General features: G+C 43.7%; 5 protein-coding genes across 13 annotated transcripts in view; 3 read left to right on the forward strand and 2 right to left on the reverse strand.

Annotated features, from left to right (window-relative positions):
* The window catches only part of ABI1 (abl interactor 1), a 242,457-nt gene extending 232,517 nt beyond the window's left edge, over positions 1 to 9,940 (reverse strand). For 5 of the 9 annotated variants that reach the window (XM_048510989.1, XM_048510985.1, XM_048510992.1 and 2 more), the window contains exon 1: positions 9,685 to 9,940. In XM_048510989.1, coding sequence (XP_048366946.1) covers positions 9,685 to 9,801 — 117 coding nt within the window. In that variant the 5' untranslated portion in view covers positions 9,802 to 9,940. The remainder of the gene's footprint in view (positions 1 to 9,684) is intronic. The other 4 variants (XM_048510991.1, XM_048510988.1, XM_048510990.1 and 1 more) reach the window with 2 other exon arrangements.
* Positions 9,941 to 19,990: 10,050 nt separating this feature from the next.
* Positions 19,991 to 45,495, forward strand: ACBD5 (acyl-CoA binding domain containing 5). Its single transcript, XM_048511008.1, has 13 exons — positions 19,991 to 20,093; positions 22,808 to 22,954; positions 24,360 to 24,480; positions 25,323 to 25,395; positions 25,930 to 26,041; positions 36,724 to 36,849; positions 37,105 to 37,317; positions 38,581 to 38,687; positions 39,137 to 39,395; positions 39,558 to 39,757; positions 40,556 to 40,606; positions 41,535 to 41,644; positions 43,008 to 45,495. Exons 2-13 carry the CDS (start codon positions 22,870 to 22,872, stop codon positions 43,018 to 43,020), a joined length of 1,470 nt encoding a protein of 489 aa, XP_048366965.1. The 5' UTR covers positions 19,991 to 20,093; positions 22,808 to 22,869; the 3' UTR covers positions 43,021 to 45,495.
* A 1,174-nt stretch (positions 45,496 to 46,669) lies between these two features.
* MASTL (microtubule associated serine/threonine kinase like) lies at positions 46,670 to 62,328 on the reverse strand. The gene is made up of 12 exons (XM_048511919.1): positions 62,078 to 62,328; positions 58,722 to 58,859; positions 58,191 to 58,330; positions 57,317 to 57,405; positions 56,160 to 56,266; positions 55,433 to 55,577; positions 53,983 to 54,146; positions 51,150 to 52,400; positions 50,273 to 50,411; positions 49,069 to 49,182; positions 48,882 to 48,983; positions 46,670 to 47,763 (listed from the first exon to the last, which is right to left on the reverse strand). Exons 1-12 carry the CDS (start codon positions 62,270 to 62,272, stop codon positions 47,606 to 47,608), a joined length of 2,742 nt encoding a protein of 913 aa, XP_048367876.1. The 5' UTR covers positions 62,273 to 62,328; the 3' UTR covers positions 46,670 to 47,605.
* Positions 62,329 to 64,687: 2,359 nt separating this feature from the next.
* On the forward strand, positions 64,688 to 98,845 carry YME1L1 (YME1 like 1 ATPase). Its single transcript, XM_048511125.1, has 19 exons — positions 64,688 to 64,872; positions 69,928 to 70,059; positions 71,475 to 71,637; positions 73,281 to 73,379; positions 81,705 to 81,814; positions 82,628 to 82,778; positions 82,883 to 82,966; positions 83,709 to 83,791; positions 84,615 to 84,705; positions 85,172 to 85,324; positions 89,238 to 89,370; positions 89,833 to 89,895; positions 90,332 to 90,444; positions 91,309 to 91,464; positions 92,686 to 92,837; positions 93,819 to 93,945; positions 94,057 to 94,130; positions 95,352 to 95,438; positions 96,905 to 98,845. Exons 1-19 carry the CDS (start codon positions 64,840 to 64,842, stop codon positions 97,046 to 97,048), a joined length of 2,148 nt encoding a protein of 715 aa, XP_048367082.1. The 5' UTR covers positions 64,688 to 64,839; the 3' UTR covers positions 97,049 to 98,845.
* A 21,498-nt stretch (positions 98,846 to 120,343) lies between these two features.
* On the forward strand, positions 120,344 to 137,002 carry LOC125440523 (hybrid PKS-NRPS synthetase fsa1-like). Its single transcript, XM_048510392.1, has 7 exons — positions 120,344 to 120,413; positions 122,006 to 122,073; positions 123,215 to 123,368; positions 126,350 to 126,510; positions 127,090 to 127,293; positions 128,146 to 128,327; positions 129,677 to 137,002. The coding sequence occupies exons 2-7, from the start codon at positions 122,016 to 122,018 to the stop codon at positions 135,173 to 135,175; spliced, it is 6,258 nt and encodes a 2,085-aa protein (XP_048366349.1). The 5' UTR covers positions 120,344 to 120,413; positions 122,006 to 122,015; the 3' UTR covers positions 135,176 to 137,002.
* Positions 137,003 to 139,732: the final 2,730 nt, after the last annotated feature.

Below are 139,732 nucleotides of genomic sequence, written 5' to 3' on the forward strand. Positions count from 1 at the left end.
TCATTAGTTATGCCAACAGTTCCAGAGGAGTAATTAAAAGGTGTTCTAACTTCACCAGTCATACCGGTTCATGCATTGCCAACCAAATGAGAGAACACAAGTCTTTGACACATGGGAAAAAAATTCCCTCCTTTAAGCAGCCAGAACTGACAATCAGGGAAGAAACCTGGAATAAAACACTCTCCCCTCCCCATGCTTCTTTGAATGACAAGAAGCAACATTGTGCCACAGGGTAGTAACAGCTTTCTCTGTTTCAGACAGCAGTACGTAGCTTACTCTAGCAAGGAAACCATTGGAAAAGCAGCCCCTGCCAGATTGCATGAACTACTGACTACTGCAGTCATTACAAAGTCATTGTTATTGACTGATCAATATGAAGTAGCCACAGTAATTATTTTGGCTCACTCCTGCTTAGGAAAAGACACAAATAAGCCAGTTGGTGCAATTCTGCCTCTACAGCTCTCTTGGCCTTGTTATCTGAAAAGCAAAACAGGAGAAAGGAAACACAAGCACAGAAGTTACCTCATTAGGAGGGTTACATGTGAATCGGGCTAGTCTTCAATGTATATCAACGATACGCCACTAGTATTAATGAGACACAATGGTCACTGTCACTCTCACAAGGGTCACCGGAGGGTGATAAGCACATTAGATTGGGTCTAGGGCACTGCTCTTTTACTGCTGACTATAAAGCTTTCTGGACACTCACTACAGGATCCACTCACTACAGGAGTTACACTTACTGCCAATAACTGTTGCAATACTTGGTTGAATATAATGTTCACAACAGGAGTTAATAACATTCTTAATATGAAATTACAAGTGTTGTTAAAAAAATGATGGGGCACAAACCAGGTAATGCCAAGTAACCATACTGAGAAAATGACAGAATCAGCAACACACATCTCGCCTGATTCGGTACATGGGATATGTGCTTAATCTTGACCTCTCATTTACACCAAGTTCTCTTTTCCATAGTAAAATGAAGAGTCCTTCCCCACCAGCTGAGAGATGATTTACTTGACAGGGGGGTCACTGTCAAATCCAAGCAATGACCAAGCCCTTTTATTCCCCTCTGCAGTTATAGTATCATAGTATAGTACTGTATCTGCAGTTAAAGTATCACAGAATTGGAAGGGGCCATACGGGCCATCTAGTCCAACCCCTGCTTGATTCAAGATCAGCATAAGACTGAGTATCCCCAACAACTGTTTACTCAGCTGCTGCTTGAAGACTGCCAGAGAGGGGAAGCTTATCACCACCCTGGGCAGCCAATTCCACTGCTAAACTACTCTCACAGTAAAAAAATAAAATCCTAATGTCCAGATGGTACTTTTCTGCTCATAATTTATACCCACTGTTGAGAGTGCTATCCGTGGCTGCCACCAAGAACAGCTCCCTACCCTCCTCAAAGTGACAGCACTTCAGATACTTAAAGAAAACAATCATGTCCCCCCCCTCAACCTCCTCTTTTCAAACTAAGTGTCCCCCAAGTCCTTCAGCCTTTCCTTGTAGGGCTTGACCTCCGGGCTCCTGATCAGCCTCGACCCGCCTGGTCCATTCTGTCCATATGCTTTCTGAAGTGAGGCCTTCCAAACCGCACACAGTACACCAACGTGGTATACAACAGGACGATGACATCTCGCAATTTGGATGTTATGCCCCTGTTTTACACCCCCACTCCACATTAGCTGCCTACTAGGCAAAGGACAGAATCATGCCTCTGTGTGTGCCCTGATCAAAATGGATCGATATACAGCAAAACACGTACAGCACAAGGAAACAGTGAGGTAGAAGTCCTCAGATGGCCAGATCTTTGGATCGCTGCCTATTCAAGAACACACACACACTAGTATCAGGAGTTCTCTGTTTATACCTGCCCAGTTGTAAATTAACTACCTCACTTCCTTTCATGTAGATATGTCTCTATTTTCCTAACAGTGAAACCAGTAAAACAAGATTTGGACATTTAAGCTAGATTTGCAATAGTTTAGTTCTGCAATCTTTTCTCTCTTAGGCAAATTCCAAAATCCCCACAGCTTTCACATTATCTTCCTTTATTTATATTCAGTTCCCCAATGCCTTCCATAGTCAGCAGCTGACACACATTTTTAATTTTCTCAGCACAGTACGTTTTTTCTAACCTCATCCGGCTCCTTTCAGTCCTGTCTGCCAGCAGTCCCCTTCTTATTCCTCTCAGATAAGCACTGATTACCTAGAAGGCTTATCTGACCCAGAGGGCTAGGTATACTACTATCTAGAATACTGTTTGGATGCTGTTTGCGTCACTGCACAAGGGTAGCCAGAAGCTACTTTCCAGTACAATACAATATTGGCAGCTTTAACAACTGGGGCAGAGGGACAGAAACATGATTCAAATCCATTTGCCCCCTAAGATTTGTGCAAACCTTTGAATTCTACAGCAATTTCTGAATGAGAATTGGCAACCTGATTTTAGAAGCAAAAGAAAAAAAGCCGCAGATGTCTGAGCAAAGAATGCAAGATATCAAACAGACCTTTTGGAATTAGGTGGCTCCAAGAGATCATCACGTGCTTTGATTAAAGAGGCAGACAAGAGACCAAACCTGTGCCAAGCAATATGCAGGGATAACAGACAGCTTTCTCTGTTAGGATTATTTTGCCTTCTCCGCCAGTTGTGCATGCAATAATTTGAGTTCTCTAAGTGTTAAATTGCTGAAGTGCTTGTGCATATTCTCGGGGGGGGGGGGGGGGGGGAAGGGAATGTTTCATGCATTACGCAGAAGTACAACCAAGTACACACTCCAAATATGCACTCAATCAAGAACTGCAGTCACTCACAGTTTCCTAATGACAGTTTTCTAATGGGTACACTTAGTCTTTACATTTTTACCCTAGCCTTCAGCAACATATTGGTAACATACCTTTATTTCAGGGGTCCCCAGCTCAGTGCCTGGGGTGCGGTAGTGCCTGCCAGCACCTTTTCTTCTGCCCACCAGGTGTTTTTAAGAAGTGGGTTGGTCCAGGCAGGGCTTTTACGCAGCAAGGCTTTCGATTAGCTGTACACATTTTTTAACAATATGTAGCTTTTTAAAAATATGCAACAGCTGATACCACAGCACATGGATCTACGTTGTGTTACTGAAGGGAAGCTGTGGCAATCATTTCATGAGGCTCCACCTCTCGAAGCAGCCATCTTGTGGCAACCATTTTGTAGCTGCGCCCTCCATGCCATATCAGAATTCCAAATGTGCCCGCAGGCTCAGAAAAGTTGGGTATTTATCAATTGATACCCTGTTTTTTCTCCCCAATGGGGGCTCAACGGAACTTACAATCTCTCTCCTCAATTTTATCCTCACAACCACCATCCTATGAGGTAATTATAATGAGAGTGTGACCCCCACCCAGCAGGTTTCCATGGCAGAGAGGGAAATTCAGACCTGGGTCTTGCAGATTTGACACTAATCAAGACATCGTATATCACTCTCTTCCCCTCCCACCTTCAACTTTACACTCACAATAACTTTGGCAATGTGGGTCTGATCCAAAGGACAGCCTGTGAGCTTCATGACCAAGCATCAGAACCTGGGTCTGCCCAGTCTAAGTACTGTTGCACAACACTGTCTCTCATAGGTTTGTGGTACTATTTTTTTTCAAAAGTGCTATGTGAAGCACTTTCACACATGCAAGAATCATGTGCTTTCAATCCACTTTCACAATTGTTTGCAAGCAGATTTTGCCATTTCACTCAGTAAAATCCAGCTGCAAAATGCATTGAACATGGATTGAAAGTACATTATTCTGCAAGTGCGAAAGTGCCCAGGTGCAGGCCACTTTACAGCAGCAAAGCATTTTCAGCAATGTATTCATTTCACAGCAATGCTGCACCTTCTTTTCTAGTAAGGGATCTTGAACCACCTTCCAGAAGGAGGTTCGAGAAAGTCGGAGCCAAAGAGCCCTCTTAGGTCTACAAGAAGCCATGTTGAGTTGAAACTCATGAAAGGGCTCATGACCACATTCCTGGGCTCATGACCACATATAGAGCAAGTCCTATATTGCCTTGTGTGTCATTCACTAATCCTGGGGCGGCGGCAGCACAGACACTGCCTTTCGGAGCAAACCAATCCCCTAGGAAAGTAATCTCCACACGAGTCCAACTGCAGAACAGATGGGCTTTGTGCAACTGTTGGACGACACTAAAAATCAAATCAGTATTATCAACTTGTTTATCGCTTTATAGTGAATTGGGCTAAACCCACATCAAGCAGCAGAATTAGGTATTAGCCTAAAAAATGGCACTCAGCTCATCCTCAGGCACCTGCCCTTAAGTTGAACTGATTGACAGCCACTTGTGTGAAACACAGAAGGGGGCGGAAATGCAAGGTGAAGTCGTGACAGCAATCGAGGCAAAGACACAGACATCAGGGTAAAAGAACATGCACGTAAACCTGTTTGAAAACAATGCACAATGCCGGTCTACAACGGTTATACTCGAGTGCAGTGGGGAAAGGAAGAGAGGAGGGGGAGCACACCAACAGGTCAAAACATGTGCTGCAGTTACCACACCACTGTATTTGTCATATTTCCCATGAGTAACACCAAACGCAACCTCGCCTTTTTCAAGCATTTCTATCAGCAGCTTTGGGTGGAGTAAGCACAGCTCCAAAGGACGTGGAAAGAAGGCTTAACCCTTTATCACGACAGGCAGACAGAAGGGACTTCAAATGTTGGCTGCTGGGAGTATCAAGGCTTAAAACTTTATTCACGTCTCCAAATTCCAGTGTAAGCTAAAAGGGGGGAGGGGGGGAGAGACCTCCTTTGCTAAGGAATATTTTAAACTACATTTTAAATTTGATAAACCTTTCTACGTTTGCAAAATTTTAAGGAACTGTTTGCAGGTTGCTTACTTCCAGGAATGGGGCTTACTCACTCTTGACATTAACCTACATGGCTGAGGGGTGGGGGTGACTATTTGGAACAAGAGGTTAGCAATAGGTCTTGCCCTGTCACAATAGGAATTACTCCCAAATTAGAACCCTGTTAAACTGAAAGGGGGAGGGGGGAGACATGCAGTAAATTCCAGACCATCTTGAGATGAATTCATGTATGTTCAGATAAATACATCTAACTGTAACATGCCTCTGAAACCAGCCATTGATCTGGGCAAAATAGTAAAAATTGTAAGAGCTAAAACTACCAGACAATATCCACACAGCCAGTGGCATCCCATGAGAAAACGGAACCCGGGGCAAGCCCTGAAATTGCACTTCCCCCCAAAACTGCACCCCCAGATGAGGCGGTGGGCCACGACGAGCGAGGCAGTGGACGAGGAGGCTGGTGCGTGGGAGTGCAAGGGGAAGGGGTGGCCAAAAGCTCCTCCCATATGACTTGAGACATGGCATCTGAATTGCAAGACCCCCCTGCCCCACAAGATACGACCCAGCGCACAGTCCAAAAACCCCACAACAGCCAGCTAGTTCCCACTGTGAAAACCTTCAACAATATACTGAGAAAGTACTTTCTGTTCCCTTCGATGGATACTATGCTTCTCATCCATTCTGTGTCTGGTGAGTTAGAAGTAGCGAAGTGTAGTTTCCCCCTGGGTATAGAAGTTTTCCTACAACTGCTCTAACATTAGAAACTACGCGGACTCTCTCTCATCTCTTTTTTACTTCCTAGCTGAGTTCAGAAGTACAATACTAATATTCTGCTTCTCTGGGTGACCAGGAAAGCAATGTCATGAAGGAGGGAGGGAATCAAGCAAGCACAAAATGGTGCAAACTGATATTTGGGAAAACATCAAGAGTTCCAACATACTTGAGAGCTCAAAGTTTTTCTCCAGGGAAAAGAGTAATGTTTAATTATAGATGCCTTCCAAAAATGGCTAACCAAACATTTAAGAAGATTATGCAACAGAACCAAGACAGTGTAATAGAATGTTGGACTACTAGGATCTGCGAGATAACCCCTGTGCAAGTATTAGGTCATTATTGACTCATGGAATGACATCACAACGTTTACTAGGCAGACTATGTGTCCGGGATGGTTTGCAGTCACCCCCATTTACCCTCAGCAAGCTGGGTACTCATTTTACCAATCTCAGAAGGATAGAAGGCTGGGTCAACTCTGAGCCACCTACTAGAAATTGATTTCTGTTGGGATCGATCTCAGATTGTGAACTGAGCTTTGAGTGCAGTACTGTAACTTACCTGGAGATCTAGGTTCAAATCCCCAGTGTGTCATGGAGGTTTGCTGGGTGACCTTGGACCAGTCACTCATGAGCTGCCTGACCTACCTCACAGTGTTGTTTCAATGATAAAACAGAGCAGAGCAGAATGATGTAGGCTGTTTTGGGTCCCCAGCAGTGAGAAGGCAGAATAAAAATGAAGCATATTAGACATTAGCAGCCTGCCACCTTGTATTTATGGGTCGAAGTGGCATTTAAACTGCATGTTTAAACTGCATTTTATTCACACAGAAGAGTTTTTAAGAGTCGCAGGGAAGACGCCTGTGGTAAGGACAACTGATAACCGGTCTTATCCCAAGAGCTTAAGATGAATAACAGCAATTATATCCCCCCAAAAAGTTCCCGTTTCTAACCCTACCACTTAGCATTGTGCAGAACTTTCCTTCGGTGCTTCTCAGTTACCCAACCACCACCACCAGGGAGACTCGCATTGCAGATGAAACCCCCCCGAAATAGGGGCTGCCTTGGAACTTTGGTATGAATTTGAAATTTGGACCAGGGACTGTGTTCCTCATGCTCAGAAGCAAACACAATTCCGCTAGCAGTTCCTCTTTTGGATATTACCAGCAGGACAGTCACCAGTTGATAAGTTCTTTCCACTGTCCTGAAAGCTAGACAGTCTGCAACACTGTAAGTCACCCACAGTAATGGAATATATTGTACAGTTCTTAGTTTTCCAGTGTCTAATAGAGAACCCAAGAAGCCCTGTGGCATAGAGTGGTAAGCTGCAGTACTGCAGTGCACGCTCTGCTCGTGACCTGAGTTCGATTCTGACAGAAGTCAAGTTGAGGTAGGCAGTTTAAGGATGACTCAGCCTTCCATCCCTCCAAGTTTAGTAAAATGAGTGCCCAGCTTGCTGAGGGTAAAGTGCACATGATTGGGGAAGGAAATGGCAAACCACCCCATAAACACAGTCTGCTTAGTAAACGTTGAAATGTGACATCAGTCATGGGTCAGTAATGACTTGGAGACTGCCCTGGGGACTACATTTATCTTTCGTGGAAAATCCACATAGAGCATGTTATGAAGTGTTATTGTGTTAATTACATTTTGGTTATTGATATTTTTTATATTTGAAATATTGTTTATTGTTGTTGTAGCCCGATATATGATTATTGTTGCTATGTTTATTAATGTTGTATTGTTATATCATGATTACTGATGTTTTGATATCCTTTAACACTGCTTATTGTTGCTTGTATCGGGTTTGTTATACACTGCCCTGAGCCCTTTGAGGGAGGACAGCCTATAAATTAAATTACCAAACCATACAATTTTAGTGAAAAAACATGTCCACTCAAGGAATGAATACGATCTGTCTGCTCTTCCCCACTATAGGATAATAGGACAACATATGCATTCTTGTCCACTTTAGAAGGGGGGAAATACTCTGAAGCCAAGCACTATCTGAAACTTTTGGCTACTTTAGAGGAAAACTTGCTGTGCATGAAGATAGTTTTGACAAACTGCACAGGCATCAGGTGCGAGGGGGTTATTTTAGATAGGAGAAAGAACATTCAGGGATGGCCCATCTCCTGCTTAAAGAGAGAAGAGACACAAGGAAATATCAGAGCTCAGTTGAAAGGAACGATACCTGGGGAAGACAGAATGTGAAGAACTAAGCTGCAGGGAAGGGACGGATCCACTGTTACTGCTAAAAATGAATTCCTATCCCATCACATTTAGTTCACCCCTGATCCTTAACAAGGAACCAGGTTACAAAGCTAAAGATAATTGAGAAATATGTCAAGTGTCAACAGTACAGGCAGCAATCAAATGGCCATGTTTTTTCTCCAGAATGCAGGAGAGCACAGCAGAAGAAATATAGGAGACAATTAATAAAGAACTCTGCATGCAGACACTTAAAGAGATAATTAAAGCAGAAGGCAAGGTCGGTGTGCAAAAATTATTTGGGAACAAGGTGTGCTAAAGCACAGATCTGAAGTTAGGCAAGCACATCGAGTATTCAACAGGTTTCACGCTGCTTTTATCTAGGTAAAAATGATGTGACTTTTAATACCCACACACCCCACAGAAGAGAAGGTGTATGTCAAAAGGGCAATGGAGAACTGTGCATAAACTGCAGCTGTAAAAATCATTTTGAAAGCAAGTATAAAAAGTGGGATCACATCACGAAGTGGGATTGTGGTGAGGCTGGGGTGGGGTGGGGGGGGGAAGGAAGTACCAGGACTAATTTTTAAAAGAGTCCTTTCCTAACTAATTATAATATCCACATGCTAGATTCTCTATCACTACAAGCCGGAGCCATTGCGATAAAATGCTTTAATCATGAAAAAGTAGGCTCATCCACTGGGGAGGGGCAGCCATGCACACTAAAACATTACGGTTTCCTTTTATTGACTATATACCTGTGGTTCAGTTCTCCTAAACGCGGATCATTTTAGGAATCTAATATCACTACAGCGTCAAGCCGGGAACCCAATTCATTTAGTCTCGGCAAAAATTACATGCCAAACATTAAATAAACAACGTCCACGGGGAATTCACTGACATTATTAAATTACATGAAGTCATCTGGAGGGTGCGTGCGCATGCAGGAGGGTTTTTTTCCTGCCCTCCCTTTCCCTCCTCAAACATACATTTTTAAGATTGCTTCACGCTGCTACCTTACCGAGCTGAGCAATTCCCCACAATTCACTTCAGAACCTTTCACAACAGCTGGGTTGATCTATAAGCCTCCTGCCAGCCTTGGGGGGGGGGGGACCCCCAAAGCACCCCAGACCAACGTAAAGGTGTCTGTTTCCAACTGGAACACGGATCTTTCGAACATCAGGGTTTTTTAAGAACATACACGTATAAACAACTTCTGGCCATATTTTAGGTTTGCCAGATTCCAAAATGGGAAGCTACACACAGAGAGAAAAGCAGAGAACCAAATTCGCCCTAAAGCAGAGAAATGCCCAACGCCTTTCTTAAAGCCATGCACCATTTCTCACCACCACTACTACATGCCCACCCCCCACCGCACCCCCACGCCTCTGTACATACAACAAAACACAGGGAGGTCTGTACAGTGCATGACCATGAATTACTACAAAGACACACCCTCCGCTCTCCACTGACCAAATAGTTACCCCTCCCGTCCCCAGCCACCCTTCACAAAACAGAAGCTGAGCTGGAACTGGCCGAAGGAAGGGTGGAGGGGAAGAGGGGGGGGGGGAGGAAGAGGAAAACTCCTTTGGTTCAAAAGTTTAAAAGGGAAAAGGAGAGATGGTGGAAGGGAGGCGAGGGAAAGCAGGGCGAGATGCCACCCAGCCGAGGCTGCAGGCGATGCAACCGAGCAGTCGGTGCTTCTTGCAACAGTCGTTGCCCACTTCCTGCACGAGCCAGAGAGGCTGGCTTTTCCTTTCTCCATTAAAGCAAGGGAGGAAGGAAAGGGAGCTCCCGGTTCCCTCCAGAAGGCGCATCAGCAGCCGGCCAGGCTGGGCTCTTCGTACCTGGATGTAGTTGTTCTCGCAGTAGTCGGCGACCCTGGTGAGGTTCTGGTAGCTCTCGAGCAAAGCCCGCTTGCCAGAAGGGATTTCCTCTTCTAGTAACATCTGCAGCTCTGCCATTTTCCACCCCTCCTCATCGCTTCCTCTTGCATTAAAGAGACAGCGGGAGCGCCACAAGCTCCCCAACCCGCCTGGTATTGTGGGATTCCTCCTCGCCTCGCTTGCGCGAGACAGACTTTGGCTTTTCTCCTCCCCACCGCCGCCCGTTCGGTGGGAAAGCGCCGCCGCGAAGCTTGCTGGGAGTTGTAGTCCTAACCCCTTCCTGCCTCGGAAACTCAGCGGTCCCTGCGCTTTGAGCACGCGCGGATGTGGCTGTGCGGGCAGACGCGGAAAAGTTGCCCCAGGGTTTCCCGGCTGAAGGGAGAAAGGCGGGTTCTGTACAGTATTCGGTTTTGACTCAGGGATTTCAGGCTGAAGGGAGAAAGGCGGATTCTGTACAGTATACATTTTTGACCCCGGGATTTCATGCTGAAGGGAGAAAGGTGGGTTCTGTACAGTATTCGTTTTTGACCCAGGTAAATCCAGTTACATTGTGAGTCCCCCCCACCCCGCACCCATCAAATCTGACAAAATCGAAGCACTCCCAGACAACACACACAAACACCACATAGGACACTTCAAATTATGTTACTATTGCCGCTTAATGTATTTTTTTGTCCTGACAAGAGTTTTGCACCACTGGGATTCATTGTGGAATACACAACTTTTCAGCCAACAGCCAGCTATTGTTTTAATCTAAAAGGACGCAGGAGCAGCAAGCTTGAATATAAGACAAGCTGGAAATAGATGCATGCCTTGTAAATTGCTTGCACAGTTTTCAGCTGCTTCATCTAACTAGTTTAAATATATAAATAGTTCCTGGTTAACCATGGAAACAAACTATTTGTGCTGTGGTGTTCTCACAACATATAGTTACAACCATTGAAGCGTGTTTACTTTTTACAAAAGTGACAGCTTGTCTAATATTTTGTGCTATATACACATTGCTATCGTTATTTATTGTTCTAGAATAATTAAGTTCAGGTATATGCAAGTGGGGAGGGAAACGTTTTTAGGAATTTTTAGGAGTTTGATGGAGGGCAGATTTGGGGGTTATTTCCCTCATTTTTTATATACAAATGTGTGCATTCCCCAGATTTTGTCACACTAAAGTTGTACACTCTAAAACTCATGGTCCCATGCCTAAGAACAGAGCAGCAAGCCAAGGCCACCCATGAACAATGCAGGAGTGGCTGTGAATTTGCTGGAATAAAGAGGCTATCCGCCTTGTTCTTCTTCTCTGTGGTTGTACTTGTTACCCTGCTCCCCTTGGTCTTCTCTGTGTGTTTTATGCTCCCTTTCATCAACTGGTCGTTGTCATCTGCTCTGTATATTTGTCTTCTCTGTGCGTATGCGAGTTTGTGGTTCAATTTTCCTTCTTTGTGTGTGTTTGTGTGAGTGAATGTGTATGTGTCTTTGGTAGGGTTGCCAACCATTAGGTGGGGGCTGGAGATCTGGTCTTTAGATTACAGATATCAGTTCCCCTGGAGAAAATGGCTTCTTTTGAGGTGGTTTGCATTATACACTGCTGAGGTGGTTTGCCTCCCCAAATCCCACCCTCTTCAGGCTTCAACCTTAAATCTCCAGGAATTCCCCAACCCAGAGTTGGCAACCTTAGTCATTTCAAAGTTGGCATCTGAACTCTACCCACCTCTAATAGTGCAATCCTGAACAGAACAGAATCTCAGTCCATTGAAGTCAATAGGCTTAGAAGGGTGTGACTCTACTGAGAGTTGCATGGTAATTGCCCCTCGATTTTCTTCAGTGAGTGGCTGAATGTTGCTCGCAACCTACTGATATCCGAAATGGTGCTTCTGGTTCTGGGATTGTAACCTTTACAACGGTACATTATGATCTATGCTAGATATAATCACCAGGTTTTTTGCCATTAGCACTAATTGGCATTCTCGCTGGTGACTTCTGCAAAAGCCAAGGATTCTGGGAGTGCCTTGACTGAATGTCCTGTCACATCCCTTTGATGTTTCTTCCACATGAAAATCAATCAGCATGGAGCCATAAGCAAAGCAGATGGTGAGGTTTCGTAATCAAGGCTGCCATTCGGAAATGCATCGTGCCAGGCTCCAGCTATGGAGTCACAGTCCTAATAATATGAAAAAGGAGTATTTGGAAGGAAAAGAATATGGCTTTGTCACAAATTTCTGTGATTTTGTTCTCAAGATTCTAGAGGGTTTTCAATATTTTCTCTAATCCCTTCAGTATTCTGCCCCTTCACAACTGTGAAGAAATGTCTAGACCAGTAGCTACTGTGTATTCAGAGTGCCTCTAAATTATTTTGCTCCAGACTAATGGGATATATTTAGTCTCATGCTTCAACTGCAAGTGACTTTGTAGCATGCAGCAGGACTGGCCTCATAGTAAATATGCATAGAATTGGATTTTTGGTGTGGTCTGAACACCTTGTTTCTTTAAATTATTTATTAGGCACCTTTCTATAGTTCAGAACTCAAGGTTGCTTACAATGTAAACAGAACATAAAACACAAAAGTATGTAAAACACCTAAAAGGCCGCAAATTAAAATCACAATTTAAAACTGCTGAAACGCAAAATGCTGTCCTGAACAAAACCATCTTCAGCCGCTGCTTAAAGAGCAAGAGTGGAGGGCCAGGTCCACTTCCCTGGGGAGATTGTTCCATAATTGTGGGGCTGCCACTGATAAGGCCTTATCTCATGTACCCACCAGACAAGTTTCTTTGGTTGACGCCACTTTGTATAGCTTAAGTCATTTTTGTATGGCATAATTGATAGAGCAATACCATTTTGTTTATAAAGAATAAGAACCAAAGGTTGTGTTTCACTACAACTATATTCATGCTGGCAAACTGCCACCTGGGTTCACGTTCCTTATGCTTGGAACTTGTAGCACAACAAATAAAATCAAGTGGTACTGGTTGATAGGGAAAGACTGGCTATTCAACTTATCAGTGGACTATTCCCCTATATGACCAATATACTCTGTTCCACAGAAAGATGAGAGTTCCTGCAGTTGAGAAAGTTGAGAAAGTTGTATACTTCCGCATTAGAATATAGTTCTGAACAAATATGAGAATTATTCATTTTTACGCACTGCCTTTTTTGTTTGGCAGTTGTAAGTAGTTTTTGTTTTTTGTTTGGCTGTTGTGGGTAGTTTTTGCTCCTAACATTTTGCCTGCATCTATGGCTGGCATCTTCAAAAGCATATCAAGGCAAGATGCCATAGAGAGAAGCACATCTTACCATGACATGCCTCTGAGGATGCCAGCAATAAATGTGGACAAACCATGAGGAGTAAAAACTATGGAGGAAATTGAGACTGGGATTATTATAGGCGGAATGGGATGTTATATTCACCGCCATCTGTGAATGTATTTTAGATTTGGATACTCTAATTTATTATAAGGTTCTATTCTACTTAGTGTTTTCATTGTTTGTAAGCCACCCCCAGCCTGGCTGTGGTCAGGGATGGACGGGATATAAATATAATATAATAAATAAAATAAATACCAGAGTACAGTCACACAGCCCAAAAAACTCACAACAGCCCGTTGATTCTGGCCATGAAAGCCTATGACAATGCATATTTTCTGTTCGTTTTAATTCACAAAGTAGGTTATATCTTGAACCACTTAACCCCAACCCTTTAAATCAGCCCCAGGACCCTATGAAAGGTCCCCTGACCCTGCCTGTTTTTCATTCCTCCGCTTTTCTTACAGTTTATAACAATATACATTTTGATGCTAAACGCAGCAGAGGTATGTGACGGCAAGACAACTGAGCATCTCTGTCTCTCTGGCCTTGGGATGGAGAGATCTGCAGCAGCATCCCCTGCTCAGGGTGCCTGGGGAAGAAGAACCCTTCCCCTGACTTCTTCCACTGCCTTGCGAGGCAACACAGCCCACTCTGATTCCCGTTGCTAGGCAGCCCAAAGCATTCTGCAGTCGCAAGAGCAAGCACGCTCAAGCCAGTCACTGCTCGGCAGCTGAAGCGGGTGGGAAGCCCAAAAATAAACACAAGATTGCTGGTCTGAGGAAGAACAAAATAGGAGGAAGGAACAAAAATAAGCTGTGTGGCAGCGCCTCATTATGTAACTGGCCCGTTCTTCCCTTATCAATGAATACTTCAATTGTTTGTCTGCTCTGTACCAATCCCCCAGCGTAGCCTCTTCCCTTTCCCAGCATCTCTCTTCTAGACTTGCTGTTGGGTTGGACTACTTTAGACACCTAACCCTGACACCGCTACAATGTTAGTGCCACTATCTGGTATCCTACTTCTGCTCTGCAGAAGGAAAATGAATTTTAGCTGAGATCTAAGAGCAGAGACTCCCGCCCCCACCCACCCCAACACCAAACTTGTGATGGAAATCATAGTAGCTTTGTCTGCCAGGGAAAGATTTTAATTGAATAAGCAAAATAAAGGGAACATTTGTGCCTAACTTCTCATGCATATGATATTTTCCAGTCACAGCCACCTTGATCTCTGGTGGATGTGACATTACTCAAAATGGCTGTACTTGGGTCACCAGTTGCCAGCCACTAATAAAAAGAATGAAGGATTTTTTGTTGCATAACTTCTTAAGAAAACCTCTGCATTAATTTGTATATTTGAGGCTAGATTTTGGTATTCTGCCATGGCAATTTTCTAACAGTCTTAAAATGTCAGTAATTTTGACCTGACCTGCTACTTCTGCTTTCCAACATACAACACAGCTGATATGGGTTTTTGTCACATGGCAGGAAAATGATGACAGAGTCCTTTACAAGCCCCCAAAACAGCATAAGGTTTTGTCGCTTGTTTAATTCAAAGAACTATCCACTCAGATAGTGCATTTTTAAATAATTTGTGGCAGAATGCTGGGAGATCGAAATTAATCACAAAGTTAATGCTGATCTGATATATCCTCTCAAATTACACTGATGAAACACTTGTAGTGCGTTCCTAAACAAAGTTACATATTTCATTATTTGCTGAAGTCTATGGACTTCAAAGTGTATAACCAGAGGTGGGATCCAGCAGGTTCTCACAGGTTCCCAGGAGTAGGTTACTAATTATTTGTGTGTGCTGAGAGGGGGTTACTAATTGGTGATTTTGCCACGTAATTTTTGCCTTAGTTACTCCCCTCCTCTCAGCAGTAGCGCGCAGAACTTGAAGCAGTCTAGCAGGAGGTGCACCGGCGTGCGTGGCAGCCTGCGTGCATTCGTTTCCCGCCCAAGGACCGGCGCAGTGGGTACGTCCTTGCCACAGCCCCGCCCAGGAATGCCCTGCCCCGGAATGCCCGGCCACGCCCCCATCATGCCCCGCCCAGCCCCATTGGCGCTATGCCACAATTTGAATCCCACCACCATGGGAACCTGTTACTAAAATTTTTGGATCCCACCACTGTGTATAACTCTGCTTAGGATCACACTGTAAGAACTCTGTTGTTGTGTTGTTGTTTTCTGGTTTGTGGGGGCGGGGCAGTATACTGTGTCTGATGAGTTTCTCTGTATCATGATAAGTCTTTGGCTGGGACTGAAAAACACTTTGAATGGGGTACAGCAATGCAGCCTTCTCCTGCACAATGGTTTTCATAAAAATGTAATCGTATCCACACCATTAGATTCACCGAAGATCGTGCAGTTCTTTTTAAACAGCAATGTAGGCCTTATTTGAGATATCCTTAAATAAGATGTCTGAAGAGCAGTCTCCAAATACCTTTGGGAGAAAAGGAACTTCTTTGCCATCAAACCAGAGCAAGGTCATCTGAGAAAAAAGAGGAAGCAGCCGGACACTTTTCCATCATGGCAGAATCCTGGCCCAGCTGAGAGCCCTTTCCCCTGGGTCCTTTTCATTATAGCTCAATTGACATCTGAATTGAGTTTTTAATTGCTTCAAGCCATTTTTCAGAATTCATTTTTGGCTGGCTTTCAGGGAACAATACAATAAATATGCTGGGAATATGTTCCAAGGCTTAAAAGAAAGAAAAAGGGGGGGGGGAGCACAACTAGCTGATTCCGAAAGAATGAATGGTGCGTGTTTGTGTGTGTGCTCGCTGTATAACGAGGACATGCCTTCATGCATGTCAGGACACTTCCCTTTGTTTCAGAAATAGACCTAGCTCCATTTCAATAGTAATCAATCTCAGATCAGCCATTTATTGCTTTTCATAGCACAGTATAAGAGTGAAGAGTGAGCCATAATTAAAGTTAAAAGGGGTTACCACCAGTACTTAAAAGAATGTATGTATGACTCTCTGGGGACCCTCTAATTGTTGCGGTAAAACGAGAGACTTTGCTTCAATCCTCAAACCACATGCTTCATATCAGGGTTTTTTTTTTAAATGCTGAAATACCAGGACCAAATAAACATTCAACATTCCACTAATTCACATTCGAATTCTCTAGAGATTTATTACTCCTTCAAGAAAGCAATATATCCTCATTAGTTTGCTTTTTTGATTATTGAAAGGTTGTTGAATAGCAGCATGACAATCCCTCTCTCATGGAGGAGACTGACCAAAGTTAGGTGGGGCAGGCCTGGAGGTCACTCAGAATGATAACTAATCTCAAGTCTACACGTATTGGTTCCCCTGAAAGAAATGTCAGCTTTTGAGGGCAGACTGTATGTTATGACATCCCATGCCACTGTCTCCAGGCATGAGTGCCCCCAGCACTGCTTCTGTCAACCCTGGGAGCTTTTGGGGGTGTGGCCTGGTGAGGGGAGAGTGTCATAAATGTTGTTAGATCATTTTCACTCAAAATTGAAATAATTCCGCTGCAACACTCTACACATTTCCCCATGTCCATGGTAAAGATTATATAGTGTTGTGGATGCTGTGATGTCACTCCTGAGGGAAGTTCTGCAATGTTCTTTCCCTTGCTTTCTTCTGCTTGTTTGCCCATGTCTAAACCTTTAACAATGTTAGAGAGTCTTTACTGTATATGTAAACTGTGACTTAGATCTGATTTCAATGTGATGCTGGTGAACCGAAAACACTTAGCTGTGGGGCTTGATACTCACACAGTGTCTTGTCTTCAACCTGAGCTGCTGTTGTCGTGCAATGCGACGATTTGTGTCTAATTAACTTGCCAGAGGTCTGTAGCCCAGGTGGTTACTGTGCTAGTCTATTAATGTATAGCTGCTTTGCATATCAAACGAGATGTGCAGGTGAGGTGTTTTTTTTGCCTCACCTGGCATCACGTTTAAATCAGACTTTTGCATGAGCTCGATGTCATGCTTTAAATGTGTGATAGCCCATGCTAAGTAGATATATGTGAGTGTAGTTAGCACACCCGTGCAGTATCTGCAAAGGCTGCAGACCTCTGGCATGTAGAACTGTGCACATGCAAACACTTTCTATAGGCCACAACACAGTTTAAATGAGATAGCGAACCTGCCCAAAGCACTTTCCCTTGTAACCAAATCGGACATCTGTTTCAGTGTGGGGAAAAAGGGGACCAGATCCAAACTAGATGTTACAGTTTTTAACAAGTCAGGTTTCAGTTCCCTTTTGCTTCCCCATGTCTGTTTTGGGTCAGGGAGATGGTGTAGGGGGAAGGATGAAGCCCCTCTTCCAAACACCACAGTCCCAAGTCAGGAATTAGTTGCCTGCAACTGCAGACTGACTGAGGGAAAAGCTCATCAGGTTGAGGGACTCCAGACATGTTTAAAAAATGAAACTTCTAGTTTGGATCTAACAAATGCTTTGTAAAAAAAAGGGGGGGGTTGCAGAAAAATATGACATTGACTCATTTTTTCTTATCTCAGAAGAAGCATTCTTCCCATTCTGTTTACTATATTCAAGCCCCTTTTATATTTTTTGCATTATAATTGACCTGCTTTTCAAAGTTGTACTCCAAACTGGTTCCATTAAATCAGTTATCATTGCTGTCATGACTGAATGATGCTTTTAGATGCTCCATGTTCTCAAGTTGCCAGTCAATGAGTTCAGTCACTAAAACACACACTTATGTATTTTCTCACCATATATTGTATTTTTAAATGTATCAGACAGGATTATTGCTTGCTAGGTCTCATTGTGTACCTCAATTTAAGAGCAGCCTAATCAGATTATCAAAAATCAATCTGAAAATTGTATTAACATTTCATTGTAGAGATTTAGTTCACTTAGTGCTGTCATCATTAAACCACTTTCACCACAAAGAGCCATATTCAATCCCCAGTAAGCTCTTTTAAGATTTGCATAGTGTGTAAGGCAATTTTAAAAGATACAGCAAATTAATACACCATATCAATTCTTTACCCGCAATTACAGTTCAGTGACACTTGATGGCGCTTCATGTTGTAACATACCGTACTTGTTTGAATGATTGTGACCTGGGTAATTTCAATTGCTAGTTAGTATGATTTTTAATTTTGTTGTACAGTCATGCTATATCTTCTTTTGAGTGCAAGCTTGTCATTTTTAAAACACTGTATTTTACATGTTATAGACAGAAAGGTACACTGGGGTGTCATCGGTGGAGGGGGATACGTGGCATATTCTTAGTGTACTCAGTAATGTGTGAGGAATAGCAAATCTTTTGCAAGAAACATGTGTATACATACATTTCATCCTGCCTGAAATGCTGTGTGAAGCTGGTAAAGCAAAATCTGAAGGGGGGCAGTTTTTGTCTGGTTTTTTCCTGACAATCCACTTGTCTGATTTTCTACTATTTGGGGGCCTGAGAAACAAACTGGTGAAGGGCAGATGTTTTACAAATTTTTGATGCCGTTCCCATAGAACCCTTTACCCTGGCCAAATCTCAGATTATAAAACACTGCTCTCATAATGAAACTGCAGAATGTATATCACTTCAGAGTGCAGAAGGGATAGGAAGTGATATCAATTAATACTCCGCTAATTAATCAAACAACAACATGGCCTTCCAGTTTCCTGCAAAAATTCTAACTGAAACAAAATATGGTAGATGGGACTGACAGGTATGCCACCATGCCTTCCAATAGTTGGAGAGTACAAATAATGCCCAGTTGATGGACTTTAGAACAAGCCAGCTGGATCAGACCAGAGTCCATCTAGTCCAGCTCTCTGCTACTCGCAGTGGCCCACCAGGTGCCTTTGGGAGCTCACATGCAGGATGTGAAAGCAATGGCCTTCTGCACCTGTTGCTCCAGAGCACCTGGTCTGCTAAGGCATTTGCAATCTCATACCAAGGAGGATCAAGCCATAGATCAACTTCTCCTCCATAAATCTATCCAAGCCCCTTTTAAAGTGGCCATCACCACCTCCTGTGGCAGCATATTCCAAACACCAATCACACATTGTGTGAAGAAGTGTTTCCTTTTATTTGTTTGTTTGTTTGTTTGTTTATTGGATTTATATGCTGCCCTATCCCCACAGGGCTTTATGGCAGTTCTTCAGATACTATTAAATAATTTCCCCAAAGACTTTAAAAGAAAATTCACGTCCCTTCCACACTCTTGGATGGCATGTAAGACTAAAGTAATTAGAAAGGCTTTTGTATTAGTCAAATGAATGTTTCTAACTTTCTGGTTTTAAAGGGCAACTGTATGGCTCTATTTTAAGTTTGTTATTACTGCCTGTTTTAATGTCTGTTCTTTGATGTATTGTTTTTATTGTTGTTACCCAAATTTTTTGGACAGGCAGTTATGAATGTTTTGAATACATAAGTATGTCCGGGGAAACCTGCAGAGAAGACAAAAAAGATAGACGACACTTCAAACAACCATCTCTGCTTGTGCTGAGAATCTCAAGCACTTTGTTAGTAATAGTAGAGGAAACTGCCTTGTGATAATATTGCTGGGTTTCCCGAAATTTTAATATGAACAACATGGAGTTGAAAGGCATGTTTTCTACCTATCGTTACACAGGTTCAATTATTATTATCTCCCAAAGACTGAAATCTCTGCATGGAATCGGAATTCTATCAAAATATACCGAAAAAGTAAAAGAGAGAGATGCCCTTCTGGCTCCTTCTGCACCTGCAGAATATTGCACTTTCAATCCACTCTCAATGCACTCTGCTATTGGATTTTACTGTGCAGAATAGCAAAATCCACTTTCAAACAATTGTGAAAGTGGATTGAACGTGCGTTATTCTGCATGTGCGGAAGGGGCCAGAGAGAGAGAGAGAGAGAGATAGGACAGGTGCTTTCTGCCTCAGTGGAGAAAAGAAACAGTTGCCATGGTGAGGAGGGTCAGAGGATTCTCAGAAACAGGAAGCAGTAGATTGTGAACTACGTTTCCCAGAATGCCCTTTGAGAGGCGGGGCTCAAGTGATCGGTGAGCTGCTGTTGGAAGACATTAGCAAGACAGCCTGAGCCCTGGGCAAAGGTTAGAGGAGGCTGTTACCCCAAGGTAGGAGTGAGGGATCATTTTATATGGGTTGTGATCACGCGTTATTGGGAAGGGAGGTTTAACTGCAGGTATCTTTTGGTGGCGGCAGTGCCTTGGCCTGCTTAGGTCTTACGTCTGACTCTAGAAAGTTGAGGGTGGAACATTTACTGTTATTTGTCCTTGCAACTGTCAGATTATGCCTTTATTTTAGAGGCCGGGGTCAGAGATGTATAGGGAATCCCACCCGCTCTTCCAAGAGGAGTGTGATGACTGTACCCTGAATAATACCGTAGGTAGAGGGGGTGTGGGGGTGTCAGTCAAAGGGCTCTAGATGCCACGGTCAGAAAATGGCTTTGCAAAGCTGATCCTTCAGATCCACTGAATAGCTTTGAGTGTGAGATCGGTGGAGAGCAAGTTGTTGGGAAGACGTTTGGGGGGAAGCGATGGGGAGGACAGGTATTTGTTGTGAAAGAATGATGGAACGGGCTGAGTGTGAGGTTTGGGGGTGTCGCACTTGTAGATGTGTGTCAAGGGCTTGAGGAGCAGGGGAGTGTCTAGGTAGGCATTGTTTCATGGACTGCGAAAGAGCCTGTGCACGTGCTGCATATCGGCAGGTGCATTAAATGTACTAATTTCAGATTGGGGGATCATGTGTTAGTCTGTCGTAACAAAATCAAAAGGAACCTAACAGCCTCTGAAAGACTAACTAAATGTATTTTATTCTAAACTTCTGTGGGTCAGAGAGCAGTATGATTCGTGAAAGTTTGTTCTGGAATAAATTGTGTTAGTCTGTAGGGTGCAGCTGGGCTCCTATTTAAATTGAATGCAGATTGTAGCTTCCGGAAAGCAAGGAGTTGTGTGTTCTTTTTGTTGTGGTGGTCACATGTCAATAATGATATTCTGTAAAGCACTTTAACTACCCTTTGTGTTGGAGAACAAGTCTAAGGATATTAAAGTTGATGATTTCCATTCCCTTCCCCCTTCTCTTACATGTTTTTTGTTTGTGTATTTATTCGTTTATTTATTTATTCATTTATTCATTCATTCAATTTATATACCGCCCTCCCCATAGGGGCTCAGGGCGGTTTACATCAATAAATACATTAAAACATTAACCAACTACCAACTACTAAAACATTTTACCCTCACAAAGTTAAAAACCTATTTTTGTTGATGGCGTCAGAATTTTTCATTTTTTCCCCTTCTTTCTCTTCCCTGCGCCCACGGGAGGCCAGATATTATTTGTGACACTTATGACACTTGTCATCCACTTAGAACAGGGGTAGGGAACCTTTAACACTGAAAGAGCCATTTGGACCCGTTTTCCATGGGAAAAGAAAACACTTGGAGCCGCAAATAATTTTTGACATTTAAAATAAAGATAACACTATATATATAGGGGGGGTTTACCTTTTACTCCGCTCATTCTGAGAAGCGCATGGATGCGCCTGCCCTGCTGCCTGCAGGGCGGGCAAGGATGAAGCCGGTGGCTTGGCCTTGCCGGCCGCCAGGAAAGCACCTGCCCTACTCCAACGGGGCGGGAGAGAGGGGAAGCCTGCAGCGCGGCCCAGCCAACCATGCGCAGTTGGTGCGCCCACCCAAGGATGGGGCCGGCGGCTCGGCTCGTGGAGCCACAGTGCAAGGGCAGAAGAGCCGCATCTGGCTCTCGAGCCGCAGGTTCTCTACCCCTGACTTAGAATATCTGTGAATACTGCATGACGAGAGGGATAAGGTGTGTGAACCATTAAGGGTGCATTTCAGCAAACAGAGATGTTTGGGAGCCAGCTCTGGTGAATTCTGCAAGACTTAACTTCTGAGTAACTGTACCTGTTAGGGCGCCACATAATTTAAGTTTGTGGGATGTGCAATAAAGCAGTGAAACTGATAACGGAAAAATAAAAAGAAGGGAGAAACTGATAGCCTGTAGGAAGCGAATCCGCTTGTGTGACTAGTGTATATTTTAAACTAGTGTATATTTTGGGTATCCCTGCACAGTCTTATCCCAACCACCCTTAAATATTCTCCAGTGTATCACTATTAAGAACAAAGATACTCTTCAATGTTTCTGACATTTTTGTTCTAGCACCAAAGATCACTGCTTGAGCTCCCTTCCCATCCACTATTACAGGTTGCTACATGCTGCTCTCTGCTAATTTTACACACCAGTAACCTGTCCTGTATTGGTTACTGAAGCAGGTATGTTAGTAAAGTGGCCACATCAGTATTCTTTAAACACAAGAAGAATGTTTAATTTCTCAGTGGCTGTGGTTGTACAGAAAGCTAATCCCTCTGAAAAGTCACATTTTATATAGGGCTAGGCTGTCCTTGAAAATGAAGACCTTCAAACAGTTTCTTAAAAGGCACATACACCTCCAAAGAAAAAAGAGGGGACAGAATGGAGAACTGCGTATTAGGAACAGGTCCAAGCACTAGGGAAAACGGTGACAGTTGGCCTGTAGAGGCAAATAGTGCATGATGTAGGGAGCAGAAGAGGGTTGGTTTATGGAAGCCAAGGGAAAATGTTTGTGTGAGGTAGAAGCAGTACTGTCCACTTGTCTAGGAAGGTGCTGTGTGCTTATCAGTCAGACAAAGAGAGGCAGGAAGCAAAAAAAACTTTAGAGGAAGAATCCACATGCCAGTGTTTCTCTTTCCCTTGCTGAAGGAGGAGGCAGAGCCACACCGCCATGTGCCTTCACTGGGCTCGCCAAATATCTTGGGTTTTTATTTGTCTGCAGGGGGAAGCTGCTGCGATTCTGGTGGATACAATTCAAGGCTCAGGTGAGCAAGAAGAGAAGACATGGCGGAGACGGAGAGTGGCGGCTCAGTGCACGAGACTCGCTTTGTGGCAGCGGTGAAAGTAATTCAAAGCCTGCCCAAAAATGGTAAGTGAGGGAGGGCAAGTGATGGTGGTGGAGACATACCTAGAGGGAGGTGTTTGGAACTGGGCATAAAACACCTCCCCACACGCATACTCCTGGAAGGGGAATTTTTGCTGCCTGTTAGAAAAGGGAGCAGACAGAGAGTATTTTAATTCGATTAGTCTGTGCCTGGACTTTGACTCTGTGTTAGTCCCTTCACCCGATGCCTACTGGGAAAGAATTACATGACATCTTCTCTTTGCCACCCTATGAGTTTGTTTGTGTTTCCAGAAAACTCACAGGGTTGCTTTCCTGAGAGTTCTGATCTGTCAACCAACTGATCTTCCTAGAAGGGTAGCAGTGAATATAATCCTCAAGTATCTCTTCTAGTAAAGGTTTATGAAAAGGGGATATCAAATCAATGATGTAAAACGAAAGGATGCTACTGGCATGATGCGTTAAAGGCAGTGTTCTTCAAGAACAGTTTCTTAATGGGGGAAAAAACCCTCTGATTGGTCCTTCTCGTTTGTGTCTGGTGGTGTCCTTTCCACCTGGGTTCTGTACTCCTTTAAAATGAAAGTTCTTGAACCTGACTTCAGAACTGGAAAATCCCAGAAACTAATTTTTTAAAAAAAAAAAGAAAAGAAAAGTTATCCCGACACCTAAGAAGCCTTCTGGCACAACTAAAAATCAAACAGGTTTGGCAAGCCTTAGATATGTGTGTATGTGTTGCGTTTGGTTAAAGTTGTATGAAATAGAAGTTGCACAGAAGAAAGGATTTTTTTTGCCTTCAGCATGTTTGATTCACACTTCATTTTGTATCAGTGACAGTTTGTGGGTGTAAATAATCTTGGTTTCAAGTCCTTTTTCTTTTCCCACCCCACCCCATTGTGAAATGGTTGGAGTAGCATAGGAATTCAAGCAACTGATAGTAGAAACTTTTAATTTGTGGGTTACTGAATAATAGTCAAGGAGTATAAGGCATTCCTCTCTTCCCTTAAGACTAATTATTTGCATTCCTAAAAGAAAGCCCTATCTGTTTTATAATGACTCAGATCTGATTGTATCCCTGATTTAATTAGAGGAGTCTCAAGGTTTTTTTTAGAAAGGCTGTCAACTCGTTACTTGTGGCTATACTGTTTTATCAGTAAAGGTCTTTATTATCTTTGAATGGTCATGTAATTTTCTTCTTCCATGATGATTTAAAATTGTCTCCACAAGTTGCATCTGGGGTCAGGACTGGCTGTACTGCTTGGCTAACTGAGACACTTGTCTCTCAGATGACAGACTTGTGGGGGAGGGGACTTCAATCCCCACCATCAGTGGTTCAAAACCTCTCATTCAACCCCCTCTAAAAACAACACAGAAAGTAATGTTTCAGTGTTACTGTCTGTTATGGCTTTTCTCACTTCAAAATTATTTTTCCTAGGTTCATTCCAACCGACCAATGAAATGATGCTCAAGTTCTATAGCTTTTATAAGCAAGCAACCCAAGGACCTTGTAATATTCCAAGACCTGGATTTTGGGACCCTATTGGTAGATATAAATGGTAAATATCATGTGTGATAGAGGACATTTTAAGTTGTGATATTCATAGTACTGCTTGCATTAATGAGACCAAAAGACATGGGGTTTGAACATCACTTTTCTCAGCTGACTGCAAAGCCTTCCTCCAGCGAAAGAGGCCCTCTTGGAGGAAGACAACACACTTAGCTTACTAGAGTAGTAGAATGCAAGTCCTTGTCGGTAAGCTTATATATGTATATATGTATACATATCACCAACAGCAAGGTATAATTTCTCTCTTTTTTCCTCTTTCTCTTTGTAATTACAAATTATGTCAAATATAGTGCATCTCTAATCTAACAGAAGCAAAACATGCCTCAGCTTGGACTTTCTCTCTGGAACTTGGCATTCTTAGCACAATATTCTGTATTTCCTTATGTTCTGATATGGGTGGCTCAGGCTAACTTGCTCTCTCCAGATTTGGGAAGCTAAGCAGGGTCAGCCTTGGTTAGTATTTGGATGGGAGACTACCAAGGAGTACCAGGGTCGTTATGCAGAGGAATGCAACGGCAAACCACTTCTGTTCATCTCACCATAAATTGGCTACACTTTGATGGTACTGTCCACAATCACATATGTTACCACTTCTGCCATATTAAATTGCATCTAACATGTAACATCAAAGTTGAAAGACAATAGACTTGTGCCAGTGTTTCATCATCCAGCATCCATGTTTTCATATTGAAACATCTAATTATCTTCAAAGAACTCAGGAAGCCATGGAAAGTCACAGGATTGAGATTATAGCAAGAATAAATCTGTTAAGCCTTGTCGCAAACTGGCCTAGTTTTAAGTGTTCTAACGGTGTTTGCTGTGTCCTTCTAGGGATGCATGGAATGCTTTAGGAGATATGCCCAAAGAAGAAGCTATGATTGCTTATGTTGAAGAGATGAAAAAGGTAAGACTTACTGGGGATACGGAAGACAACAAATCTGCCCTAAGTTTGTTTTTTCAAACTCTGCAAGGCAAAGAGAGATCTTGCTAAACTTCAGAAGAGATTACCAGACTACTTGTCACACTTTGAGGCACTTTAGGAAATCACTACACTCAAATACCAACAATCAGTGCTAGTCCCAGTAAACAGCCTGCCATAAATTACTGGATTAACTCACAGAAAAACAGAGCTGTCGAGATTTTTCAAAATGGAATCTAGTTGAGAAGAGACTGTCTGTATTTGTTAGCTTTGCCAAGGTGCTATAGGACATGACCAGAGAATTTGAAAAATTAAATTGATTTTGATTTTGTTTGGTTTTTTAAAATTCTGTGCAGTCCTGGTAGAAGAGGTGGCAATGTTGGCTTGGTGTTGTAATTAAGATTTTGGGGAAATTTTGTAACTAGGGAAGAGGCTACATTATGCCGATGCAATGATTTTCAGACCTGCCATTAACGTAATCACTGATATGCAATTCATGTGCTTTTGATATTCCAACAGATTCTTGAAAGCATGCCGGTGACAGACAAGGTTGAAGAACTGCTGCATGTACTGGGCCCATTCTATGAAATCGTCGAGGAGAAAAAGAACAGAGGGACTGAAATAATATCAGGTTGGGATGCAAAACTACTTATATGTATAGAAAACTATTTATACTTATCATGTCTTATTTGCCACAAATTATGGTAAACAATCATTGGTGTACTATATTTTGTTTCTGGTAACCTCTGATCCTGTCTCCAGAGCAGTCCAACAAAGCGAATTTAAACAGGCACAGGGATGCAAATGCATCTGCTTTTGTTGTTCTGCCCTAACTTCTTGGCAGGAGCGTTGCAACCCCCCTTTTTTAAATATTAAACAGCCCTATCTCTAACATGAAAAACCCTCCTTTTATGTCTCAATCACTAGGTGAGCAGCAAGGTAAAAAAACAGGGTTTATTTGCCTGGACGGCTTCCACAGTAATACATCACCCTTTCAAGCCCCAGACACCAGTGTTCCAGTGAGCAAATATCCCCATGCATATCCCCATATTGTCCAAGGATGGGAACTTACTAGTGGTCCCTGGCCCTGAGAACATTATGTTGGCCCCAACAGAGCTAAGGGCTTTCTTGACCCTGTCTCCAGCCTGGTGGAATTCTGTGTGTGCTGTCACTGGGGCCCTGCGAGATCATACTCAGCTCCACAGGGCCTGTAAGACAGAGATGTTCCACCAGACTTTTGGATGAGGCCATCCGTTGGCAACCTCCTGGCCATCTACCAACAACGATGAGCATTGGATTAAATACTGGCAAGCACATACTATTATATATGTTTATTGTGTACCTCCCCATCTTGATGAGATCTTGCTCCCCTCCCCTCCCTTGCATGCCACCCCACCCCTCCCCTCCCCATCCCCCTGCTAGGATGGGTGGGCAAAGTCCAGATGCCGGCCCCCTCCTTCCCCTCCCTTGCATGCCACCCCTCTCCCTCCCCTCCCTCTACTAGGGTGGGTGGGCCATGTCCAGATGCCGGACCCCCTCCCCTTCCCTCTCTTGCATGTCACCCCTTGCATGCCACCCTTGCATGTCGCCTTTGGTTTCTCTGAATTGAGGATTTTACAGACTGAAGGGTTATTTATCGCCATCGTTGACATAAATTGGATTTGGTTTTAATTCTGTTTTAATGTTATTTCCTTTACATCACTTTTATTGAATGTGAGCCACCCTGAGCCTGGCCGGGGATGGGCAGCATACAGGTATAAGAAAATAATAAATAAAGGCGGGGTGGAAGCTGACTGTCAGCTCCACCCCTGGTCACGCCTCTGGAATACTCCTGCTATGCCAACAGAGGCGGTAGGGGTACAGGAATACTTATGCTGCACTTTGTGCCATATGTGGCCACTGAGGAGGGCTGCAGCTGCCACCCATCAGCAGATTTGCCCCTTGGCCAGGTTAAGTGCCCTAGGGAGGGCAGGTCCACCGGCGTGGTCCCCACTGCTTCCGTAGGTGGATTCTTTTCCCCCCTTTTGGATTGGGATATTAGACTTTTCTTATAACGTCTGTAGTGGATGCATATATTGGTGTACAGTCATTAACCCTTATCAGACATTGGATTTTGGCACTCCTGCCTTATGTAATGTGAGTACTACTGTTATTAAATTAAGTTCTAGCTCAAATTTATCACAGACTCAAGACAAATGACAAAAGATAGAAAAGGATTCAATCAAGTGGCAAAAAGCTCACAACAACAATGCAGTAGGGTTAGGATGATAGAACTGGAAAAGCAGTGTAATAAATACCATCTCAGGCATAATGCATCATTATGAAGTAAAGACGTTTTAGAGGATGAGGAGGTGTTACCTACAATAAACATTGCAATATGCTGCTATGCGATCCCTTAAAGAAGTGACCTCCTATAGCTGTTCTAATAAAAATGACCATTTCCTGACCCATTTCTGCTTTGCACGTAAACTTGTGAACCTCCTCGTAAACACGGTGGCCATTTTGTCTGACTAGGGCAATGTGCTTATTTTTCCATTTACATGCAGCATGAATGCATACACTCAGTGCTCACTATTCAGTTTGCATGTTCCAGACTTGGAAAATAGACACGCTGCTCTGTTCAGACAAAATGGTGACCACACATATCAGAGGAATCCTAAATCAAATGTCTGAAAAGGGCTAATATTTGTCCGGCTGTGGCTACAACATAAATTCACCCTGTGCGTTTAAATGACGCAAAGATGTTGGCAGTGTGTTCAGTGTGTATACACTATACAGCATTCAGTGGATGCAGTCCACACCCAGAGGTTTTACACTAAAGAATTACATGGTTAGGCAATTGGGACATTAAACATAATTTGACTTCATCCGGATTATAATATTGCTTACATTGAGTTAAACTGTGGAAGCTATTCAGATTATCCTGTGTTTCTTCACCCATATTTGTTTTGAAAGGGAGAGAGGGAGGGATTGAAGTGGTGGGGAGGGGTACTTCGTTTTTGAAAAGATAGGCACTGCTTTTTTTAAAAGTGTATTAAAATATGTTACTTTACTGTCAGTTGGGCAGACAGGCAAAAGCATAATGTCAGCAGCAGATCCAGGTCACTGAATGGCATAAACTCTCCTGACTTGCTGACCCATTTCCAGTCATTCCAATCAACAAAGCCAAAACAGTCTTAAGTCATAAAAATAACTCTATTTATAAAGCAGGTAAATATTATCAAACATTGCAGTGAATTTGGTGTACATTGTTGAGAACATATCACCTTTGCAGAACCAAAGAATGTATTTGTTGTGAGCCGCCCTAAACCTGGAAGGGAGGGGGCGGCATATAAAATAGAATGAATGAATAAATAAATTGCCGTACTTAACAGCAAATGTAGCATAATTCCATGCCCTGAAATCATTGCTGTATCACAGTAACTGAAGGCGAGGTGGGAAAATTCATTGACCAAATTTAGTATTTGTTCTTCATTTAAGACTTAACTTCGCATTGTTTCTGTGAACCTTTCAATTTAGAGATCCTTCTTTCTACATAAAGGCTGCCCACCTGTACAGATTTCTTAGTGGTCACTCTGCCTGTGTAGAAAGGTGGTTCTTCTTAAGGGCCTTATCAGGAGGGAATGTGGCAGACCTGCTTCTTGAAATGGGATGTTGTCATGTCCTAGATAAAGCATAAAGTATGCATGTCTGATTGACTGACAGACCAATGGGATGAGCAGATAAGGGATGCTGAATCCTCCCAGCGCGATCACCTTATTTCTTACATGTGTCTCCCAGCAGCCCTTCATTTGGGCACCAATGTTAGAAGCAGACCCAGTTGGAAAAAAGAGTTTGAGGGTGGTCAGCAGCAGGCATTAGAAATGTTTAGCGCAGGGGCAACCAAACCTAGCCCTCCAAGTGTTTGTGGGATGATGCAGATTGTAGTCCGCAAACAGCTGGAGGACCAGGTTGGACACCCCTGGTTTAGCACCATTGATAGGTGGCTTCCACATAGGAATAGGGCTGTGTAGTTTCTGTGCCACTGGTGCAGCTGTTGATACAGCACAGTGGCAACAGAGCTTCTGCACAGCAGGTTTCTTTGCCCTAGTCCCCTGGCAGTGGCCATCCCGTTTTCTCAGTCGCTGGGGCGTTTACTTTCTTTTTTTTTTTACTGGCAATTTTATATTGTTAAATTGCTACACTGTTACCGCAAGTGTAACAGCTACTGTGAATCACCAGCTTTCGTTTTTTTAAAAATTGACTCTGCAATGGAAGGGACAAGAAGCTTTTACAAAAGAATTAAAGGCCAGAATTCACTGGAAGTGTTGTATTAATGTTATATATCACTTTTTAAAGGCCCTGGGCAAAAATGTTTCTGTTCATCCAGGCTCTTTATTAAAAAATACCAAATATGTCACAACTTATTAGCATTTGTTCTTCATTTAAGACTTAACTTCGCATTGTTTCTGTGAACCTTCCAATTAAGAGATCCTTCTAAGGCTGCCCACTTGTACAGATTTCTTAGTGGCCACTTTGCCTGTGTAGAAAAGTATTAGTATAAGTTGTCAGTGGTCTGTTTTTATCATCTGTATCAAGAGTGTCCAACTCTGGACCTCCAGATGTTCATGGACTACCATTCCCATCAGCCCCTGCCACCAACTGGAAGGGGCTGGTGGGAATTGTAGTCCATGAACATCTGGAAGTCCAGAGTTGGACACCCCTGATGTTTATGCTGGGCTGGGTTTTTAAATACTGGTTTTGAATTAATACACTTTATATGGTTGCCATGTGGGCAGAAATATCTGAACTTTCCCACCCACATGGTAACCATCCTGGCTTTATTATGATCTGTCCCAAAATAGGGAAAACCCTCAGGAGGTGCACAAATATGTCATGATGCTCTGGGCAAGCAGGGGAAAAACACACACACTTTACAGCAGCAGCGAACTGGGGCCAGTAAGCCATGAGGAAATGGCCCAGTCCCCTTTTGCTCTTTGGAATGGATATGCCTCTTGCTTTTTAAGATGCCCAGTGCAGTCTGTTTTCCAAGCAGAATTACTCTGCTTAGGTTTGCGGTCTTTCTTTTAAGTCCCTTTTGACTGCTCAGGCTATAGAGCAGATTCTGAAAAGAAAACTATCGTGACTCAGAAGCAGAGCACTCACGGGGACATGTGGGGTCACAAGTCCCTGGGCACATGCCATCTGGTCACATGGGGGGCGGAGAATCTCCCCCATAGCCCTCCCCTCAGCCCCACCCCCCCAGGCTGCTCCTGAAGGACCGAGGGGTGCCTGGCAGCCCTGCCAGGCTGCTCCTTTGGCTGAAGAAGCAGCCTGGTGGTGTGGGGCTGAGGGGCGTTTCCAATGGTGAGGCCAGCCCAGGTAAGTGGGTGCGGTGGTGGGGGGGTAGCCCTGGGCAAAACATTCCCTACTCTACCCTGTGTGACCCCATAGGGTTTTTAAGGCAAAAAACCTGTGAGGCCTGGTTGGCCATTGCTTTCCTCTATGTAGTGATCCTGTAGTGATTGGTGGACTCTCTTCCAAACTCAGACTAGGGCTGACTCAGCTTGACTTCTGAGATATGGTGGGAATGAGCCAGCTACGTGTGGTTACATTTCAAGTAATTACACTTAGAAAGTAACCTGTAGTTTTGAGACCATGGAAATGTGAAATGTTGTTTACCATTTGCAGTCTTCAATCATTAACCTCCAAAAAAAATATGAGTCATCCATACAAATGTTTGATGTTGGGAGGAATTTGGGGGATACCCTGTGGTTGCACTTACTGTCTTGCAAGGCATCTTTTGAAGACCTGGTCTTATGCTGAGATCTTCTTTCAAAAGAAAGGAGGCGCAGGCTTTTCTGCAAGTGTGAACTCGCTCTGTCAACAGCTGACTGAAACATTATTTTCAGGTACTTAAAAAACACTAGACTTAAAAGAAGAACGTGATTTCCACTTCCAGCATGAGAGGCCAGGCCTGCCTGCCTGCATGAAGCCAGGGTAGGCCTAGAAGAAGCATGTGGACTATTGCTTGCACTTGCTAAACTCTGCAAAAGGGAATGGGGCAACATCTTGCTTGCAGCTCATGGGGCTTTGGAAGGGAAGAATACAGGTTTTGTGGCTTTATGTGGCAAATGCAGCACCTTTCCTGGAAAGCTAAACCAAATGACTTGCTAACAGAATTACATTCCAGAGTGAAATACACCAAGGCTCTTCAAAATTCCTTCTGAACGGTGGTGGAGTTTTTCGTGCATCCAGTTTCAATGGCACCAAGGCGACTGAAGCGGAAGATTAACATGGACCATGGACTTGCAATGCTGGACACCAATTTTTTGTTACACGAAGAAAAGGAAGGCTGGTTATACAGATGCTCAGGGCATAACCATATATGCAAGTGTGGCTTCTTTCTTTTCTTGTACTTTATAAACATCAATGATGTTTATAAACATCAAAGCATTGTTACAACTGAATAAGAATATACATCAGAACAATGGAAGAGTGACCATGATCTCGAGAAACATAAGTCTGTCAGCCCAAAGGGACTTAACAAATTTTTTTTTGCAGATCAGCACGAGCTCCTTATTCTATCCTGTTGTCGTGGCAGACTGTTTTTGGAGACCGATAAGAGTTTCAAAAGTAACTCCTAAGATTAGCATGAAAGTTGACCGTTCAAAGAAAAAAAGGGCCAGAAGTTCTTTGCATGAGCCTAAGCAGCTATTTAGGTCCTCCCACCTGCATAAATTAATATATGGCAGGGCCTCTGAATACTGGGTAGCCTCTGACTTGTCTAGCTTTTTGCACAAGCTGTTTTCTGTAAGCTGATTGCGGGGGAGGAGTTTCCAAATAAAAACGTCTTGCACTATAGCAACTTGATGTAATGTGGGTGCTTGCTATATTTGGAGTTATGCATCTCAGATTCCTTCCTTCAGTAGTACTGTGTTTCAGTATGCTGTGCTTCTTGTGGATTCCATCGTGGTTGTCTTTCATTTGCCAGGAGTTTGTTTAGGATTCCAGCAGCAGCAACGCTTCAGTAACATTTGAACCTCTAAGTCCATGCCAAATAATCCAGTACATATGCATAGTCTAATGAGGTGTGTATGAGGAGGCAACACCAGTTATTGTTTTATGTGCCAATACGCTTACTTGGGTGTTGTCATGAAACAAACACGTAAGGCAGATCTCCTGTACAGATAAAACCGTGGCTTGCCAAGCCTCCTCAGGGATTTACCGATTGTCTTGATGAATACTTCTTATCTAAGTGAAGAAACAGGTTTCCCACATTGTTGTTTCCATTCTGGTGTTACTTGGCCACCTGATCTTTGAGCAGTTGAAAAATTAGCCCCTTGTGCTAAATCCAGAGGCGTATCTAGGGAAAATGTAGCTTGGTGCAAAATCTGCCTCCCCCCACCACCACACATCAACTTTTTTTGCACCAGGTCATCTCAAAGTCAACATCACATTATAGAACATGCCCCAACTCACAAATCTGAACACCGCAATGAAGTCAGTGTATGGATCCAGGGGGGGAGGGGGGCGATTTTCTGCTCCCCCCCCCCGGTGTGACTAAATGGCCACAGCCCCGGAATATTTGAGCCCATATGTCCCCTGGGCGGTACGCCCCTGACTAAATTCTCTTTCTTGAAGCGAACTGTGCTATATCTCTGTTCTACAGTGTTGTTCAACAGTGTTAATCTCTTCCCAGCAAGCTTCACTTTAGAAGATGCAGAATGTTTATATCATATAATGTAAACTCTTAAATATAGCGCTGTCAGCGTTCAAAGCATTTCACACATGAACTTTGTTGACAGCCTGACAAACAGCCATGTAAGGTACACCACTGTTGTCCCCAATGTGTTTGGAAAATGTTAAAAAAGGTCTTTAATAGTAATAGTTGCTTGCTAATCCTTCGCTCAGTTTCGGTTCATGCTTGTGATACTAGCTTTGAAAATTTGGTTTATTTAATTGATGTATGGTTGAGAACCCTTCCCTCTGGTCCTGACAGAAAAGAATTGCCAGAGCAGGCAGAATATATATTGTTTCCATTTCTTTGATGAAATATACCCTCCAGGAAATAGAATTCAGTCTCCAATGACTGCCTAAGTCTTATGAGCTCTCCTCCTAATCTAATCTTGCTTTCGTGCGTGTTATAATCTGAAATATCCCAGCTTTTCTTTGAGTTCTTTTAGTTTTAACACAATTATTTATATGAGTCGTTTTTCCCAAGACAAAACTATGTATAAAGGGCGGGGGGCGGGGGGGGAGAGAATGGCAAAGAAGGATATGAATAGCGATATAAGAACTGGTGCGTGCCAAGTGTCCTTTGTACTCTAAACGTCAGTGAGTGGGAAAATGATTACAAGCAGGGCTCTGAAAATTTCTCCTGCTCCTCCTTCACTAAAGCATGCGCATGCACACAAATGCCCCATGCTCTTACTGTTACGTAATCAGAAGATTTTATAAAGCTTAGCTGCCTAGTAAAACTTCACATGGGAGTAAAGAGCAGCATACAAGGAAAAATATTGATACTCCTCTGAAAGGGCGTAAAGATTGCTACAGCCAATTTTGAAAGACTTTTCTATTGGCATAACATCCCAGGATTATCAGATCGTAGCAAAGGTTTATGTATGCTTGCTTCAACAAATCGTAAAGCGTAATTCTGCCAGAATACAATTGCTGAGGTGTTTACGTGTTCCTTTGATTCACATTTGTAATAAGGAATTTATATGGTGATTTTCCAGAGACCTGCTTGGGCAGGCCAACTAGAAACAACACTGTAAAACCATCAAAAGAACAACATAAGTTATCAGTATTAAAAATGAGCCAGTAAAAAATATTGGGTTGGATGCCGTTGGGGTGTTCTGTTAACTCCTGCTGCTGGAGAAAATCACTCATATATCCTGAAGTCATCAGAAGGCCTCCCTATAATACCAACACATTGTCACTCTGTGCTTTCTCCTGACTTTACTCATGTTGGACAATTTTTTATGAGTGTGTATATCGCACGGGGCTGGGTGGTCCTCATAAATTTTAAATTGTTTGCCAGCTTGACTTTTAACAATAGGTACGTCTAGTGATTTTATGTATTATGTATGTATTGGAAACGTTGTTCTTAAATACGCCCGTTCGCTGCCCTAAGCCCAACTTTGATCACGGAAGGTGGGATATACATTTAATAAAATAAATAGTATTCAATATCATGTGTTATATGTACTTTTTCAGTGCTTTTGCACCGAGTACTGCTGAAGGGCAGGGCAAATTAAAAAATCTTTTAGAAAGAGATGCTTAATTTAGATCTATAATCAGGTAATAGGACAGTTTTTCCTCAGTTTCATTGTCAGAATTGCCATTTCTGGATCCTTGTTCTATTTTTGCATTGGTGAAGAGAGAGGCTATTTCACACAACTGTTTTCTTATGTAGATATTACATAAACATATATTGGGAAAGTGTGCGTGGTGTCACATGCTTTGAACATGCGTCTATTTTGCCATAAAGGAAAAACGCTTGTGAATTTGTTGTATGTTCTATTTCTGATTGGTGATGGGTAGATATCTAAACAATTGTCCTCTCATGAGGAAAAGGAATGTCTATTTTCATGTTGGATGTTATGGGTATCTACTCAAAGAATAAAAGAAAAGCATTTTGAAAGTGTCTTTGATTATTGTATTCTCCTTGGCTGTTTTGAAAATCTGAATCTGTACTCACACTTTGAAAGCCGTGGCCAGAAACCCAATCCTGGATGAAGTGCTTTTAACCTAACCCCAAATGTGACAAACAGTACGAAAATAAATCCATTGGTCAGTGTTAATGTATTAGAAGATCATGAATGGCTTCTAACTGGGAAACGTGGAAGAAACAATTTGAAGGGACATCAGAATTGGTACATGTACGTGGGTCAACTTTGGCAAACAGCTTTAATACCTTGTGCTCTCTAACTTCCCTTGAAGTTGAATGGATCTTCCCCCAACCTATTAAGTATGAGAATGTTTCTCTGTTTTTCTGTCTGGAAAGAGATGGATGTACTGCTGCCTCCAGTTCTCTGCAAATAAACTAAATAATGTACACTCCCTGTGCTGAGCACTCATGTTGGATAAGAATCTTGAAAAACTGCTGCATCTATTTTACCTTTGATTAAAGCAATAATAGCTGTTTTCCGAGCGGACGTGCTTAGGGTTGTTCATGGGGAACATATTGTTCCCAGTAAACTACTGTGTATCATTGAGACTGTTTAGTCAGCTTATGAAACAAATGGCCCAGTTTGGAGCATCAGACTTTTGTATAATAAGAAAGAGCCACATAGGCCCTTGTTTCTATAACTACTTGACCTAACTCCACTGCTAAATGATGGTTAAAAGATTGGTCTGACAAGTCGAGTACCTTGCAGCAAAACAGGTAGCAAAACATGTTTAGTGAGTCCCAGGTACTGGTTTACGGAACATGTAAGTTCAGTTCAAGGATGATCATGTACAGACTCTTCACTTCAAATAATACATGTCCCGATGCTCCAGGCTCCATTAATATCACTGTGGCTTGCTTAGCAGTTGCATAGATATCACTGCAATTAATAGACTGCAGATTGCACTTGCACTATTTAAGGCAAGAGTTCTAAAAAAGCATCCTCGAAGTCAAGAAATGGCAGAAGTTAGTAATCTCGTAAGAACGATCTTGTATGATTCTTATTGTAATACTGTGTAACAATGAAACAGCAGCTGAAGAAGGAATATTGCTTTTTCCTCCTGTTTTTTTTAAAATAATAGTTATCACATAGAGAGAAATGTTGATTTGAAAGATGATTTGTACAAACTTCTTCATCTCTCTGCAACCCTGTACTTATGCAAGTGATTTGCTTCAGTCCCTCACTGTTGTAAATAGGCTTTATAACAGTTGAATAACTGTCCGCTGGTCTTGTATGACAATCAAATAGCTGAGTATTTGTTATAAACCTTGCCTTTTCATATTAAACATGTAATTACCTCATAGAACTTTCTAGAAGGCCCAGATATGTGGTGTCAGAACCAAAGTATAAGTCAGATCTTGCCTTTAGAGTTTCTAGCAATAACATGACTAGTAGTAGCCTCTATCTAGAACTCTGTACACTTAGCAAAGAAATGACACCAAAAATGTTGCTAACAAAGGGACACTAAGGAAATTGTTCACTTTCAAGCGCTGTGTGCTGAAAGACAGCTGGGAAGGTAAGATCTGGGGGAAATTTAAGAGAACTAATTTTTGAGTATGGGAGGGAAATATTTTTATCTGGCATTAATTCAAACTACTAGATTACTTTAAAGCCTTTGATTTCTATAGCAAATATGCATCGTCTCAAAACTTGTTTTTAGGCCCTGGAACTGCCATAACACCTGTGCCTGCTATGAATGGCAAATCTGAGAGCAGTGATAGTGGAGCCGAGTCAGAGGAGGAAGAAGTCCAGGGAGAAACAGAAGAATTAAAGGAGACTGTAGAAGGTAAACTTTTATCGCTTAATCGTACCCACCTTTTCTACCATTTCAGGTTTGGTCAAGTGGCTCTTGGCTGTAGTGCAACATGAGGCAGCATGCACATCTGTATGAGAAACGAGTAAAAATACACCATGAAGTCTACTGAATGTATATTTATGAACTTGGTTTTAAATGCCAACCGATCAAAACCAGGTTTTGTGAACTAGTACATCTTGTAGTGGGGGCTATGTTTGAAAACATGTTTTTGTTATTATTTTGTAGAAACAAAAACTATAGAAGAGGAATCAGCTGTGGCTAAGGAATCGGACAGTATTGTTACCAATGGTGGCTATGAAGATGACATCACTAATTCTGACTTGGCCAATGGCATACAGACTAAATCTGACCTGAACGGTATAAATGAAGTTGAAGAAATTAAGAAGAAAGACAAACGCCTGGAACTACCTATCAGACCGCATTTTGGTTATCATCAAGGTACAATTATCATGTCTAGATGTCGACTGAACTTGCCATGTTTATGAGAAAGGGAGGAAAATGCAGGAATGACTTACTCTTCTTCATTTCTCCCTTCTTGTGTGTTCCTGCATTGCGGGAGGTTGGACTTGATGGCCCTTTTGTGTGGGTCTCTCTTTTCAGCTCTGATATTGGGATTCTGTGCCTTCAAATCCAGAGGCTCCCCTTGTGTCTCTTCCCATTACTATTTTAGTTTAGCCCTTTTCTTTTTGAGATCTTTTTTTTTCAGGTTGTGGCCTGTTCTCAGTAAAAACGGCCTGATGGGAACTATACTTCCCAGGAGACCTTGTGAGTCCCAAGGTCTCCTGGGAACTGTAGTTCCTCAGGCCGTTTTTACTGCGAACAGGCCTTTTGCAGCCTGAAAAAGTTCTCAAAAAGGAAAGGAACTAAAGTAAGTGTGGGAAGGGGAAGGGGGGACGGTGCGGGGAGGTCGCGGAGAGGGAGGGGCCTGGGGGCGATTTTCTGCGCCCCCAGGCATGCGCCCGGTGCACAGCGCACCCCCCGTTCCCTTGTAGCTTCGCCACTGCTCAAATCAGGCTGATCACATTTTGTGTTGAACTTTTGCATCCGGACTCCCTTATTTGCACCATCCCCTCTCATCTTCCAGCTAAGATGTAAAGGGGTTAGGGGATTCAATTGCTATTTGTATTTGATGAAGGAAGATTTAACTGTATTGTCGAAGGCTTTCACGGCCGGATTCAACTGTTTCTGGTGGGTTTTCTGGGCTGTGTGGCTGTGGTTTGGTGGATCTTGTTCCTAACATTTCACCTGCATCTGTGGCTGGCATCTTCAGAGATGTATCACAGAGAAAAGTGTGCCTAGAAACAGAGGTGTATCACAGAGGTGTTTCATTGTGTGAAACAGACTTCTCTCTGTGATACACCTCTGAAGATGCCAGCCACAGATGCAGGCGAAACGTTAGGAACAAGATCCACCAGACCACGGCCACACAGCCTGGAAAACACACCACAACCAGGAGCTTTAACTCTTGAAAGCTTATACCATGGAAATTCTGTCGGTCTTTAAGATGCTACACTCAAATGTTGCACTTAAGCTTTATCTTTAAAAAAGCAAAATTATTTTATATTTCAAACCTGTTAACATTCCCAGAAAATATCAGTGATGAAATATTGCTATGATTATGAAGTCTGGTGGGGGTTTTTCTGTACCAGAATTGGTCTACTTGGATTTAGTTAAGTATTTGTGCATGTACATTCCATATAGGTCTCACTGAAGATACCACTGAAGAGGTCTCTGGGATTCAGCATTTGACAAGTGATTCAGACAGTGAAGTTTACTGTGATTCTATGGAGCAGTTTGGACAAGAAGAGGTAAAAATCTTTTGCAGATTTCTGCATTACATCTGGGACAAAGGCATATACTTTCTTATTTAAAAAGGTAAAGGTAGTGCCTTGTTCAAAGCACCGGGCCATTATTGACCCGTGGGGTGACATCACATCACATTTACTGAGCAGACTAAGTTTATGGGCTGGTTTAACATTGGCTTCCCCAGTCATCCACGCTTTACCCCCAGCAAACTGGGTATTCGTTTTACCAATCTTGGAAGGATGGAAGGCTGAGTCAACCTTCTGTTGGGATTGAACTCAAGTTACGAGCAGAGCTTTGACTGAAGTACTGAGGTTTACCATTCTGTGCCACGGGGATCCTTATTTCTTATCCCAGGCCATGTTTTGGGTATCCCAGTTTGAGAGGCAGTTCTGGATTTCCCCCCAATGGTAATCTATTTGGATGTAATAGACATTTTTTTGTTGAATTGTAGCTCTTGGACATCAGTTCAAACAATGAATCTTCAAAGCGTCATTTCCGTTTCTCAGAAGTTGATCGTGGTAGCCTGCTAGAAACTTCTGGCTTTCTTGAACTCGGAAACTACAAGTCAGAAGGTCTAAAGGAGGCAGCAGTTGAAGGAAAAGGTGAAGTCAAGTGTGGAGGTGAAGATGGCAAAGGAAGTGAAGGAGGCCCTCACAAAGAGAAGAAAGGTGGCGAAAAGGTTGACTTCTATGGAGCGAGAAGAGGGAGAGGTACTGTAAGGATATCTTCCTAGTGTCGATAAAGCAAATCTAATGTCATTCTTATGTTTTGTGGCATGAGTAGAATCTATAAGTTCATGTATCTTTGTTGTGCGATTTTAAAAACATACAGTTTATTTTTTAAAGCTATTACCTTTTCTGTCCTTAAACCAGGGCACAGAATGCACCCTGTGGGTGACGGCACCCAGCGTGGACAGATGGGCAGCGGAGGAGATGGAGAACGGTGGGGTTCAGACAGAGGGCCAAGGAGCAGCCTCAATGAACAAATTGCAATAGTGCTAATACGGTTGCAAGAAGACATGCAGAATGTCTTCCAGAGACTCAATACACTGGAGACCCTGACAGCTTCTCAGGTAAAGCATACTTTAATACCAAAGCACATCTTTTCTTTTTACTAGCTAGAATGGAAAAGGTTCCCTGCAGGTTTTAGGAGGGTCTTTCATACTGATACAGGCAGTTTTTGAAATGTAATTACATTGCTCTAATTCCCAGCAGACTTAATACCCAAAGCAGAGAAGAAGAGTTGGTTGTTATACCACACTTTACTTTAAGAAGTCTCGAAGCAGCTTACAAATTCCTTCCCTTCCTCTCCCTTTAACGGACACCTTGTGAGGTAGGTGAGGTTGAGACTTCTGAGAGAACTGTGACTAGCCCAGAGTCACCCAGCAGGCTTTATGTGGAAGAGAGGGGTAAGGAACCCAGTTCTCTAGATGAGAGTCTGCCACTCTTAATCACACCACATTGGCCACACCAAGGAGGCACTTCATAGAATTACATGTTTTTAGTCAGAGAAAGAACATCATAGCCTTTCTGTGCACACGCACAATCAAGTGCACATGCAATAAGATTGTAGGCTGAGGGTAGGAACAGATGTTGTGTGAAAATTCCACAAGCATCTTTGTCCCAATGAAGGGACTGGGAAAGTTTGAAATTCATAGGAACCAGAATATAGGGGATAATTTCTGGGAAATACCGTTTAACTTTTGTTTGGTGTGAAGCAAGGAGAAGAAGCAAGAGAATGAAGACAAAGTAGATGAGCAAGAGGTCATAACCCGAACTTAAATAAATGTTTATGCGTCGTGTCTTAAATTCCAGATTATAACATACACAAAAATCATACATTATGTATTAAATCTCATTTGTCATTGCAGGCAAGAACAGCAGCTCTGCATTCAAGCAATCAGGCTGCTTCACCTGTTAAGGTGAGGTTTTTTTCCCTACTTTTGTGTCGATTATAGAATAGTTCAAATTTTTATGGTAGACTTTTAAGAGAAAAAGATAATGTGAGTGGTTCCTGCTAATCACAAAAGCAGGCCAGCCACAGACAAGGTAGACACATGGAGGAGATTCTACATACGTAGGGGAGAGATGATTTTCAGTGCAATCCTAAAGCATTATTCCAGTTGAAACCCGTTCATTTTACTGGACTTAATCTGAAGTAACTCTTTTTAGGATTGCATTGTTTAGAGATGAATGCAGCATTTCACCAGTGAAGCGTGATTTTTCACCAAGTTTGCACACAGCCCCTGTGAGTTCCCTGAAATGGGACACACAGGGGACAGAAGATTGTCAGGCCCAGTTTGGGACAAAAATCCCCTCTCCCCTGTTCTCAACTCTTTGTGAATTCACCAAAATAAGAAAATGTGGCCCAACAACCAAGCAGGAACAAAAAATAAAATGCTGAGAGCCAAGTTAAGAAGAAACGATAGGTTCATGAGCAAGGCAACATCCTTCACCAGTTCTGGGTATTTGTGATGAAGTTCTCCTTCTATCAGTGATGTTGAATGCATTTCATTAGGGCAGGGAAACAGGTCTACCCACATAACAGGTAATGATTTTAGCATCTCGAGGGATTCCAGATTTTTTTAAAAATTACAAATTAAAAAACACAACCCTCAAAACTTATCCTGATGAGAACTTGGCCCCTCTCTGCCTTTCTGTAACAATATAATATTGTTAAGAAGTCAGAGATCCCTGTGGCACAGTTTCGTTAGGCCCACCCAGGCTTGCAGTAGTACCTAACATCTGGACTATCTAGTTACACATCTATAATTGTAGATATCTGTGCAGTCATTGACGTATTTAATTTAACCAGAAAAATTCATACTAGCCTTGTTTTGTGTTGCTTAGAGACCATCATGGTGGCCTTTTGAGATTTCTCCTGGTACTTTAGCCTTTGCTGTTTTATGGCCCTTTATTGCCCAGTGGCTGGTACACATGTATCTTCAAAGAAGGAGAAGGTAAGACAGATGCACCCATTCAGTTATGCTTGTTTATGCTCGAACCAGTTGTGCATTCTAGGACATGGCATCATTAGTCATAGGTGTGTAATCAAGGACTTACAAGTGCTTCCCCACGATCTGATCTGGAGCCCAATCCAGAGGCCCTGGTGCCAGGACATTGCAGTGCTAAGATGCCGCCCTGCCACCTCCAGGAGGGCTTCTCTGCAGCACAGGGAGGCAAGAAACAAAAAAAGCCTCCTTGCTGCCAAGGGCTTCCAGCAGGCAAAGGACAGATGGAAGCTGACTAATGTCAGCTCCACTCCCGGCCATGCCTCCAGAACACTCGCAGTGGTGCCTGGGGCACAGGAGTGCCAATGCAGCACTTTGTACCATGTCTGTCTGCCATAGAGGGCTGCAGCAGCTGCCCTTCACTACATTAGCCCCTCTACTGGCAGGGCAAATCCACTAATTCACGCACCCCTCCACCACTGGTTTGGGCTGTTTAAAGGTTCTGCAGAATTATGGGTGATATCAACACATTAAGAGTGGGTTTTTATAACCCGTTTTTCTCTGCCATAAGGAGTCCCAAAGTGGCGTTCAATCACCTCCCCTTCCCCTCTCGCAAGTATCTTGTGAGGTAAACGGGACTAAGAGAGTCTGAGAGAACTGTGACTGGCCCAAGGTCCCCCAGCAAGCTTCACGTGTAGGAGTGGAGAATCATATCGGGCGCTCCAGATTAGAGTGCGCCCCTCATGTTGGAGTGGGGAATCAAACCCAGTTCTCCAGATTAGAGTCTGCCGCTCTTATCCACTATACCAGCAGGAGAAAACTTGTAGCAGAAAGACACCAGAACACTTTTTGTGTTCAAAAATAAAGGGCGTTTTACCTGCTCTCAGCATCCTACAACTGTATAAAACATACTATCTCCACTTATAGTTTCATCTGAACGGAAAACATCAAAGACCTGAGGTCTTAGTTTGAAGGGAGCCAAGAACAAAAAAAGTTTAATAGCTTTCTGAAAAATTCTTTTTGTAATAAGACAGACTGTGCCCTATGTATACCTGCTCGAGTTGGGCATTTCTGTAACAATCTACAGAAAAAGGCTGTTTGCTTAGAAAAAGACCCCACCATTAATGGAAGTTTTCAGTTCACCTCCACATTGAGTCCTGTAATTAGCCTCTTTACCAAAAGAAATGCAGTACATTACACTGATCAAGCATGGTGTCTACCAAACTTTGAACTATTCTGTGTTCACGTTCCTTTATAAATCCTAATAATTGCGAGAAAAATATATTGTGAAATGACCACTGTTCTGTGATGGTCTAAGTACGAATTACAGAGATGGGTGTCTGATGTGTGATTGTTTCCCCTCCCACCCCAGAAAAGAGATCTGACGTTTCAGTTCCTGACTGTGATTAAGGACTGCTAACATGGGAGGACTCTGGATGGAGAAATAATTCATCGAAGTACCAACAAGAACTACGGGCTGTAGGATGGCTCAGTCTTCCTTGTGTTTTCTTTTTTCGCCTTTTGCACTTCCTGAGATAATAAACCTGAGTGGTCCACCGATCTTAGATAACAAGTAAAATACTGATACCCCATCCTGCAGTTACATGACCCTTAAATTAATTGTTTTAGAATGTATACTTTCTGAACAATCTGATTTATTGCAGCCCTTAAAGAGAATTTTTGACTTTAGAAAGAACCAATTGAATCAGGGCCGTACCGTCGTAAAGCGGTGCCCAAAGCAAGCCCTGGGGGCTGCACCCACTTCCCCTACCCCCCAACTGTGCTTGAGGGCCACCCCAACTCACTTACCACTGCCACAGGAGCCTGTAGTAGTGCTGGGCACCCCTGATGTCACAGCCAGGCTGTGCACCGCCAGTGTGTTCTGGTTGGTGACGGAGGAGCCTTGAAGTTTGGCATGTGAGCAGCAGAGGGGGGGGGGGTCCAAAAAAGCAGCTGGCAAGCAGGTGGGCAGGTGAGCTGCTTTTGTTTGCTCCAAGGTGGAGGGCGGGGGGGCAGCCCAGAGTGCCCCGATGTGACACGTTAGAATGGCCCCTCTGTTGTCTGTCCCCTCTGCCCCCCACATCCACTACTGAATTAGATGCAAAACATAATCTGTAAAATTGTTCGTATAACATGACTTATTTTTGATTCACCCATGACTTTGTACATAGCCTACAAATGAACAAGAGAAGGAAACTTTCTAAACTGGACAGAATAGTTGAATTGTGTGGCTTTACTTAAAGTTCCAAGAGGTTTAGTTTATCTTTGCTGCTATATAAATGAGAGAGGTTTTGTTTTTAAGTAAATGAACTGGAATCAAACATTTAAGACCATGATTTGTACCTGCACAGATACCATCAGCGTTGTATGTAGTAGCCAAGCACCGTGCATGTTAAAGCAGACTGGGGTAGAATACAGCATGATAGCTACGTAATAGCCATGTCGGGGAGGGAGGGCTATAAATAAAAAAAATGAATATATAGAAGGCACAATTAAGAAAAAGAGCCTACTACTCCAAAGCAATGCTGAAATCAGTCAGAATTCAATGCACAGGTCCACTCAATTCAGTAAGAGTTGGGCACATCTGGATTACAAGAGACAGCTATGTATTTTAGCAGCATTATTTTATTAAAAAATAAAATTTGACTTACCCATGCAGGAGGTGTTCAAATGCTAAAAATTAGCTGCACATAAACTGCCAGAGTAGTCGGGTGGATTGGTTCCAGTGCGAATCCAAAATGTCTCTGGGATACCTGGTATTCAGTGTCTAAAGCTGTGCCAGCACCTCTTGTATTACCCACCCCAAAACCAATGCCTGAAAACAGGATGAGTCCTAGTGCTCACTGCCATGATAAACCTGTGTCTGGGTTGGATTACTTCAGACCGTAGATGGTGGCTTGTATAGCTGAATGCTCAGATAACAAAAGCATCTTTTTAAAAAAAACAAGTAAAAACCCCTTTCACTTTGGGGAAGATTCTGCATTAGAACGCTACACTCTGACATGTATGTGGAATATTTGAAAAAAGAGAATACTCAATCTTGTGAACTCTCAGCTGCTCTCTGAAGAGTACAGCCCAGACACTGTTTAATACCTTGGTGTAAATTCTAGAGAAAGGGACAACCGGTGTAAAACAAGTAGCTCCTCCCTGTTTTTTTTAACAGACTTACCAACACTATCAAACTTGCCCCACTGAGTATACTAAATGGGGACATTCTTTAATTCTGTACTATAATCTGTGGCCTTTTCAATGCCATGGCCCCCTAATTCTGTTTCCTATAAATGCTTTTAAAGGTAATTTTAGCACTGTCACTTTATTGCATTTCCACCTATTGCTGTTATTGACCAGATACATATTTGAATGCAACGGCCTGTTTAGTAACAGCATTTCTAGAAACAGCTTTTTTCCTAAGGAAAGGGGGGAAACGTAACACTTTCTTATATGGGGGAAAAAATCAACCTAGAGATTGCTTTTCAGTCGTTATAGGGAGCAGAACACTTATGCGACATTCATTGAAATACAGCTATTTTGCTAAAGCTACTAATGCCCAAATAAGCCTACCACAATCAACTGAACTACTAATGGAGTAATTACTGGATCATGACATGTTTTGCACTGTGTAATTCTTTTGAGTCCAGCATTACAAGAAGATCAAGGGAATGGTTTTCTCCTGATGTATGGTCTAAAAAGGTGGGATAATAATCTTCCTTTCTGTTATATGCTGTACAAATAATGTAATTACCAAAAAAAAGTTTCTGCCTTGTTTGATAGAACCCGATTTAATCTTTCCTTTAAAATATTCATTCATCGATTGTAAATAGCATTTTAACAAATAAAGAATGACACGTGTATACACCTGAGGGTATTGTGTGGTTGTTAAATGGGGGGGGGGTTGATATCAGGAAGATATGGGGGATCTCACAAAAGTAGCTAGTCGTGCCTATAACAGTAAAAATAATTAGGAATATTCCCAGGGACATCTCTTCTCAAGAAAAAAAGGCATTTGGTTCTGAAAAGGTAGGACCTTCTGCAGGAGGACTCTTGCTGCATCTCCTTCAAGGAGGAGCTGTGGGAGAAACATGGTCTGAAGCCTTCACCAAAGGCCAGAGCACGTGACCAGCAGATGTTCCAAGCAAGTGGGCAGGTGTGAAGTTTCATTCATGGAATTCTGTCACATCAACAGGGCGAAGCATTTGGAGCAAGAATGCCAAGCAAGAAGTGCAAAGCTGATGTATCCTTCAGAGCTACCTGTTTCATGCATCCCCATTTTTAATAGATTATGGACAAGATTCAGCAGTGTTTTGAAACAGCCAGCCTTGCCCATGTCCCACTGTAAGCTACTATCACACAAAATTTTGTATGTGATTATTTTTAAATGAATAATTGGTTCCACCTTAGTTCATAGTAGTATTGAATTTGCCTGTGCTGCTTGTAGAATCTAGATCAGGGGTAGGGAACCTGCGGCTCTCCAGATGTTCAGGAACTACAGTTCCCATCAGCCTCTGTCAGCATGGCCAATTGGCCATGCTGGGTAGGGGCTGATGGGAATTGTAGTTCCTGAACATCTGGAGAGCCGCAGGTTCCCTACCCCTGATCTAGATGAATCACAAATAACTCTGGAATAGGAGTTTTATTTTGATCATAATGCTCTGATGCATTTTCACTATATGGAGATGACAGAGGACAGTATGCTTCCTGACATGACATCACTCGACCAGGATCAAAAGCCTCAAAGGTACAAGATTGGAAGGTTCCATGCTTACATGCTATTTGAATCATCCAAAAACAGTACACGAAGAAAAGTCTGCAGTTGCAACACAAACCTGTCCTACTATGTAGAAGGGCAGATGTGAAGCAGTTTGCAACTGTACACAGCTTTTCATACGTTATCTTTGAGACAATCACTGAACATGTAACCAGAAGCCCAAAAAAGTATTAAAGGGTTAAAATATAATCATATCAACAACAGCAAAGATGGATAAAACAAGTGCTGCATGTAGTGTGTACAGACTAATTAAATGCCTACAAGTTGTGTTTATCTACTATACAGAGAAATTTTTATTTTAAATACACAATATGCCAGTTTTAATTCAATGTGTACTGAAACAAAATCAGATGTTTTGTTTCACTGAATCGTATAAATATGTTAGGTGGGTTTTAATATACTGTTTTCGATTCTCACGTTTTAATTAGGCTGTTTTAAACATGTGGCTTTTTTAAAATGACCAAATGGAGCCTCCAACTTTTTTTGTGTTTAAAATTATAAAAGTGCATCATTTACGAGCAACAACAGCCTCCAAGTCTTTTCAGTAGGAACATTAAAATCTACATGGCTTTTTTTTCTCTTTTGCCACAGTTTCAAAGGTCAGCGGAGTGCGGGGGGAATGAACACAGGCAATAAACTGAAAGAGAATTTAGGACACTGATCGTTTAGCAGCAGAATAGGTAGTTTATAAATGACTTAAAGTGCCTGAAACGTTTCATAATCTAAAAGAAAGCACACTGGAGACAGTCAAGGTCCTCTGGGCTGCACTGAAAAAAACAACAATTGGCATTGGAAAAGGCACCTGAAAAACAATTTCAAGCAGATTCAAGCAAATCCCCACCCTACTTTTGAACCACAGGCACATGAAAGATGGTAGACCCCATGCATTTAGCCCCCTCCCCAAAAGTAATGCTGGAATGACAGCTCCTCTTTCCCAGCATTAGAAATACTCCCTAGCAGCGGAAATCCACATTTTGTTGTATGTGAAAGTGAGTCCTTCTACTACGTTGTCCATCATACTTGGCTTTACATAAGGTGCAGAAACTGTCTGGAGCAAAAAAGCTTCAATCCAGCTTGTAGGAAAAACACAGTTAAAAAGTAGGTGATAGTTTAAAAGCTAAACGTTTACAAAACCAAAAGTAAACTAGTGTTTCGAGGAGGCTTTACAAACGCACAGCCCTAAAGAGCACTCCATTTTCTTGATATTACAAGCTGAATCCGGATACTGTTAGATGCTGAGCGTTATTCCTTGCATCAAAATAAGAAGTGTCTGTTTCATCAATTGGCTGTGGAATGAAGGGCATGGCTTGATTCTGCAGGTTATCCCAGTCTATGCCATAAAAGAAGGGGTGAATTTTCAGCTCTAGAAGAAAAGTTATTAACAATGATTAGGTTTCTGCCTGCGAAGGCTTCATCCAATACTGAGATCAACGATTTCACTATACTTTTCTTTAATGGAGTAAGAACCTGAATGCAAACCTTTTCAAACACCTTTCCAAACAGCAAGTTGCTAACCTTGTTCCTTGGTAAGGTGGATTTGATTTAAATCAATCTGTCAAAGGCTTTCACGGCCGGATTCAACTGGTTGTGGTGGGTTTTCCGGGCTGTGTGGCCGTGGTATGGTGGATCTTGTTCTTAACGTTTCACCCGCATCTGTGGCTGTGATACACCTCTGAAGATGCCAGCCACAGCCACGTCAGGAACAAGACCCACCAGACCACGGCCACATAGCCTGGAAGACCCACCACAACCAGTTAAATCAAATTGATTTAAAGAATGATTTGAATCCCTATTCAGCAAAACTAGATTTAAATCATGTTGTTGTTTTTTTACATAAAAAGTATTTCTCATTATGTTGTTTCATTCAGGTCACTAGGCCTTGTGTTTCTTTGCCGCAGGGTTTGCATTTTGCCCACAGGCCTGCCTTACTCATAGACGTCATTAACATATTCCCAAACTGGGTCTCTTTCATGACCTGCTGCCAGCCCACCTCCAGGTCCCAGACCTGGGGGGAAGAATTAGGACATTCATTGAAAATGCTGAGGGGAAGAATTAGGACTAATAAAAGGAAACACTTCTTCACGCAACGTGTGATTGGGGTTTGGAATATGCTGCCACAGGAGGTGGTGATGGCCACTAACCTGGATAGCTTTAAAAGGGCTTGGACAGATTTATGGAGGAGAAGTCGATTTATGGCTACCAATCTTGATCCTCTTTGATCTGAGATTGCAAATGCCTTAACAGACCAGGTGATCGGGAGCAACAGCCGCAGAAGGCCATTGCTTTCACATCCTGCATGTGAGCTCCCAAAGGCACCTGGTGGGCCACTGCGAGTAGCAGAGAGCTGGACTAGATGGACTCTGGTATGATCCAGCTGGCTTGTTCTTATGTTCTTAGACCGACCAAATCACATTTTTGTCATATCCAGCCCTCGTAACAAATGAGTGTCAAACCCCTGGGATAAATGCAATGCGTACTAACCCTTCAGCCCAGCTCGCTTTGTGCTGTCAATAGTTAAAAGAATATCAATTGCATTCTGGGAATCGTCAGACAGCTTCTCTTCACCCCCAGGCCACGGAATATCTAGAAATAGAAGAGATAAATACCTTGATATCATGAGGATGGACAAATAGTCTCAAAACTTGGTTTCGAAGAAAAAGGTAATTACCCCTTTTAAGAATATTCTGGAATACTTGTGATGGTGTCTCATCATTAAACGGAGGGATTCCGGTTAAAAACTCAAAGAGGCAAACTCCAAGCGCCCACCAGTCTACGGCTGGACCTAAGGTGGAAGACAACAGACATAAAGCATCCGTGCCCTAAGAAATATTACTGAAGTTTTGAGTGAAGAAATTAAAAAGGAAAACAAAAATCTGTGATCTTGTAAGCCTAATAATCTCTTTGGCTTATGAACTTTGAGGGAGAGCCAGTGTGGTATAGTGGTTAAGAGCAGGCGGACTCTAATTTGGAGAACCAGGTTTGATTTTCCGCTTCTCCACCCGAGTCTTATCTGCTGAGGAGAGTTTGTTTCCCATGCTCCTGCACATTCCTGCTGGGTGACCTTTGGCTCGTCACAGTTCATTCAAAACTCTCTCAGCCCCATCTACCTCACAAGGTGTCTGTCGTGGGGAAAGGAAGGGGAAGGAGTTTATCAACCCCTTTGATTCTCCTTAACAGGAGAGATGGGGGGAGGGTACAAATCCAAACTCTTCTTCAAAATAAAAGATGACCTTTAACCCCCCCCCCTTTTCCCTATTATCCTTGTGTTAATATTTACAGAGAATCTTTTGCCATCTCAAACACACATGGCCTTGCAATGACCAAATGGTGATAAATTTTTCCTTTCCCTAAACAAAATATGCAGGACAATCAAGCTTTGAGAAAGGAACCGGATAGTTGTATTAGGACCATATATTCATATGGCCGGATTCCCCTTTGTCTCCATCATACTGCCCCTGGGGCTCCCCTATCTGCTGAGGAAGGGTTTGGTGGGAAAAGATCAGAGAGCCAGCATGCTAAGAGCAGTGGACTCTAAACTGGAGAAGCAGGTTTGATTTCCCACTCCTACACATGAAGCCTGCTGGGTGACCTTGGGCCAGTTACAGTTCTCCCTTAACTCTCTCAGCCTGACCTACCTGTCAAGGTGTCCGCTGTGGGGAGAGGAAGGGAATGTGAGCGTAAGCCACTTTGAGACTTCTTAAGGGAGAGAAAAACGGGGCTATAAAATGCAACTCTTCTTCTTCTTCTGTGCTGCCAGAACATCCAACCCACTCTGCTTTGCCAGTTTGGGAAAAGAGTTAACACATAATTAAGCTATACATTGAGGATTACATTCTGGTTGTCTGGTTGTCATTCTGGTAAGAGCTACTTACCATGAGCCTTTGCCAAGAGCAGCTCAGGTGCCAAGTAGTCTGGGGTCCCTAAAATGCGTTCTCCCTCGACTGGGGCAGCCCCTCTTCGAACGCTCTTTGGAGTCCTGTACGGTGTGCCAGCATTCCCCTGATTAGGGGTCTGATGTCAAAGAACACAGGTTATGTCAGAATCAGGTATCCAACAAGGTGGGCAACTGTTTCCGGTGCTGGCTCAAGCACTGAATAGCACAGGTGGAAAAATAATCTAGTGAGTCTCCTTCTCTAGCATCCTCACTCCGGGAAAGTACGAATCCCTCCCACCGCATTAATATTGCCCTCCCTATTTTCTTCACTATGTCTAGTAGGTGTTAAACTATTGCTGTCTAAGCAGCTACGCTTAACACTGCCCGATCCATCATTGCTACAGTAATGTGTTAGAGCCGTTTCAGTCCACAACCAAAAAAATCCTAGTTTCCTCATACTGAAGGAATATATCATGTATAAAAAGTGAACCTTTCCCACATTTGTACATGCTGTCGGCTGGGGCTTCTTACTATAAACACACAAAGCTATGCAAGCAGCAAAATCCTTGCCTGGGGATTACTGCTAGATAGGCATTTTGGTGAGCAGGATGGTTCTTTAGTTTTTGGGGATGGATCTCACACAAAATCTCTGCCGACCAAAATCATGCTATCAGTGAAATGGGACTTCCCTGCCTCTCCCTTCCTCCACCAGCCCAAAACGCCGCTCCAGATGCCACTCTTGTAAGGTCAGGAGGAGGAGTTGTAGGCGTATCATGGGAAGAGGGAATCAATGACCACCAGTCCCCATCAGTAAAAAAATTGTGCTGGACTCAACCCACTCCACTGCAACATCTAGTGTGCCAATGTTAGCATACCTGATAAACTCTGTAGGGGTTTCCCTTTGGTGCCGGTGTAATAGCCATAGGATAAGAGCCACTGCAAGCCGAGACATCCATTCCGTCTACAGAAATTGTGCTAATTCTTGATGGCTCAGATATATTAGACATATTGATTGAGCTGCTGTAACTACGGAAGGCGACCATGTTTTTTTTGAAGAGAGTCAGTGTTCTCATCATCTCCACCGACGGAGAAAAATGGGTGTTGGTCTGCGTCTCAGGCGCACCTTGCAAACTCCTGTCCTGCTCATGCTGCAATTGCTTGCCTTCCCGGACGGTAAGTGCTTTGTCCCCGCTTGGCGATGCACCTGCACAGCTAAGCGACGTCTCAGACACATCCTCGGTTTTCAGTTCTTCAAAGGTGTGGTCTTTAATGCTCCCAGCTGAATTAGACGAGTGCTTTTCTAAATGCATCATGGCGGCAGACACTTCTGGAAGAGAGAGATCAGAATCCACACTCACGCTTGCTAAGGGCTTTTCATCATCAATGCATAAGAAGCTGGAACTCGAGTGCTCCTTTTTCCTGTCCTTTCCACCATCTGGATCCAGATCGTGCATAAGATTCTTAGCTATTAAAGGGGGTTTTGGTTTTCCACCCTCGTTTTGGTCAGGGCAACCGAAGTCTTTTGCTTGACTGTTATCTGCATACATCTCCCGTAGACCGTCGTCACCAGCAAGTTTTAAGCGATTGATTTCAGCAGTTAAAGTTGTGCATTGCTTCTTGGGGATATCGACAATTTTACAACCACGTCTGTATTCTCCATTAGTTTTTTTAAAAAGAGCGCGTTTCTGAGAGGGACTAGTGTCAACCAATTCAAAGCTTCTTTTGACACGAGGCTTCTCATCCAACCTTGCCGCCTCTTTCTTTTCATTGACAAGGTTGGCCAAACACGAAGGTGACATCTGCCCATCAGAAGATGCTGCTCCCCCCTTAGCCAGGGCAGGTTTATCGGCGCCAAGTTTTCCTTCCCACTCTTTGTATTCCGAAAGGCATTTTCGGACCAGGTCTTTCACATCACAAGTCCTTACAGAGGCATCGCGTACATCCGATCGTTCCGCTTTTCTTTCATGCCTGCTCCCCGAGTCATTGCTGCTAATAGGGGATATGACAGACTCCAGTGTTTTCCTCTTCAAGGCTTTAGTGTCACTGGTAAACAGTAAGTCTGTATTATGAAGCATCTCTGGTAAAGTCACTTGGCCGTCGGCAGAGTAGAATATGTCGTCTGCTTCCTAAAAAAATACCAAGTTTCTGGTGGGTTTTCCGGGCTGTGTGGTCATGGTCTGGTGGATCTTGTTCCTAACGTTTCGCCTGCATCTGTGGCTGGCATTTTCAGAGGTGTATCACAGAGGGAAGTCTGTGTGTAACAGACTGTGTGTAACAGATGCAGGTGAAACGTTAGGAACAAGATCCCCCAGACCACAGCCACACAGCCCAGAAAACCCACCAGAACCAGTTGAATCCGGCCGTGAAAGCCTTCGACAATACAATACCAAGTTTACTACAGTTTTATATACAGTGATGCATTTGCAAATAGTGATATCATTTCCAGAGAACATGTTCTCAGTCACCTGTAAAACGATGACCACTGTATTGAGAACGTAACAGCTGAAATAAAAAGTACATTACAGCATAATGAACAATGCAGTTGGAAAAAGTGGACTGTACTCAACAGAGCCAAGAACCCTTGCTGCTTATTTCAACAGCATTCCTTTTTGGGCCACCCAAGAGCCCCTCCACAAAGCATGATCAGAAGGCGCTCCAATCACCTAATCATCTTGGTTGCCCTCTTCTGTTGACCCGTTCCAGCTCTGTGATGCCCTTTTTTGAGAAATGGTGATCAGAACTCCACCAAAGGAGTCCAAATGAGGCTGCACCACAGATCTATACAGTCATTATAATATTGGCCATTTTATTTTCAATCCTTTCCTAAAAATCTCTAACATAGTTTGCCTTTTTCACTGCTGCAGGACACTGGACTGAGAACTTTCATTGAGCTATCAACTATGACTCCAAAATCTCCCTCTCAGTAGGTTCAGACTCCATTAGCCTATACTTGAAGCTGGGATTTTTTCCTACAATGTGCATCACACTTACCAGCACAGAATTTCATCTTCCACATTCTTGCTCAAGTTATGGAGATGCTCCTGGAGCTTTTCACAGTCATCCTGGGTTTTCACCATCTGCTAACTTGGCCACTACACTACTCAACCCTAGTTCCAGATCATTTATGAACAAATGTAATAGTGTTGGCCCCAATTCCAATCCTTGTGGGACTTTACTGCTTCCTTCCTTTGTGATAACTCTGTTTATTCCTACTCTTTCCTTCCTCATGAAAGTCCAGGTATATAATGTCTCCCAGGTCACCTTTATCTACATGCTTGTCCTCTCCAATAATCCTGCAAGCAATGTCCTGCATGAAAGCACACTGAAGCAGAATTCAATCTATAGAGTAAGGGTGTTCTTATGTTCTAACAAACACAGTCTTCCAATTCAGGAGCTATGTTCTATGCATCCAGAAAGAAGGAAGGTCCAAGAGGAAGATGTGGCCTTAAGCTCCTAAGTCACTTTGTGTCCACCTTGAAAATTCCCCGTGATTCTATGCCAACACCCACTTTCCACTATGTTCTTGGCTCTCAAAATATAGCAAGTTAAGATAAGCTTATCCCATCAGCAAACTGCATCCAAGTCAAGTCACTTTTCTGGGGTAAGTTAGAGAACTCTGAGAAATGCCACCCACCCCATTGGATATATCTGCATTTCTTTAAAGTTGCCAAGAGGAAGCAAAATCAGCACGAATGAAGCAGTCCTGACCTGTGAGTCTTTCTCCCACCTGGGACTGCTACAGCACTCAGACTCCATGCTGGACAGCTGGGTGCGGGAAAGGCTACTAGCGCTTGAGGTCCCATACCTTTTCCGGGCCTGAAGCAGACTTGGCGTCAGACTCTTAACAGGCATAACAATTGAAGAATCAAGGCCTGTAAAAAAGGGGGAGAGGAACCATACGATCAAGATACACCAGCCAATTCCAAAACAAGTCCAATCAATTGCAATAAAGAAGGAGGAGTAATAGTAGTAGTTTGGATTTATACCCTGCTTTTCTCATCTGTAAGGAGTCTCAAAGAAGCTTATGAATTTCTTTCCTTCCCCTCCTACAACAGACACCTTGAGAGGTAGGTGGGGTTGAGAGAGTTCTAAGAGAACTAGTCCAAGATCACCCAGCAGACTTCATGTGTAGGAGCAGGGAAACAAATCCAGTTCACCAGATTAGAGTGACATTCATGTGGAAAAGCGGAGAATCAAACCCAGCTCTCCAGGTTAGAGCCCACTGCTCTTAACCACTACACAACGCTGGCTCTTAGGAAAGATTCAGTGCAATGTACAACTGTTGATTTGTCTGTTTTTAAGCGTCTATTGATAATCTATTATTTTTATGCTTCAGCATGAAGAATAGATTATGCTATTATCCTACATTAACCAAGCCAAATTTAAATAAGAATGTCTGTCATCTATTATAACACAACCATATTATTTACCGGGGGGAAATGTATTGGAGAAAGACTAAAGATAAGAAACAAATAAAACATTTCAGCATGAGACATATACCTGTTCAGGTACTTATGCAGAGAAATGAAACCACACTAACATGGCTATTAATGTATTGCTTTTCTGCTGGTGGGTCAGAACTCACAAATGGGTAATGCCTGGAGCTAAGGACCACAGCAAAGACACCACCAGCACAATTTTTACACTGTCTGGTTGTTAAGAGGAACAGAAAAATGAATACATGAAGTGAAAGTGGGTTTTAAGTTGCAAACGGTCATGTCTGAAAAGCTCAGCGACTGCTTCTGTGAAAAGAAAGCTACTCGTAATATGTACTTTTATTTTGGACTATAGCTCTCATTATTGTTTGATTCCTGGATCTTGTAACAGTACTGAAATTGAAAGGCCCTTGAATGTAGTTTCAGATGGGTAGCAGTATTAGTCTGCAGCAGGAGGGCAACATTCAAGTCCAACAGCATCTTAGAGACCTAGAAAGCTCTCCAGGGTATAAGCTTTTGTGAGTCAGTGATCACTCCATCTGATTACCAAACGCATATGACAAAGTGAACTTCAACTTACAGAAGTTTATACCCTGGAAAATGTACTGGTCTCTAAAGGGCTACTAGAACAAACTTGTATGTAGCAAAGCTGGAGAAAACACTTTAAATAAAGCAGATCTTTAAAATCCAGAAGTTTTACTTCCGTTCAGCTTGATACTTACATGCGGTCAGCATCTTACTTGATGCAGAAGTACAGTCTTTGTGGTTCACAGAGAGCGGGGAAACACGTCCTTGAGACAGCCTAGGCGTATCCATAGAAATAGGGCTTGGACTAGGTGCATGGATTTTAGCTCCAACTGGGGTGTACTGGCAAAATGAGAGAAGCTTGCTTAACAGATTGCTATAACCCAGCCAAGTACAGGGCATAACACAGTATCTTGTGATGGCTGATCTTGATGCAACTTATTCAACCATATCAGCAATAAAAGGGCTGGCAACACATTTTGTAAGTGTACAAGAACAACATGGCAGCAGACAGCCAGCACTGACCATACAAGTTATAATCATATAATACCAAATTCAAGAAAACGATCATGGTCCACTGAAACATGGGTATGACTCCAAATAGAGTAGGAAACTCTCCAGAAGTTCAATACAATAATTTGAAGTAGGGGCGTACCACCCAGGGGGACATATGGGATCAAATGTCCCCGGGCTGCAGCCATTTAGCCACGTGAAGGGGGGACAGAAAATCACCCCCCACACCTCTCCTCCTGCCCCCAGGTCCATATACTGATTTCAAGACCTGGTGCACAAAAATTGTTATGGTGGGGGAGGGCAGCCATCCATTCGAGCAGGGAAGGGGGGGGGGCAGAAAACTCAGATTTTGCACCAGGCTACATTTTCCCTAGATACGCCTCTGAATTGAAGATTATTTTGATTACTTACAAAACTCAAATTGCTGATAAGAGACAACACTTGCCCTGGAGTCCGTGAATAATCTTGCTTCGGTTTAGGCATTGATGGGGTCGTGAGGATATCCACCATGTTTATCTCTGAGAAGAGATTTATAAGATTTATAAGATTTATAAGATTATAGCTTCCATATTAACATTTAATTTTGTTTTTCCAGAGTGCTGTAGAAATTTTTTTTCTTCTAATGACATGCTATGTACACATACACATACCAGTAGGACTCACTACAAGTCAAACTATTATTTTACTCAAATTAAATGGGTAAGGGGAGAAGCTGAGGAACAATCAGTGGGAAACAGGCCAACTCTCCTTCACTCCAATGTGAAAGCAAAGGGCAGTTTAGATCCAAGAAAAAAAATTGGTGGGGGGAGGGAAGGAGATAATGTACTATGCGAACAGGCTATTTGGAGGCAGTTAGAGAGCAACAATGTTGAGAGCCAGCGGGGTGCAGTGGTTAAGAGCAGGTACACTCTAATCTGGAAAACAGGGTTTGATTCCCCACTCTTCCACATGAGCAGCAGACTCTTATCTGGTGAAATGGATTTGTTTCCCTGCTCCGACACATGAAGCCTCTAAGTGACCTTGGGCTAGTCACAGTTCATCAGAGCTCTCTCAGCCTCATCCACCTCGCAGCGTGTTTGTTGTGTGTGGGGGTGGGGGAGGGAAAGGAGATTGTAAGCCCCTTTGAGTCTCCTTACAGGAGATAAAAGGGGGATATAAATCCAAACTCTTCTTCGCTCCTTTGGAACATCACAATGCTCTTTGCACCAGCCACTTGGCAAAGAACCAGTGAAACAGTCAATAGATTCCCACCCTCAAGCCATACCACCAATGACTCAGCTTCAAACAGAGTTTTCTTTACAGCAAAGGCTTTCTGTGCGTATGCGATGTTCAAGAAAAAGATGAAGTCCTACTCAGGTGGGTTCAGCTAACTGTGCCTGTCTTTGAAGCTCAACCTGCGCATTCCACAAGAGCACAAACCTAGAGGATCAGAAGTTTTCTAGAATGACCTCCGAAAAATTCATTTCAACACACTGCAAAAGAACCATGGTTAAAACGTGAGCCAAAAGACAAAGCATTTACATATCTAAAATGCCACGTAATCACAATCAACCCTCCTAGAGCCTCACCTCTGTTCAGAGCAACTCTGGACAAGCCAAAGTCTGTCAACTTAATGTGACCCTCATTTGATATCAGCATGTTGTCTGGCTTCAGGTCTCTGCAGTTATAAGGAAAACAAAATACATCTGCTGTACAAATACTTTACCGTAATCAATTCAACTTCCCCCCATCTTGTGCTCATTGTAACATGGCTCTCTTTGCTAGTTCAGTAGTTTATATATACTGAATGTTGATGATAATTAAACAGATCCATGTATTAATTGCAAGTGTCAAAGAAATAAATCTTCTGCTTTAAAATAGGTGAGTCCAGTTGTCTTGTCATAATACACGTTGCTGTAGCTCTTGAGGTACAAGAAGACAAATAAGAACAAATGCTTCTTTAACATATTGTTTCTTGAGCACATTCAAAAGTGGGCCTTTGTCTCTTGCTGACTCTCCTCTGCCCCAACACCAAAGCCTGAAATAGCATTTCTGACTTTATTCATCAAGGATTTGAGCCAGGGTCTCCAACAGCCTAGTACTGACATACTAACACAACACTTCTGACTGTAATTGGAGAAAAGGGAAAAGAAGGTATTCAACAAACTGCTCCAAACTAAATCACAAAACATTAGTTTCCGTTTGGTAGATTTTGCATTTGTATTTCAATCGCTGTACAGAAAATAGAACACTGGGCTACCAGCTCAGTTGTCAGACCAAAGAATACAGGTGTTCGAGTTCTTGATGTGAAGTGTTAAAATAATAAATAGCAGCAGCTGGAACATGGCATTAATTTCCTCCCAACAAGATGTTTGCATTTTCCCCATGCTCAAAGGAAATGGTCTCCTGCTGAGTAGTATAAATGAAATTTGCTGCAATAAAAACAGCATAAACAGATTTTACCTGTGAATTATTCCATGCCTGTGGAGGTAATCAAGAGCCTGTGCAGCTTCAGAAATATATTTCACAGCCATTTCTTCATCAAAATAACCATATATCTGGAGGAGCGATTTAACATCTCCACCAATGAGATACTCCATTACCTGCCAGTGAAAAACAGCAATGATTATTTCACATCAGCACCTTGATTTATGATAACATCCACATCACCCACAAAGCTTCAGCACATGTTTGATGACCCAATGCAGGCAGAAACTGGACAAACACAGTTCTTAAATTTAAGTCGGAATCAAAGCTACCCAACACAGAAAAATGCCTGAAAACCATGTGTGGTTGATTTCTTTTTTCGAGCTGGGAAGAGCTTTCAAAAAGTTTAAATCGGGTAACATGGATCAAGGATGAGAGTCAAGTAAGATATTCATACTTAAAAAGCTTAGGTTGACCAGGAAGGAAAAGTAACAAGGGTAAAAAGATTTTCTAATGAATTTCTTGGATATCTACATTAAAAGTCACCTTAAGGCACTGTATACTTACCAAATAGACATTGTTGGCAGACTGAAGTGAGTAGTATAAGTGTACAATGAAAGGACTTTTGCTAAGAGCCAAGGCATTTCTCTCTGCCTGTAATTGATGGACCATATTCTTATTGATCAGATCAGCTTTTTTGACTACCTGTAAAGCAATGCATGCAGAAGTTGATTCACAGACACAAACATACATTTCTCTACCAGCACTTATTTTAATATAGTTATGAAATTATACCAGCAACATATTAACTGGATTATGCCAGGTGTTCAAAAATTTCACATGGAGACCCCAGACCGATATTGTGTTTTATGCCACTCACCAGGGGTGAAAAGCCTATTTTAAAAACCATCATCAGCATCACAGCCAATGAGGTTCCCATACCTGACAATCAACTGGATAGTCCTGAGACGTCCTCTTTAACCAGTTAACTAAGACACAGCTCAATGATTCAGCCAGAAAAACCTCTACTTCAATTAATCCAGATATAAGTGTTTCTTACTATAGCTCATAACTTATTATGTTACAATTTTCTATAGATCTCTTACAGAAAATGAATATGGAATCTCTATTGAGTTATCAGTGCCACCATCAACATACAGCACAATCATTATGAATTGCACCAACAATATAGTGGACCCAGCTTTGCCGTACTTAATCTAAAATATGATACAAGGAATCAATGGGAAGGGAGATGAAAGAAGGGATAAGCAGGATAACAATACATGATCACTTCAGCTACCCGTATGGTACTTTTGTTTCCGTAAAGGGTGACAATTAAGGGGTTGTACCAAAAGCTTCATAGGAAAGATGGGTATAAAGAGGGATTTTTAGGTGATGAAAGAGGTAGAACCATTAAATTATTCTGGGAGGCAGTTCCAGTCACAGGAAGGACAGAGATATTTGGGAAGCAGGAAACTTTTGCCAGCGTCAGGCAAACGCAAAAAAATCATGTGCAAAGCTAAGAGGTGTGGGGAAAAACAAGGCCATGGAGAGCTCTGCGATAGATCTAAGAACAGACAGACATTGTACAAAATCAGGGGGAAACATCTTATTCAAGGCATAATATGTCCAGTCATGGGGTTCCTTAAATCTGAATTCTGAGGGCTGAAGAGCAGCAATGGGATGCAAGAGGTGAGAATAGCAGGAAGGAATTGTTAACATTTTTCTTCACCAGTCACTTTCCCCCATAACCTATCTCAACTGTGATTAGGACCACTGGCAGGGGAAAGACTGCAGGAGACAGGCTGGATGGCACAGGAGTCAGATGTACTCCACTGCCTGCTATATTCATGCTCTAAATGGTGCCACTTCCTCAAAATACCTTGCAGCTGTGCACAGTGACCTTGATCATTTGCCAAGCCACTAATTTGGCTCTGATGTCTATGAACAATCCACAAAACTAAACTCCATCATCAGTATCATTGGCTTTCCAAGAACACCATATTGATTTGGATCTGTTCAGTAGAAGTCCAGGCTTAAATGTCACCTCGAATATAAATTTACAAGACGGCCTTAAGCAAACAACTATTATCTCAGCCATCTCCATCTCTCAGCCTAACTTCATGTGGATTAGTTAGTTAGTTTAATACGGCCAAAGGCCAGCAAAGACAAAACAAAACAACAGCACACATTCACAACAGCAAATTACAACAATTATTACAGCTAACCATTTACATGAATGTTTGGCTTTCAGCTCATCCCTGATTAAGTAGGCCCTTGCGTTTTTTATACGCCAATGCACAGAACTTTGCTACCTGCTGGGAGATGGTTGCATCCTTGTCTTCCAACAGCATTTTCCTAATCTCTTGGTCAGGATCCTTTGCAATGATCAAGTTGTGTTGCACAAGCAGAGGTAAAATAAAGAGCTCTCTTTCTGCCTTATGCAGCATGCAGTGTAACAAGATATGTATCATAGAATCAACGAATTCCAGAATTACATGTAAAGCACATTTCCTCCAAATGCCAAGGGGTTTTCCCAAATCTGCCTATAAGCATAGATGATGGAAATGCGTACAAACCGTAGCTCTAAGAAAAGGCTCCATCGGTATTTGGCTATGGTAATATGTTGAATGTAGGGGGGCCATTACTGTACCACTCACCAGATTTCAATGGTTCATATATAGAGCAGGAAATGAGGCATTATCATTTTGGTAGTCAATGTCGTCCAATCGTTGGATATACCCATCTTAAGAGCTAAGGGCAAGTCCCATTCAAAAGACATCAGCATGGGAGTCTAGCCCAATCTGTTTAAGCTTGAGGATAATCTTCTCCGACCAGATTGGGTATGGTGATGTTGGACAGAAATGCTGGTAATAGGCCCTGGGGGTGTAGGTGGACTTTAATCCAATATTTGATGGCTCTCTTCCAGACTATAGTTTCCACTTTAGCTATTCCTGCTTCATGTCTCAATACAGTGTTGGGCTTACATTTTGGGTGTATTGGAATAGAGATCTAAGGAAATGGGTTAGTTTGTAACTTTTCCAGAGGTGTACAAGTTGGATATGTTGGCCTCCAGTTGGGCCTCCATATGTTAACTGTGGAATGGATTTTGCATGTAAAACAATTTAACAGCAGCTGGAATGTATCCTCCCCCCTGGGTACAGTAGAATCTCAGTATTGCTTGGGCACTCTTTTGAGCAGATTGGACAAGGGATTGGATATGAGCTGTAGGTTTGCCATTATACTGGAAAATTACCCCCAAGTATCTGAAGCATTTGACCTGATCGATTGGATGCCCTTCGATTGTCCATCTTTCCTTCTTGAACCTGGCATTAAAATGTACTATTTTGGTTTTAGAATAATTCATTATTAGATGTTCCTCAGCACATTTTTGGGTTATTGCATTTAGGGCTCTCTTAATCCCTACTTTGGTTAGTGAGAGGGCGACAATATCGTCCGCATACATTAGAATGGGTAGTTTTTTCCCCTGAGAAAGTGTAACTTCATGTGGATATAAACTAGTTCCTCATTGTTTGCTCTGAGAAAGAGAAGTATTGTTCCAACAGGAGAGATAATTTGCACGTTTCTCAATCAAGTCGCATCATGCCCATTCTCATCCTCCGCAAGACCAAGCAAATAGCCAAGCGGTTGTGACTGTGTTTATCAAATGTCTGATTAAATTTAAACATAGCCCCCAGATCAAATCTGTAACGAGAACCTTTAAAATCAGAATATGTTAAAAAACCCATAAACTAAATTGGAAATAAAACGTGTATTGATATCTGAGTAGCCATAGGTTTTGAGGCTTAGAGGAGGCTTAATGTCTTCCTTAAACATGCTCCAAACTTCAATGTATAGCTGTATTCCGTGCAATGTATAGCTGTATTCCATACATTATCTCGGTCTCGAGGCGGTGCGCTCACCTTGACGGCGTACAGCCTCCCTGCTTTGCGGCCCAGGTAGACTTTCCCAAAGGCGCCCCGGCTGATGGGCTTGACAATGGTGAAGTCCTCGATGGAGGGCGGCCGGGGCACCGCGACACGCCTCTCCGGGCCCTCGCTGGCCTTGCAGGCGGCAGCCGCCTCGACGCCTGGTCCGCCCTGCGGCGGCGCCTCCATCGCCCTGCTTGCGGCCGCGGAGAACTCACCTGGAGCCCCAGCCTTCGCTTCGCCCCGCGACAATTCAAAAGCTAAGCCCCGCCCCAAGTGACGTCAGACGCTAAGGAAGGAACGCGTGACGTACCCCGCGGAGGCGGGGAGAAATGCCCAACGACGACCGTCGCAGTCCTTTTAGGTACTTCCGGTCTGGTTTCCCCATTCTTAAATGGAATGTAGGAGAGCTCATCACAGAGAATCCGAAGGCTAGAGCGACGGTATTATGTGCCAGTAATGAATCTGGCCGAAAATTCGGGTTTCCCCATTTGAGGCGGAAGTTCAAGTTGTGTGTATTTCTAGCCTCTCTCGGTCTCTATTGGCGTGTTGTCTGGCCGGACTCAAGTCAGATGTCTTGCTGAGAGTGGGATTTCTTTGTCCCGTTCATGCCCCACGGCAAAGGTGTCAAACTTGCGGCCCTCCAGATGTTATGGACTACAGTTCCCATCATCCCTTGCCAGCACGCATGCTGGCAGGGGATGATGGGAACTGTAGTCCATAACATCTGGAGGGCCGCGAGTTTGACACCTGTGCCCCACGGGATCAGAAAGAAAGAATAAACTGTGCCAAAACTTACCCAAAGTCTTTTGGCCCTTGTAAGACTAACGAATTTGTAATGGCACAAGCGTTCGTGAACTGCACAGGGTTGCCACGTCCCATTGGGGAAATTGCTAGCGATTTGGGGATGAAGCTTGAGAAGCGCAGAGTTTGAGTAGGGTATAATGTCATAGAGTTTACCCTCCAAAGCAGCCATTTTTTCCCCCAAGAGAAATCTCTCATCTGGAAATGGATTGTAATTCCAAGTTCCACTGGGGGATGGCAACAGCATGAACCAGACTCATGTTGATGGTGAGTTGAGCTGGCTGTGGTCTCACAGTCAACTATTTCAGACTTGGCATCCTATGTACCTTCCAAGTCTATAAATTCATGCGTGCAGCTACTTTATACTGAGTCAAACTATTTCTCTATTACAATCAATACTGTTTTCTCTGACTGCCAGTAGCTCCCCAGTGTCTCTAGTAGAGACCTTCACATTACCTGTGATCTGATCCTTTTATCTGTAGATACCATGGGTGGTGTAGTGTTTAAGAGCAGCAGACTCTAATCTGGAGAACCAGGTTTGATTCTCCATTCTTTCACATGAAGCCTGCTGGGTGAAGTTGGGCCAGTCAAAGTTCCCTCAGAAATCTGTCAGCCCACATGGCAAAATACCTCCTAGCATCTCTTGCTTTGAAAACTCCATGGGTCGCCATATCAGCTGTGACTTGATGGCACTTTCTACCACCACAGTTTGGGCTGAACCTTTTGCATGCAAAACAGGTACTGTTCTACCATGGCCCACACATGTCAACATATTTAGGACAAGGGACAATATTTACTGTGCTTCCTTTCCACCTGGGATTCAATAATTATGTGGATTCAGAGGATGGGAACCCTTGAGAAACCTGCCTCAGCTGGTGAGCCCACAGTGGGCTTGCCAGCCCAGATCAGCACTGGAGGGTGATTACTTCAGCTGGAGAGCCCACAGCAACCTTGCCAGCCCTGCCTAGCACTGGGAGAGGTGGCTGCCTGGACTGGTGAGAGGAAATAAGTTGCCTAAGGGAGCTTGTATCAAACAGGTATCTCATTTGGAAATGCAAGTATTTTGACCTCCCATCTCCCCCAGGTAATCTTGCAGCAGCCTGAAGGAAAAGGAGGAATATACTGTAGCTCAGTGATTTCTTTTCACACACACAGGTATGACTTGGCCACAGGGCAAATTTTATAACAGACTTAGTAAAGCTTTCCACAGATTCTATCCATTCAGGTTCACAGTGTGTCTTAGTATATTGTGAGGGATGTTTGGATTATTATTAGCGCTGCTAGCTAACAGGTGGTGTCTGGAGAACTCTCAGGATTGCAACTGATCTCCAGGTGACAGAAATCTGAAGGCAACAGCCGCTTTGGAAGGTGGGCTCCAGCATTGCACCACACTGAAGTCCCTCCCCTCCCCAAGCTCACCCTGCTTATGTTCCATACCCAGGTATTCCCCAACCCAGATCTGGCAATCCTAGTTATTATCTTAGTATTGGGGGGGATCCCTGTAGAAAGTGAACTAGAATGCCAAGGGAAAGAGTTTATCTTTCCTACTATGCTAATTTTCTATTTCCCTTCCCTCCAGGGGAAGTGGGTTAAAAATGTGTCTTGACCTGTTCTGGCCAAAGTGAGATTTTGATGTTGTTTTCTGGCCAAAGTGGGATTTCCAGTCCCAGGAACCGCCGCGCATGCGTGCAGAACTCCCTCGGGTCCTACAACGCCAAGTTGCTGTGGGAGGCGGAAGAGAGGGCGGCGAGAGAGTGACCCGGAAATAATGTTGCTAGGCAGCCCGCTTCCGGATCATCGTCAGCGGCTGGGCGCAGCCTGTGCCGGGCCTTAGGAGGCGGCCATTTCGGAGTCGAGTCGTCTCGGGAAGCCGAGCCCGGAAGGGCCCAGGAGCCGGAACCTCCGGCGTTGGACGAGGAACTGGACTGCCTGCCCGGGCGGCGCCGTCGAGGATGTTTTCCTTTTCCACCACGGTGCAGCCGCAGGTGAATCCCGGTTGCTGGAAGCCCCGATTGTGTTACGTAGCCGGCGCTGGGGGAGATCCTTCCCCGAGAGGTCGGAGGGACACTAATCGAGGGATCGTGGCGGAGGAAAGAAGCGATCGTGGAGGAAGCTTTAGCGGAGGCGGCCGGAGAAACTCTCGTGGGCGGGTTTCAGATGTCTGTAGGAGTGGGCGGTTAGGAATCCAGGATTCTCCTCCCCGTCTTATATTCCTAGCCAAAGTGGATTCCGCACAGCCTATCGTTGTAAATGAACTCGTTATAAATATGCTGTGCGGAATCATTCAAAGATACCCCAAATAGGCTTTTTTGGGGAATCAAAACTCCCTTCGTACCTAGCGCCGATTCTCAAAAGCAGACACCCTGGGGATCTTGTTGGTCTTTAAGGTGCTACTAAATTCTGTCATCTTCCAGCTATTATCTGCCTCTGCTGCTGAATTCAAATCTTGCCCTTCAGACATTGATAGAAATTCAGAAACGGGGCGTGAAGGAGGCAACAAGCCTTCCGCTGTTGATTGTCCCTCAGAAACTTGTGTTCAGGTGTATAGTAGCCGTTGTTGAACTCATTAGTGGTGGATTTATTTATTTAGCATATTTTAATCTCATACATTAAGAAACTTAGGTTGGTGGCTCCCCCCTCTTCCATTTGATTGTCACAACATTCCTGTAAGGTAGTTCTGGCAGAGAGAGAGAGGGAGTTAGTTACCTTCATGACAAAATAGAAGTTTGAACTTGGTCTTCCACACCGTATTCTAGTCTTACAGCATGTTGGCTTGGTCTGAAGAAAAGTTATCTGGGCTGGTCCTAGTGGCAGTGAGTGAATGCATGATGTGAAATAACTCTTCTTTTTCCTGTTCTGAATGTTTGCTGACTGATTTTGAGGGGAGGGAATATCGCAAGGTTCTAGACATGTGAGATCTCCCCATCGATTCTTTCATAATTTAGCAGATAATTTCTCATAGGTTTCCTTTGATTTTTTAAAACTAAAAATCCTAAATGCCTTATGCTTTCTATGTAAAGTTGTGGATTCACAAGATTGTGGAATTGAAGACCTATGAGTGATGGACTCAAAAGACAGTTGGAAGAGAGACTCTAGGGTTGTGTTGTTGTGATATAGAAAACAAACAGGCAGTGGACAAGTACATCTACTAAGGATATGTGATGTTACACGTGAAGGTGCCTTTCTCTAAATTACGCTGTCTTGCCTAGTATCATTCCATCAGTGAGTTTCCAAGACAGAGAACTTTCCCAGCTGGGCTTCCACTGAGGTCCATTTAAGTGTATGTTGAACCTGTAACTGTGCTAAACCCATGCTTGATGGTGGACAGTCCCTTTTTGAGGAGTCTACTCCTGGATGTGCAAAATGGGATCCTGTTTTGTGAGATCCCAGATTTAAAATGTGACATCCACATGACATCAGAGCTTTTTTGGGGGTTTGCAGTGGATAGTATATTTGCAGTGGATAGTATTGCGGGCATTGCTGTATCATGTATTAATTTGCTGCATTTTAAATATGTTATTTAGTGATTAATTTATATATTGTTTATATGCTTATTGTATTTGAATTTTGTGTTGTCCGCCACCCAGAGCCCTTCGGGGGTTGGGCGGGATATAAATTTGAAAAATAAAATAAAAATAAATAAATAAAATATTTAGAGAACTAGAAACCACATGCAAACTCATGAGCAGTTAAGAAGCTGCTTTCTTCATCCGATTTGCGGTCTGAAGTGAAGGATAAAGTCAGCTCTGGTGTGTATGATGCAAGGATGATGGGACCGTGTTTAGCCCACTTGCTGTTCATTATGTGGGCTTACATTAAAGTACAATGCAGAAACTGCATTATAACTTTGCGCCTAAGATACTCAATAGTGTGTCTCAAGTGTAGCATCATAAGTTAGTCTGTGTGTCATTAATGTAGCTGGATCACAACATTTATATGTGGTTCTTCTTTGTTCTCAAAGTGCATCACTTTGCCTATATGTGCAATTATTCTCAAAAATTTCACTTAAATCCATTGCCCAACTGAACTTCTCTGTGTCTTTGCACCAGCCCTGTGTGGTAAATAATTTTAGGTTTAGCTATCATTATTAATTTGTATTCAGCGCCAGTGACACAGTGGATGCTGGCAGGTAACAGGTGTACCATGGGTTCCATGCAGTGATGTTACATTACAACATGAGGGCATGTTTGTACCAAGCCATTTTGGGACTGTGTCCACACTGGATTTAACTTTCTGTTGAACGTACAGTGTACCTGCCTTCCAAATGACTGCCCTCATTTATTTATTTAGCATATTGTTTGTGCTGTCTTCTTTTTCCCAGAAGAAAACTCAAGGTAGCTAACAGAGAAACTTTAGAGACGCGTTACTGAAAGCAGGCTATTGGAAAGAGATCTTGCTGTTTCCTCTGTTCTCTTTTGCATTATAACTCTTTTGCTTTATATAAAGGAACTAACCAGTGGGAAGGAACCTCCAGTCAGGCAACCCTTTAGAGAAAAGCCCTCTTGTCTGCTAAGGATGACTGGTTGGTGCTGAAGTCTTAAGAGGCTTCAGACAGAGGCAGTCACACCGCCACTGTTCTTCTCTTATGTTAGTAGTCTTTCTCATGCGCTTATTTCTGGTTACAAAGACCATTCTGCTGAAATCTTCACTCCATGACATTGGCATGTTCAGGGATCAGCAGCTTTTCACAATTCAAGAACCAAACTTCTCAGCAAGAGATCAACAAAAAACCACTATGAGAGAGCCCTATTTGCATAACTGAAAACAGATATCAGTAACATGTCAATTATCTGTAATGTTAAGCTAAACTGTTAAAATTTGTACAGCCTAAACTCTGGTTGTTGCAAGTCCTCTATTAGGAAGAGGCACATATAAAATCTCACAGTAAGTCATCAATATACATAGGAGCATCCTGTAGAATTTTTTTAATGCACTTGCAAAATTCTGTGCATGATTCATGTTTGGATTCCTGGCAACTGATTGCCTCCATGGTTTCCTTTTCTGTAAAGCATCTCTGAGAAATTCTTTAGTCCCATCAAAATATTTGCCTGCCATTCCTTTCAGATGCTGGGTACCTACCCTTCCAGTGCACCTTAACATGAATATATTTTCTTTTATAAAGATCTACCTATGTTAGTTACCTTCCCCGAAGATTCATCTTTTTTTTTTTAATATCTCCACTGGTGGCCAGTCAGGGAAGCTCAGTATCTCTGATCAGTATCAACAGTCCTCTGCTGTTACCTCTTCTGTGAGCGAACATGTCTCTCAGGAGGTTCTGCTGAGTTATCATAGCTAGTAGTTATTGATGGGGTGATTGCCTGACTTTGTCTCACCCTTTTAAAAACACTGCCTTTACAACATTAGCTTTATTTAGAAGAAGAAGCAGAGTTTGGATTTATACCCCCCCTTTCTCTCCTCTAAGTAGACTCGAAAGGGCTTACAATCTCCTTTCCCTCCCCCCCCCCACCAACAAACACCCTGTGAGGTGGGTGGGGCTGAGAGAGCTCTGAAGAACTGTTGACTAGTCCGAGGTCACCCAGCTGGCATGTGTTGGAATGCACAAGCTAATCTGGTTCTCCAGATAAGCTTCCACAGCTCAAGTGGCAGAGCGGGGAATCAAACCCGGTTCTCCAGATTAGAGTGCACCTGCTCTTAACCACTACACTATGTTGGCTCTCAAGGAAGGTGGGGAACTTCCAACACTCCTGACACCCTGTCAGTTTTTGTATTCAGTATTGTACCTCATTGTGATCAAGATTATAACTTTTTAGGAAAGTTACTGTGTCTCTCGCCTTCTCATTTGACTTGGCAGAATTTGGTACGGTGCAGTTCTGTCCACTGAGGATATCTCTTGCATCAGAATGCCAATGCTGGTCAATGAATTATGCAATTGGAAAGGGGAGGGAACAGGGAACAGGTCAGTCAAGTATTCCTCAGGACAGTCTGTTTGTAGTTGAGCTTCTGACCTGCAAGCTGTTAAATATCTGAACCCTTCTTCTTCTGGTGGGGCTTTTCAGTTACACTCTCTGCCTTTAAAAAACAGTTTTTCTTGAAAAATGATTTGTTGAAGTGGTTGTTGTGGGTTTTCCTGGCTGTGTGGTCATAGTCTGGTAGATCTTGTTCCTATCGTTTTGCCTTCATCTGCGGCTGGCACCTTCAGAGGTGTATCACAGAGAGAAATCTGTTACACACTGTGTAACAGATGCAGGTGAAATGTTAGGAACAAGACCTACCAGACCACAGCCACACAGCCTGGAAAACCCACAACAACCAGTTGAATCTGGCCATGAAAGCCTTCGACAATACATTGATTTGTTGAAGGTTTAGATATTTTTGTGATCAGAGAAAAAGCCATAGTGGGACTCAGAAGCAGCTATTAGCTCTTTCTGATTCCTTTAAAAAAGTTGTTGGAGTATATTAATCAGACAGAAAAGTGAACTAAATAATATTGAGCCCAGGTTTCTTGAAAATATTGCAGGGCTGAAAGGAGAGATGTTTCACATGGGAATGTTGTATTCCTCTGTGCTAAGTTGAGAATTTGCTTACTAAACTCCAGGTACTGGCTTAGATGCCACAGAAGATTGCTGTCGACAGAAAGGGTGGAATGATTTTTACTGATTCTGCCTCCCGCAACAGCAGACCTCTGACCTTCCCTCAAGCTGCTGGTGGTGACCCTCTTTCCCCCAGTAGTAGCATTTAAGGGACATTGGGAGCTGCAGTGGCAGGCAGGTGGGGAAGGAACTTTCCAACTTCAGATCCAAATCATTCAAGTGGAAAAAACACCTTTCGCTTAAGTGTTTATTTACTCCTTAATCTCACCCACTGCTTTTTTTTTTTTACCATCTTTAGGTCTAAAAAAGGCACTTTCCTATCTTGGGCTGCTAAGTCCAGCAAGTGTTTGAAAACATTTCAGTGTTCTTGGAAGGCACCGTGTGTTGCTTTGAAGTTTGTAGACTAGGCAGGATTGGAACTCTTGTCAGTGTTTTTAAACTGAGACACATCCAACAGGGTAACTTGACGTTTTCTTTGTTTTATACAAGGTTACGGTTCCTCTGAGTCACCTCATCAATGGCTTCCACGCACCCAAAATCCCAACACCGTCTTTTGCCACGGCATCTACCCAGTGTGTACAAAGGGAAGCTGTACCTGAGCATGATGTGCAAAGCAGCGAGGTAAGAAGCCTTGAGTGGTGTGAGAGATTTATCCGCGTGCCTATAACACCTCAGCATGGTTTGTACTTCTATTGGGCCCAAGGTGCTTGTGGTGGATTTAGCTTTCTGGAGTTCTAGAAGACTTTACAAAGGGTCTTCTGAAGCTAAGCCTCTTGAGTATTTTGTATTTGTTTGAATCCAAGCTACTGTGAGCAGTGCTCTGCCTGGCAAGTGCTATCATTTTCTTTTTGTATCTTCATGCTTTTTGTGAGGGACCAAAGACACTGTGGTGTAGGGTGTGTGGCACAAGGAGCTTCACTGGGAAGGAAGAGCTAGTGAGACTCATACACTGTGATGAAGTTATTCTGTTACTGTATCACGCAAAGTTACACTAGCCTGACAAGGACCTTTGATCTCCGGATAGGGAAACCAAAAGGAAGCCAGTAGCCAAATGGTCATACATCAAAGAGGCTGGTTACAGCATGGCCAGGTAACTGAGTTTTGCTGAGAACAGAGGAGACAAAGGAAACGGTATTCTAACCCAAGCTGGGCAGGAGGGAGCATCTCCTGAGCTCAGAGCTGAGACAAGTCTGCCAGGAATCGTGCTGTTAGCTGAGAAACATCTGTACCAGAACGTTTTATTGTTTCTGTTTTTCTTTTCAATAAAATCTTCGAGAACTCAGTAGTTTTTTGAGTATCTGGAGAAAAGAACCCAGGATCTGCAAGACAGGTATGGCCCACACAGGCCTGGTCTTGTGACATACACCATCTGCTCCATTCATTTTACAGCTCTCATGGGCATGGCAGGTAGAGGGGAGATATCCATCGACTCTCCAGTTTTGTTGCATCACTCTCTGCCACAGGCCACACTGTCAGACCCTTAGGGGCAACTGTGGCAAGAAGCGGAAAGCAGTGAAGATCCTTGCTATGAGCAAATATTTGCTTGTGGCAGACTTGATTCAACTCATTGTCTAGAGCAGGGGTAGCCAACCTATGGTGTTGTTCATGGACTACAGATTCCCATCAGCCCCTGCCAGACAATTGCAGATGCTTGGGAAAGATTTAATTTAATTAATGTAATGTATTTAATTTCTATCCCGCCTTATCCCAAAGATGACCACTCCCAGTGGGCTGATGTTTAAACCAGATGACCACTCCCAATGGGCTGATGTTTAAACCAGCATCACAGATACCAGTTGGGGATCAGCTTCCTATCATTATTTGCATTTCCTTGACCAGTTTTTAGACTTTTGAGCAAGGACCACAGAGAGTTGATGGGAACGAATGACTATTTTGAGGAGGTATCAAACATATGACAAATAATCAGGGGTGGTGAACTAAAAATCACACTCGTGGCTTTGCCCTAATCCTCCTCTTTTAGAATCATAGGTTTAAAATCTCAAGGGGTTGAACATTATTCATGTCTTCTTCTACAGCCAGTACTCAATCTGCGAGACTTGGGACTGTCTGACTTGAAAGCTGGCCAGCTGGATGAACTAGTGGACAAGCTACTCCCGGGCTATTGTGTAGAAAACAAAGTCTCTTCCCCGTGGCATACGTCGTATATATCTGCACAGTCCTTCTTTGAAAATAAATACGGTATGTCTTAGAAGGTTGTAGCAGCCTGCTTGGGAAAGATGGGTCACTTAGTGAGTTGCATTTTCAAACAGGATTGCACCACAGGTGAAGATACATGGTGGGAAGGGGGTGTCAGCTTCAGAGTGTCTCAGCTCCCTTCTTCAGATACAAGTTGGAATGGAGATATGAGTCCTTATATCCCAGTCAGAAGGTTGGAGGAGTGTTTCAAATGAGGCACTCAGGATGCCGAGGTACCGTGCCTTGTAATCAGCTTGATTAAAGCGGGAAAGAAATACTTAGGGGCAGAAAATCAGCAATGGAATGAATGAAATTGGTATCCTCAAACACAGCAGCATAAGTAATTTGAAAAATCAATACCGAAAGCATCACTTTCTTCATTAGTATCCTTCTATGCCTAAATCCCACCATCACAGCCAATACTTAGGCTTTCATGATGCTGCTGCGTGAATGAAGAAATCAGTATTAAAATCTGGCTGAAATCTATTAATAGCTTTAACTTTGCCTAGCTGGCTACAAGAACTTAGCCTTTGTTCATACATTCTGGCACAGCTGTTCACTTGTGGATTCTAAGATAAGTTCTTGCCTTAAAAATCCTTTTCATTGCCTGCTGGGGCAAGGTCACCCTAGCCACCTCTCACTTCCAGGGCTCTATTCATCCACTTCTTAGCTAGCCAGCCATACTTTTCCACTTTCCTAAGATCCCTTCTCTGAACACCACTCAATGCTTCAATCTGTTATCTAAATGCCTAATACACGTGAAGCTGTTGCAGACGGAAAAACTGATCTCCTGCTGACAAGGAAGAGAACACATGTATTCTGGGGTGTTAATTACTGAGATCTTAATTTTATGTATTCCGGGGTTGAGACACAGACTAAATGCTCCGACGAAATGAAGGGGAATAAGCGTCCTAAACAAGAGATTTATTGAAATAACTGAAAGAGAACCGAGTTAAATCAAGTAAATAATAATAGAGGCATGACAGAAAAGAAATGAATGCATATGTGAAGCTACTAACACTTCTTTCCCCTAACAAACTACCTTCTGCTGAGGAAATAAAGGGGAAGAATCAAAGACATACCAGCCTGTTTCCTGAAAATATGGCAGCCCCGGAGAGGGATTTTCCTGTCTGGTTCTTAAGATGAGGGAATTGGTAGTAGGACTGGCCTGAAGTCTGTATTGCAGAAATTGTCTGAGCATCTTTAGCCAAATCAGTTTTTATCAGCTTCATTTTTCTAATATCTGGGCAGCTGCAGTAACATTGAGAATCACCAGGCTGGTAAACTTTTATAAAATTTACAAATGTCCAGGAATTGTACTGGCTAAGCAAGGCAGACTGATGGAACCTGATGGTGCATGAAACTGGTGGTGTGTTTGCAGCTGGGGTGTTGTGTGGTTTCAGGGCTGTATGGCTGTGTTCTAGTAGCATTTTCTCCTGACCTTTCGCCTGCATCTGTGGCTGGCATCGTCAGCGGATCATATTTGCAGCTGTTATCTTGAGCGAGTGATTCCAGCTTAATGAGGAAATTACCAGGTTGAGTTGTGTTTTGACATGTATCCTATGAATTAATGTTAATTCTGTAATTTTGTGGTTGAGTGCTTGGAAAACAACAACACACGTATTCCTTTAATCCTAACTTCCTAGGTTTCGCAGACGTATATAGTGTTTTGCGCTCATCTTACCCATACAGACAACATCCTAGCCCCCTCCAGAGTATATGTTCAGATCTTCAACGCTGGCCAGGTAGGAATCAAGACACTGCTTTTTTTACTCCTAATTGTTTTATGGGAGGAGGGGATGGGGGAAGGGACAGCAGTAGGAAAGAAGGCATCACAGCGTAGATCATAGTGTTTCACTCACGCAAATGTTTGCAGGGCTTTGTTACTGTAGTAATGCAGTAGTAATATTGTAGGGAGCAGCAGTGGCGTAGTGGCTAAGAGCAGGTGCACTCTTATCTGGAGGAACCAGGTTTGATTCCCAGCTCTGCCGCCTGAGCTGTGGAGGCTTATCTGGGGAATTCAGATTAGCCTGTGCACTCCCACACACGCCAGCTGGGTGACCTTGGGCTAGTCACAGCTTCTCGGAGCTCTCTCAGCCCTACCCACCTCACAGGGTGTTTGTTGTGAGGGGGGAAGGGCAAGGAGTTTGTAAGCCCCTTTGAGTCTCCTATAGGAGAGAAAGGGGGGATATAAATCCAAACTCTTCTTCTTCTAGTTAGCTACCCTTATGAGAGCAGAAAGGCAAGGTATAATTTTTGTAAAATAAATGAAATAGCTCAGTTTCATGATTGTGTCTCATAATGCCACCATAGGTTTCCAAATATAATGCAGCAACGTAACAGGAGAGCAAAGCAGCAGCTTCAAAGCCATTGCTGAGCTCTGCACCGAATTGAACAAATGTAACGTTGCGATCTAAACTGAAAGACTGTGAAGTCAGCTTTTCTAAGGGACAGCATTGCAGGCCTGTCATTTGAACTGTAAAAGCCACAACTGGAGCTTCTTTGCAGATTGATGATCCCCAGCAATTGAGATTTTCTCCGCTAGAATAAGAGCATTTTCTCCCCTAGAATAAGAAATTTAGTAGGGCAGTGATGGTGAACCTTTTTGAGGTCGAGTGCCCAAATTGCAACCCAAAACCCACTTATTTATCGCAAAGTGCCAACATGGCAATTTAACCTGAATACTGAGGGTTTAGTTTAGAAAAAAACACTGGGCTCCGAGGCACGAGTTACTCAGGAGTAAGCTTGGTGAAGCAATCGTGCAACGCTTCAAATGGGTGAATCACGATCCTAGGAGGGTTTACTCAGAAGCAAGCCCCATTGCCAGCAACCGAGTTTACTCCCAGGTAAAGGATCATGCCCAGGCCAGCCTAGGGGTGTGTGTGTGTGTGGGGGGTGATTTTCCACCCCCCTCCCATATGATGAACTCTGTGCGTGAGTGCCCACAGAGAAGGCTCTGAGTGCCACCTCTGGCACCCGTGCCATAGGTTCGCCACCACTGTAGTAGGTTCTATTATGGTGGTTACCAATCCGTCTTTAATATTGTCTGCCTAGTTTATTCTTCAGATAATATGGCTGGGATCCAAAGAGCTTCTTGAGGTGTGGCCAAGGGCTTGCCCATGTCAAGTTGGATTTTTGACTTGTTAAACAGTAGAACTTGCTTTCCTTCCAGAGCTACACCCCAGCCTCCTTTGGAATCTGTCCTCAGGTTCAGTGGTGGTGGTTGTGTTCCACGGAAAGCTGCTGTTCAAGAAATAACAAACCTCAGTGCTCCCTGAGATGGCAGAACTAATTGCATGACTATGGCCCCTTCCGCATATGCAGAATAATGCACTTTCAAACCACTGTCAATGCAATGTAAGGAATTCCATAGACGCAGATATAAAAGGCTTTGGGAGTAAAAGTCCATTTATTAAGACATCTTAGAAAGCTCAAGTACACGCAGTGGCAGGAATAGCACTTCCCGCCAGAAGCACAGGTTATAATACCAGTCACCCCATCCCCCCTTCCTGCTTCCCATGGGAACAGAGGCTTCATCTCCCGCGCAAAGATAAAGTCTCCGCCGATGCATCTGGCCCATCGCCTGGCTGTGGAGATGCACCCTAAGGTTACCTTCACCATCAACATCATTGAATCTCCTTACACTCTGCCTCCCCTTAAAGAAGACCCCTTCCCCCCTTGTGGTTTGGCGCGAAAGGCGCCGGGTGGAAAGCAGTAATAAGGGGTGGGGCTTCTACCGTTTCTCGAATAAACCCAGCTGATTATACCCAGAGGAATATCCCACCCAAGAAACTAAATATTGCAAGCGCTTACGATTAAAGCGAGAGTCCAGGATAAGCGTCACTTTAAGTGAGTGCTTGTGGCTGGCCATCAATAATAGCTGGTAGGGGGGCCTCTCCATGGAGTCGGTGCTTGGCATCGGAAGCGTTTCCTGGAGCAAAGCTGGAATGGAAGGACTGTGATGGAGATTACTAAGAAGAGTTGGAAGGCAAATCCTAAGCGGCAGCAAGTGACCATCATTAATCACTTTAGTAATCTGGAAAAAGGTCCCACAAATCTCTTGCCAAGTTTGGAATATTTATGCACGCTCTCTGAGATTTTGTAGGAATAAATACACCCAGGAGCCCTACACGAGGGAAATCCGAGCGGTAAGTTTATCACATTGCAGTTTTTTAAGGAGTCCTTTGCTTGCTGTGGGTAGTCTCGACCGGAATTTCCATCCCTCGGCTAGGGATGAAATCCATTGTTGAAATTCTGGGGGGTCCAAAGTAGCTATTGGTAGTTGTGGCAACGGGCGGGAAGGAAGCGACTCAGACACAATTTCAAAGGGGCTCTTTGTACTACTAAGGAACCGTACGTTGTGGCTGCATTCGCAAAGCGGAATAAGCTTCGCACCAATTGTCTTGGTGGTAGTTGGTGTAACAACGTGAAATACTGCTCCTAGGGTTCTGTCGCTCGTTCTCTCTCCGATGCTCCCTGCCCGCCACTTTGAACGCGTGGTAAAGGGGCGGCGATGGCCGGGCGTACCCCCCAACAACCCCAAAACGCTTTCCAGAATTTTAGAGATGAATTGGGGGCGTCAAGGGTCGGAGACCACCTGCAACGGGGCTGGAATGGAGACGGTAAACATGTTGAATAAACAGCCGTGCCAACTTTAGGGAGCTGAGGGGATGGAAGCACATGGAATAAAATGGAGGCTTGTTTAGAGAATACAAGTCTACCACCACCCATTAAAACCGTATTGCCATGACTTTCGGCAAATCTGTTAATGAAATCCATGGAAGATGACTTCCTAAGGGCTGGAAGCTACCGAGGAAGGGTTTCAACAGTCCATGGGGCTTTCTCGGATGGTTTTGGTTTCTGTACAAACCCGAAAGCACTTTGCTGATGTGGCTCTCAATGTCTTTGGCAGCATTGCGCCACCAGAACTGCCGGGCGGGCTAAGTGCAGAAGTTTCAAAAGCCAAAATGCCCCAGCCGAACGTAGTACTGCCGGCAAGCTTCAAGAACTTGCTTGGCGGAGGGGAGAATCGCATCAACATTCCTCCGCCAAACTCTCATTCTCCAAACGCAGAATTGGGAGTCTCCTCGGCCGACTGGATTAGGCGCATGCAGCCCGGCCTCCACCCCCGCAGGAAAGGAGAGATTCCAGACTGGGAAACGAGGGGGGGTGAGGAGAGAGAAGCGGACGCTTGAGATCGGGTGACAAGCCAACCCCAACTGGGAGGGGTAAGAACAGTGCGTGGAATAAGTCTCGTAAGGCAGCCCTGCACCCTCCCTCGGGTATGAGCCGCCAGTTTGTTGGTTTTTTTTCCAGGGAAAAATGAACTGTAAAAGTAAAACGAGAAAAGAAATCGCCCAACGTAAGCTGTTTCGCGGACATCTCGAGGGGGGGGTGGAAAGAGCTGCCAGGTTTTTATGATCCCAAGCCAAACTTGAAAGGGTGTTTAGCCCCTCCAGCCAATGTATTGGCGCCAAGTGGAGAGAGCGCTGCTTTGATGGGTCGCCAGTCTCCTTTGATACTCCTGGCACAGTCCAGTTCAGTTATTCGCACCAGAGAATTTTTAGCACAAATAAGCACACGGAACCAGCTCCACTATCTCTATTTTTTTCTGCAAATAGGACTGCCCCAAGCGCTTTGTCCGAGGAAGGCCCACGTGGAACCACAAACGGGAGAATCCGGGTCAGGAGTGCTTTAGGATAGGTCTGTAAACGCAGACTTTTAATAGCAGCGAAAGAGCTGGTTTTGACATTTCTCCAGACCAGAAAAGGGGGCCCCTGGCTTAGCTGGACAGTGGATCTTTACCTTTAGTCGCGTAGAGGTCTGTGAGAGGGAGAGTCAGTTCAGCAAATTGGGGTATAAAAATCACGATAGAAATTAGCAAAACCAAGAAACTAATTGAGTTCTTTATGGTTGGTGGGGGGCAGGCCATTGGAGGGACTGGGTTTCCAATTTTAGCAGGGATCCCATTGTTAAGCCCTCGGCTAGATCCGGTAACCCAGCTAGCCAATGGAGGGTCTGATGAAAACAGCATTTGGAGAGTTTGGCAAGAGAGAGTTGTTAACAAAGCTGCTTTTAATACCTCTCGAACCAATATTTCATGCTCTTCTATAGTTTATGGTAGTAAATTAAGAACGGCCATCTAAGCATACAACCACTCCCCTGGTACCAGAAAATCATGGAGAACTTCGCTGATAAGGGACCATGAAAGTCTCGAGGGGCCCTGCACTTAACCCAATGGCATTATTATTAAATATTCAAATTGTCCAAACTTTGTGTTAAACGCCCAGTCAGGGTAAGTCTTATATCCCCAGCAATTTTGACTCTGTAATAAGCTCTCTCTCAAGTCCACTTTAGTAAAATGCGCCCTTTGCCGAAAGTGCATCTAAAAGGTCCTTTGATCAAAGGTAAAAGGATATTTATTGGACAGGAGACCGTGATTGAGACCTCGATAATCTGTGCCGGCTTAGAAGACCCATCTTTCTTTTTTGACAAACAAAAAAACGGAGCAGCGTAGGTGTTTTCGGTATTCACAGTATGAACCTCGCTGAGCAAGGTTCTTATCTAAGAAGGCACGGGTTCCTTCCTCCCTCATTGGGACTCATCGCGGTAGATCTCTACCCTTGGGTAGTTGTGCCCCTCTGGTTGTGCTGACAATTTTACAGTCCAGTGTCTCTGTGAAGGTGGCAACTGATCGCATTCCTGTTTCTGAAAAAACTCTGGCTAGATCCCATATGCAGGTGGGATGTCAATAGAATCGGGAGCAATCACTGAGGAAGCCAGAGAGGGTGTGTGTCAGAGACGCTGGGTTTTCTTCCCAATTCATGTGTTCACCACAGGGAGGGGTCGAGAGTGAATTCTAGGATCCTTTCTTTCCAAAATGAATTTTGGTTCATGTAACAATAAATCCGCATGCCCAAAAGCTATGGAGTGTTTGGATACCGGCCAAAAATGAAATCCACTTTTCTCCCAATGGTCGGCGAAGCGGATATAGAACCGCTGTGTTTTGTACTGGGCCGGTCGCCGCTTCGAGGGGGCCAGCCCATCTGGGTGAATGGTGCTGGGCTTAGCCAGGGGAATTCGATCTAGACCCTAGCTCCTCTGCTACCTGGGGCCGAGATTAAGCAGTGGGAGCGAGCCGGAATCCCACAAGGGCTGAAGGCTATACGCGAGGAAGTGATGAATTTAGCTGGGTTGGCCAGGAATGCTTGAACAGTAATGGGAGCGGCTGGGTTCCTCACGTCAATCAAGCAATAGGAGTCGGCCCATGTCCATGGTGGCTGAAGAAAGGCAAACAGCTGCTTCCCTCCCTCTGGAGTGCGCCTCTCGTCACCGCTTTAGAGCGGAAAGCCAGCGGAGTATGGCCCTGACTGACCTGCGTGGTGGTTTGAGCGGGTTGGTTTTGCTTCTTGGGACGAGTTGGCGGCCAGGATGACCTGGCCCTCCGCAGGTTACATTGACAACCCAGAAGTCGAAGCGGCGACGCTCAGAGGTGGTTTCGGTAGGAAGCGGGTTGAAGCGGTTTGACGGTAGGACACAGTAGTGGTTTTAGGGCGCATGAAGCCTCCTTTGGCTGTTTATTCAAACGAGACGCCACTTGAGACCCTAACTGGATCCAATCTGCAATGGTAACAGGGAACTGGAATTAAAACACCGCTTTCATCGTGAGTTTGCCGTCCACAGCATCCGAGAAGTATTCGTGATTTCATGCGTTCTGTGCCACCTAGGAGAAGTGGGAAAAAAACGGCTCCAGCAGCCGCCGCACTCCAAAATTCACTCTGGACAAATTCTGCAAACGGGCGCTGCCTCCTTGCTGGGATGGTTTTAATGTTCGCGAATAGCTTCATTCTCGGCTTCCTGGATCTTGAAAGGCTCTTAAAGTTTGGAGAATCGTCGGCATCTGTACGAAGAGTCCTCATCCTGCAAATCCAAAACAGTTACTTAGAACCTAGTCGGCTGCTGCCCCACCCAGGACTGGAGCCGGCGTCCCGTATTTTTTCGCTCAGACCGGGTATAGATCATCATAGTCTTCCAAGTGGGCATGGAGTTGCAAGATGAAGTAGGGAAGTTTGAAGCGGATCCCATCAAAAAACGCGGGCTGGTATCGGGGGGCTTATAGTAGTCTCCGCCTGACGGCTCCCAGGCTTCGCTGGGGAGGTGGCTTTGCTTGGTTGAGCAGGTTGAGCAGGCATTGCTGTTATGCCCGGGGGGGCCGGAATCGAGGCGCTGGCGGTCATGCCTGCAAGCGCTTGGGGTGGCAGGACCCAGATGCGGCACGGCCCCTGGCACCGGGTGATGATTGTAGTAACAGCATAGACTCCAACTTGGGACCCCTGGTCTGCTGCCTCCTTAGTTCCTCTCTCCAACGCAGCTGCCAGCTCTCCCTCCTTGCGAAGTCAATGCATCTTCAAGCTGCGCGTACAAAAGCAGCTTTCCTGCCTGTCCCAACCAACAGCCCCCCCATCCTAAGGAGCTTCAGTGAGTTCACTTTATGCGTGCGCCAGAGCCTTGAACGCTACAAGCGTTGCAAGTAAATCCAGTCTGGACTGTTCCAGGACTTTATCATGGACTGACCGATTCTACCAGGCATATTGTGCGTTGAGCTACTCTTTGCACGGGTCCAACTCGAAAGCTGGACTTCTATGCGTTGTTGTTCTCGGTCCCTCTGTGGCTAAGGAGCTTTATCTTGCTGCAACTGTGCCGTGCCTCCTCCCATAGCTGGCGTTTCACGGTTCCATGCCGCTTTGGCATCTGCGCTTTGTCGTCCTAATTTCCTCATCCCAGTCCCTTCTCTCGATGGAGAGGGAAACCGGTCCGGCTGGGAAGGCAAGGTAGAAACTTTTTCCGGACTCTTAAAATCGGCTGCCTGGAAGCTAGGCCTGGAGGCTTTAACTGTAGAGGCCGCCAGAAGCTGACCGGGTGGCTCCCCCCCGAGGTACCCCAGGCATGGTCGCTGGGTCTGGATTAGGGGGGGGGTCCATTGGGGAAGCGGTAACGGATACCCTCCCAATGCCAGGATTTAGTCCCGTGTCCTTTGGACGGGCTCCCAGTGTTGTACACGCGGTGGTTCTTTGGGAGCATCACCAAAATATTTCCAGTCCAGGAATCGCTCAATGGATTCTCCTGGGTTGCCGCTATGAAAAGGTGGTCAAGCCCAAATTCTTCCATGACGGAAGGTTGCATCTGAGGTTTATAATCCACAATTTAAAAACGGGTAGAGATCCCATCCACAGGCTTCGATCCATGGATAGCTACTCCAAATCCACTCAAGGGAAGTCCCTATCAAGCTGCGTCGTCCACGCCCCTCGCTCCAACGTGGGAGTAAAGGGAAGACTCGTTAGGTTGATAATGAGGGCGGAAAGAGCCACCAGCGAGGCTCACGCTCTCCCTGTTGGTTCCTCCAGATCCAGAAAGGGAAAGGTCGGAGCCCCTCTTTGGGCTACCGCGACCTTCCGTAGTAAAATCTTCAACCCTCTCCATCGCAAGACAAGAGGTCCACTGCACAAGAATATAGATGAATTAAGACTCTGCCACAATGTAAGGAATTCCTATAGACGAGAAAATAAAAGGCTTCTTTGGGAGTAAAAAAGTCCATTTATTAAGACATCTTAGAAAGCTCAAGTACACGCAGTGGCAGGAATAGCACTTCCCGCCAGAAGCACAGGTTATAATACCAGTCACCCCATCCCCCCTTCCTGCTTCCCATGGGAACAGAGGCTTCATCTCCCGCGCAAAGATAAAGTCTCCGCCGATGCATCTGGCTCCATCGCCTGCATGAATGTAACTCAAGGTTACTTCACCATCAACATCATTGAATCCTTTACACTTTGCAGCTGGATTTTGCAGCTGGATTTTACAGTGCAAAATAGCAAAATCCACTTGCAAACAATTGTGAAAATGTATTGAAAGTGCATTACTCTGCATGTGCGAAAGGGGCATTTGAGATCCTGCCCCCATCTTTGTTTTAGTTTTTAAAATTTGAGATACATAACTCAAGAAGAACCTGTAGAACATATATCCCTGGAAAAATGCATTCCTGAAGTACAACACTTTAAAAATTTTCTTTAAAGTTTTCATTCAGTCTCGGGGTTTTAAGACTCTGAAGTCGAGAGCAAGACGCCTGCAGTCCACGTCGGAACGATTAGCTGAAACGGAAAACGTCGCTCCCTCGTTCGTAAAGGCAAGACCAAAGATTTGCATAGTGTGATTATGACCCAGTCTTGTTGCGCTTCTTTTGATACCTGCTTTAGACATTGTCCTCAGTGCATGTGACACTTTTTAAAAAACTGATGAGATTGATCTCTGCCCTGAGCGGTATGCAACCTGAATTCAGGTAAATCAGATTCAATTGGGTGGAAAGGAATGTCAAGGTTGTTCCCACCAATGGACTTTTAAATTTTTTTTCTTCTTGTTGATTCCCTTTTCCCACTGCAGACCCCTACTTCACCTCCAATGCTGTTCCTGAGGAAACCCTGTTCCCAAGGAGCAGCATTTCAAGAAGATTAGTAGGCTGTAGTGGAAGCCAGCGAGGTGTAGTGGTCATGGTCTTGGACTAGAACCTGGGAAAATCAGGTTCAAATCCCCATTCGCACTATGAAAGACATTTGGATAACTGATGTTCCATCCATTAGTTGAAGTACATCTATTAGATATTTGATGTTGTATTATTTGCCAGAGTTGGAGGTTTTGATATTTCACCTATGTGGAGGAATTAAATTTACTTGAAAAGTTCTTTTGCTGTGCAAAAGATACTTCAAGATACTTTCACACGGATGCTTTCTAATTATGATCTTAGCTAAGGCATTCTGTATCAAAGCTAACATACCAAAATTTAATGAAAATTAAAATCAACAAAGTTTGGTTCAGCTGTGGAGCTTATCACAAACCCATTGAGCATGAAAGACTTTCCATCAAAGGAATTGTTTTACTGAGCAGATATTGATTACGTATTTTAAAAGTAATGCAGTGCTTTCTTTCTCTGTCATTTGCTTAGGGTCTCCTACTGAGAGACAGAGGCACTGATGTTGAAAGCTTAGAGAAACTGATGAAAACAAAAAACATACCTGAAGCTCATCAAGATGCCTTTAAAACTGGGTTCGCAGAGGGCTTTTTGAAAGCTCAGGCGCTCACACAACGTACAAATGGTCAGTTGGACTATTTGAAAAATGTCTCCTCCGTGGGTTTAACATATCTGGGAACTGTCGCTTTCTGTAGAAAACTTAACAGGGATTTATTTTTTCTTCTACAGATTCCTTAAGGCGAACCCGTCTCTTTCTCCTAGTACTGCTACTGCTCGGTATTTATGGCTTGTCAAAAACCCCATTTTTATCTGGTAAAGACTCCTTTTCTGATACTGGTTTGTTAACTTTTCATTCTCTTTGAATCGTTCCCTTTTTCTTTGTACAATAATACTTCTGTGTCAAGAGACACAGTCATTTAAATTTAGGTTAACATCACAAGTAAAATAACCTTACGAGCTACTAGTCTCTATCCACAGTTGGGGAAACATATCTAAAGACAGTTCTGTTTCTCATGTTTATTTCTTTTCTCTGAAACCCATAGCTATAGGGAATACCTGCCCAGAATATATTATAGTAAAAAGTATCTCATACATGGTATCTGTTCATTTTCTTTTCAAAATCAGTTGAATTCTTCTTGCAAGTTGGGTAGTTTTGTCTCCTTTTTAAAATTATATGCGTAATTATCAATTCTGTGGATGCTGGTACTTTATAAATAAATCTGAGGAGTCCTTTTTACAGCTTAAATGTAATTTTCCTTATAATAATCCCGCTGAAGTTTTTTTGCACTGCTTCCTGAAGCCTGATAAAATCTTGGCAGGGATTTCCACAATGGGAAATCCAAAGGACGTCTGGATGCATAGGTAGCATGATCCAAAAGATTCTGCTAGGTCTTGGTGGTGGGATATTGGTATGCCAGTCCACAGATTTCATTTCTGGAGAAAGCAAATGTTTGCTATTACTTTGCCGGGGGAAAGGGATGCCGAGCTCAAATTGTGCTGTGTGAAGTGGCTTTTTAGTGAGTTAATTCTTTTGCCTGCTGTAATTTGCCTGCAGTTCGTTTTCGAACAACCTCTGGCCTGGATGCTGCAGTGGACCCCATACAGATGAAAAATGTCACCTTTGAACATGTCAAAGGGGTAAGTCTAACTGCTTCTTTTATATCTCTTGGGGCCTTTCCTGTTGTGATATTCATTCACTCTCTGTAGTAATTGTCTCGTCAGTTTTTGATACCGAGCAAACTTGGTTCCCTTTCGGAACCCATGGTTCTATGCTGTTCGATTTGTGTCTGCTGCAACATTAGACTTGCATTTGCCAAACAGAAATCCCTCCCCGCCCCCACCTCCAGTCCCATGACAAATGGCTTTAGGAAACCTGAGAGTTATGCAGGAAACCCGTCAAGGCTCCCTGACAATGACAAGTCCTGTCTGAAAAGGACGGTCTTACACTGCCTGCATTACTGAGCCAAGGTATTAGGCCAGGAATGTCCAACTCTGGCGCTTCAGATGTTCATGGACTACAATTCCCATCAGCCCCTGCTAGCATGACTAATTGGCCATGCCAGCAGGAGCTGATGGGAATTGTAGTCCATGAACATCTGAAGCATCAGAGTTGGACACCCCTGTATTAGGCTTCTTCCCTCCCTGGCATTCGAGAGGGCCAGGATTGCTGGTGTAGAGAAGGCCATTTGATGGCCAACAGATTCTGAGACAGCCAGTGAAGCTGTTTCAGGATGGAACTGAACTGCTTCCACCTCCGTTCTCTCACTGACAGGTGTGCAGCTGTATTCTTGACCACCTGAAGCACCTAAATGGTTTTCAAGGGCAGCCCCCACGTGAAGTGCATAGCTGTCATCTGACCTTGAAGTTAAAAACCATGGAGTCCCCAGTAATTCCCCCAATTCTTGGGTCCACTTCCCAGTAATTATAAGTACTAAATCTCTTTTTGTTTGTTCAAATACAGGTTGAAGAAGCTAAGCAAGAGTTGCAAGAAGTAGTAGAATTCTTGAAAAATCCTGAGAAATTTACTGTGTTAGGAGGTAAACTTCCTAAAGGTAAGCTTGAACCTCTGATTATTGGCCCCTTTTTAATGAAATACCAACTGTTTACTGTCTTGCATCCCATTTGACTTCTGTGGGATGAGTCGTGTTCTGTGGCATTCTTCGTGTATTTAAATTTGCCCCTCTTTTCCCCTTGTGTTTTGGACAACATTCTATGTAAGTTACAAATTAAAACAATCAATTTGGAGATAAAAATTACACTTAAACAATTCAGCTGAACTTTTCCACACTTGCTCAGCTATGTTTGTATGTCAAACGTAATACCGCATGTACACTGATATGGTTTTATCTCTGCGATAAAGTCTTGACTTAAACAGTATTCGGTATTGAGTAATGGGACCTCATGCCAAGAACGCAGAAGACTTTCGATGTATGTGGAAGGTTATAGGTCACCCGTAATATGCAGCTTCCTTGTTTGTTTTGGTGCCAGTCTGTGTTTTTATTTATTTACTTTTGCCAGGCATCCTCTTGGTGGGACCACCTGGGACCGGGAAAACCCTGCTTGCCAGAGCTGTGGCTGGAGAAGCTGATGTGCCATTCTATTACGCCTCCGGCTCTGAGTTCGACGAGATGTTTGTCGGGGTGGGAGCTAGCCGCATCAGAAATCTGTTTAGTAAGTGCCGCTTACTTTCCCCTTCAACACTGAACCAATTTACATGTTAAAACTAATCGGAGAGCCTGCTTCATAATTGCATGATAAGAGTATTTGCATAAATGCTTTCCCCTGTGGATATCCTAGTCACAGACTTGTTTTGGGTTTTTTTCTTAAATCACACATAGAAGTTCAAGAGTTTGAATTTATATTCCCCCCCCCCTTTTCTCTCCTGGAAGGAGACTCAAAGGGGGTTACAAACTTATTTCCTCACAACATTATGCTTTTCGTTTACAGTACCATTTCTGGGACAGGATGCATAGGAGGGATTGGGTCCGTGGAGGGGGAAGCAGTTCTATGTGCATTCTTTACCTGTTGGAATGTCGGTTGAAGTGTAGAAGTTCTGTGTCCTACTATTCCCAGCCTTCAGAGTGACACAGGCACCTTCAGATCATAGAGGGGGATCAGGAGTGTATGAATCTAGGAAAGGATTAAAACATAAAGAGAGCTGCTGGTAGAAGAGGAAGGTGAAAAACAATCAGGCTGCGTGACTGGAGAAGTCAAGTAAAACAAGCAGATACGACGTGGAGAGGCTAAACCAGAATAATCTGTTCTAAGTCACCAACAAAGACTGTTTAATGAAACTTAAAATACAACCATCCTGGTTGTAGAACCAGATATATTATACAAAGAAATGCACACGGACAATTAGCACTTACAAAGTCAACACAGGACTGTATTCATGCAGTAAACCAACACAAAATGTCCAGTTCGCTTTCATATGTAAAGTCTCAGTACCAACAAGCAGCACTTGACAACATGTTTACAGTGATAAACGTCAAATACAACATCCTTTCACTTACATATGCAAAATCTAAATGGCAACCAGTGATGCTTAACAATGTGTTTACAATTCCAAACAGAAAAGCTAGCTAGATAAGCTTCATCAAAGCTTCCTCAGTGGAAATGTGGAGTAGAAGGTGGGTACAGCTTGTAGCAGATGGGAAATCTCTTAACAAGCCCTGCTCTGCTGAAAGTAACAAAATCAATCTTACGTTATGGAACATTACATCAAAGACACATTAATGAAGGCTGACTTACCCCCAACATTGGTTAAGTACAATTCTTTAAGTGCCATAAAATTTTAGCAGTATTATGCTGGAACGTTCTGCTCACCACAGTGCTACAAATCTCCAGAAAAAGCAGTGTAATTCTCTCACATTTAAAGGTATAATTCCCAATACAGGAGTATATGCAGGTGAAGCTAATTAATTGCAACTATAAATATTTTGAGTTTTTTGCATACAGAATTTATGAGCAACAGCCAAATAACATGTGTGTAATTCAAACCTTTAGATCCAAGGATATCAGGGGATGCCCCCCCCCCAATTTTTTTTTGCTTCTTATTGTAAGAGAATCCTTCTGGAATCCACTAAATCATTCTTATATGTTCTTCAAGTGTATGATATCAAAATATAACATCCTTGTCTGAATGGCCAACTCACAGAAAAAATGTTGAATAATTCACTCACATTTAAAGGTATATTTGCCAATTACCAGAACATGTGCAGGTGCAGTTACTTCATTGTGGTTGTGGTCATTTTCTTAGTTTGCTTTATATACAGAATTTATAGGAAACAATTAAATTTCATTTGTCTATTCAAGCCTTTGGGCTCAATGGTGTCAACATTGTATAAATTTTACTTCCTTTTGCAGGCAGATTCTTCTAAAATCCACATAGTTATATTTACATGCCCTTAGAATTCATAATACGAAGAATTTAAAATCGTTCTCTCAGTGTACAGCTTGACTTGAAGTGCTGAACCAAGTCAAGCTGTACACTGAGAGAACGATTTTACATCTAAATATTTCACATCTCTGTCATCTATTAAGCAACGCCACGCATTTATGTTAGCACGCCTCAACAGCTTCCCATCAGCGGTTATTTCTGGGAGATACCTCAAAATTCCCAAGCAACAGAGACTATGCCGTTGCGAAGTGGATCTCCTGAAACCGTATCTCATATCTTCCTGGAATGTCATCTGCACAGTAACCTGCACATGATTTTAATCCACCCTTTGTTGCTTCCAAGGCTTAATCACTCTAAATTTCAGACCACTCGCTTTTTGTTAAGTGATTGTAGTCCATCGATTACCTTGGCAGTGGCTAAGTTCTTGGAAACCATTTTAAATACCAATATTTAAATGTTCTGAATTGTAAGTGTATTTGCAGTTTTGTATGCTGTAACGTAAGCCACTTATATATATAAGTTCTACTTTCTGCGCTGCCACCAATAATATATTTTCCTCTATATAGCCCACTCAATACTGATTTTCCACAAGGTCACCACCCTGACTGGGGAACACAGACACACAGGAATACATAAAAATACTTAATGACTGGAAAAAGGTTTTAAAAGGTGAACAAAACTGAAACGTTTATTTGCTGGCTTTCACAAAGGCTTCTCAGGTAAACTGGAGAGGTTTAACGCTTGTTGGTTTCAGAATCAGTTTGTCTTAAGATGTTACTTCAGATTCATATGCACACCCGACTTACTGCGGAAGAGTGTCTCTTAAAGGAAGATTTAGCTTCAACGAACAATTAGAAGATTCCCTTACGCACGTAGACATCTATTCCCTCCCACTGCTCCAATACCCACTCTGATCACACCCTAAGCACACAGTCCAAGCTTCCTAGGAGGAGATTCTGGCTTGCGCTTGGCCTCCCTCTCTCCCACTAGTCCCTAATATAGAAGCTTCCACTGCCTCTGGACTGGCTTCTCCCCAGACTGGTGATTCTGGTGATACACCCAGGGGGGCAGGAGCAGACTAGATAAGGTCTGGACAGTTTAAAACCGCCAAGGCTGCCCTGAAGGGCACTTCAATCTGCACCCAGTCAGGGCCTCCTCTCTCTGTCAAGCATACACCGCTTAGACAGGGACTGGACTTCTGTCAGCCAACTCTGCTGAGACAGAATCCTTTTCTTCCAGAGCTGACAAACTCCTCTCTGCCAGACTCTGCTCTGCTCTCCCTGACCGACTCCGATCAGAACTCCCCTCTCCTCTCAGTGCTGTAAGCCCACTGGCTCCCCCTAGCTCTTGCCAAACGTTACTGAACCTTTTTCAGCCAATCAGGTCGGTTCTCTCCTTGTGGAGCCTTTTTTTTTTTTCTGGCTGTTGCTAAGGCCTTCTCCCTTTGGCCTGCTGTACGCCAGCCCTTCAGGGTGGGGGCAAGTTCGTTACATATGCCATTAAAGGTTGAATTGAGAAATTGAAGTGCTGAACCAATGGCATGTCCAAAATACAAGGTTTAAATCTGGACTGGTGTTCATAAATTCTCCTCTTGCCTAATCTCATACTGGAACCAATGTACAAGCAGCCATGATTGACAGGAGGATGGAACAGAATAATTAGCCCACAGGGAAGGAGTAACAAAATGTTTTCATAGGCAACCACTACTAGAAAACTACTAGAAATGATTAAACATAGGTTACTAACCACAAGTGAACGTCTCAAGTAATTAATTTTCTCCTCTGATGAAATATTGTTCATAGACACTTTGAGGACTGAAAATGTCTAAATGGACAAAGAATTACACACCTTTCTGTATTAAAATAAATAAGGAACGAGTGTACATCACCGGAAGATAAAAATGTGCTCTTTTTATAACTTCCTTGTTTGGAGTTCCAGTTGTTCTCCCTCTAATTCTAAGTTACGAAATACTGCCAACTCTGGCAGACCACACTTTTGTCTCAAATTCAGAGATTTTTTTCCCTCTTAACTTTTTTTTGAGGTGCTTGCTTGGGAGAGCAGGGTTTTCATGTGGAAAAGCGCTGTTCATTACAACGTTCAGAAAAAAACTGACTCATTCATTGAAACTATGTGAAGAAAAACAAAATTCCATATATTGTGTGAAAAATTAATTTGTATTTTTAGGGGAAGCCAAAGGAAATGCACCTTGTGTTATATTCATTGATGAGCTGGATTCTGTTGGTGGTAAAAGGATAGAGTCTCCAATGCATCCCTACTCAAGGCAGACCATAAATCAACTCCTTGCTGAAATGGATGGGTAAAACTTTGCTTTTGACATCGGAGGGCTTTCAGGGATCTTGGAATGTCAAGATGTCAGGGGAATGTGACATTGTTGGAACATTGTGGTGTAGTGGTTAAGAGCAAGTGCACTCTAATCTGGAGAACCAGGTTTGATTCCCTACTCCACCACTTGAGCTGTGGAGACTTATCTGGTGAACCTGATTAGCTTGTGCACTCCAGCACATGCCAGCTGGGTGACCTTGGGCTAATCATAGTTCTTCAGAGCTCTCTCAGCCCAACTTACCTCACAGACACAAAAGCCTGAGCAATGGTGTTTGGGGGTTGACTTTCAACCTGTGAAATGGCCTCAGAGAGGAATTTGCCTCAGGTTTTTCTGCAAGCCTGGGGGCTCCCTTAGCTTTGCAGAGACATCTCCCTGATTCACACTTATTCTTGCCATGTGGACTTCAACGTTACCTGATATTTTCTTTTTTTATAGCTTCAAGCCTAACGAAGGAGTCATTATCATTGGTGCGACAAACTTCCCTGAAGCTTTAGATAAGTAAGTGTGTGTGTGTATATATAAATAAAATGAACTATGCATAGTTTGACTTTGTGCACATACAATTTTGAAAGTATGGACCAGCAATGGGAGTAATGTACACAAGAAATCAAAAGTTCTTCTTATACTCGATTCATAGTGTATCATTGCTGAAGACAGCATTTAAAAACAAACCCAACCTAGGTATCTTTAGGAGGGCCAGCAACATAAGATGCAGGTCACAGTTTATCTTTGGGGTACTGGTGCAGAACGTATTTTTCTGTAGGATTTCTGTACTTGGGGGCATTTGAGGGAATGTTGGGGACTGATAGTTGCCAGAGCAAAGGAATAATTTATTGTCATACAGTCAAAAGCCCCTTCTCTGAAATGTAATTTTTAAATATTTTTCTAGTTTATTGTTTATTACCTCACAGAATTATTTTTCTTCCCACCTTAGTGCTTTAATACGTCCTGGCCGTTTTGACATGCAGGTTACAGTGCCACGGCCGGATGTTAGAGGGCGGACAGAAATTCTGAAATGGTACCTTAACAAAATAAAGTATGACCCATGTAAGTACATAAATATCTACTATGTCACAAGTTTGAAATAAGCAGACAGTTGTTGCTATGTTGGCTGTGTTGAATTCACACCTCCGGCACTGAGGTTGAGGCACTCCCATGCCTAAAAACCACCCTTCATTAGCTAGTGTAGTGTGTTATGCAGATTCATAATTACCTGGGTGAGTTGCAGAGAACGGCATGTGGAGTTCTGCTCATGGAATTGATTTTTTTTTCAGTTGCAACCGCCTCCCTGTGCCTTTTGAGAAGCTCTTCTTGAGGGTCAAGAGAGCCTCAGGCATGACTTTGGGCTGGGGTTGGGGGTGGTTTGCAAATGTTAGGGAAGAATTCATAGAAATTGCTGAGAAATCTCTTCTTGTGTTAATTCTTCTTCCTACCTCACAGGGTGTTTGTTGTGAGGGCGGAAGGGCAAGGAGATTGTAAGCCCCTTTGAGTCTCCTGCAGGAGAGAAAGGGGGGATATAGATCCAAACTCTTCTTCTTCTTCTTAATAGAATTACTTGCGTTACCAGAATGGCGTGTCAGGTTTAACCTTTAAATTCTCATTTTTATCTCGTAATGAGTATTATCAGTTTAGTACTAAAAAAAGTTGGTTGTGGCCCCCACAAAGTTGTCTTTTTAAATGCAAAACTTTGTTGATTTAAACTGTTGGTATGGTAATTTGGCTCTGTTGCAGAACCATGTGAGTAAATCAGGTTTCTGTTCCATTTTTTGTCCTGTTAACTGATCATTAAGCCTGTCATTGTTGAGTATGAAAAGTCATGTCCAACTCTAAACCACTTTGCTTCTAAGGGTACTGTGCCTTCTAACCTAGGAGCATATTTATATAAGAGGTAATGTGTTCCTGTTTACACAGGCATTGACCCAGAAATCATTGCCAGAGGGACAGTAGGGTTTTCTGGTGCTGAGCTGGAAAACCTTGTGAACCAGGCCGCGTTAAAAGCTGCAGTTGACGGAAAGGATATGGTGACCATGAAGGAGCTGGAATTCTCAAAGGACAAAATTCTTATGGGTAGGTTTTTCCCCCCATCCCGCCTCACACCAGAGAAATCAGATTAATTATTCTGATGCTTACCTTTTTTATTGGAAAGATAGTGACCTTTGGAACTGGCACTGTGAGAAGGACTGAATTTAAATTGCTTTCAGATGCAAGTTTTTATTAAGTATCTTTCACTAAGGTTAAGATGGTTCTGGAGAAGCTAACAGATAAAGTGTTACTATAGTTGTCCTGAATCACTTATATTAAGTCTATATCCACACTCTGCCTCCATCATAAATAGTCAGCTAGAAATTGTGTTGGGAATATATCCAAATATGCACTAAAACTGCATTGCAAAGTTAATGATCACAACCATACAGTATTATTTGCGGCAGCCAGACTCCTTACGGGGATGTCTAGTTGGGACCGGATTACACCAGTCCTGTACCATCTTAATTGACTGCCCATCGACTTCTGGGTCATGTTCAATGTGCTGGTTTTAACCTTTAAGTCTAGAAGGGGCCTTGGGCCTGCATACTTAAGGGACCATGTCTCCCCATATTGCCTGCTAGAACCCCCCAGTCTTCAGAGGAGTACCTATTAGAGGTCCCTGGCCCAAACCACGTCCATCTGGCCTCTACTAGAGCCAGGGCCTTCACTGTCCTGGCCCCCCTCTGGTGGAACAGGCTCCCTAAGGAGACCAGGGCCTGCGGAACTTGTTGAGCTTCCACAGGGCCTGTAAAACAGACCTGTTCTGCCAGGCATTTGGCCAGCTGGGCTGAGTGTAGTTCTATTATCCTGACCTCCAATGGGCTAATGGGAGGGATGGGAGGGTTTTAATTTTTTTATTTATTTATTTATTATTTCATTTTTATACCGCCCTACCCCGAAGGGCTCAGGGCGGTGTACAACATCAACAACCATAAAACAAAATACAAAGTTAAATTAAGACTTAAAATGCAGCATTCAATTATCAAAACTAATTCAGATTTAATTGTTTTAATCGTCAACCGAGGTTTTCTGGTTTTATTTCAAAGTAGTGTACTGTTATAGGTTTTAAATATTGTTACATTATAGTTTTATTAATAAATCCAATAAATAAATAAATCCAATGAATAAATAAATAAAAATATAAATTTGGGTTTAAGAATAACAAGTGCAATATGATCGCTCACGAAGATGTATCTTTATCGATCGCTCATCAAGATGTACCTTTATCTTTCAGCTAATAGTGTTGTTTCTCTTTGATTTCAGGCCCAGAGCGTAGAAGTGTAGAAATTGATGATAAAAATAAAACCATTACAGCCTACCATGAATCTGGGCATGCCATTATTGCCTATTATACGAAAGATGCAATGCCCATCAACAAAGCAACAATTATGCCAAGAGGACCAACGCTTGGACATGTGAGGATCTGAGAGGAGACCTTGTTTGTGCAGCCTTTAATTGCATTAATGGTTTGCAATGTTGATAAGCTGCTCAGCACAGGAATATCACACAATGTATTACCATGTTTTATAATCATTCTGAGAAACCGTGTATTAACTTGTATTAGAGGTGCTTTAGTCACATCCGTAATGGCTGCCAATTTTTGATGATGATCTTGTGATGTTGGTGCGACTCTGGGAAAGCATTTACTTGTCCTTGATAGAGCACTGGGTTTTGAACCTGAGGGCCACAGTGCCTATGTGGCTGGACAGAAATATTTGTCCTCCCTTTTAAAAAAATGGGGAAACATTTAGGATTACCGGTTGTGGTGGGTTTTCCGGGCTGGGTGGCCGTGGTCTGGTGGATCTTGTTCCTAACACTTTGCCAGCATCTGTGGCTGGCATCTTCAGAGACTTCCCTCTGTGATACACCTCTGAAGATGCCAGCCACTGATGCAGGCGAAGTGTTAGGAACAAGATCCACCAGACCACGGCCACACAGCCCTGAAAACCCACCACAACCAGTTGAATCAGGCCGTCAAAGCCTTCGACAATAGAATTTAGGATTAATTCATCCATGCCTACACGGGTGACATGTGTACAGAGATGCGATTTATTTACCCAGACTTGGCTCTAAATGGCTGAGATGAGGTTTCGGATAAGATATGTAGCAGATAAGAAGGAAAAGATCAGCCTGTCAGCAGTTGCCATTTGCCTTTTTGCTGACCAGGAAACAAGAGCTGCTCCATCCCAGGTGACTGGCAGACTGGGGCTGCCATAGCCATGCAGTCAAAACCCTTCAGAGGAGCTTTGCTTTACTTCCACGTTGCCAGTACCTGACTCGGCATGCTTTCTGCCAGCTGTTCTCGTGCAGAGGCACAAAGAAGATCCTTAGGAAAGGACTTGAAGGCAGCCAGGTGTGGGGATGGCAGTTTCTGCTCATACTGTTTTGTGTGCCAGGTGTCTCTGCTGCCTGAAAATGACAGATGGAGTGAAACTAGATCCCAGCTGCTTGCTCAGATGGATGTTAGTATGGGAGGAAGAGTAGCAGAAGAACTCATATTTGGAGGGGATCACATCACAACAGGTTAGTACAATCTGTCTGGGAAATAATCTAGTGTCAGTGTATAATCACTTCATCTTTCCAACTGAATTTACTGATTGTTCTTCTCCCATTTCCCTCCTCCCCCTTTTCCAGGTGCTTCTAGTGATTTTGACAATGCCACTAAAATAGCGAAGCTCATGGTGACCAAGTTTGGAATGAGCGAGAAGGTAAAATCCCGTGTCAGTTTTGGATGCTGCCCTCTCTGGGTTGGATTCTGTGTATCCTATTCTGTTAGCAGAGGTGCCTTTTCCCAACCAGAAGGAGCCTTTTGCTATCAAATTTAACCATATTGCATATATTTCAGTTTAATATCTTTAGTCAGAGTGAAACTCTGTACTCTCCTATACCTGTGTTTCAGTACTTTTCTTCCAGACTGCCTCAGTCAGTCATTATTACCATCATAGACCGGCATAGCCAGTCTGCCTCATTTCCACTTTTGGTCTAAAAAAGTCGAAACACCCCCCTACCCCTGGCTTTAAAAGTGATCATGTGGAGACACCCAAGTGGCTGTCCTTGCCACATCTCCTTTTGGCCCACAGAGTGAGGGAATATGGTGCAGGTTAGCTGAGCCTTCCATTGGTGCTCTGTCACAAGTGATGGGTTTGCCTCCTGTGTATCTCACCCCTCCCCAGCCCAAACCAAGCAGTACAAAGTCATCTTGCCACACTGTGTCTTACCAGGCCTTGTACAGCAGGGGGAGCTTTTGCCTTCCTTGGCACCCATTTCCCCTTCTCCCACACTCTTTTGGATTGCCGGTTTTCTTTATGCTGAATGAAAATGGATGAAAAACTTCTTGGAGGCTGCGGAGAGGCGGGGGTCGGACTTGATGGCCCTTGGGGTCTCTTCCAACCAGAGGTGGGATCCAGCAGGTTCTCACCAGTTCTGAGAGCGGGTTACTAATTATTTGTGTGTGCCAAGAGGGGGTTACTAATTGGGTCCGCTTTTCCATCTCCATGCCCTCGCCTCCCCGAGAGGTGAACGTGAAGGTTGCGACTAATAATGTAACTCCCTGAACTGGGTTAATCCCTTTCAGGTACTGCAATTCATTGATTCTCAGCCTTTCATACCTTTTATCTCTATCAAAGAACCTGTGTGTTTCACCATTGCTGTGTTCAGATTTGTGAGTTGGGGCATTTTCTATAATGTGATGATGATTTAGAAATGACCTGGTGCAAAAAAATTTGTTGGGGTCGTGGGGGGGCATCCAACTCAGGTTTTGCCCAGGGCTCAGGTTTGCCTAGGTACGCCTCTGCCCCCTTTGCTGAGGGTGGGCTGGCAAGGGAACCTGTTACTAAAATTTTTGGATCCCACCACTGCTTCCAGCTCTGTGATTCTATGAAGGAACAGCGGTTTGAAGGTGGATTTTAAAATATCTTCTTTTTTGTTAGCTTGGTGTCATGACTTATACAGATACTGGGAAACTCAGTCCTGAAACCCAGTCTGCGATTGAACAGGAGATAAGACTGCTCTTAAAGGTGAGCAAAGTTGTGGTTATCCTTACCTGAAAAGGTCATTCGCCCGTTGTTTGTTCTACTTTGTCTTTTTTCCCCTTGTGCACATCCCATCAGCTTCCTTATGCTTCTGCAGTGAGTCATACGGGTGAAGAACAATGAAAAGTCTTGTAGCACTTGGAAGACAAATGAAACAAGGTTTTTTGAGACAGGGCTCACGTTACCAGACACTCTCCAATGGCCAATTGATATCAAATGCTAATACATTTCATGTGATATAAAGTGCACCTGTGTGATAACAAATATCCATACTCATCAACAGACAAGCAAGTGTGTTACAACATACATGGAGTATCACCTATGACAATAAATAGCAATAAATATGACAATAAATAACAGTATGGCACTATTAAATATGCCTCTGTTTTCAATAGGGAAAGTCACTCCAATACATCAGACACTATACTAGAGTCCACTCAGCATGTCTTATTTGCATGAAGTAAATTCCAGTGCTTTCAAAAGGCAATATTCAAATAGCCTTCACAAGAGTCTTCTAATACTTCTTCTTGCAACACTACAAGGTTCAAGGACACATGCCATCTGTAGCCATCAATCAGACCTGGTCCATGGTGGTTCTCCTTTCCCTATTGAAAAATAGGCATATTTAATAGTGCCATATTGTTATTTATTGTCATAGGTGATATTCCATGTAGTAACACACTTGCTTGTTTGTTGATGAGTTTGGGTATTTGTATCACACAGGTGCACTTTATAGCACATTATATGTATTAGCATTTGATATCAATCGGCCGTTGGAGAGTGTTTTGTGTTGTTTGGTATACATTTTTTGAGAACTCGCGTCATCAGATGCCACAAAAATTTCTGCCACAATAAATTCATAAGGCTTAAGCCAGAGGTGTAGCTCCACAGGGGCGGGGGGTACGACACACCGGGGATGTGCCCCTGCGGGGTTGTGGCGAGGGCGGGGCGGGGGTGTTCTGGGGGCGGGGCAAGGGCGGAGGATGCACCAGTGCACCGGGCACTTTTCCCCCTCACTCCATCCCAATAAGCGCTTTGAGACTCTTAATTGGATTGAGCCAAAATGATGCGGCTACTAAATTTGTCCCTGTGGAGTGCAAGTAACCTATTTAACAGATTATTTGCCCTGTTGGATGTATTATAAAGAATGACTCCTAACCTGTCTTAGCAGTACAAGGTATTCAGCAAGGTGCGGGTGTGTTTCCCATAGCCACACTCTTGCTCTTTATTTTTCTTCCCTCTCTTTTGTTTCTTATCTGCCTAGATTGTGAGTCACTTTTGGAGGGCCTGGGCATGTGGTTTTGTTAACTTATTGTAAATTTATATATGAATAAAAGCTAAATGAAGCATTCGTTGCAAATGTTGTGGGTGGAGAACAATCGATGTAAAATAAACCCCTTATGATGTTTAGATCAAGGGTGAATTCCTCTAAATATACCCTTCTGCCGCAGGATTCATACGAGCGGGCAAAGAACATCTTGAAGACCCACGCAAAAGAACACAAAAATTTAGCAGAAGCATTGCTGACCTATGAGACTCTGGACGCCAAAGAAATTCAGATTGTTCTTGAAGGAAAGAAGCTTGAAGTGAGATGATAAATCCTTGCTGAGGATTCCTAATTGACTGCTCACCAGAATGCAGTAGTCTCCTTATGCATTGTAGCTTTCTCTTCCTGCTGATGCGCGAGTGGTGGTTATCACATTTCTTAAGGAATAAACGCTTGTCTTGTGAGCTCTGGTTACATTTTATCCAATTTTTGTCTTTCCTTATAATGAGATGCAAGGAACAGATAACAGGCATACAATCTCAGGGTTGAATCCAGCATGCTTGGAAACTTCACACAGTGAATCTGAATAGTATGTCCTTAATATCTCCCCTGGCTAATGCTGCCATCCTGCGGATCTGGAGGCATTTGTGCCTGGGCTGTTCAGACTTGTGATTGCTCTGGGCATCTTGAAATGCAGGATTTACAAGTTGCAGATAAATGACTCTTCCATTTACTTTAATATCCACTCGACCATTTATAGAGCTCCACTGTAAGAAAAGGAGGCAGTGGTATATAATGCAATGATTTGTTTAGTGAATTGTATACATTACAGAAAAATGGCGGGGGGGGGGGGGCATCCTTGAAACAGAGCTATCCTTTCCTCATTGCCCCTCATATGGTAGCTGGGGCGTTAGACCCCTTTGAGGACAGTGGGTGGGCAGAGGGATAATAGAATTGTGTTTGGATGCCTTTGTACCATGCTCTAGAGCTTGGTGTCCCAAGCAGAATAATGCCACAGCTGGCAAGGACTGCACTATCCCCTTTGAAAACAGTCCTGACACAGATGTTTGCATTTCTGTGGCATAGGGATGTAACCGAAGTGTTTGCTGCTGCCGGCTGTACTGTTGGATTTTCTTTTAAATATATATATAGTTCTGTGTGTAGTTAACGGAGAGCCGGGTGAGTTTTCCTGAGGGGCAGGTATTAGTCTAGGGCAGATTCCGCATGGGCCAAAAACAGCAGTGTGAAAATGGTGTAAACCCTTTTACACTGTTTTCACACCACTGTTTTGGGCCCATGCGGAATCCGCCAAAGTGTCCTTTAAATGACTCATTTACTTCTCCCTCTTGGCCATATTTCTATTTCCAGTAACAATATAATTTCTTAAAATCTTTTCTTGAAATCTTCATCCCTTTTTATATACACAGCCCAAGTTCTTTAAGTAAGTACGAGTTCAGTAATATTTTAGAACTATCGAGTGGTCAACTGCTAGCAGTATTTCTAATAGTTTGGATTCAGAGGTGCCTTTTCGTTGACTGGAGGGCATCTTTGAATTCAAGCTGGTGTTTCGTGGGAGGACCAACAATAGGTGGTTTCTTGGTCTGTATAACTCTTAAATATCCAAGACCCTAACACACTTCCTACTCTACAAAGACTTTGTTAGTGATAACTTGGTGCCAATAAATGAGAGATGGGAAAGAAAGTTGGTAGTTAATTCAATTTAAAACTAGGGCTAACTTGGCATTTGCAAAGTTGCAGTTATTTTATGTTGGGAATTTTATTTCAGCAAAACCTGTAGTTCAATGCTTTCTTCTCTTGCTTTTTTCATTTAGTTAACTTAGTAACCCACGGAAGGACCTCAAGGCAGTTGTTTATGCAAAAGCCAAGCTGACTCAATACAATAGCGCTCTTGCAGTCGCGTGCTGTAAAAGATGCGCAACTGCAGCCAGCTTGGCATCTTTTTTCCCTCCATTCACATTGAAGGTTTGTTTTAATTAGACTGCTTTTTCCTTTCCTTCCTCTGTAAATTGCTTTAAAGTATAATTCAGGGTCCCCTCGTATGTAAATTGAGGTGTATAAAAACATATCTTAAACCTGTAAATAAATTTCAAAGTTGAGCAAAACATGTAATGTTTCTATGACTTCCATTTCCAAAGAACTCTCTCTTTCTTTGTTTTTGGAGAATATATGTTTGCTGCTATTTCATTCATTCTTTTAGGTATAATGTGGGAAGATTTTTTTCAACTGAAAAAAAATGGGATTGTTATGCAATAAAGTATAATTTTCTCCCAACGCTTCCACGTTCATTTCAAGGTGTTGATATGAAGCTTGAAATCCCGTCCTGAGATGGATCCTTCATACAGAGGCATAGGGAGGGGAAATGGTGCCCGGGGCAACACCTGTCCAAGCGCCCCCTGCGCCCCCTGCCCCACTTACCTTAGTTGGCCCAGAAGAGGAGCAGCCAGGCTGGGAGCCTACCGTCCCTAGAAGCTGGGCAGGGAGGCTGGGGCCGCTGGGTTCTTGTGGCTTGAGCCCCAGCCACCTGCTGGCACAGGCACCACGCTACTGGAGAGGCTGGGCACAACACGCAACTTTATTTATTTATTTATTTATTAAACTTATATACTGCCCTCCCCCGGAGGGCTGAGGGCAGTTCACAACAAGTAAACGAAACAAATAAGCAAATAAACAGACAACACCGTACATTTAGTACTGGCCCACATTAAAATACAGCGCGCAATCATAAAATACCATTTCAAGACAACAGATGGCGTCCAACAGCTAAAACTCCTCTAAAGGGGGGACAGCAGGGCCTCAGTTGTTAAAAAAGTGGGGGCATCAGCGGCTGGCCTCGCCTAAGGCCTGGCGGAATAGCTCAGTCTTACAGGCCCTGCAGAACTCATTAAGGTCCCGCAGGGCCCGGACAGCTGGCGGGAGAGCATTCCACCAGGCAGGGTGGTAGGTGGGGATGAGAGTGTGTCAAAGAACTGTAACTAGCCCAAGATCGCCCAGCAGGAATGTAGGAGTGCAGAAACACATCTGGTTCACCAGATAAGCCTCTGCCACTCAGGTGGAGGAGTGGGGAATCAAACCCGGTTCTCCAGATTAGAATCCACCTGCTCTTAACCACTGCACCACACTGGTTTAGCACCAAGGTGACTTTTACTAGGGATAAAGTCTTTCCTATGCTGGTTGCATGAAACAGATGTTTGCAGGCCACACTGACTCTTAAGCATACATGTTTGCATGAGTTGTTCAGTCCCTCCCCCCCACCCCCCATTCTACAATTTCAGCCTTCCCTGCATTTTCTTTTATCTTGATGAGGCTTCATGTGGAGAAGTGGGAAAACAAACCTGCCTCACCAGGTTAGAGTTCTTCACTCTTAACCACTACACCATGTTGTCTCTCTAATACTATTAGACATCTGAATATGCCCTGTGGTATTTTTTCCCCCTCTGGTACACCCTTAGAAACTCCTCTCATGTGCCATGTCTGGCACCATTCATTTGGTCTAGTGCTGCATGGAGTTGAAGGTTGTCTGTTTTTGTGACCTGTAATTAAAGAGGGGAGACTGTTCCTTCCATTTGTTAAATAATGGCCTACTCTAATTGGTCACAATATAGTAAAAGGCGTAAAATTGCTTGCTGTAATCCTTGAGGAATTTCTTGGGAAATTCCAAAGGTTAATCAAGGACTGCTGACTTTTGTTTTCAATTCAAGTGTGGTTTGGTTGTCCTAGCAAGACCCTGTATTCAAAAAATGTTGGCATCAAGAATCCAGTTCTAGCCAAATTCAGAAGTACTATGTTGAGAATTCACTGAATCCAGAGTAGTTTTCAATGGAAGACAGGTGGAGTCTAAATGGACAACCTTAACAAATTCTTGGCACAAATAACAGTACAAACGTTTAAATAGTAGGAAGCTATTATTTAACTACTACTACAGGGAATCTAAGCCCACAATCCTGTTCCTGGTATCAGGACATTAATATTGTGTGCTGCAGTTTTAGATGGCTTTCGAGAGCAGCACTTCAGTAATATAATGAAGCATGTTCTCTGTTCTACTCTCGTGGCTGCATTTTTAACTAGCTGTAGTTTCTGGATGCTTTCAAAGATAGCCTCACATAGAATGTGTTACGGTAATGTCATCTTGATGTCACTATGGCATAGTCTTTCTTGTGCAAAGAAAGTGCCACTGGGGAGTTCAGTCCTTTCTCCCGAAAAGGTCCTTGCAGTGACAGTGTGCTATAGTGGTTAGAATGAACTAGGATTTGGGACACACAGGTTTGAATCCTCACCCTGATATGGATGCTTGTAATACAAGAATAATCTTTTGGATGTGAGTTTGGTTTATTCTTTGTTTGTTGTTTGGTTCATTATTATTATTTGTTTGTTCTTTGGTTTGTTCTTTGGTTGTTGTTGAGCAACCAACAACCAAACAAGACCTCTGTATAATCTTTCATTAAGCAAAGAGAAAACTCTCTTTTTTGAGCAAGACCCAAGAATATATAGATATGAGAATTAAAAGGTAAAGATAGCCTCTTGTGCAAACATCCATGGGCTGATGTCACATCACACCATTTACCAGGCAGATAATATTTATGAGGTGGTTTACCAACGTCTTCCCCAGACATTTACACTTTACTCCCAGCAAGCTGGGTACTTACTTTAGCAACTTTGGAAGTCCAAATCAATCTTGAGACACCTACATGAAAATGACTTCCGTCGGGATCGAACTCAAGTTATGAGCAGAGCTTTGACTGAAGTACTGCAGCATACCCTTGTATGCCACAGGGCAATTGCCACAGCAATGCGAGGCCGGGCCTGCTACTTATCTTATAAGATAAGTAGCAGGCCTGGCCTCGCGTTGCTGTGGCAATTGTCCTCATCACAGTCCGCAACCCACACAGATGTCCATGCAGGTCCAATGATCCCCAGCATAGCCTCTTGGGGTGGTCAAATGGAATACCTCTTTCCCTTTTCAATGCACATCGTTATATGGTGCTGTCTTGTTTTTTTAGTGTAAGGTAACCCTTTCCATTCCAAAATGGAACTGTTCAGAGTGCGAATCCCGCTGTCCATGAGGCTGGTTGACATGCATAGTCCTGGCTTGGGTAAGGCAGAACTGGGGCAAGCAGGCTATCCCAGTCAGGCAGCAGAGGCAGGGTGGTGAGGCGCTCAGATCGAGGCCAGCTCCCTAGGTTCTTAAAGGGCCATGTGCAAAAGAAGCGGAGTCGGTAGTGTTGGTTCGCCCCCACCCCGAGGATTTTCTTAGAAGAAAAAGGCAAACTCCAGCTCGCTTTTAGTAAAAGAGAGCTGTGGTGAATATGGGTGAGGAAGTGGGTAAGTGGTGGTTGGATGTGAGGGAGGGCAGAGTGAGGTGTGTGAGGATGAGCTGGATGTGTATTGTGTGGTAGCAGTGGGTGAGGCACAGAGAGTGAAAGTTACCTGCGTGTGAGGGGGGGAACCCCACCTGACGTCTCACACGGCAAAGTGTGTATGTGTTTCACTTCCACTCGTATTACCGAACAGTATTACCTATTTACTGTTTTCATTGCTCATTTGTGGCCATCTGCGCGAACATTCTAAGCCCTCAGGCCACAGACAGACAGGCTGCACGAACATTCTAAGGGTGACAGTTAAACACAGCCAGCTTCATGGCCTGGTGCGCCAGGAAAAAGATGTTTTACCTGGCTCAGGTATGGACTTCCGGCGATTTGAAGATCCGATTACCTTCCCGCAACAGGGAGGGATGTCCTGTGAAAATTTGGGGGTGATCCATCCAGCAGCTTCTGAGAGAGACCATCAGGGACAAACACACTGTTAGATTTTTATATATATAGATTAACCCAGAGGCAGAGAAAAGGGGAACTGCGCCCAGGGCATGCACCCTGAGCCCCTGCCACAGCACCATCCGCCCCTGCCCTGGAATGCCATGCCACGGCCCTTCCATGGCCCGGCCATGCCCCCTCCTCTGCTCCACCTGGGACATCGCGCCCCACCCAGCCCTGTTGGCGCTATGTTACTGAATTAACCCCACAAAATCAAAAAATGTGAGCTAGCAATATCAGGGGGCCTAGCATTACATATTCATATTATATTCATATTATAACAGATGCCAGTTGTTTAAAACAAATCAGGTTTTAGCTGTCTAGCCTCTGCTTAAAAATGTCTACAGGAAAGCTCACCAGCTCCCAAGGAAGCCTGTTGCAATAGGGAACAGGAAGTTCTTCCTAATATTTAGCTGCAGATCTTCTGATTTAATTTCAACCCATGGTATTCTGTTCCCCAGGTCAGACCAGAACCAACTCGGCTCCATCCTCTATATGACAGCCCTTCATAATACTTGAAGATGGCTATTATACCACCTCTCAGTCATCTCTTCTCCAGGCTAGACATACCCCACTCCTTCAACCTTTCCTCACAGGACCTGGTCTCCAGACCCCGCACATCTTGGTTACCCTCCCCCAGACAGCACCCTCCAGCTGGTCAAAGCCTCAAATCAGATAGGTAGTTTGAAAAAGCCCAGCACCATCATCAGGCCTGAAATGCAGTTCACAGAACAACAGTGGCACTGTTAATAAGGTTACCAATAGACCTAAAGAAAAAATTGTCCTGCCCCCTTAATAGAGAGTTAATGTGTGGAGATGGGCAGCTGAAGCTTTTGTGGCATGGAGGCAAAGTACATTCTATTAAGTCTCTGTTAAAGGGATGGTATAGTTTTCTCTCATTCTGTTGGAAACTCTAGCTTGTTAGCCACACAGACTGATTAAACACAAGGTGTCTGTTGTATAGTGGGGGTGAATGTCTCTTGCAGCAAGATTTCGTGTATGGACGTATTTCCTAAGGCCCTGCTTTCACTTTCCATTCTTCCTGCGGCAAGTGAGACCACTTCTAGCACGATTTTAATTTTGCTTCAGCACCAGAGCAGGGCAGATTTGATAGTAAGCACAGCTTTGCCCTGGACATCTATCCTCCACCCATGGCCAGCTTACCTAGCGTCACCCTGCCATCCATGCCTTCCCCCTCACCCCCCATTCCATGTTGTTAGCTCCTTCCTGCTTCCTACTCATTCTGCCAGCATTTTTGGTAACCACCAAGTGGAAGTCAAAGGAAAAAAGCTCAGCCACAGGTCAAAACACACCAACCTCTACATTCTCATATTAATAGATGGATCTGTCACTATGATAACAACACAAAATGCTTGAAAGGAACCAACCTCTCTTTCCTCCTGTGACAGCAGCAGCAGGAAGAGAGAGAGAGTGTGTGTGTTTAGGAGAGGGGAGAGGAAGAGAATATCAGATCTAGGACATGGCCCCCTTCTTCAGTAGCAGGAGATCCAGGGAACTGCTTTGCCTCTTTCATTGGGGGGAGGGAAATTATTTTTGAAAGGGCTACAATATTGTTATAACTGCAATACCCGCAATATCAGTATGACTGCAATAACCGCAATAGAATAGCAGTGGAGAGGAGGAGTGGGACAGAAAGCACTAGGTGAGCTCTGCTTTTCTTTTTGGAGGGGTTTTCTCAAAGCCAAACCTTTAACAGTGTGTGTTTCTGAGGGCTTGTGTGCTGGTTCTTTGAGGGCTTGGGAAGACTTTTGTTTGTGTGGGGTTTTTTCTTTGTTCTGGCGATGTGCTTGCCTCAGGCTTCTGAGAGATGGGGCTTGCTAATTAGTTATATTGCCAATTAGTTATATTGCCAATTAGTTATATTGCTCTTTTTCTGGAAGCAGCAGCACACAGTGTAATTCATTGAGTAGCAGTGGCTCATGTGCTGGTTCTTTGAGGGCTTTGGAAGGCTTTTGTTTGTGTGGGGCGGTGTTTTCTTTGTTCTGGCCATGTGCTTGCCTCAGGATTCTGAGAGATGGGGCTTGCTTTTAAGTGCCAATTAGCTCTATTGCTCACTCTCTGGAAGCAGCAGCACATCCTGTAATTCCTTAAGTAGCAGTGGCGAGGAGGAGTGGGACGGGACCTGGAATATTGTGTACAGTTAAGGGCACCACAATTCAAGAAGGATATTGACAAACTGGAATGGGTCCAGAGGAAGGCAACCAAAATGGTAAAAGGTCTGGAATCCATGCCCTATGAGGAGAGACTTAGAGTGCTAGGTATGTTTATTTTGGTGAGGAGAAGGTTAAAAGGTGACATGATAGCCACGTTTAGATATTTTAAGGGATGTCATGTTGGTGAGGGAGCAAGCTTGTTTTCTGCTGCAGTGAAGAGCCCCGAAGTAAGCATTCCATGCATAACAGGCCACAGAAGGCTCAAAGTTTGGTGTAGGTGTACAACTGATTTAAAAGAATAGTCTGTAAGACCCCTGTCCTCTCTTCAGTTGAGGCACCCCAGTTTGATCCCAAATCTCATCTTAGTCTCCTTCTTTGGAGGGTTTTAAACAGAGGCTAGATGAACATATGAGCCCTACTGAGGAAGGCGGTTTATAAATTTAATGAAATAAACAAATGCTGCGAGTGCTTTGATTGTGTATTCCTGCATTGCAGGCGGTTGGATTTGATGGCCTTTGGGGTCTCTTCCAACGCTATGATTCTATTATTCTAGTTGTTTGGAAGGGTACACTCTTGACAGCATAAAGAGCAATGAAAAACCCTTGGATAAGTTTCCGAGAGTCCATGTGGCCTGCCACATCCAGAGCACATTCTGTCATGGAGGTCAGATGTCACTGATATACATAAAGCACTTACATACCCCCAGGTCCAAGGCATGCATAATACTATCATATCCCCTGCTTGAAGGGTTGCTTCATCAAAGCAATTGATGGGGACAGTATCCTTCTAATCCAGTTGGTGATTAAAAAGATCCCAATATTTGATCCATGCAGGGTGGGCCATCAAAGAGATGATTTTACCTTCATTTCAACCCCCTCTGCCTTTCTCTGTTGAGAATGCCAAAAACACCCATCAATTGCCTCACCTTGTCAGCTGCCATTTCTTAATCTTCCAGCTGAAGTTTGAAAGGGATTACTTTTTGATTGCACAAAGCCAGACTTTACTCACATCTAATCATGATCTTCGAAATAAAAATCCCATGTTTGAGTTATGGAATTTTCCCCCATAAAAGAATCAGTCTAGGTTCGTGCAAAGTATGTCAGATTTACTCACTCACTCACTATCTGGATACCCTTGCAACTACTTTGTAAGCATCTTCCTCTTCATTGGACTTCTGCTGCAGGCAGACTCTGCAATCCTCAGCTTCCCACTCACCTTTGGCCACATGGGATTAACCTCTTTCTCTGCCTATCCTTGTATTTCCCCTCATTCTTAGCCTCGTTCCCAGTTATGTGTGCGCATTTAGTGGAAGGAAGAGGGTGGTTAGATTCTGAGTTTTACTTAAGTAGTTGTATTCATGGTCTTAAATGTTAGAGGCAGTTTTGATCTAAATTTGGTAATGTGTCTGGTGCTAGTAATTAAATATTTAATTTTATTTGAATCAGTTGATCTCTGTTGTTTGTCTCTTGGGAATATTGCACAGGAATAAATCTTCCATACATGGGCATATTGTTGATCTGGCTGGAAATCCTATAACAAGCTAATTTCCTCCTCTCTGGATCCAGTTTGGGTAACATGTCCATAATTCGCTCAATAATCAGTTGAGTGTTAGTAGGTTAGTTGATGTTAAGTTAACATGCTTTGGCACTGGTGGTGATTAAGTTTCAAAATGTCACTTAGGTAGAAAAATCTCTCTCTTGCTCTCTCTTTCTCTCCCCCCCCCCCTTTCTTGAGGACGAATCTGCAGTGCCTGAAGTAGATACAAGTGTGAAATAGGCATTCAGAGGAAAAGGGTAGGTTTGATATTAATCCAAATTGGCTATTATTTCTGCCAATGCGTGGGAGAAATGCAAAGGAATGCGTGGAGGGTATAAACCATTATTCACAGCAGTAATAAAACATTTTGAAAGCAATTTAAATCATATAACACAAGTATTATAACAGTTGTTAAACATTTTGAAAGCATTTTGAAAAAGCTGTAAAAAAATTTTATTTCTGATGCATGGCATGGCCCATTGCTGTGTTCAGATTTGGGAGTTGGGACGTGTTCTGTAATGTGATGGTGGCTTTGAGATGACCTGGTGCAAAAATAGTTATTTGGTTGTAGTGGGGGGGGGGTGGCCTTTGATCATGGTGAGGGAGGGTGGATGCCCATGTGGCAGGGGGAGGCTCAAAACTCAGATTTTGCCCTGGGTGCCATTTTCCCTAGCTACGCCTCTGGATGGGGCTTGCTATTTAAGTGCCAATTAGCTCTGTTGCTCACTCTCTGGAAGCGGCAGCACAAACTGTAATTCCTTGAGTAGCAGTGGAGACGAGGAGTGGGACAGAAAGCAGTAGGTGAGCTCTGGTTTTCTTTTTTGAGTGCTTTCTCAAAGTCAAAATTTTAACAGTGTGTGTTTCTGAGAGCTTTTATGCTTTCAAGTTATGGCAGTGGTTAAGAGCAGCTGTGGCATAGTGGTTAACAGCAGGTGGAGAACTGGATTTGAGAACTGGAGAACTGGATTTGATTGCCCACACTGCCGCCTAAGCTGTGGAGGCTTATCTGGAGAATTCAGATTAGCCTAAGCATGCCAACACACGCCAGCTGGGTGACCTTGGGCTAGCCACAGTTCTTCTGAGCTCTCTCAGCCCCACCTATCTCACAGAGTGTTTGTTGTGAGGGGGGAAGGGAAAGGAGTTTGTAAGCCCCTTTAAGTCTCCTTGCAGGAGAGTAAGGGGGATATAAATCCAACTCTTCTTTTTCTTCTCTGAGGGCTTGTGTGCTTTTTCTTTGAGGCTTGGGAAGGCTTTTGTTTGTGTGTTGGGATTCTTTGTTTTCTTTGTTCTTGCCGTGTGCTTCCCTCACGCTTCTAAGAGGTGGAAACAATGGGGGCACCCCCTTTGGGAGTCCATAACTTTGGACCCCCTGACCCAAACCTCACCAAACTTGAGTGGTACCATCAGGAGAGACTCCTGGAAAATCTCTGAAATGTTGGTGTTGATGGCCTAAAAACTGCGCCCCCTGCAGGCCAAAAACTGAAAAAACACTAAAAATGCAAAAAAAACCCCACAAACAAACCTGAAATTTTTGTGTGACCCCCATGTGACCAAATAGGGGGCGCCCGGGGACATTTGTCTCCCTATATACCCTGGCAGATATGCCCCTGGTGGGGCTTGCTATTTTAGTGCCAATTAGCTCTGTTGCTCACTGTCATTCCTTGAATAGCAGTGGAGTGGAGGAGTGGGACTGGCAGAACTAGGTGACCTCTGGTTTTCTTTTTGGAGGCTTTTATCACAGCCAAATCTGTGTGTGTTTCTGAAGCCTTGTGTGCTTTTTCTTTGAGGACTTGGAAAGGCTTTTGTTTGTGTGGGTTTTTTAACTTGTTTTCTTTGTTCTTGTTTTCTTTGAATAAGAAAATTTAGAGGGCTTGAGTCTCAATCAGTGGCCAAAACATAATCAAAAACACAAGAAGCAGGGTCCAACCCTGTTACACATCCTGTAGAGCAGGGGTGGGCAATTATTTTTTTCATGGGGCCGCATAAGAAACAGAAAACATTGTGGAGGGCCGGGCCAAAAGGCAGGGGGGCGAGGCACTTTTGAAAGCCACGCAGAAGCCGGCAGCCAAGGCAACCGGCTTCTGCGGGGCTTTCAAAGGCGCCTCGTTCCCCATCACAGCAGAGGGGCCAGTCAGGGTCATCCGGCGGGCCGGATGTGGCCCATGGGCCGTATAATGCCCAGGTCTGCTGTAGAGACTTTGTTTCACTGAGAGGCACATGATCTGGTAGTGAGGGAGAGGTGCTTGTCACTCAGAAAAACCCAATGCCACTATTACAATGCATGAAAGAAGCTGATCAAAACTATCCAAAGTTATCAGTGGGAGTGAGAATAAGCAAATTGGCACCATAATAATGAAAGCAGTGAACCCGGCCTGATGTGGCCAAAGAGAGGATGGACAGTATAAAAGAACCTTGAGCAACCAGCAGAGCAATGCTCCAATGCTCATAGCAAAACAGCTTGCAGAAAAATGTAAAAACAGATTACCCAGCTGAGGAATTAGAATTAGAAGGAATTAGAAGGGCATTCCCCAATGATGGGGGTCCCTGACAAGACAAGATCAAAAAAGGACAGGGCAAAGCCAAATAGCCAGGGCCTCCAGTCAGAGTACCTGAGAGTTTGCCCCATTAGTTGAAGAAAACATAATTGTAATGCATGATAATGTGAAATGTTTGCACTAAACTATGTGAAACGTTTGTACTAAAATAAAAGAAAGGTACATCTAGTGCCCTGATAAAAGTAGCAGTATGACCAACTAATTTGCAGAAGACTAGGACCTACTGGGAGACACAGGCCCTCAGCAGGATCTCCACTCTATAGAGGCATCTGAGATGGCACTAACTCCAGAGGCTCAGAGTCAAGTAGTGCCCTGGGAAAAATGCAGTGCTTAGATCACCTGGATTGTGCACATTAGCTGCATCTCAGAAAGAAAAACAAATCTGGACATCCTCGAAGGGTGAAATACCCACCCCCACCACCCAAATTCTGTTATTGTGTTACCTTAAGGCATTAGCAGGACTGCTAATTTTCTTCACAACAGCAGCAGCAGCAGCAATAAAGACAGGGTGTTTAATCTCTCCACCCCAGCCATTATCTCAGACTAAGTAACTCTGTAACATACATACACAAAATGCTGCTTTTTAACTGGGATTTTGCCTGCTAAAATATCATGCCTGGGAAGGAGGAGTAGTTTGGATTTATACCCCACCTTTCTCTCCTGAAGGAGACTCAAAGGGGCCTACAAGCTCCTTTCCCTTCCTCTCCCCACAACAGACACCTTGTGAGGCAGGTGGGGCTGAGAGAGTTCCAAAGAACTGTAACTAGCCCAAGGTCACCCAGCAGAAATGTAGGAGTGTGGAAGCACATCTAGTTCACCAGATAAGCCTCTGCCACTCAGGTGGAGGAGTGGGGAATCAAACCCAGTTCTCCAGATTAGAATCCACCTGCTCTTATCCACGCTGAGGTGTCATGGTGGTTCTATCTGGTGTGTGAAGAAAAACATCACCTCTCCTCTACAATGGTAAATACATTTGTAGTCTCCGCAGCTACTTTTTCATTGTGGTTGTGGTCATGGTTCATATGTCTGGCAGGGGAGGCAGCAGGAAAGAACTACTTAGTAGCAATTGAAGAAGGGCCAAACTACATGAAATGTGTGACAGAAGTCGGGCTGGGGATCCCCTGACCCACTTTGCAGTCATATGTAATGTCATGGAACTAACATTCCCAAGCTTGCTGGAGTCAGATTTCTCTCAGAAGTGTGGCAAAAGAGGAGTTTCAACCTTCACCCTCACAATATTTTTCTAAGTTGAAATGGCCTTGGGAAGGCATTATTGACTCCACTGGAAGGATGCCACATGCACGTTGAAGTAGGATGCATCAGCCTTTTGTGTTCAAACTGTGTCAGGCAGGCGCCTGGCACCCATCGGCTCTATCTTAGCTGTTTGACCTTGGGTTTATTTCTCATTCCTGCTTTTCGTGTTTTCTGAACTGTGTTTTCTGAACGTGTTTTCTGAACATATTGCAGCCTGGGGAGGGGGAAGAAGGAATGTGGTTTGATATATTGGAATTCTTTCATGGTGCTGGCAGAACCAGCTTTCCTCTCATCCTGACATCGCTATCAATAAAGGCTTCTGATCTGCAAAGTTACAGAGTCTCTTGGGCGATAGATCCAGGGTTTGACAAACTGTCACAGTGCTGAATGCTCCCAGTAAGCTGTGGGGATGTGGGGCCACAGTCTCATGCCTTGCATGGGGTGCTGTTCCAGTTGGCTCAGTTCTGCAAAGCACTGGGGGATGCTTTGAGGGACTATTGCCAGTGTGTAAGACTGTGTGCCTTTCAGCATGTGGAAAATGCCTTTCTCTCATGAGTGAATAATGATTGATAGGGTCACTGACACTGATTAATTGCCGTTGCCTCCACCCTTCAGTTTTCCCAACATAGTTTTGAATAATTCCCCCTCCCCCCCCATATCAGCCTTGTGCCCTGCAACAGATGTAAGTATGCTGATTAAAGCAGCAAAGAACTCATAATACCAGCAAACCACATCCTCCTTAAACTGCACCAGCCAGAAGTGTACACAGTTCTCCAACGATTACTTCTTGTAACTAGACACTACATTTCTGCTAATGCAGCCTAAAATCTGCCTTGGTGCCCCCCCCCCCCCCCGCCTCTCCTTCTTTTCTGCTTCCTTTTCTGCTTCCCATCCACTGCCCAATCTATCATTATCTGTGAAGGGCAACAAGTATATTTACAATATATAATCCTGTCAAGCAGGATTGTGAATGGATTGTGCGGCACGTTAAATTAGAATAGTTCTCTCTCAAAAGCCGTTTTTACCTCAGAAGTTCATAAGCATAAGGAGAACTTTACTTAACTGAGAGAGAAAACATATACAGTATATACACATTAACAAAGTATCACATATATATAGTTGCATGCACAGCTCATAGCATTTGGTTTACAAAGCACAGAGAACCTCTTTTCACTCAGTCAGGGAACAACAGAACACTACCAAAGGATTTTAACTGTCACCTTTAGAATGTTCGTGCAGCTTCCCAAAATTCCTTGCTGCTTGTGCGGCTGCTGCATGCAAACAAGGCTGGAAATTCCAACAATGGAAATCCCCCCCCCCCCCGCCTAGTTTTCCTTATTTCCTGACACCTGCCAGCCTCTCCCTGAGAAAAGCCTGGCTGAGTTGTGCAGCAGAGGGCCTGAAACAGTTGAATGATGGCTTTCCATCTTGGACCAGATGCTCTTGTCTAGTGCTTGCTGTTGGCAGCAGACCAGGCCCACTGGCCTGCTTCCTTATCTACTTCCCTCCTACCAGCCAAACCTTCCTGTATCTGCCTCTTCAGCTTTCCCTCCTTTCCTACCCACAGCAGCCTCTCTTTTGTAAAAGACTGGCCAAATAATGTGGTGGCTGAGCCCAGTTGCTTGCTCCCATGATGAGCTGTGTGGTAGCCACTGGCCCAGGCCAAGGCAATGGCAGGGAAAAGGGACTGAGGTGCACGAGCACTTGTATGGAGGGGTCAGAATAGGGGTGTGACCTACAGGCTGGCCTACAGCCAGGAGGGGGGCAGAGGATTGGGTTGGAGTGAGATGCAGAAGACAGCCCAGAGGTAGGGAAGGGGTAGAAACCTGCAAAAGAGGGGGACGGGTCCACCCCAAAACATCCACAAAAGGGGCTACCAGAGAATGGAATGGGGGGACCCCCCTGGTGGCAGACAGGCCTGAGCAAAGCACCAGGGACTGCCATTGGAGGCACCAAGTGGAGCACCAGGGGATGGCAGCCGTCCCAGTGACATGGTGCCCCATTCAGCCATCTTCATATGCTTTGGCTGTCCTGCATATCCACCTCCTCCCAGTCCTGTACATCTGGGTCGTAGTTCATTGGAGATAGATGTAATGTGTGAAGTAGTACAGGGAGGGGATCAGCATCATTCAACTCTCAGATGGAGGTGGTACACACTGTGGTACAGGGAGATGATCCAGCATCCTTTAATTCTTGGATAGCACCTGCCTGGACCAGTTCTGACTGGATAAGGTTGCCATATAGGCAGTTTTCAAGAAGACTGGGGTTTGCCTCCAGGACCAGGTGCTGGTTCCCCACATCATCCCCATGCTGCAGCAAGTCCTCTGTTCCTCTAAGTCAGTGATGGCAAACCTTTGGCACTCCAGATGTTATGGACTACAATTCCCATCTGCCCTTGCCAGCACGACCAATTGGCCATGCTGGCAGGGGCTGGTGGGAATTGTAGTCCATAACATCTGGAGTGCCAAAGGTTCGCCACCACGGCTCTAAGTCATCATGGAAAGGGAGCTAATGGACAGTACTCCCTGTCACACACTGTCCCTTATGGGGCATGCTGCAGGCAGGCAGGGTATGGATTGCTGTGAAGGCATAGTCAGGTCCAGTTTTGCAGTTTTGCAGGACAGAACAGTCGGCAGACAAGAGCGTAGTCAGAAGACAGTCTAATGTGTCAAGGCAGGCAGCAGGCGAAGGCATAGTCATGGGTCAGTTCAACAGGTCATGGCACAGAAAATCCAATAAACAGGCAGGGACATGGAGGCAACAGGAAACATACTTGTTGCACCCAGGCAGGAGCAAGCGCACAGCAAGGCTTATATAGAGAACCTTGTCCAAGAGGTTAGGATTCTACGAGAGTTAATCCTTATCAGATGCAGACACTTCAATCTTCCCATACCTTGCTGCAATATGAGAACTCCACCTTTGCTTTTGCATTAGCTGTTTCTGCTTCTGCCTCCTGTGCACAGCTGACTCATTACTGGGTTCCCTAGAAGGATCTGCAGGGTCCTCCACTTGCACGTCATCAGGCAGGAAAGGTCTGCTGGTCTTCCTCAGGAGCAGCCAACTCTGGCTACACCGTGTTGTCAGGTTCTGCCTCAGAGTCCTCTGTATTTAGTTTATTTTCAAATTTATACCCCGCCCTCCCCATAAGGGCTCAGGGCGGTGAACAATCAATAGTGTCACATAATAACATATATCCTGGTAAGTACCCAGAGGCTGGTTCATGACATGGGGTTTGCTAGGTTCTAGCTGGGTTTTTTTAAATGATCCAGTGTTCTGCCATTGGTGCTTGGAGGGTGGGCTTGGCCCTCACCTGGAAACTCACCACTGGTCAGGGGGCTTGTTATGATACTGAGCACTTTGGTACCTTGGGGACAGGACAGTATCAGCTGGGAGGGACCTTGGGAATTGTTATGATGGGGCCCTATGGCCTGTGCCACTGTGCCATGGTTTTGACAGGTGTAATTTTCTGCCTGCAAGAGTGGGCATTCCTAGGCTGAAAGGGCTTGGGGAACTGACCAATGCGAGTCCAGGCACATCTTTTCTGGTGCTACACCAGGACTGTGCCCTTCCACAACTGCACTGGCACCTCTCCCTGGCATTATGTGCCCCTGTATTCTGCTGTTAGATGTTTAGTTGGAAATATTACTGGAAAAGGCTCAATCAATTGCTTTTTACGACTGGCCTTCTTATCTTGGAATATCAAATTATCTAATGTGCACTTGCTGATGTGCCAATTGCACCTCTGTGTGGGCTGAGAGAGTTTGCTCTGTTAACATAGTACTCGCTGTTACATTAGTGAGACAAATAATTATGAATCATTGGATGAGTGCCCAGAGCTGATTTTTACAATATGAAGACCAAGAAGACTGATTTGCAACATTTCTGTGGGAAAGGTTGTTCTAAGCTCAAACTCATTTACCTCATGCATTAGTATGTGCATGTAAAGTGCCGCCAAGTCACAGCTGATACTGTCAAGTCACTTGCTGATGTGCCAGTTGCACCTCTGTGTGAGCTGAGAGAGTTTCTCACAGGGAACCTCCATGCAGAGGCGTGATGATAAAGTGTGCTGTTGAGGGGAAATTCCTGTGGAGCAATGTCCAGAAAATCTGTCACAGTTGCTAATTTTAAAACAACAGTGACTCACGCTTCTATTTCATAGCATTGATTTGTAGATGTGTTTGGGTAGAGAATAGGGGCTTTCCTCTGGCAAAACAAAACTTTCTTGTTATAAGAACTTGGTCCAGTGGGGCGAAGTTTAAACTAATATCTCCCTTCAAAATATTTGGAACAATTGGTCTGACAATATGAATTAAAAGTTCTCTTTATTTGTCACCAACGCTGATGCCTTTTGTTCCTTATAAATCATGAGGGGAAACAATTCCTGTAGGCCTTTATTCCCCCTTGAAGGGCTTTCTGTTGCTTTCTTCCATTCCGCACAAAGCCCATTCAGTGGAATGCATAGGACAACGTCCCTCAGTTATAGACTGTGAACCAGGACATATAACAGATCCACAGTGAGCACAGAGCAAGGAAAAGGACTTAGCCCTGTGTATCAGGACATATAACAGATCCACAGTGAGAACAGAGCAGGGAAAAGGACTTACCGTAGCTCAGGATCTTTGTGTATGATGCTTGGGGAAATGTCTGCCAGTGTGGGTGAGAGCCAGCATGGTGTAGTGGTTATGAGCAGATGTACTCTGATCTGAAGAACTGTGTTTGATTCCCTGCTCTGCTATATCAAGAGGAAGGCAAATTTGGTAGCTGCTTTTTTAAAAGGTCAGAAGTAGGCTTTTCTGTTTTGAATCCACCTGCTCTGAGGATGTCTTAAGCCCTCGAAAGGCCTTTTTTTATCCTCCTACTTCTCAGGAGTTTGAGCATTGAGAGACTCATCAGCCTTTGGAGGTCAACCTTCTTTGATTCTCAGATAAGCAGCTATGAAACTGCACTCACTTGCTAGGAAACTGAGCTAAAAGTGGAAGGGCAGGAAGGGTGGTAGGGTGACAGCGGTTTAACAGTTAGCAGTTTCTTTAATGTTTTCAGCCTTTTATTTCAAGTGGGTTTACAATGTTTATGTTTCAGTTCTCCGTTACCCAGTATGTTCTCTGCTGGTTTAGAACTGATTTAGAATTTAAATATATTTGCTCATGCTTAAGCACTCCCTGTTTTTGTTGTCATCTGTAGCCGTCTGCATCTTTGTGATTGTTGTAGACCCATGCCTTTCCCATATGTATTCCTGTATCATGCATCAGTTTGCAGTTTGCTTTTGTAGTGAATTGGGCAGTAATGCCTTCCAATAAAGTGCTTAATCTGTATCAGTAATACTTTGAAATTTGCATCTTTCCACTGACAGTAGTGTACACACCAGGTATCCATAGGAACCCATAGGATCAGAGGCAGTGGTGGGATTCAAATAATTTAACAACCGGTTCCAGTGATGGGATTCAAATAATTTAACAACTGGTTGTTTACAAGCACCATTTTAACAACAGGTTCTGCCGAAGTGGAGTGAACCTGCTGAATCCCACCACTGATCAGAGGCCTCCTGTGTAAGGGAACCAAACTAACACCAGCCAATGTGGAGGCATGGGAGCAGTCCACTGAATTTGGCAGATTATCTGGGTTCAACTATTTTGGATTTGGAGGGTCTAATGCCCATGCTGTTGTTAGACAGGTTAAAGAAACACAAGTTCTTCCCCTGATCCAAAGGCCTGTTGATAAGAACCCACCAGAACAACGCAGATGTCTACAGATAAACAATATAAGCAGATAAACAGGTAGTACTGAAGCATAAGCAAATAATTTCTGTAGCTTCAGGTCATTCTTTTATCACTGCTAGAAAAGTAAACGCAAGTGAGTCAGTAACACTCCCAAATGCGGCCAACACATCCGCATGCAGGAGAAGACACATACATTTCAAATGCAGAAAGGAGTTTGTGGTGTCTTTTCTGCAGTTTTTAGAGCAGTGGCTTTTGCCTGCATCTGAAACTGAAATGGTTTCACCCAAGAAGGCCTGACAACTGATTTTTGAGTTCGGAGACAAATGTGAATAAAAGGATTATTTCCACAGCCCCCCATCTTTGAATTGACCAAAAATGGCCACAGAGATCTGATAAAATTTGAGATAGCCCAGCCCTTCTCACTAAAGGTGGCCTGTAGTCGGTGGTGGGATTCAAATAATTTAACAACTGGTTGTTTACAAGCACCATTTTAACAACCAGTTCTGCCAAAGTGGTGCGAACCTGCTGAATCCCACCACTGCCTGTAAGTTAAATGGTCAGGCAGGTTAAATGGCTGTGACTTCAGTTGATGGGAATCACATGTTGCTGCTGTCTGTTTTTCTCTGCAAAAAGAGATCCTGGCATTTGCGTCACATAAGAATTTTCCAAGCATGCTGAAGTGGAAAGGCGTCTACTATGTGAAAACAAAATATAACTTTCACAAAGGAAGGAAATGAAGAAAATCTACCCACTTCTTAGCTATGGCTGTGACTCACTCTAGTTGTCAAGGCAACCGTGGTTAAAAACAGAAGATAGTTGTGTATTGATAGCCAAATTGGTCAAATCTGAGGGTACTTTGCATCCATGATTGAAATGTGAATGAGCAAGACAGATTTTGCTACAAACCTGAAAAGGGCTTCAGGTTTGCAGAAAGATGTGAAATCTGAAACACAAGCACACAAAACCTGAAAATGATAAAAGAGTGAATGTGAATCACCACGGCCACAGCTGCTGCCCAGGAAGGGCAGGATGAGGCCCTGGGCATCCACACTAGTAAGTGCGGATGGAGGGCCTCTCAGCCAGGGGCGTAGCTAGGGAAAATGTAGCCCGGGACGAAAGTGAATGATTTTTTTGCACCAATCATCTCAAAGTCACCATCACATTATAGAACATGTTTTTGGCGTGCTTGGTGGCTGGCAGGACCTTCTGCAAGAATTTTTCTCCTGTAAAAGAGCTGGAGACTTTCTTGCAGGCTCTTTTACAGGAGAAAAATCCTTGCAGAAGGCCCTGCTGGCCACGGAGCGTGCCAAACACCCCCAGAGCAGCCGAGGGGAGGGAGAGAGTCGCCCGGGGCACCCCCTGCCCTCTCAAACAGCGGGTCGCCGCCCCCCCGCTCACCCCTCGGATCAAGATCTGGCTGGGCTGCCCTCGGCTGCTCTGGGGGTGTTTGGCGCGCTCCATGGCCGGCAGGGCCTTGTGCAAGGATTTTTCTCCTGTACAAGAGCTAGTCTCCAGCTCTCTTACAGGAGGAAAATCCTTGCAGAAGGCCCTGCCAGCCATGGAGCGCGCCAAACACCCCCAGAGCAGCCGAGGGGAGGGAGAGAGTTGCCCAGGGCACCCCCTGCCCTCTCAAACAGCGGGTCGCCGCCCCCCCCACCCCTCGGATCAAGACCTGGCTGGGCTGCCCTCGGCTGCTCTGGGGGTGTTTGGCGCACTCCATGGCCAGCAGGGCCTTCTGCAAGGATTTTTCTCCTGTACAAGAGCTTGCAAGAAAGTCTCCAGCTCTCTTACAGGAGGAAAATCCTTGCAGAAGGCCCTGCCGGCCATGGAGCGCGCCAAACACCCCCAGAGCAGCCGAGGGGAGGGAGAGAGTCGCCCAGGGCACCCCCTGCCCTCCCAAACAGCGGTGCCCTCCCAAACAGCGGGTCGCCGCCGCCCCTGCCCGCCCGGCCGGATCCAAGGCCAGTCTGGCTGCCTGCCAGCCAGTGCCTGCTGCTTACCTGACCTGTTGTTTGTTTTCAGGCTCCGGCAGGCAGACGCTCGTCTCACGGAAGTGGAAAGGGCTCCCTTTACGGCAGCCTTTCCGTTGCTCCTCTGCTAGCCATCAGGTCACATGTGGTGCCTTTCCAATCTGTGGGCCCGCCCCCTCGAACTCCCCACCCCTCAGGCAGCCTCAGCACGCCCACAAGGAGGCCTGCTTGGGCTGCACGTCTGCCCCAGCAAGGCCAGGCATGCCCAGCAGCCTAGCCACAACCGGCAGCCGCCGCCGCCGCCCCCCACGTGACCTGGCAGGAGCCGCCCGGGGCGAGCCGCCCCGGCTGTCCCCGTTGGAGCTACGCCAGTGCTCTCAGCCAAGGCCCGTGCAGGCAAGGCAACGTCACCCGGGGAGGCCAGCCAGAGCTTACAAAAGGCCGGGCAGGCCTTTGTGTTCAGGCCATGTGCCCTGGCGAGCGTTCCAAGGCTTGGCTCAGTGAAACCGAGGGAGAGGGGCAGGGCCCTTTAGAGGCCTATTGTTGATTGTTAAGGGAGCAGCTGCAGCATGTGCATATTTGTGTCCCTGTGGCTTCACAGACATTCCCCTCAAAACAAAACAAAAACCCGGAAAAACGGCATGTGTGCAGGATCACTAGGCAAAACTTTATTCATCTACTTTTTACAGAGAAATTGTACACAGATCTGCAAGCAGAGGAAACCTCTGTGGAAAACCTTTACCAAATGGCGGAGGTACAGAGAATCTCTGCAGCAGCGCACAACACGGCAGGCGCGACTGAGAAGCTGACAAGAACTCCGTGCAGCAGGTGGGAAAAAAGATCTGTTTTGGCTGGCAATACTTGTACTGTGGGGACACAAAATGCCAAAACGGATCTTTTTAAACCATCTGCAGGATGTTGTGCAGAATCCACCATTGCTAATGGCCTTTTGCATTGTTGAGAGGCAAAAGGTTCTTTTCCCACTAAGAGATTTCAAAGGCAATAAGTACACCAATGTTAGAAAAAAGCAGATTTATTGAAATCTCACCAGTAATCAGAAATCAATAAGCCACAATCATAAGCATAGATAGAGAATAAACAGAGAAATATACCCCTGCTGGAACTGTGAAGAATTTCAGCAGACAAATTCCAGGTGTTGGCTAGTGTGCTCAGTGCCGTTCTGAGGATTAGAATGAGCTGATGTTCTGATAAAAACAGTGGCTTACAGGAACGTATGCCCTATTCTACATGTACATCTCTGTGTGTGCATGCATGATGTTTTAATACCCAGCCTTGTGTAGGGATGCACTGCTGACCCAGCAGCACCGTGAGTAGAGCGCCGGCACACCGGCGCTCCTGCGGCCTTCTGGTCGCACCGCTCCCCCACCCCTCATCCCCCGATGAGTCACAGGTCATGAACTACCTGGCTCACAACCACCAGGTGTCCCGGACAAAGGGACAATGGCCTTGCCCCCAGGTGAGGATTAGGCCCAGACGCCGATGCTCCTCTCCGCATGTAGCAGCCAGGTGAGATCATGCATCACATGATGATCTCTCAGTCCCCCGCTCTCCCGCTCTCCCGGAATTCCCCCCCCGTTCCGCCCTTCTACACGCCCCCGCTAGAATCATAATAAAAGGTGCTAGGAACCAGCATACGGCAGAGTCGCTTGGAACACGGACACCCGCGCTCCCGTTGCTGGCGCTCTCCACCAGATGAAATCACCGCGTCTCGTCTCGTTCTTACGCTGACCTCGCGGCACGACTACACCTTGGAAGAAGAGTCTGGATTTATACCCCCCCTTTTTTTTCCTGTAAGGAGACTCAAGGCGACTTACAAGCTCCTTTCCCTCCCTTGCCCCACGAACAGACACCTTGTGAGGTAGGTGGGCTGAAACACATCTGGTTCACCAGATAAGCCTCTGCCACTCAGGTGGAGGAGTGGGGAATCATATCCAGTTCTCTAGATTAGAATCCACCTGCTCTTAACCATTACACCACGCTGGAAGGCGGTCATATACTCCAAGGCCAGAGATAAACTGTGTGAGGCAGGAACCATCTGGTACAGAAACTTCCCACATTCCAGTACCAGGCGCATAGCTCTAATCTAGAAACAACTCACTCCCAAGCTACAGATAAGCAATGAAGAAGAAAAAAGGGTTGTTTTTTTTTTAAAGGTAATTATTCACACCAGTAACCCCTTCAGATCTGATTCTGTGACAGGGCACCTTGGGCACAGAAATCTGTGGTTCACTGAGAATACTAATTTGATAGACCACCCAGCTACTTTAGGTCCTAGCCTGACAGTTCAGTAACCCCAGAGAAAGTGAAGGCTTAGGTTTCCACAGCAACACGTGTGCAGCGCACATGCACAACCCTCCCCATTTGACGTTCTTCCTCTTCTCAGTTCCTGGGAAATTCCTCAGAACTATCAGGGCAAGCAGACACTGCCAGATGTAAGCACTTAAAATTGCAATGACAATCTGCAACCATATATGGAACAAACACAGTCAGTAAACTTATTTTCACTTTCAGTATTGTAATCATACAATACTGGGAGGGGCATCCAGTTTTTCTGGTCTAATCCAGTAAGTTTCTAACACCGGCAGGTAAACCACTCTGAGAAATGACTCTCTAAATCGTCTATGGACCAACGAAACCAGTAAGTCATAGCTGCCTCTGAGTAGACAACTACTAAGAAAGTTTCTGTTATTATCATTGGAATTCTAAATAACCTTAGATTCTGCAGAATCTTTATAATAGAAGGGAGTCATTGTCATTAATTCCTTTCCTCACTACTCCAGACTTTTGATTCCTTACTTCTGCTGTCACCGGGGTTAACCCTAGGAGTAGCATTGGGGGGGGGGGGAGGGCATCTTGGGCTTCAGGGGGTATAGAAAGGTGGGGAAGTTCCATTCTCCTGCTGAAAATCCCTTCCAGTGGAAATTTGCTGTGGGTTTCTAGCCTGTTTTGTTCTGAGTATAATCTTCAAATGATTAACCATGCTTGTCATTGTAACTTTAGATCTTTTCTGGATCATTAAATTAATCACTTCAGTTATAATAATTTTTCTTATCCATTTGTAACGTGTAAGCTAAAGTTTCTATTTCATATTTGAAAAAATAATGTAACATGTGTCATCATGACGTTGTAAACTGTGTTAAACTCTTAAGCTGGTCCTGGGGTTTGGGCAATCTACATATGATGAAGTCACAAGGCTTCAAGGTCGTTAGCCCCCCCCCCCCTTTGTGAGCATTTTTTCTTGGTGAGCATGTTTTAAATGTACAGCCTGATGAAGAATTCTGCAGAGTTTAAAACCTTGCACATTTTAAATTTTCTTTCTCTATTTTGGTTCTTTTTAATGATAGATATTAGCAGGCTATTGTTTTGAGATAAAATATACTTTTCTGCCATTTTTTTTGTTCATAAAAGACTTTACAGAATTCTAAACTGCTCCCCTAGACAGACAGTTTTTCACTGAGAGCACCAGAAGTTCTTTTGATCTGTGAAAAAAAATTGACAGGGAGTATTTTTTTTTGGCAGTCAAGTCACATCTGACTTGAATCAGCAATTTTTCTTTTTCAGAAAATGGGGGGGGGGGATTTGACCATTTTCAGTGTACATTGCAGCAATCTGAAATCTTTTTGTAAAGGCAGAATGTTTCTCAGTAGTCCACTGAATATCTCATCCAATCCATCCTTAGATTAATTGCGCAGTTTCCACATGTTCAGCATCCTTATGCTTCTGCCAGCTTGAAGATCAGTTTTGGTGAACTTTGAAACATCCCCATGATATGTGGCCCCTAATTAAAAAAAGAATATGATTAATGACTGGAACATATTGAATAAAGCGGCAAATATGTCTGATTTTTGCCTTTTTTTGAAAAATTATAAATGAGTCTGATCCAGAAATCCCATGTTATATTCCTTTATCTACATGGGAACAGTATTGTTAATACTATTTTTAGTTTATTCCTTCCTGGTATCAGATGAAGAAAATAATATAACAGCTGTTCCAGAATGATTACCAATATTCATTAAAGAAATGGTTAGTGTAATCAAAAGGTTAAAAATTGAGAAAACTTTTGACCTGTGGAGTATCTAAAGCATTTTTAGTATTTTTATGTGCTTCTCAGTGCTCTTTCTTTAGACCCCTCATGTTGCCTTACTTAATGCATTATTTGATTTAGCGGGGAAATTGCCTTATTAAATTTAAATATAGATGCCACTCTATTGAAATGACTTTCTATTTCAGAATATGAAAAATGATGGAAACCAAAAATGAAATTGCCATTGTGGGGATTGGATGTAATTTTCCTGGAGGTAAGCATGACACAGGTCTAAAGAAGCTAACAGTCCGATTGGGGCAGGCTGGAGCTGAATCCGCCTATGGAGGTGGTGCGGGGTTGTGCTGGCAGATTGGTCCTCCCTGGGGCACATACCCAGGCAGAGGGGCAAATCCACCAGAGGGTGGCCACCATGGCCCTCCATGTTGGACTGATATAGTGCAGAGAGCTGTGTTGGCGTTCCTGCGCCCCTGCTGCCTCTGCCAGCATTGTGGGGGCATTCTAGAGACATGGCCAGGAGTGGAGCTGAGAAAGTGGGCACTACTGCAGTGGTGCTATGTCCCTCCCCCAGGGGCTCTGGATTGGTTTGCCTGGATTGTATTCTAGAGCTGTTTTCCGCCATTGAGAAAATGTTGTTGTCTAGAGTTTCCAGCCCAGCTCCATGCAATGGTAGGGGACAGGGACAGGCAAAATGGTATTGTGTGATGTCACAATGTCACTTCTGCAATGCTGTAGAATTTCTGTGGTAAAGACCATAGGGGTCAGGAAATTCGTAAGAATTTAGTGTCCTTCTCCCCTCCCCATTTTTCTTCTCCTGGAACTGTATGGAGCAGTGGAGGTGAGGCCGAGCTCAAGGACACAAGGTTGCTTGCCATGGTGGGCAACCTGGCACCTCTACCTCTGCTGGTGGAGGAGAAGCAGTTGTTGATTCACCCTTCCCACTGCAGATTCTCACATTGTAGTCAGTGCTGTGCCTGGAAGCTTCCTGAATCTGAAGGCAGCATTTGTTGGGATAAACACAAGGACTAAAGCAGGGGTGTCCAACTCTGGCACTTCAGATGTTCACGGACAACAATTCCTATCAGCTCCTGTTTGGCCATGCCAGCAGGGGCTGATGGAATTTGTGGTCCCTGAACATCTGAAGCGCCAGAGTTGGACACCCTTGGACTAAAGCAAGAGGAGGAGGTAGTGGAAGAGGAGTCCCATGCCATGAGATTTATGCTGCTCATAGTTCTTGCTGGATGCTAATTTTAGTGAAAGATTTCTGCCATTTATTGTTTATTGTATGAATTATCCCAGCTGCCCCCAGACTAATGCATGAACTTGATTTGACATGCTATAGCTACGACCCATTAGTTTAAAAGTAAGTACTAATACTAAATTTTCAATCTCAACAGGTGAAGGAATTGATAATTTCTGGCAAGTACTAAAAAAAGGCAAAAACTGTACTATAGAAATACCTCAAGAAAGATTTGACATCAAAGACTGGTATGATCCAGACAGCAGCAAACCGGGAAAAACAAGCACAAGACATGCAGCTTTCACTGAAGAGTAAGTCTTAATCAAGAATCACATTGTACTGGTAGAAAATAAACCTGAATCAGGTTGCAAGCGATCAGAAAGCAGAACTGACATATATATGTATGAATCTCCCGCCTCTCGGGGTTCAACAGCTGCCCCCTCGGCCATCCTGCAGAATCCCGCTGAGGCTCCCCATCCCACACCTCAGAATGGGGAGATGAGGGGTTGCATCCCCTTATTCCTCACTCATTGGGGGACATCTGCTCTTCCAAACTCAGAGCAGTTTCTTCCTCATCCTCCCTGGCATGATATAGGGTGTGTTCAGTCCCAGAGACTATTATGGGCCCTTAACCTATTCTGAAGACTTTAATCTGTAATACAGATAGGGTAAAGTTCTGTGTTCAGTCCCACCCTTCTCCAAAATTATCCAATCCCATTTCCTCTTGGCTTCCTCCTGAGCATCAGGGACATGGCCGCAGTGGGTGCTGTCTTGATGGCTGCTGGCTTCCCTGTTGTTGGGTCAGTCTTTAGGATCTTCAGTGGGGCCTAGAGGCATAGCAAGGGGGGAAAGCGGCCAGTGCACTGGTGTGTCCTCTGCCCCGTTCTGCCCGGGAACACCCCTGCCCCTGGAATGCCCTTGTCATGCCCCCCCCCCCCCCCAGAGCTATGCCTCTAGTGGGGCTAAACCTCATTGCATCAAGTTAGTGTCCACTGCTCCTGCGTCTCTCCTTGATCCCTTCTCCTCCTGACCAAGTCTCAATAGCATCAGGCAGGGCCACATCAAGTCTGGGACCAGCCCCTTCCCCAGACAATATATATTAATGGAAAATGACATGCCTAATTTTACACATTGTGAGTGTCATTAATAAAATAAATCTTAATGTTTTCATCATGTTGATCACACCATTAGTAAGGAAAATACAGTTCTGCATTTTTGAAACATGGCCCAGAGGACTGAACAAATACTATCTGCAAGGAGAAAGTTCTTAGAAGTATTTTTCTGGTAGGTTTGAAGATTGTTTGTAGGTTATGTTTTTTCATCAGTTTCCCTATTTGGTCTGTGATTCCCTTGATGTATGGTAGAAATATTATTCCTGGACACATTGCTAGCCCAGGGCCAACTCAACACATTTATTTATTTACATACTTACTGGTCTGGGGACACTTTAGGCCCCTTACCTCCCCAGTGGGACCCCAAAGTAGGATACCATATTATCAAATTATTCAAAAAATAAATAAAACATAAACAAATCTGAGCTTCTGTGGGTCCACCAAGGTAAATACTATCATGTTCAGACTACAAGCCATGGACTAAGAGCCAAGACATCCTCTGGGTGCTGTCATGATGCACCAGTGGGCTCCAAGTGTTTGGACCCCAGCAGCATTGGCACAAGTTGAGGGCCACCCTCGTATTCTCCAGGGTATGCTACAGAAATACTGAGCAGACTTATCTTGGACCTGTGTAATAGCAGCACAAAGTGGGCGTGGGGAAGGAATGACACCACTCATTCAACTATCATGAGCTTGTAGCAGACTGCCAAGGTGTTGTGCAACTGGTGTAGGACCCCCACAGCAGCAGCATGGGTTGGAGACCATGCAGTTTCTCCTGTGCCCCCCACATGCTTGGCGGCCTGACCTGGTCCCTGGTGGCTGAGGCATGGATCTGGGAGTGCAAGGCTTGCCATTTTCCTCTTCTCTCACGTGGCCCTGTGCCAACTGAGTGCCACAAGGAGTTGCCTGGACTTCTTGAGCACTAAACTGGGCTGTGACTGGTTACTGCTGGAAAGAGAGTGTTTGTGTTCTTTCTGTGAAATCAAAGCTGTTCGTATGTTCAATGTTTGGATTGCAGTTATATTTATTTATTCCATGTGCATGTCCTGCCTTTCTCCCGGCACAGTCAGGACCCAGACAATAACTAGGCTTCCTGGTAGCATGGGGAGGCTGGAAAGGTGAAAAAGCCTATCCGCCTCTGAGAAGCCCCCATTGGCCATAATAGACTTTACACCACCCTTTCTGTTGCCGTCTGAGGAGTAATGCAGTAAATGGCTGGAAGGAAAACCGACTAATGTTGGCTCTTCCCCGGCCACAACCCCGCTACATTGGTGGTGCCAGCAGGGATGCTGGAACACTGGTGTCAATGTCTGGAGCCATCTCCCAGCATCAGGGTGGGCCACAGTGGCTGTATGCCAGTGACATAAACCTTCCACTGGAGTAAGTGTCCTAGATATGGGAAATCCACCGGTGTGGCTGTATGCAGCTTCCACAGGTGGATTCACACCCTCCCCCCTTTGGATGGGGCTCAAAAATATTAACATTAAATGATAACAAATATTTAAAAGGACGTGATTAAAGAAAGCACAGTCAAAATGATGAAGTCTGAGCCCATTAAATCGTGAAATGAAATCGGGATGAAATCAAAATGTGTCTGTGTGTATGTCTGTGTGAGGGGCGGGAGGGAGAGAGATTCAGGAGACCTTTACGAGATAATTGGCTTTGCATCTACTATCTGATCCAATATAAAACAGAGGATATCATTTTTGTGTGAATTTAACCTCATCTTTTCTGCATTTGAAATGACTGTCAGGTTATTAAAATCTTTATTGAGGATGATTACTATAGATCAGTGGCGTATTGGGTCTAAATGGCGCCCGGAGACCAAAAACCCTCCGGGCACCTCCTCCCCAGAGCCCCGCTTACAGCATAAGGACGTAGATGGGTGAGGGGGAGGCGGGAGCCTGCTGGGTGCCCCACAGGCATGCGCATGGCGACATGAGTGGCCCCATGTCGCCATTTTATGTTGTGCACCACCCTTAGCCCCCCGGGGATAGGACGGTATATTAAATTAAACTAATAATAATAATAATAATAATAATAATAATAATAATAATAATAATAATAATAATAGCCTCTGCTGTAGATGATTTCTGAAATATTTGATTGCCTCTTCAATTCTGTGGTTTTGTTGATAACTTATTTCATTTATTCTTCATCATGTGACTTCTGCTTCATAGGTTTAACACATTTGACAACAAGCTTTTTGGAATCACTGATGTGGAAGCTCAGCGTATGGATCCCCAGCAGAAATTGCTTCTGGAATGTACCCATCGAGCACTGGAAGATGCTGGAGTCACTAGAGAAAAAATTAATGGCACCAAAACAGGAGTTTTTGTTGGTAAGACAATTGCTTGATTATGAAAACAATCTCAGAACTTCAGTGGACTTAGATGGGTTTAACTCTGTTAAGGATTTCACTGCCAAACTGAATCATGCAGTACTTGTCCGAGCTATTCTTTAAAGGTGCAGAAGTCAATAAAAATTATTTTCATATGGTTTCAGCATGTCTAAGCAATCTTGTTAACACACACTGATTTTTTATGCAGCTTGTGCCACCATATGTCAAATTTATGATTTCAGAATATACTTTCGTTAATTAATGTATGTATCTTGAACCCAGTCAGAGCTCATAAAAGTTCAAATTTAATTAATACAGACTTAGATCAGCAGTATAAATATAATCCATAAAAATGAAAAGTATACAGCAACTATGTACAGTTAAACATTTGTCAGACTAATTACAAAGTTTACAGAGTGTGGAAATAGCCACAATAAAATAAATACGATCCTTTATGCTGAACAACAGTTGCAATTGATCCAAATACGATCCTTTATGCTGAGCAACAGTTGCAATTGAATTTTCATTAGGAATATCTGACTTACAGATATCTTACAGTTGCTTTGTAAATCTTTACAGGTATGATGAATCGAGACTACGGATTTATAAGCAGCTACGGTGCCTCTGAAATAAACCATTATGATGGCACAGGGGCAGCAATGAGCATAGCTGCCAACAGGATTTCATACACTTTTAATCTGACTGGCCCATCCATTGCTGTTGATACCGCCTGCTCCTCATTCCACTATGCTTTGCACATGGCCTCAAATGCAATTAAACAAGGTATTCCAGTGAGATTTAAGAATGTTTCCTATTTAGCAATGTGAATAAGTATATAATGTATATAAAGGAATAAGTATGTAAAGGAACCAGTGAAGGAGGAAATATAGGATACCATGATCTTCTGCTGTAATGAGACTATATATCCCTTCATGCCATATTCTTAAAAAGAGATTGTTTTACACAAAAACTAGCTGTGTCTTACTGCTGGGCAGCACAATGGCTCTTGGGGAATTGTTGTGGAAGATGGACTCTGACGTGTAGCATTGTGTGGAGTGGTTGCGAGCCTAAGGATGTAGATGAAAAGACAAGTATATTACCCACCATGATTTATAAAAAGCATTTGAGTTACTGTTAAGGATGCAATCAAAACTTTTGGGTTTCAGCTAATTGTGCAAAACATTTTAATGTGCACAGCTATAAATGAGAAAGAGTTTGTTTGCAGTAGTGAAGCAAAATCAGCAAAATCACTGTTGTAGTTGAATAAATGAGTAGAAAACAAAATATTTTTTTAAAGGACGTCTTCCTGGGGGAGCCCTGTGGTGTACTGCAGGCAAAGCTCTGCTCATGACTTCAGTTCAATCAGGAGTTGGTTTCAGGCAGCCAACTGAGGGTTGACTCACTTCCATCCTTTTCAAGTTGATAAAATAAGTACCCAATTTGCCGGAGATAAAATATGCATGACTGGGGAAGGTAATGGCAAACCACCCCGTAAATATAGTCTGCCTAGTAAACGTCGTGATGTGTCATCACTGTATGGGCCAGTAATGACTCGGTGCTTGCACCTTTACCTTTTTAAAAAAACCTTCCCGAAAAGCTAAACAGTAAAACCATTCTCTTTTTTTTATGACAAAGGTGATTGTGAAGTTGCTGTTTGTGGAGGCGTGAACTGCATCATAGATCCTCGGATGTTCGTAACACTGAGTAAAGCAAAAATGATTTCTCCTGAAGGGATCAGTAAACCCTTTTCTAAAAAAGCAGATGGTTATGGAAGAGGAGAAGGCTGTGGTGTTCTGCTGCTGAAACCATTACAGAAGGTACTCCCGTAAAAGCAGCTTGTCTTATCCACTCTTCTGCGTCAGGCCAAAAAATTCCCTGGAATCTTTAAACTGAGGGTGTGCATTCAGCGAAGCCAAATCAACCTTCTACCCCGAAAAATAACTTACCGTATATACTCACGTATAAGTCGACTCGCATATAAGTCGAGGCACCTAATTTTACCTTGAAGAACTGGGAAATCTTATTGACTCGAGTATAAGTTGAGGGTGGAAAAGGTCCATTGGGAGGGGGGGCACTGAGCCGGCAAAGGAGCCGCAGCTGGGGAAAAGGAGAACCCCAGAAGCCTTTGGGAGGCTTTTTAAGGAGGGGCGAGGCAGGCACGCCTGGGTCCCCCTCACTAACTCATTCTTTTTTTCCTTTCCCCGCAGGCTCTGAGGCTTGCCTTGGCTTTAGGGAAGCTGCCTTAAGCAATCTTTGGAGCATTGCCCTTTTAAGAAAACCATAGAGAAAGGCTGCCGGAAAGGCAGCTTCCCTGAAGCCAAGGCAAGCCTCAGAGCCTGCGGGGAAAGGAGAAAAAGAATGAGTTAGTGAGGGGGCCAGCAGAGAAGAAGGCAGGAGAGAGCAAAGAGGGGAGAGGGGGAATGCCACACAAGAATTACCAGTAAGTGGGACTGGCGTATAAGTCGAGGGAGGCATTTTTCAGCCTTAAAAAAGGGCTGAAAAACTCGACATACACAAGTATATACGGTTTTGGTATTTTTCGAAGTTATTTTCTCCCCCCAAATGGCAGCAATTTAAAGGGAGCCGAGAAGATCCTGAATCGTGCCAGATTTTTTTTCAGCATGATTTTGGCTGTTTTGGTTCCACTGGTATTAAAACAAGAGAGAGAATCTCTTCTCTCCATCTTCCTCCGTCTCTCTCCTTCTCACTTACCCGCTAGTTGGCAGAGCTCCACTTCTGGGGCCTCAGAGCTTGGCTTGCAGCTCTGTGCAGAGCTCTTTAACTGCAGTCTCCAGTAAGGCAGACTTCAAGTAACCGAAGGGGGTATGGAGATGGGGGAATTAAATTCAGATTCAGGTCTAATGGACCCAAAAAAAATTTGGGGGGGGGGGAATTCTGGCTATTCTGGATATGGGAGTTCAGAAATATCTGGGATTCCCCCCCAAATTTCAGATCTATTAGCTCTAAATCCAAATTTTACTGGTATTTTTTTTGCACATCATAGTTTCTAAGTTGCATGATGTGAAAATGTAGTTTATGTTCGAAAATGTGGAATATATCTGACTATTGTAACTGTGAGCTACTTCACGAGTGTAGTTTCTATTTGTTGTTCCAGCTTTTCACAACCTGAAGCAATTCTTCATTCCTCTCTTCTTTTCAACAACAGGCAAAAGAAGATTTCAACAAAATATGGGGCATTATCAGTGTCAGTGCCGTCAACCAGAGTGGAAGATCTGTCACTCCAATCACCAAACCATCTCAACAGGAACAAGAAAACCTGCTACGCAGCATTTATCCATCTCACGTCAATCCATCCGAGCTGCAATATGTTGAGGCTCACGGCACAGGAACCCCTGCCGGAGATCCCACCGAGGCTGAGAGTATAGGCAACGTCATTGGTAAAAAGAGGTCTCCTGAAATGCCTGCTCTCAAGATGGGCTCTGTTAAAGGGAACATTGGGCACACCGAGTCGGCTGCCGGGGCTGCGGGCTTAATCAAGGTTCTTCTCATGATGCACCACGGGAAGTTTGTCCCCTCCTTGCATTTCTCTGAGGACACTAGCAGCATCGATACAAAGAAATTAAACCTTTCCATTCCAACCAGTGTAGAGATGTGGGAAAGGCCTAGTAAATCTGGCAGGGCAGCTGGGGTCAACTGTTTTGGATTTGGGGGGACCAATGCTCATGTGGTTGTCAGACAGGTTAAACAAACACAGGCCCTCCCCTCAGTCAAAAGGGCTGTTGAACTGTTTGTCCTTTCTGCAGCTTCAGGCCATTCTCTCCAACTGACAGTGGAAGACACCGCTAGGCGTGTGAACACAAGCAAGTCTGTTACACTCCCAAACGCAGCCTATACATCTGCGTGCAGGAGAAGCCACCTGAACTTCAAATACAGAAAAGCATTCGTGGCATCTTCTCTGCAGCACTTAGAACAGCAGCTTTTATCTGCAGCCAAAACGGAAATGGTTCCGTTCAAGAAAGTTCCACAACTGATCTTTGTCTTCCCTGGAAACGGCCTAAATTTGAAAGGAGTCTTCAAGACTTTGTTTCGATCTGAACCGGTGTTCAGAGACAAATGTGAAGAAATAGAAAGATTATTCCGGCAATGGATATCCGTTCATATCCTCGAACGGACCGAAAGTGGCTGTGATGATTTGACGAGACCCGAAATAGCCCAGCCGGTGCTCTTCACCCTGCAGGTGGCATTGGTGACGCTTCTGCAGCACTGGGGAATTAAGCCAACTGCTGTCCTGGGCCATTCGGTTGGGGAGGTTGCTGCTGCCCATTGTGCTGGGTTTATTTCCCTGGAAGATGCTGTCAAGGTCATCTACCACAGGAGCAGGTTACAGGCAAAGGCTACTGGAGGCAGAATGCTGGTGGTTGGTAACATCTCCGTTCAAGAGGTGTCGGAAGCCATTGGAGCGTACTCTGGGAAGGTTTGCGTTGCAGCATTTAACAGCCCTCAGTCTTGTACCTTGTCGGGAGATGCAGATTCCATCCATGCCATTCAGAAAGAGCTGGCTGAAAGCTTTGGTGGGAGAGATGTGTTCCTTCAAGTTCTCAATGTAACAGCTGCATATCACAGTCATATGATGGATCCAGTACTGCAAGAGCTGGCAGAAAGCCTATCAGGATTAAAGAAAGGGAAGCCAGAAATTGATCTAATTTCTACGGTAACAGGAAAGGCGGCCTCAGATGGCGATTTTGTCACAGGGGGCTACTGGGCCAGGCAGGTTCGAGATCCTGTTTCATTTGTCCAGGCCATTATGTCTTCAGTGGAGGACAAGCAAAACATTGCGTTAATTGAAATCGGTCCCCACAGAGCATTACAGAGGAACATTATTGAAACATTAGGAAAGCAAACCAAAGTTTTTCCTTCCTTGCAAACTGACAGAGAGTATGAGGGACTGCTTGCACTTGTAAAGGACCTCTTTGAACTGGGATTCAATCCATATTGGTCACATCTCTATGATGGCTATCAAAGCTTGCCAGCTACATATCCCAGGTACCAGTTTGATCGTAAGAAGCTGAACACCAGCATAAGCCTGCTGCCACAACATGAGGCCTCAAACTTGAACCACCCTTTAATTCAAAGTGCCAATAATGACAATACAGAATTCAGGTGTTCTATATCTCAGGCACAAACTCCATATGTCTATGGGCACAAGCACAATGGCGTCGCTCTAGTTCCTGGGGCCTTTTTTGTTGAACTTGCTTTAGCAGCTGTGATGATTAGCTCAAGACCAAAAGTCCCACTAAATTTCTGTCAGATTATGGTAAGGTTTACTTCACCGTGTGTTTTAAGTGAAGAGTCCCATGAGTTGAAGGTGAAAATAGAACTGCAAAAAGGAGAGAAAGATTTCAAAATACTTTCTCCATCTAATACAGTTTATGCTGTGGGCCGTGTGGCATGGAACCCTAACCAGGAACTGTCACCTGAAGAAAAGAGTGTTTCTTTTACAGATATTTTTCAGCGGTGTAAATCGTTAGTAAGCCGTGATGAAGTCTATGAAATGTTATCTTCCTTTGGGTTCCAGTATGACTTAACAATGAAACAGATAAATGATGTATTTTATGGTGAAGAACTGAAGGAAGCTATTACGGTTATTAAGGTAAACAAACAGACAGCAGCAGAAATGCACGAGTTTTTTATCCATCCAATCCTTTTAGACTGTTTTCTGCAAATGATCGGGGTGATTACCACAAAAACTTTAAAAAATGGTATAGGATTTCCTTCTTCGATAGGCAGCCTTGTTATTGTGAGGCCTTTGGAAGTGGAAATGTTGATCTATCTGAAAGTAAGCAAGTCGACAGAGAACTATTTAGAGTTCTGTGGGTGCTTTACAGATAAACATGGTTCCGTATTAGCTGAGATGAAATGTGTTAGGATTACTCTTGTGAAGGAAATTTCCAAAAGTGAACACGATGTGCTATTTGAAAATAAATGGAAGGAAATACCTCATTCCCAGACAATCCAAAATTCAGGAGATGCACCCAAGGTAGCAGTGTTTGCTGACAAAATAGGAGTCTCTCAGCAGCTTAAAAAATTCTTACATAAGGATTCTAGGTTTTTGATGTACAAAGACTGGGAAAACTTGTTGGAAGTCAATAGCCTGGAATCGCCTGTCCAGGCAAGAATTAAACTGGCGCTGCAGGATTACAGTGATGTTTTGTTTATGTGGGGAATCTACCGATTAAATGACGATCCAAACTCTGTAGTTGCACATTTGTCGAAATGCTGTGAAGCTCTTCGGCAACTTGTTATTGCTTTGAGAACGAAGAACTGTCGTTGTTCCATCAAGATCATCACATACAGGACTACAGAGAAGTTTGTAGACCATATTAATCCTGGCTTTGCTTTGTATGGCATGGTGCGAAGTTGTATGGTTGAAGTTTCCGAAATCACATTTCAACTGATTGATATCAGCTCCACAAACACATTAGACATCTCAGCCTTAGCAGATGTCTTAGCAGAATATAAAGATTATCCAGAAATCCGTATCCATCATGGGAAAGTATACATGTCTGAGATGAGACGCACTTTGGTCAATGATGTACCTGACAATTTACCTTCTCAGGCTTGTCAGAATTCTGAGCCGTTCAGCCTTTACACTTCTGACCCATATGAAGTGAGGGACTTGTTTGCTGAGCTGGATGATAACGATGACATTCCTATTGATAATCATAGTGTTGAAGTTCAGGTTGAAAAAATAAGTCCCCATTCTGAAGACTACTTCCCTGTTAGTGTCACAAGCTGTAACTTTGGGAACACATTATACTGGAATTCACAGACAGTTGGTAAGCACAGGCTCCTAGCCCTGGATTGCAGTGGGAAGGTAGTTGCAGCTGGCAGAAAAGTGAAAGAGGTGGCGGTGGGAGACCACATTGTTTCATGTTACCCAGTTACTGCATCTTCCAGAATCAGGATCCCAGAAGTGGTTTGCTTGAACACTCAGAAATTCCCATGCTTTGAAACTGTGCCATGTGTGTCCTCCTTTAGAATTGCGTGGGAAATTTTGCATCAAACGTTGCCAGAAATGAAACAGAAGGGATCTTTAGGCATTATTTCTACTGAACCAGAGTCAGTTTTGTGCAAAGTGATGAATCTGTCAGCTCAGGAAGCAGGATGGAAAACCATATGTACCAAGTCTGACTCTGATCTGAAGCAACACATTGATCAATGCAGTGCCCTTGTTTTCCTGCCTCCCCTGGAAAGGTTGCCCAAGGATGTTTTAGGTCTCCTTTCAAAACTCCGGCATGTGGTAGTGGTATGTGACAACCGCCATGCGGAATGTCTGAGATCTCTCATTGGAAATGATCATGAAAACTTTCAAGTTCATGTTCTCAGTCTTATCAACATTTTCCAGAAAGCATCTTTGAAGAAAAAAATTAAGCCTTTTTCCAGTTGGATGAAGTCTTTGCAGCTGAAACAGCCTGTGAACTTTCCATGTTCAGTTTTTCAACCAACTGAGACGTGTGAGAGCACAGCCTCATCCCATTTTACCAGAAAAGCAGTCCCCTTAATAATATTAAAAGGTAAAATGTGTAACAACCATTTTGTAGATATACCACTGTATGGCGGAAAGGGGAAAATGTTTAAGGAGAATGCTGTCTACATAGTTACAGGAGGACTCACTGGTCTTGGCTTTGAAACAGTGAGATTTTTAGCTGAAAATGGAGGAGGCGGCATTGCGATTCTTTCACGAAAAAGCCCAAGTGTCGAGAAGGAGAAAGAGATAAGGGATTTGCAGAATCAGAATAAACACAGCAGAATAATCACTCTACAATGCAATGTCATCTTTAGAGCTGATGTTGAAAAAGCTATCCATGCAATCAGCAAAACCTTTCCCAAGTGTCCTATCAAAGGGGTGTTCCACAGTGCTGTGGTTTTACGTGATGGATCCATTGAAGCCTTGACGATGCCTCTCTTCAAGGAGGTTTTCAGTCCTAAGGTTGCAGGAGTCATGAATCTTCACTATGCTACTCAAGGTCAGGATCTGCACTATTTCGTATGTTATTCATCAGTTGCTTCATTTCTTGGAAATTCGATGCAAGCAAACTATGCTGCGGCTAATTCCTTCCTGGACCTTTTCTGCCATTACAGGAGAAACTGTGGACTTGCAGGGCAATCCATTAATTGGGGTGCCTTGAATCTTGGATTACTGCAAAATCAAAATGAGATTCAAAATTTCTTGGAATCAAAAGGTATAGCAATTCTGCAAGGGCGTGATTTTCACGAGTATTTAAAACGCAGTTTAATTCTGAACAATCCTCAACAAGCCATCATAAAGTTCAACTTCAGAAATTTTGCCAATTATTTCACATCTCAAAATCCTGCATTCAGAAATCGCATGCATTCAGTTATGACAGAAATCGGTGGCAGCAATTTTGAGCTTTCAGAGCCAACGGTGCCCCAATTGACTCCAGTTAAGTCTGAAGATTATATCACGGCCTTGGTGAGTCAACTCATTGGTATAGACCCAAGTGAAATTGCATTAAAGGAATCACTTTTGTCCAATGGCATTGACTCCATGTTAGCTATGACTCTGCAGAATCATATTTTCCAGGAACGACGAGTCAGTATACCACTTGTGAAGCTACTTGATCCTCATACGACAGTGTTTAGCCTTGCATTGCTTCTGGAAGAAAAATCTAAGAAAATCTGAAAATCTGACAAATAATGCTTCAGAAAAACAGAATACTGAAGACTACTGAAGAGCCAGTTGATAGTTTTAATATCACTTTTGGAAGTCTAAATGATGATAATAACTGCTAATCCTCAACAGAAGCCATAATTTGTTTGTATGAAGTAGTTGGAATTGAATTCTTCTTTCATGTAACCTTTTCTTCACCAAAGAAAATGTAGGTTTTCATTTCCCCCCTCTTTTGTTAAACACAGAATTGAGTCCACAGAATTGAGTCAGAATTGTTAAACACAGAATTGAGTCCAGTAGTGCCTTAGAGTTTTTGTGGGTATAACCTTTCAATAGTCAGTGATCCCTTCATCAGACAAAGAGATCTTTGACTCTTGAAAATGTTGTTGCTCTCTCGAATCTTTCTTGAATAGGACTTGAATCTAGTTGCCCTACTGTAGACTAACATGACTACCCTCTGAAACTCAGAACCGTATTATAAATGTGCATACTATGTTCCACTGTACTATGTCAGTATTTAAGGAAGACGTTGCACTGTATTTTGTTTTACATCTTTCCTTTAAAATATAAAATAAAAAAAATAAAATTAGCGATGAACTTGGGCTAATCGGGCTGCTATGAGAAAAATAAAAGTAGTATATATATTTTTCCAATAGACACAATTTGCATTCCAGAATTGATATGATTTGGACAAATGGACAATTAATAGGAAAAATGAAAAAAATTCAATAGAGCCAAAACTTATTTCAGATTATAGCCCAATTTGTTGGGGATTCGGTCTACAATCTAAACAATGCACTTGGAAATTAAAAGATTGGATATTAGACAAAGGAAACATAATAGAATCAAGTTTTAAAAATTTAGAAGAATTCTTTACTATTAACAATGGATAAGTGCAATATGAAAATATTATCTGGCAGGCTAGTAAAGTCTTCATTAGAGGGATATTTATTCAAACAAAGTAAAATAAATAACCAAAAGAAGCAGAGGATCTAATTCAAGAAATAAAGCAGTTAGAGAATACATTAAAAATAAAACCAAAAGAAAAAATGGAGAAAAATTAATTATCCTTAATAACCCACACAGGAAAAATGGCTACAAGAAAGGGCAAACAATTTGGTTTATTAGGCAGAAGCACTTTATTTCTGCTAAAAACTACTGATTTAGATAAAATAATATGGAGCAGTAATGAGAAATTGGTGAGCAAGATTTTATAAATATTTATTAAAAATGGATTTGGAAGAAGAGGTAAAGAAACAATGATAAAATGGGCCCAAGATTTTGGAGAATCAGTGCAATACTCTGAATGGAAAAGAAGTTGAAAAAAACATCAAAATTTCACTCTAAGCATAGACTTAAAGGAAAACTTCTATAAAGTTTTCCATAAATGGTATTTAACCTCTCTTCAATTTGCTAAAATTGTTAAAAATTCTACTCCAATTTGTTGGAAGTGCAAGAGATATACTACACAACTTCACATGTGGTGGAGTTGTAGAAAGATAAAGAAAATTCTGGGAAAAATACATAAATATACGCAATGAATATTAGTGGGAAAAAAATTGATTTAAATCCAGAAAAATATTTACTCAAAATCTGATATAACAATGAATCAACTGAGAATCTTAATCTATTTCTATATTTAACTACGGCGGCAAGAGTGTTGATAGCAAGAAAATGGAAAAATGACAAAACTGAACTGAATTGATCCTACACTACATGGAAATAGACAGATTATCCTCTTGCCTGAAGAATCTTCAAATGAAAATGTTGAAAAAATGTGGAATCCCATGAAGACATTCTTAAAAATAAAATATAATAAACAACTGTTTTGTAAAATGTAAATATTCGATTCGATTTCGAATACCTTTAATGGCATATAGATTGTTTAAGATTAGCTTAGCAAGATAATAACAGCCTTTACAACTTTACAATTTCTGACGAGTTAAAATAACACCATTTAAAAATTTAGCCACCGCTTCCAACAGCTCGTAGTTGTGGCTGTTTAAAAGATATATAACCTTCTGTTTATCTGTAATGCCTTCACTTCCATGCAGGAAGGGGATTATGTGCTTCTTCCTACCTATCTCATAAAAGGGACAATCCAACAGCATATGAGATACTGTTTCCACAGAACCCATGCCACACGGGCATTTCCTTTCTTTATGTGGGATTCCAAGGTGGCGTCCAAGGCTAAAGGAAGAAGGCAGGGCATTACACCTAGCTAAGGTGATTGCTCTACGCAGACCTCAACCAGGAGATAAAGGTACTGGGCTGCAATTAGTCTATCCATAGGTATTCCCAGAGAGATCGGGGAACAGGTTTTATTAGCTTCCTCTAGCATCTGTTGAAACTCTCTGTCAAAAGTCTCTTCTTGATAGCCCCATAGACCTCCTGCTCTGTTAGCATTAGCAGGTCCTCCAAGGAAATGCCCAACTCATTAAGTTTGGCTTCGATTTTAACCCACCACTGGGTTGTGTGGAGGATGGAGCGTCCCTGGGATGTATAGTCCAGTTCATCTCGATTAAAACAAATCCTGGCCCAAAACTTGAATGTACGGCACCAGGCCAGAGTTTCCAGCCGATGCTGGCCTGTTTCTAAGCACAGGGCCGCATAGGGGAACAGAATGGGGCAACCCAAGGATTTTATACAGAAAGTATGACTGGACCCTTTCAGCCTCTCTGCTCCATGCCCTTATCCAGATGGGGATCCCATAAAGGATTTGTTGGCTCACTTTGGCATTAAATGCTCTCAACGCTGCAGGGATGTATCCTCGGCCTTTCCCATAGAGGAAGCGTATAATGGCTGAGGCACTTAATTTAGCGGCGGAGATGGCCCGATTCCTATGTAGTGTCCAGGGGGCCCTATGATGGTAGGTAAGCCCTAGGTATTTATATGACTGCACCTGCTCGAAACTACTGTGGCCTATCCGCCAATTGGTGGCTTTCCATTTATGGGTAAATACCACAATTTTGGATTTATCTAAGTCTACTTGTAAATCGTTGAGTGTGCCGCATTCTATACAACACTCTAAAGCTCTCCTTAGTCCGACTTCGTGAGCTGAAAGTACAACCGCGTCATCAGCAAACAGAAGCAGTGGTATGGAAGTTGAGTCCAGAGTTGGACTATGTACTTGGGCCTCACTTAGTGTGGAAGCTAGATCGTTAATAAAGAGCTTAAAGAGTGTAGGAGCCAATACGCAACCTTGTTTTACCCCTTTAGTAACTTGAATTTTTGGGGTTAACAATCCCTCCATGTTACATCTCACGTGGCAATAGGTGTTTGTGTGCAGGATCTTAATTAATTCAAGCAACCTTGGCTCTACACCTTGGCTGCTGAGTTTCTTCCAGAGAATCTCTCTATTAACAGAATCAAATGTCTTGGGAGATCGATAAAGGCTGCATACAAAGGGGCTCTTTTCCTCTCTTATATTTAGTTATCAAGCAACTTAACACCCAGGCAGTGAATTCGAGGGTTGACTTCTACCCCTTTGGAATCCAATTTGTTTCCTTCCCTATGGACATTTTATATCAACAATCCAATCAGTTAATTTCCCAAGGAGGTATTTTGGCATAAAGTTTCTCCCAAAGACCGGAGAAGACTGATTGGTCTATATATTAGAATGGACTGTTAGGAGTCCACCCTTCTTATAGATAAAGGGATGATAATTGAAGTAGCTCCACACAGTGGGAATTATGCCTGTTTGGTTAACCATGTTGAAACAATGCGTGTAGCAATATAAAGGGACCCACCATTCCCCTAAATACTATGGCAAACAAACTCTGGAAGAAGAGTGTCAGGACCAGCAGCTTTGTACCTCGTTTAAGTTGGCTTATAAGTTTCCCAATCTCAAGAGAGGACACGGGGAGGCCAGGGGGGTTTGTCAGAAGGTAGGAACATGAACCAGGGGTGGAATGGGAATTCTGGCACTCCCCCCATTGTTTCCAAAACCTCATACCATTGTGATCTTGAGGATACTAGGAAGGAAGGATACTGCTATCTCTCAAGCCCACCAGTGACTATTTTCCAGAATCTTCTAGAGTCGATTTGTCCTGTACTGATTGAATCAAGGAATCTCCAGCAACGATCAATTGCCTCTTGTTGGATTAGTCCGTAGAAGTTGCAATGCTAATTCGTGCTTTAAATAACGTTAAAGTAAGATGTGGAGCAGGCTATCCCATTTTGGCTTTTTTATAGTTTTTTTGTAAATTTCCCGCAGTGAGTGTTTTATGGCCATACTCCTGAGAGGCAGAATTCCAACCTCAAGTGGAGAGATTTATTGGGCAAGGATACATTCTTCGCGTTGGGACCTCTGTTGGATTAAATCCTTAATTTTTTTGGTCGATGTCATCAAATTTTAAAAAACCATCTCATCGAGGATGGAGGCACTTAGCATATCCAACCTCAGTTGCTTCAGCTCTTGAGAGCTGAGAAGCTGTGTAATTTTGTTACTCCAATGCCTCAGACCATCCTAACTCCTAGAGGAAGTAAGTGGATTTGGCGAGACTCACTTCAACCTGTCGGATGGGGATGGGGAGGAGTTTTATATTTTAATATAACTGAAAGAGGCAG

Source organism: Sphaerodactylus townsendi, linkage group LG11 (genome assembly GCF_021028975.2).
Source record: "Sphaerodactylus townsendi isolate TG3544 linkage group LG11, MPM_Stown_v2.3, whole genome shotgun sequence".
In the NCBI taxonomy this organism is placed as follows: Eukaryota; Metazoa; Chordata; class Lepidosauria; order Squamata; family Sphaerodactylidae; genus Sphaerodactylus; species Sphaerodactylus townsendi.

What these genes read in the sequence shown, in the direction of transcription:
- ACBD5 (XM_048511008.1), top strand. Translation starts at nt 22,870, where the DNA reads ATGGCGGAGACGGAGAGTGGCGGCTCAGTGCACGAGACTCGCTTTGTG. An exon ending in ATGTTGAAGAGATGAAAAAG is followed by an intron (nt 25,396 to 25,929) that starts GTAAGACTTACT and finishes ATATTCCAACAG; the next exon opens with ATTCTTGAAAGCATGCCGGT. An exon ending in ATTAAAGGAGACTGTAGAAG is followed by an intron (nt 36,850 to 37,104) that starts GTAAACTTTTAT and finishes ATTATTTTGTAG; the next exon opens with AAACAAAAACTATAGAAGAG.
- MASTL (XM_048511919.1), bottom strand. Translation starts at nt 62,272, where the DNA reads ATGGAGGCGCCGCCGCAGGGCGGACCAGGCGTCGAGGCGGCTGCCGCC. An exon ending in CAGAGTTGCTCTGAACAGAG is followed by an intron (nt 56,267 to 57,316) that starts GTGAGGCTCTAG and finishes ATCTCTTCTCAG; the next exon opens with AGATAAACATGGTGGATATC. An exon ending in AAAGCGAGCTGGGCTGAAGG is followed by an intron (nt 47,764 to 48,881) that starts GTTAGTACGCAT and finishes CTTTTCTTCTAG; the next exon opens with AGCTGAAAATTCACCCCTTC.
- YME1L1 (XM_048511125.1), top strand. Translation starts at nt 64,840, where the DNA reads ATGTTTTCCTTTTCCACCACGGTGCAGCCGCAG. An exon ending in GCTCACACAACGTACAAATG is followed by an intron (nt 82,779 to 82,882) that starts GTCAGTTGGACT and finishes TTTCTTCTACAG; the next exon opens with ATTCCTTAAGGCGAACCCGT. An exon ending in AGATAAGACTGCTCTTAAAG is followed by an intron (nt 95,439 to 96,904) that starts GTGAGCAAAGTT and finishes CTTCTGCCGCAG; the next exon opens with GATTCATACGAGCGGGCAAA.
- LOC125440523 (XM_048510392.1), top strand. Translation starts at nt 122,016, where the DNA reads ATGATGGAAACCAAAAATGAAATTGCCATTGTGGGGATTGGATGTAAT. An exon ending in CTCAAATGCAATTAAACAAG is followed by an intron (nt 127,294 to 128,145) that starts GTATTCCAGTGA and finishes TTTATGACAAAG; the next exon opens with GTGATTGTGAAGTTGCTGTT. An exon ending in TGCTGAAACCATTACAGAAG is followed by an intron (nt 128,328 to 129,676) that starts GTACTCCCGTAA and finishes TTTCAACAACAG; the next exon opens with GCAAAAGAAGATTTCAACAA.